This window comes from Nyctereutes procyonoides, unplaced genomic scaffold, assembly GCF_905146905.1.
Source record: "Nyctereutes procyonoides isolate TBG_1078 unplaced genomic scaffold, NYPRO_anot_genome, whole genome shotgun sequence".
NCBI classification, from domain to species: domain Eukaryota; kingdom Metazoa; phylum Chordata; class Mammalia; order Carnivora; family Canidae; genus Nyctereutes; species Nyctereutes procyonoides.
In genome coordinates this window covers 64015029-64159207 of record NW_026575142.1, presented here as the reverse complement: position 1 = coordinate 64159207, position 144179 = coordinate 64015029, and the positions used below count along the sequence as shown (strand labels likewise).

The following is a 144179-nucleotide window of genomic DNA, read 5'->3' as shown; positions in this document are numbered from 1 at the left end:
ATTCCTTGTTTCTCAGTCTTCTGATCTTCAGCTTTCAACAGTCTATCATGCTATGAGGTAAAATTAGTGGCATCTAACCCAAAATAACTCACACATAAATGAGGCCCCAACTAAAGTAATAATATATCCCATCTCTGAAGGAAAGTATATAATAACTCTGGAAGTTCCTGGAGGGTCTATCTTAGGCTCATTTAATTATATAACTATCTTCTAAAACTTACTAGATGAAAACTTTAGATGCAGTGGAGTCTTTGGTTTTGAATTTTAGTAATCAAAAGGCAGTAAGAGGAAGCATCCTTGCCTTCTTTCATGACCCACCTATCACCTGAGGCCAGCACAGCCCTGCCTCCAGACCTGCAGTCCGCGTGGACACCTGCACACACAGGTGTGGGAGTTCCACAGCATTCAGTTGCTGTTCTTCACAAACATTTGGCCTTGGGCGGGGGCGGGGGTGGGGGGCAGGGGGGAGGAGTAATGATGTGATAAAAGTAGATTGTCTCTTCGTGTTTTATACATGAATCATTTATTCCCCCATTTTCCACAAAAGCTGGTGCTGACTTACATAAATATATTTTTAAAAGAGAAAAAAAATAGTCAATATAAAAAAAAATTCAGGCTTGGGAAAAAAGAATAATCAGAATAAACCTTAAAAACAAGGAGACAAGGGATCCCTGGGTGGCGCAGTGGTTTAGCGCCTGCCTTTGGCCCAGGGCGTGATCCTGGAGACCCGGGATCGAATCCCACGTCGGGTTCCCGGTGCATGGAGCCTGCTTCTCCCTCTGCCTGTGTCTCTGCCTCTCTCTCTCTCTCTCATTCTGTGTGACTATCATAAATAAATAAAATTTAAAAAAATTAAAAAAAAAACAAGGAGACATTTTGAAGATAAATATAAATGTCATAAGCTACCTCGTGCTTAGAAAAACTGAGCTGTGAATTAAGTTCTGAGCTCTTGGGTAGCTAAAATTAAAAAAAGAAGTAACTGCACAATTCTTAACAGCCATGAAAAAAAAGCCGTCCGATTTATCAAAAGAAGTTAAATGTTTCCTGGAAATTATTTCTGAACGATATTTTCCATTGGCATGTGTAGTGCAATCTCATTCATAATGCTTGTTTAAGCACAAATGTTTTTCAACTGGCAGCATCATATTAATATTCCCTCAGAAAGCTTATAGAAATTTACAGGCTTTAAAACATTAATTTTTAAATGTGTGGAGCTAGATAACATTGACAGCCTGGAATATCAGAGTTAAAATCTTTCTTCTTTTTTAAAGATGTTATTTATTTATGTATTTGAGAGAAAGGAGAGAGAGCACACACATGTGGGAGTGCACGGAGGGAGGCAGGAGGGAGTGGGAGAGAATCTTTAACAGACTTCCTACAGCACAGAGCCCAGCTCAGGGCTCAATCTCACAATCCTGACATCATGACCTGAGCCAAAACCAAGGGCTGGTCACTTAACTGATTAAGCCATCCAGGCACCCCTAAAATCTTTTTTTTAATTTGAGGAATACTTCACTTAGTAATGAATGATCTACTAGTCCATATCGACTGTTTTACATATGAAAACAATACCAACTATAAAAGCCAGCTGGCCCAACTACACTCTTACTTCTCATACATTCAAAGTCACCTGAATTCCAGGCACAGACCTCACTGTTCTTGTCTTCAGAAAACTCACCATCTAGCTAAATCTGCATACTCATAATCTGCTGAAAATCGAAATGATTTCTGATTCAGGAGTTCTAGTCAGCCCCTAGCTAATGCTCGAAACCTTTCCAGCAGCACAATAATGATACTGATAAGAGCATCGACAGTACTGCCCACACTGGAACCAGTTACCCACCCTGTACAGCTGTGGTCTCTTTCTGAGGGTCACTTCCTTCCATGGCTCTGACCAAATCTCACCATCTGACTTCACTTATAGCAATTCTTACTTCCAGAGATATTTCTGAAAGGGGACTGTTTGGATGATTAACTTCGCCTAAATTGAACAAAATTCCTGTTGATCTTTATTTATGAGCTTGCATAGCTCATTTCAATACTTTAAGTAGATACTGAAATAAAGCAAAAAATATATAAACTGCACATAAGTTGGGCATCCATAATGTCATCAAGAATTGGGTAGTGGAAAGATACAGATGCAATGAAATGCCGGGACACCTGCACCCCGATGTTTCTAGCAGCAATGTCCACAATAGCTAAACCGTGGAAGGAGCCTCGGTGTCCATCGAAAGATGATAGATAAAGAAGCTGTGGTCTATGTATACAATGGAATATTCCTCAGCCATTAGAAATGACAAATACCCACCATTTGCTTCGACATGGATGGAACTGGAGGGTATTATGCTGAGTGAAGTAAGTCAATCGGAGAAGGACAAACATTATATGGTCTCATTCATTTGGGGAATATAAAAAATAGTGACAGGGAATAAAGGGCTTTCCCCTTTAGAAAAAATGAGTGGGAAAATGAGAAAAAAAATGAGTGGGAAATATCAGAAAGGGAGACAGAACATGAAAGACTCCTGACTCTGGGAAACGAACTAGGGGTGGGGGAAGGGGAGGTGGGCAGGGGGTGGGGGTAACTGGGTGACAGGCACTGAGGGGGGCACTTGATGGGATGAGCACTGGGTGTTATTCTATATACTGGCAAATTGAACACCAATAAAAAATAAATTTACAAAAAAAAAAAAAAAAAAGAATTGGGTAGTGGGCCTAAAGAAAAGAAAACCTTACCTTTCAAAAATTCCATATCAGATTCCTTGCCTATACCTACATCTTTATGTGGGCTTTCCATAGTTCCCAACCAGCTCCAGTTAGAATGAGCTCACCATGCCTTTGTTTTTTCATAGTTTGAAACCTTATACCTTATGCAGCCTTGAACTTCATTTTGTAACCTACCCTTCGTCTATTATCCATCCAGCCACCCACTCATCCACCCATCCATCCATCCATCCATCCATCCATCCATCCAACAAAGACTGTCATCTACATGTACCAGAAGCACTTCTCCACATGAGGATTTGAGTATCAGCAGCTTTTTGGGGGAGATGCAGAAAACACTGGTAAGGGAGTAGTGAAGTCAGACAGGGGAAAAGAGTTAGCCAATTAAAAAATGCATTATGAAGCCAGCCACTACTTCAGATAACCAGTGCCCCAAATGAGTGAGGGAGCTTGGGTATTTATATACTAATTCCTATCAGTGATGGTTGAAGGCTACTTCCTCTCTAACATTTTAGGAGGAAGCACAGGTAGCAAAATTGGCTTCTAGAAGTCAAAGTAGGTCTGCAGGCAAAGAAATGCAAATGTTGGCAGTTGAAAACTTGCCAAGTGTGCAGTCATAAAGGAGAGGGGACATGGGTGCTGCACTGACGGTGACAGCTGCAGGTACAAAAGGAAAGTCCATATATTCACTTTGCATTGACGATCCAAATAGAGAAGAGAAAGTAAAAGCACCTAAATAAATACAAAATATGAACTGCTAAGACGGAAGCAGATACCTGAAACACAGAGGGGGAAGCTTACTAACATCCGTTAAATAGGAAAAACCTCATGAGGGGGTGACATTGTGATCTGAAAAGGCGAAGAGAAGCCAGTCATAGAAGAGCCCCCAGGTGCCATTCAGACAGAAGAAACGGAATGAGCAGAGGCTCTAAAATGTGAAAAGGTTTGGCTTCCAGAGGGTCTGAAAGAAGGCCAAATCGGCTCAAATGATGAGATGCTTGGTAAGGTAGACAGGGCCTTTCAGGCTGAAAAGTTTTGATTTCTTTTCTCAGGGCCCTGGAAGCCACAAAACATTTTTAGAATTCTGATTTCTAGCCTCCTTTCTCACAGCCAGGATCTGTGCTACCAACTGCAGCTCCCCTTCTTGACAATGACTTAGGCTGTATCTGCTCCCGGGAACACAAGTGACAGCCTAGTCCAATCCAACCAGCCCCAAATCCCCCAAATTCCCAGAGGAGTCAAACCACCCCCCGCCCCCACCCCGCCAGGGTTTTCCTGATTCCTACAAAGAAAGAAGTCCTCCAGGGAAATCTGTACTTTCAGAGAAAACCAAAGCCAGCAGCACTAGTGAACACAGAAAACGTTTTTATGCATCACAAGGAAATCGCATTCGACTAAATAAAGTTTCCAGGGAACTACCTGTAATCCAGATTGCCACCAAGTAATTTTTCTGCTAACATCTCAAGAAATATTAATGTGACTTCAGAGATTCACATTATACTCCCACACCACATAGTTAATAAGCAGGATAGTTTTGATTAGGATGAGTTTTTATTTCAGCTTAACTCATTCTGGGGACTGTTTTGGTAAAACAGTATCATTCTTGATTCCCAAGCACATGTGGCTAAGTCAAGTCAGCCATTTGGTTATCCTGCAGGTGTCCTAAATATATTCCACTTTTAAAAGAATTAATCTCCTTTCTTAACTATGAAAGCTATAGATGTTAATAGTAAAAAAAAAAAAAAAAAAAAGCCTCAACAATGGATAAATACAGAAAGTCAAAATTGCCCCCAAGATGCTCCCAGATATAAATATGCTAACAATCTGATGTCTTCATACACGATACTTTTTAGGGACATACAAACATATTTGCATAAATGGGATTATATCTACTTACTATTGTTTAAATTGTGCGACAAGTATTTTTTTAAGCTAGCAAACAATATGGTATGATTTTTTTTTCATTTTCCAAAATACAGAATTACTTTCACTTGTTTTTTTCCAGAATATGAACTTATCAGAAGAATTTATTGGAATTAATTTACCGAACATCGTATTGATAGGCATTTGTTTGTAATAATTTGTAACTATAAATAACTCATATATCAACTCCCTTATGTAAACAACTGAATTAGATTTCTTTCTTCTTAGATTTTATGAAATATTAGTTTCCCCTGCATCCTCCTAGCTCAGATTTTTTTTTTTTTTTAGCCTTTCTCCTATACGTGTTATGCTTTCTCATGTATCAGGTTATCAGCCTTTTTATTTTGAGGCATGAGGCACCAGAAGTTCATTGGAAGCTATGAATGATAGGAAGAGCTTATAATGGGTAGGCTCACCATAAGATGATTAGGAGTGAATCTTTTTCTTTTCCTTTTTGTTTTTTTTGTTTTTTGTTTTTTTTTGTTTGTTTTGTTTGTTTGTTTGTTTTAGAAGCTCTTAGATGTCAACGCATGAAAATCTGACTTCTAGAGCCATTTTTCTTCCAGAAAAGTATCCCAATCTCCTGCCTGGGGAAGCGAACAATGGTGGCTGGGTAGGAGATGAGCAGAGCTATCTGTCCAGCCCTCCGACGTGGGGGAAGGGGCCTAGAGATTTCAACAACTTTACCTACAGTCTTACATACAACCCTCTGCACCCCACCTCACACATTTCCCCTGTGCATTCATTGCCTTCACTCTAAATGCTAAACATTGAACCTCTCCAGGGTTGCATGCGAAGGGGCCAACAACCAGATAGAATGGTATAAAGATTACAACAAAGTGAAAATATCTGAGCTACAAAGACAGAAAGAAATCTTATCTGAACTTCCCGTGTGACTCAAGCAGAGATTTAAGAGTCATCTGCTACCACTATCCCCTCCCACAAATACCACTCCAGGGAGTCTCCCTTCAGTCAAGGAAACTGAGCTTGGGCACTGGGACATTTCAAAGCAAACTGATGCAAATAAACCTCATCAGAACCGTCCATCTTTTGAAGCCCTAACCCTTCAGCCTTTATTAAGCTGAGATAAAAACTCTTACCCCTGTCTGTTCAGAGAGCTACTCCCTACAGAATACTCCTGCATGTATGAGTAATAAATTTTTCTCCTATTAATCTTTCTGTTGTCAGTTAATTTGCAGGCCCTCAAACACATGACTTAAGTTGGTAGAAGAAAATATTTTCCTCCCAACAGTCTCTGAAGCAAGGATGGGATGGCTCTTGGGATCTCTGACCAAGCTGGCCAAAGTAAGCTTTCTTACAAGTCAGATCCCAGGTCTCTGCTTCAGGTCCAGTTGGGTAAAGGTCACCTCTCGTCTTATCAAAAAAGGAATTTTTCAAAGTTTAGTTTTGCAGTAGAAAACATTTTGGTTAGAACTAATCTAGTTCTCTGGGAATTGTGACCCTTGGTTTGGATCTCCCACGATAGCCACTGTGTTCTGTTTGTCACTGTCTTTTGTGCTACTGTTTTGTGTCATGCTGTCTATAAATGTTGCTTTTCATAACAGGGAGAATCATAGGATCAAACAAAGGCATAGGTCTCATAAGCCTGTTATTCAAGCCAGCCTCCCACAGACTGGCGACTTAATGGTTCTTGCCAGACTAATGTCTTCCTGGGACAAACTGAGTTGGTCACCAATGAAACCAGATGAGTTTCCCTTCAGTCTAACTTTTGTGTGTGGAGACTTGGCTTGGAACCAGAGAGAATACTCTCTCTGATTTTCGGCCTGCCAGCAGGTATAGATTGTCAGTTCTGTGCTCAGAGGTGGCCAGCCATTAGGTTGGGGCCTGAGGTAGGAGGTGCACAAGCAAATCTCTCTGCACCAAGAGATGGTGCCATTGCCATCTCTTAGGAAGGCCATCTAGGTCTAAATCCTAAAGGATCTCAGCCCATAATGACCCTTGTCATGTCTTTCCCCACTGTCCTTGTAGTGCTGATACTTCTTATCTCCGTTTTGCCCTGCTGGTATCACAGAAGAGCAGCTCTGTGACTAGAAGTGTCTCGCTTTAGTGGGAGAATTTGAACTAAGCATTCTTTCTGCCAATGGCAACTTCTGCCAACGGAAATAGTTTCCATCTTTTCAGCTATAGCTGGTAGTGATTTTGGATTATGGGAGTTGCACCTTATGCACTCTCTTCAGAGATGTCTATTGCATTCATTAGACTAAGCCATAAAACAGCCTACTGGTGTGAGTCACATTTGGAATGGGGGTACCTATGCAGATCCTAAACACCAATGGCTAAATGATGGATTCTTTGACTTAGAAAAACTTTTCATATTTAAAAGACTTTTCGAGAGCTTTCATCCTGAACAAATGTGCTATTGATTCCTATAAGAAGACCTAACTGAAACGAACATAAAAAGTATCTTGGCTTAGCCTAAAATACTCCCTTTACAAAATTAAAAAACAGAAATCACTCAAGCTTTAGGTCCCTCACCCCATCAGAGGTTCCAAAGGACCCCCAAAAGCAGCCATCTGAGACTGATAAGGGGGAGAGGGGCACTGATTGAAACAGACTGGTATTTTATCCACTCAGATAAATTTGGAGATACCCAGATGGCCATATGATGACTCCAATCCTTCACCCAAATTTTAGACTATAGCCTCTGTAAGACATACCAGGGCAAAAGAAAAATCTTTTTAAAAGTCTTCTCTGTAAATATTGGTGGAAAACTTTTGCTCTCATACTAAACATATAACAACTTGTTCCATCTGTCAGAAACACAATTAGGATAAAAATGCAAAGTGGGGTAAAGACAAGAACCAACTCTTACATAAACTAGTGAATTCTCCATTGCCATGTATGCCTAGCTGATGGTGAAATTTGAGAAGGAAAGCCGTAAGAGTCTTATTTGCATCTGTGTCTATGTTTGTTTGTTGTATTTTTTCCTACCTCCAGAGGTATTACAAAATCAATTTATAAAATCCCTTAAAAGAGCTCTAATTTGCTTAGAGAAAAATAAGCTTTTATAAAAATTAAATACCCCTAAATCTCCCAGAAGTAAAGGAATTAACCCAAACATTTTTCAGATGTGTGTGATTTGGTAAATAAGACTAATATAATATTATCTTTGGTTTAATAAAAATGCTTATGTCTTCTGATGTATCAACATTAAGTATAATACAAGCATAAATTTTATCTTACCTAGGTTAACTAGTCAAATGAACTAATATTGTATCTACTAAATATTTAAAATTACAAAAATAATGAATTTTAATTGAGTGATTATTTTTAAAACTCTATTTCAATAAAACAACATTTGCTAATGTCTGCCTAAAGATAGTTTTTATCATCTTTTCACTAAAGATGCTAAGTAATAGATATTCATTAAATAGATACATTATTTCTAAGATCAAATGCTGACACATTCATTACTAAGCATAAGTAAAAGTATATATACTTTGGCTCCTTATTTCTTTTTTTTTTTTTTTTTTTTTAATGATAGTCACAGAGAGAGAGAGAGAGAGAGAGAGACAGAGGCAGAGACACAGGCAGAGGGAGAAGCAGGCTCCATGCACCGGGAGCCCGACGTGGGATTCGATCCCAGGTCTCCAGGATCGCGCCCTGGGCCAAAGGCAGGCGCCAAACCGCTGCGCCACCCAGGGATCTCTGGCTCCTTATTTCTAAATGGTACAGAGAGGTTAAAAATATAGTCTGTAAATAAACAATCTTTTTGCCACAGTGAGAAATTATTCTATAAAGAAGTGTTATAGTTATAAATTTTGCTAATCTGCTACAAAATGCTGGTATATGACATACAATTCTTAATCATCTACTTCCAGATTTCTCTGTAAGAGTCTTCTCTGTTACTCATCCAGGCTATCATAAGAAGAAATCACAGACTGGGCAGTTTAGGCAATATCCATTTATTTTGTCACAGTTCTAGAGGCTAGAATTCCAAGATCACGGTGCCAGCAAGGCTAGTTTCTGGTGAGAACCTTCTTCCTGGCAGCTGCCTTCCCACAATGTCTTCCCATAGTTTTTCCTCTGTGTGTACACAGAGAGTGGTTTCTGGTATCTCTTCTTCTTTTTTTTTTTTTTTAAGATTTTGTTTATTTATTCCTGAGAGACACAGAGACTCAAGAGGCAGATACATAGGCAGAGGGAGAAGCAGGCTCCCTGCAGGGAGCCCAGACACCAGGTTCATGCCCTGAGCCAAAGGCAGACACTCAACCACTGAGCCACCCAAGCATCCCTCTCTTCCTCTTCTTAAAAGGATTTTGTTCTATAATATTAGGGTCTAACCTTTATAACCCTCTTTAACCCGAATAACCTCCTTTATGACCCCATCTCCAAATACATTCACACTGAGAGTTAGGGTTTCCACATATGCATTTGAGGGAGTTCCACACCATTTTTAATGATAAAAATAAATTATTTGAAAATTAGATGAAAATACTATAAATAATAATGATGAAGGGAAATGACTTTACATTAAAAGTATGCAAGGAATTTAAGTTGTGTTATTGCTAAAGGAAAAATAAGAAAAAAAAAGAAAAAAAAGAAAAAGAAAAATAAGAGTAATTTTGTCCTAAAGTAAAATGACAGGTTGTTTCACAATGAAAAAGAAGAAAAGAATAGGATAAACCTGATTGGATGTATATAGTTGTAGAAGGTTCACAGAAAAAGAATTTTATGCTTCATGGTCAAAGCTGGCTCAGGTTGGATGGGTTTATTTATAAGGTTGTCGGTTTGGGTGAGGTTTTGTTTTGTTTTGTTTTGTTTTGTTTTGTTTTAAATGAGCTGTGTAGTATTAATAGTACCTGAATGTAAAATTAGAGTCTGGTTTTCTCCTTCTATTAAAACTTTTTGGGGGCTCTTGGTCTGCTCTTGGTAAGGGGTTATCTAAGGTCTTTCTTTACCTTTTAAGTAATCTGCCTTAAAAAAAAAAAAAAAAAGATTCTGTGTCATAGCAGGATAAGTTCCCATGTTGTCTAAATCATGTTCTTGACTATTTAAGAGAACTGAGTCTTCTCACAACTGAAAAAGCTAAGCTCTTTTTTATAATCATGTCACTTCCTATAATTACCTTTACAATCTTTCATTGTCACACTGTTGAATAGATAACTAAGTATTTTTTTTCATAATGACCTGTGATCCTACCTAATCAAGTGTTCAAACCTTTTGACCTTTTGACACCTTTGATACATATTTTGCCTCCTCAAAATCAAATCCTAAATAAAATCTTGATCTTGAGCTGACTCTGAAATTTCTGAGAGCATCCCTGGAAAATCTCAAATGATTTTTTTTTCTTTCACCTTGTAAAAAGAGAGATGCTAAAAATTAATTAGATACATTGAATTGCATGAAAAGCATTGTCACAAAAGAAGAGATGCTTAACCTTCCCTAGGTTCTATTTTACAGGTAAATATTATTAATACAAGTACTCAGAAATTGTACGAAGTTCCTCAAACAATCTGCCAGTGCTCTCTGAGCTGTCCATGATACGTCCTGGTACTTTTGACTGATACTAGAAAACAACAGTACGTGTTCTTAGTCGTATCTCCAGTTTTTATTTTTTGAATATTGCATGTCACAGGGAAAAGAAAATGCCTTCATCAGCTGTATTACTTTTATAATGAACTCTCATCAGATCTTTTTTTTTTTTAATATTTTATTTATTTATGCATGAGAGACATATATAGAGAGAGGCAGAGACACAGGCAGAGGGAGAAGCAGGCTCCATGCACCGGAAGCCCGACGTGGGATTCGATCCCGGGTCTCCAGGATCGCGCCCTGGGCCAAAGGCAGGCGCCAAACCGCTGCGCCACCCAGGGATCCCTCTCATCAGATCTTTGACCACAGCTCTTCTAAGTCTCTCTTCAGCCACAGTCATTGTTTTAAGCTGATGCTTCCTGCAGTCGCTGGGAATCAGCTACAGGCCAGAGTGCTCATCTTCAATGAAAAGGAATTTTCTCAAAGACCCATGAAAAAGGACTATGCCAGGTACTTTAGGGTACAGGCTTCTAACTGCATTGCTCAAATAACTTCGAGATCATATGTTAAACTAAGTCAGGATTTCCGAAACTCTAGCGGAGAAGCTGATAGATTCATGAAACCGCTAATCCAAGATCAAGGAGAACAAGAATTAATTACAGGAGACTGAATGAACTGATAAAGGATGATTATGGCTTTTGTTTGGAATATTGCTGCAGGATTAAAAGAACCCCTTTCTCTTTTCTCTTAAGCTATCTACAATTTACAAAAATTTTGTAAACTAGACAAACAGAATGAAAACACTTAAAACATTGATCTTTTTTTCCCTGCCTGACCCTTCCAGTATTTAAAAATGCTCATTAGGTATTCTTGTTCTTGTGGGCAACATAGTTATTTGCGTAAATTCGATAAGAATCTGTTCTCCTTGTTACAAGACATAATCAGAAACGTTGGATATGTAACCAAGGCTTCGGCTGGAACGTCATGTTTTTAAATGATGCGTAAGGCACATACGATCAAACAGTTTAAAGGAACTAAGGCTGACTTTATGGAGCCAATGCTTACAAAGCCCTCTTGGGAAAACTAGCCTGGTATCTGGCATTTAGGGTTCCCAGCCTTAGAAGTGAATGAGAAAGGTCACTTCTTGGCCTAGGAATCAGGATATTTAGGGGACCTTGAGAACAGAGAAATCCACTTAAATAGATACTGAAGGTAAAAGGTTTCTGGCTTGGCTTCCTGGCTGGAGAGGCTTTTAAAGTCCAATCTGAGACTCCTTATAAGAATTTCAACAAAGAAAATTTTTAAAAGGCCTATCTATGTAGTCAATTACTATCCTAGCAGCACTTACACAAATAATCAGGCCAAATGTAATGTGAGCAGACTTATTTTATAAACAAGACCAATCTTACTTTATTTTTTATTAAAATGGATATTATTATGGAGAAAAATGTTATATTTCAATGGACAGCTACATGTCGCTTATGTAGACTTATCAGAGTCTAGTCCTGATCACTGTCTGAGGTTTTACTGTCTATCTGCCATCTTACACATTTCGTCAGTCCTTACCAAATTCTCGATTCTTCTAGTTTCCTTCAATATTTGGCTATGTCCCTCTAAGTTAACATTTCCAGTTTTTCTCCCACCCTTCTGACTGGACACCACTGTGAACTAAAACCTGACTAACCCAGACAACTCTAGGTTGTCTTGTGGCCACCCCTTCCACCGAGATCTAAAGAAGCTCTTCAAGCTGAAGCTGAATGACTTGACGTAAACTTCAAAGAATTCATCACCACAACAGATCATATGTGGGCAACCTTTGTGCCTGGAACTACTGCTGTATGGACTGCTCAGGAAATTCACTGGAACACTTTCATTTTTTCAGGCTCTGCCCCAGGAAATAACCATGACAATAGGATGTCTATGCCATCACCAGAGACATTCAGCCTTCAAACCAGGAAACCTATTGGACTGACGCTGACATCCTCACTCCACCATCTAAAAATACTTCAAACCTAATGTTTAAAATCTTCTTGACTGGCTGCAGTATAGACTCAGAAACCAGGTTTAGAGTCTGCTCCAACCATTAATGGAATGGTGTAAAGATTACTTCAAGGTAAAAACATCTGAGCTAAACATCCAACAACAACACCAAAAAGAATCTTTAATGAACTTTTCCTATATGACTAAAGAGAGATTGGTGACAGTCATCTGTGTCAAACCCCAGCTCCTCCACTCCAGACAGATCTCTAGTCAGGGATGCAACTGACCTTGAGCATTGAGAATTCCAAAAAACTGTGCAAAAGAACATCATCAGAATCTTTCATGCTTTCAAGCCTTAAATGCCTCCTCTCTCTTAATAAGCTGGTATATAAACCTACCCCCAGATGTTTGGTGGGCTACTCCCTTTAGAGTACCCCTGCGCGTATGAACAGTGAACTTTAATCTAAATGTCGTCAATTTGCAGGTCCCCAAACAAATCTAAGTTGACAAAGGACAAGTTTTTCCTCCCATCACATGAAAGAGCTGAGTATTTCTGATTTGCAATTAAATTATACAGATGTCAACGACTATCATCTGGAAACTAGTGATTCCTCAAACTCTATAAATATAACAATATCATTTAGTATATGGAAAATTTTGTGCAATTGTGTTTAAAAGTTTTGTGTACCTGTATACTCAATAATATGTATTCTTTGTTAATGGAACATAGGCAAATGCATGTGTATGTACACACACACACTACACATTTAAGCCTGTGAATTTTGTTGATCAAATCTCTATACCTACTACATGTTTTTCTCTGGTTTTGGAACATAAAAGATGTACTGAAACCTCCCATTAGTTATCCTGGACATTACTCTTTACAACTGTTAACTATTTAGTTCTTTATTTTGATGCTATATTGTTAAGAGTTTATAAGTTGATGATTATTGTATATACTTGGTGTATTATTTCTCTTTTTATCATCATGTAGTGTGTCTCCTAACCCATGCTAATGTGTTTTGATTTTTGTTTTACCTTAAAATAATTTTTCTGATTTTAACATTTTTAGAACTACTTTCATTTGGTTAGCATTTTCTTACTCATATCTTGTTGTTACTTCTTTTATATCTACATTCTTTATATATACATTCTTTTATATCTACAGCTGCATTGTTTAAAAAGCTAATTTGCCAGTTTCTGGTTTTTAATAGGTAAAGTAAATATAGTTACATACATTTTCATTACAAGTATGACTGTACTTGTTTTTCCCATCTCATTTTGTAGCTTCTAATACCAGTCATTTGTATTTATTCCTTTCCACTCTTTCTTGTCAGGTGGATGGAAATGTTTTCTATATTTTCTGTTCTCTGTGTTATATCTGGCTAGTTCTAAAGTATATTTCCTAGATTTTAATGGTTACCTTCACATTAGTAGGTACTTCTTGGAAGTACTTATGAGTCCCCTCGTGTTTTGAAGTCTTATGTAAATGAGTGCCTGATTCTGGTCCACAGATGTGTGAACCAAAGTTAAAAGGCTCTGCTGGAAGAAAGTAGGGCTTGCAGAACCAAGTTGTAGTAAGCCTACACCTTCTCAGTTCTCCACAAATTTAGGAGAGTTACTTTGGCTTCATCGAGATGAGAAGAGAGGAAGAAGTCAGGCTTCATGTAACTACTAGGTCAAGTGATGACATATCCAAGCAAAGAAACAGTTAGGCATGTGTACCATTGGAAAGACCCAAAGGCAACCCATGCAGCCTCTCTGTATGATGATCCTCAGAGATAGGCTGGGTTGAAGATGAATTCTTTCCACAAGAACACAGGGCACACCACCTAAAATGGCACCAACTTCAGACAGGACCAAGCCAAATTTAAGTAACATCAGGCACTGCCTCCATCACTATAAGAATGTTAATAGTCCCCCACCCTTTCTCCTTACCCTTTCCAACCCCAGAAGGGCTGGGGTTATTAAGGAAATGGGAGAACAAGCTGTCTCAGAGCTAGACCAAGCCTCTAAATGATCTCCAAATGCTTCCAGACCCAGAGCCCAGCAAGCCCAAACTGTACTTCAACTCCCCGCTGGTTGGCATCTCTATACCTCACTGGTCCACCCAGGGGTTCAATTTTCAAATTTCATATAATACTGTTTTTTTATTAGAGTATTTTAAAAAATATTTTATCTAGCTTTGATAGATACTTTGACCAGAGGGACCTCAAAATATGAACTTATAATACCATGTTGACCAGAAGCTGGTCTTCTTTTTATAAACTCTTAAATATGATCTTTTTTCCTTTACTTTCTCCTAAAACATTAGTACTTCCAACCTAATTCAGTGACTGGCACAAAGAAGGTATTCAGTAAGAAGAACCTAAATGAATGAATGCATGACTTTGCTTAAAAAGGGCTCCAGTAATCACAATAACACAAATGAATTAACACATATGACGCATTTAGAATAGTGTCTGAAACATGATAAATGTTTAGGAAATATTAGCTATATATTTTTTAAGCTCATAAAGTCTGAGACTAGATTTCTCAAAGAAAAATTATTTATACAATGTAACTTCAACATCACTGCCAATTTGTAATGCAGTGAGACAAATGAAAGTAGATAACGTGTCATTTTTTTAAAATCAGAATTTAATATGACACTTCCTAATGAAAACACTAATTAAAATTAATAAAAGGCACCATACTGCTGCTGTTACCATCTGACCCTGTATCCCCCTAGGTATAGATAAGCCTGTGCTCTCCAATGTTAGGACATAATTTGAGAACAAGTACCAACTCTCATGTTCCTTAAGCTGTTAGTATAACGTTCTAGAATCAACAAAAGTGTGGTGCACTGAAGGGCATCATAAGGTATTGAGAATTTAGAGAGAAATCAAAATGAGGGGTTAAAAATGAATCCACCCTTATGTTCCAAAAGTTTATTACTATCTGTCACTTTTCTCTTTGTTTTAATGTACTAGATCCCACTACAGCTGCAAATTAATTTTCTCCGCTCCCTAAATGAATTACACGTAACTATTTCTAAAAATGACTACAGACATGAAAGTCATTCTCACTTAATAACTAACTATTAATCTCATATTTCTTGATGTCACTTTAGTATGAAATGCAAACGAAAATTATGCTAAACATTGCAAATTTATGGCAAACACCAGCCCTTGATTTATATTATTATAGATGGTTTATCACCAGAAGCAATCTAAACAAAACTCCATCAGATAGATGTTACAATTTGTATTTATTTCTCCAAGCACTAAATGGTTCTTCAATTTCAGAGCGATCATTAATTTCTTATAAATGCAAATCTTTATTTCTTATTTTAATCTACAATGATTTCTCTAAGTCTTCAGAAGATTAGCTTTTACATAAAATATTCAAATAGCAATTATAAATGATACTTTGTTTTCCCTGGGCAATCTATTAGCTTTTATGCATAAACTATTTAAAAGAAATGGGTGGTCTATATTGATCAGGGATATAATGAGCTAATAATGTAGTCCTCCTTCCTTTTAAATGATCCCCTCACAACTCCAACCAAATCATTAAGAGAAACCTTTTCCACGTTTGTGGCTATCTTAAAATTGTTTTGCCTATCTCATTAATCCTCTACTTTTATTATATTTTCTTTCAGAATCTCTGGGAAGACCTGGGCCACCGCATTGACCTCAATCAAGAGAAAGCCACAACTATTTATTCTTCACTTATTTTTTACTGCCATCTCATCTCATCTCATCTCATCCCAGAAACACTCAAGAATCTTCACCTGATCACATATACTCAAGAGAGAAAGAGGCAAACAGCTCTGACCACACTGACCATGCCCCAGGGTCAGACTGCATGTGTTCTACTATAGTCCATCCTCAGCCAAACCTGGCCTCCCACACCAAAGCTCTACTAAAATCATTTTGACTTGAGGATTTCACTAGTGCAAATTCTCCACGATTCAAAACTTCCCAGCCCTGTCTCCTCTAAAAAAAAAATTAGAAGGTAGAATAGATTCTTCAGAATTCCAACGTAACCAGTCTTGCATTCTTTTGTCTGATCTATGCAACTGACATCTTCCTTGGCCTAAGACATTCATCACCATTTTGTCTTCATTGCTCATCTCTTTAGCTTATGATAAGCAGCCCCTTATGAATACATTATTGATTCAACACAGAAAAATATTGGTTGATTTAGATCCTGTATTTCCTTTACAAAAAAAAAAAGAAAAAAACGTTAGTGCTAATATACATTCAATATCAAGCCCTAGATAGTGACAGCAATTGCACAAAAATAATGGAAATCATACTGCTTTAAAGATACTATAATGAAGAATTCATGAATCCATTCCACAACATTTCCTTGAGCAACAACAATGTATCAGCAATTGTGTCAGAGGCCTGGAATACATTTAGAAGTGAACAGTCCTTGAGGCTAATGAAATTTAACCTTCAGGGCCCCCTCACTTCCATGGGTCACTTCTAGCCCTAGAGAAGTCAAATAATATTTTCATATTAGCATATATTTTTATAAAATTTGCAACTAGAAGATACATTTGTACTCTTGAAGAAGGCTCCCCAGATTTTGTAAATCTCAGCTACATAAAAACTGCGATTTCTGCTTGATGTCCAAGGAAAAGTTGCACAACTATTTCATAAGCAAGGTGTTACATGGAGTATTAATTTACTAACTAGAAGACATAAATGGCACCAAAATGCATCTCAGTAAATCTAATATAAAGGCTTACTCAAAAGAGGCGTGCTAAGTTAAAGTCACTTATCATGTCCGGGTCCGATAAATTTCCTTCCAGTAACTTGGAGGCCTTCTGTTAAATCTTTCTTGTATAGGTTGAAGAAGTTCAGGCTTCTTTCATCAAAGATAATTGGCCTTACTATTCAACATCCTTTTGTTTATCAAAATTAAATTAAGGTCAGTATTAGGGTCCTAAAGCAATATATTACTTAGACTGGGGACATGAGGTAGGAGGAAATAGAGAAGACTAATAATGATCTTTAATTACTATATGATGCCATCTTTCCAAGATCAGAAAGGTATCTTTGTTACCTTACAACAAATATGAGGTAAGTTTCAGGTAAAGGTTTTATAAGAGATGTTTTTTTCCACTGAAAAGCTATTTGAGTAAGTGACGAGGAAAGTTGTTATCTCCCTCCCTGAAACCCCTTAAACACAGCAGATTCTCTAATCTTCCACAGAATCATGGCTATTCCTTAAAAAAAAAAAAAAAAAAAAAAAAAAACTTTTTTTTTTTTTTCTTTTTATTTGTCAGAGAAAGAGAGAAAGCACGAGCATGGGGAATAGCAGGCAGAGGAAGAGAGAGAAGCCCAGATGCGGGGCTCAATCCCAGAACCCTGGAATCTCGACCCAAGCAGAAGGCAGATGGGCAACCAACTGAGCCACCCAGGCACCCCCACCCCTTTTTTTTAAGAAGAATCATGGCTATTCCTCATGAGAATTCAACCTGCAGTAGGTTTTTGTTTTCAAATTTGCATTTTAAAAAGTAATAATTGTTTTACATAGTAAGGGAATCTCCTAAATCAGTGGTTCTCAAAGTGTGGTCTCTGGAATAGCAGCAGCAGCAATGCTTGGGACTTCCTAGAAATGCAAATTCTTGGGCCCCATCTAGATGTACTGAATCAGAAACTGGAGATGGAGCCCAGCAATCTGTATTTTAACCTGCCCCCCAAGGGATTCTTCTACATGCTACAGTTTGAGAGCCATACCCTAAAGATCTATTGAAGATAAACCCAGTCAATAGCACACACAGCCTCTGCCTATGGTCTCTAAGAGAACTAGGCAACTTCTATAAACTTTTAAATTTTTATTTTACTCTAAAAAGATCAAAAGCCTAGATCTGGTTTTGTCTAAGTGGCACATTCACAATGTTGTACAATTTGCAATCTTGAAATAAACATTTTATTGACACATGCACAGAAAAAAATCTGCAGTTGTAGATCAAAGGCCCCAGGGATTATAAGGATCTGACCATCTCAGGAGCCTGTCAAACATGAAAGGTGGAGAACTATTGCTCAGTGAGCCTATCATTTCCGAGTTTCAGGAAATACTGCTACAATCTTGAACCCACCTCTAAAGATCACTGGAGGAATAATAAAATTGGCAATTTCTCACATCAAGTTCCCAGTGTGCTGGATTATAAAATGAGATAAAATGTTGAATTAAGAAGAAAGCACTATGTCAAAAGGACTGTTCCAAAGAAAGTACATTGTAGAAACAGCAGGAAAAAAATGACAGTCGTGTATTTTGCTCAAATTCAAAACACAAGTTTTGAGCATGAGACGCTCCACATAATAGAAGTCATGTGCAAAATGCAGCTTTTGATAAAAGGCTCTAGTAGGTATAGATAGTAGGTAACTACAATGTACAATCATTCAACATTCATCCGTTAGGACCCACTCACTATTCAACTCTCACAACTGGACAAACAGCATGACTCTACCACTAATTCCAAGATTTATATTAATGTCTTTATAAACCTGTCTCTCTATATATTGTTTCCTGGGCACAATGACCATTTCTATTAGTTTTTATATCTTCAGTATTCTGCACAGTATCTGACAACACATGGTGGGTGCATAATAAATACACACTAAATCGGGGATCCCTGGGTGTCTCAGCGGTTTGGCGCCTGCCTTTGGCCCAGGGCGCGATCCTGGAGTCCCGGGATCGAGTCCCGCATCGGGCTCCCGACATGGAGCCTGCTTCTCCCTCCTCCTGTGTCTCTGCCTCTCTCTCTCTCCCTGTCTATCATAATAAATAAACCTTAAAAAAAAATACACACTAAATCAAAGAGTATTACTATCAGCTATCCAACATAGAAGGACGTGGATTCCCTAAGCCACCATGGGCCTTGGGACATCGCATGGCATCTCTAGTCAGTTTAGATAATAAGGACCCCACTCAAACAAGGCGCTAAGGGGTCTCCTGAACTAAGGGTGGTTCTTGGGCTCCAAAAAAATAATCAATAAGGGCAATAATCAGTTACGGGTGGTTAGGAGAGGGAGCCTTTAACCTGCCCCTACAATTTCTATCAGATCCCCAAAACTATCCCAAAGAAATATAGACATGCAAAAATCCTAGTATGAAGACCTTGTCTCCCTTTCCAAACATGCTGCCATCCTACCCCTTCATACATAAAAGCTCTGGGCCACCACAGCCTGGCATAAATAGATTCAGGCACCCAGGAAAGAGCAAAGAGTGCTAAGGGTAAAAGTTTTGTGTCTGTCTAATGGTGCTCTTGGAATGTTTTCTCTCCTCCTGCCTGTTTTTGGCCCACTGGTCCATCACCTTCAGGTCACATCAAGTCCTAATTTGTCACTTTGCTTTAATATGGATCCCAGGATATGTGTCAATTAAGTGTTTCCTTTTTTTTATTTTTTGACCCTGTCCAGTCAGCCTTCCCAGAACCTCTGTAGCAGCCCGCTGCAATGATCCATTCCCAGCCTGAGCAACTGCTCCCACAGTCGGCCCTGCCAGGCACAGAGCAGAAGTTCCTCCAGCACCCCTCGCTGGCCTTCCACGCTCTGGACAATAAAAGAGCAAGGCCTTGGCATGGACTATACAGCCAGGTTCAAAGACGGGCCTCTTCTCTAGGGCCACCTCAGACTACTGTGAAATAAAAATTATAAACTGGGCACACTAAAAACTATCCAACCAAATCCAGAAAACACGATCCCAACTAAATACATGTAATGCTTATATTATAGAAAAGTATAACAAAGACTAAGAGAACCTGGAACCAAACACTAATAGAAGTTTTCTCTGGTTTGTAACATTATGTCTTTTTGGTTTGTTTGTTTATAATCATTTTATCTATTTTACAGACTTCCTATGGTGAGAGTGCATACTTACATAATTTTTAAAATTATCATTTTTTTGAAAATGCATGGAAGGGCTGAGTTTCGATTTTAGTCTTTAATTAAATAAGTATGAGTCAGACTGGCTGTGGAAGATTTTTATCTGTTTTATTTTTTTATCTGTTTTAAAATGATTAAAAACAAAAAAAAAAGACAGGAAAAAGTTGATATGATAGAAATATCTTTTTCAAAAATAGCCATCCCAATTACTTAACAGTGTATGTGGTTTCTCTAGCTGCATATGTATTTTTTTTAATATACTTGCATTGTTATCTTCCCTCTAAGAAGTTCAGAGTTGCTCAGTAATAACTGACCCAGTCACTGTAATATTTGAGACACTGGCAAGAATTGACTGCTGAAAATCAAATTTGTTCCAAATACACAACCCTCAGTCTTAGATTATTTTTTACAGTCTCTCCCACATAAGTTTTTCTTTCTTCTTCCCAAACTGAATCACTAAAGGCTTATGGAAGAGGTAGGAGAAGAGGGTGCAGAAGAGAAGCAAAGCTCACTAAGCATCTAGTATGATCTAGCACTGTGCTAGGTACTTAGATACATGAGCACAGTACTACTAGGAGGATTCAGAACACAGGTTTACTGTCTATTAAAGGAATACTCCCCAAACAGCTAGCTCCTCTACACTTCTATTCTATTCTTCATGGTAGATTTTTTTTTCCGAGGTGTGACAGACTATGCCCAATGTCTTAGATATACCAACAGGAAAAAAGGGAAGGATGGGAGGAGGAAGAGACAGAGGAGACAGAAACAGCAAGGGAGGAGGGAGAAAAAATAAAAGAAGAGAGACATCCATGATCCTTCATATATATCAATAGTTATATACATCAAGTAAAGCTATGGATGCATTTAATTGTTATTCTGTTCAGTTTTTGTAAAAGATTTTATTTATTTATTCATGAGAGACACAGAGAAGCAGAGACATAGGCAGAGGGAGAAGCAGGCTCCCTGCAAGGAACCTGATGTAGGGCTTGATCCCGGGATCAGGACCTGAGCCAAAGGCAGATGCTCAACCGCTGAGCCATCCAGGTGTCCCTCTGTTCATTTTTTTTGAACGAGGGTCAGAGAATGAAGACAGTCTACTCAAAGGCTAATTTCAAAGTATAAAATTCAAGAGTGGCCACTGCTCTTTTGTAGAGCAACTGCTAAGCAGAAAAAATACTGGTACCGTAATTTATTTCCTTATGAAACCTTCTTCTACAATTCCTAGCCACAGCGAACACTTCCTTTTCTGAATTCCTATTTCGCTTAGGGCCTAACTTGCGTTGCTCAGCAATCAATTACATATTATTTCTGGCTTTTCTTGCTCTTTATTATTTCCCCATATTTTAATGTTCCCTTTCCTATAACAATACATAGTCATTGAGGTCATGGCCACATCTTAGTATCTTCCATCATGCCCACTTCCTGGATATCAACGTAGATACTCAATAAATTGTAATGGAAGCCCCAGCCTTATTATTGCCCCTCCGGAATGTTCCATGGCATGTTCCTCCTCCCACTGCCACCACAGGTGTAACACTAGGGCTCTGTCAGTGGTTTGGATACCAGTCTGTCTGTTCATGATGCTTAAATACCTTAAGGGCAGAGCCAGTACCTTACTCATCTCCATGGCCCCCTCTAGGCTTCACAGTGTACCCGGCACATCACAGGTACTGGATATATTTTGATTGGCTCAAATAGATTAAGGATGGAATTCTGATGTATCCCCAACTCAGCTACACACAAGCAGGGTCTTCTAAGGACGAAGGGGATTGAGGAGATCCACCTTCTTTCATGGGATTTTTAAAACATTGATCACAGGCTTTAAAAAGCCACATGGTTTTGTAGAAAAAGCACAAATGCTAGGGTCAGATGGCTCTAGGTGACATCAGAGCAGCCAACACCTTTTTTAAGGGATTTTCACTTCAAATGTTCACCTGCGCAGCAAAAGTCCCTTCTCAATCTTTAAGTTTGTAATTACCCAAGCAACACATGAATTCAGGATTTAAACAACATAAAAGATTCCTGAAAAAACGTGAAAAAAATCATTTGCTTTTCCTTCCTCCTGTGCAGCTAACTCAAATAACCACCATCAGCCGTCTAGTGTGCTCAGTTCTGGTTCTCTTTATCAGCACTTACACATGTGTGAGGGTGTGTACAGATAGATGGATAGATAGGTAGATGGATCCACACTTATTCTTTTCTATTTTTTACATAACTAGATCCATATTATACACATATTGCTTTTTTACAATTTCACTTAATTTACCTCATTCAATATTTAACATCAATTTATATATATAAATGTATATTTATATTTGTAGAGCAACTGTTAAGCAGAAAAAATACTGGTAATGTAATTTATTTCCTTACGAAACCTTCTTCTACAATTCCTAGAAGAACTGCACTTTGACAGCATCAACACTTTGTAGTTATGTGTATTTGAGAAGGACATAAACGCTCTGGGCAGCAGATTAAATTGGAAATGGTATCTGCTTCAAAAAGGTGGGCAAAGATTAAATAAAATAATACACGCAAATCACCTAAATAATTGGTACCAAATAAAATGTCACCATTGTTGTTGTTATTGTTATTACTTTTGAACCACAGAAATTACAGTGGCAAATCCCTAGCTTCCTCTGGAGGAAGATCCTTACTGGGATTTTAGGAAATCAACAGTAGAATAAGAACTATGGTATCCTCGATGTCAGAATTCGCCGTTTGCAGGAGGACTTCATTCCCTCATTTGCAAAACACAGGAAGTCCCTGGGACTCCAAGGGAACCTGGATTTGTTCCTACTGCCTCTGTTCCCATAGGGTTATAGAAGTGTTAGGGTGAGGAGAAATATCTCCCTCCTAATTGCCTTCCAGGGAGCGAGCAGTATGAGTTCACCTTTTCATTAACCAGAGCCAAATATACAAAGACCTCACAGCAGTAGCAGCCTGACATTAAATTGTGACAAAAACAATACCCACTGGCAACTCGACTACAGCTGTTCTTCCTTCCACATCTGCCTTCCTGTTACAACAAGGTGTGCACTGCATGCCTATCAACTCTGTATTTAAGAGGGCACCTCAATACATACATTTTAAATCAGACCTGAATTGCTGATCAAAACTGTTTGAAGTTTTCCAGATGCAAGTACATTTATCCACAGCACTTCTAAAGATAAGGGGAAGAAAAGACCAAAGCCTGTCAAAGTTAACTAGATTCATACAAAAAGCTTAACAGTCCTATGCAATGTTTTTATTCTATTACATATAAATGTACAATAATTCTGTGAACACTAGGTTTAATTGCTCATAATATTTTAATTAAGGCCATGCTTTGTATAAATATCAACTCATCATTTGCTGTGACTACAGTCCTATTTAAATGATGAAGTCAATTTGACAGTACATTCATGAAAAAGAGAGCCTTTTAAGAGTTTTGCTCTTATGTGGTCTAGAATACTAATGGAGGTTAATTGTCAAAACAAGCCTGGTAAGACTTCAGAATTATCTTCACATTTTAGTGATTGAACAACATAACCACATTTTTATGTGACCTGCTGACCTAATATCATGAATAACATAATGGCTATTGTTAACTCTCTACGTCTGCTCCCTGAAAACCAGAGAGCTCCTTTTTAATATTTACATTTTGTGGCTGCCCTTTCAACAGACACCCTTTAACTACTGTATTTGCGATTCAGATGATCAGATAATTAGATGTAAGATTAGATGCGCCAGAAGAGATGGCTGCCTCAATTAATCTTACAGTCTGTGCCTCTGCAAATCACTACTTGGTGTGTAACAGAAAATATCAAATTAAGTTTTCAGAGGCAGGGAAATCTCAAGTCTGCAGTCATTTTAATTCCATCTGAGGCAAGTATATAATTTATTACTGTATTCAGAATTCATGTTCTCTTTTTCCAAAACACCAATTTTAATTAGAGAACAGAGACCCAAAAGAGTAGAAATAGAGGGAAAAAAAATGCCTTCTAGTGTCCACAGGGATCCCTATCTACTCCTTCTCTAGGCAATACCTGTCTCAAGTCCATGGCTGCCACGAGTGAACACCAAAAGATTAGATACAGTGAGTCTTTTCCTATTAAGTGGCCCTCACCAGCCTTCGAAAGAGCAGTGAGGCATCTCCCATCTGGCAAATACCCTGACTGCTTTTCCTCCCTTTGCTACTGGTTTTCATATTCAAATTTCACAAACCAATATGTCTTCCAAAATGATCTAGTAGTTTGTCTCATCAAAGACAGGAAGATGCAAAAAAAAAAAATCTTTATTGCCAACTATATGTACTTTTTTATAAATAGAATAGAATTTTTAACAGAATAGAAAGAGGACATAAAAATAGTCCTAGAAACTAGAAAACAGATGGCAACAAAAGATACCGGTATTTATCCACGGATCCTATTAAGAGAAAAGTGCAAAATAACCAGCCCATTTTGGATTCTTTAAAGAGTTCTGAATAAAGTGAATTCTTACAGCTTCTACTGAAGTCACAGAGCCTTTAAAGATAGAGGGTGGTTAGGTGGTGTTTAAGTATCTAAGTTCATAACTCCCAGATGTGAAATCCAATGCTTGAATCCTATGCTAAGAAGTTACCATGACGTATCTTTTTTTTTCCTTTTTTTTTTTTTTTTTACCATGACAAATCTGACCCTAAAGTCATCTGAAGGCTTCACTTCATCTGCCGATGCCATATTTGAAAGTTAGGCTAAATTAATTTAAAAAGTCACTCCATTCAACAAATATTTATGAAATACAGAAAAGCTTTCAAAAAGAAGCATCTGCAAAGTAATTCCTAGGGGGACGAAATCTCCATAAATAACAAGAGGGCAGGAATAGCTTGTCATAAACTTATTTAATATTCCTCTGATCTCTGAATATGAAGGTGACAACACATGGGGACCTGCTAACATCTTCAAGGATACCTGAGAAATCTGCTAATAGCAAACTGGAGCCAGAACTGAGGATCTTGACCCCATTTATTACCTGATGCACAACTAAAATACAGTACACTTTGTGTATTTGTTTCTAAGTTTAGCTTCCGCAGGACAGATTCCAACCCATCATTTTTCTCTTCTGCATTCACACAGTAGTTAGATTATCTATAACTGTGTGCTGATTATTTCCTAAGTATGGCTAGATCCTATTCCCCAAACTGGACAGTGTGCACCTAAAGGGCAGGAGGGTGTCTCCTGCATGTTTTTTTCCCCTTCACGTTGCACAGAGTCAGGCACAAAGCAGAGGTTCTATGTGGGCAATGGAAGGAAGGCTGGGAAGAAAGAAAGAAAAGCAGCCAGAAGTGAAGCAAGTTTTGGTGCCAAGCTTATCGATATACTTTCCTTCTCTCTAGTTTTTATCAATGGCCTCAGTATTCTACGCACCATCCTACAGTCTTCTGACTTCTCCCTAGCCAGGTCTGTCTCCACAAATTCTTCCTCATGACTCCACCACTTTTGCTTCCTCAGCCTCTCACCAAGCACAAGCAGCCACTTCTCCTGCATAAGCGACTGCAGTGTCTGCCCACCTTACCTTGTCTTCTTGTCTTGACTCTTCCCTCACGGTTATCACCTAACTCTGTTGGTGCTCTTGCCTCCTTGAAACTCTTCAATGGCTTTTAGAAAACACCACACATTACACATAGAGTTTGTACGTACTACCACCCGCTGTCCTCTGTGCTGTCCCTGGCCTCCACATCCCCATCTTGCTCCATCTCCCCTTAAAGGCTCAGCCCAAAGGCCAGGCCTCCAGGAAAGCCTTCTACGTTCTCATCATGTCCAAAGCTCTCTCCCTTTATAGAAATGCCCTGCACTTCTCAGGCGGCCTTTATGGTTATCTGTCACTGCCAAATCAACCTGAGGATATTGCAAGCGTCTCATAAAAAGTGCCACCACGTCTCGTTAAACTTTGTATCCCGTGCCTTTTCCACAGTAGTTGCTTAGTAAACATTTGTTTAGGGGCAGCTCAGGTGGCTCAGTGGTTTAGCACCGCCTTTGGCCCAGGGCCTGATCTTGGAGACCCCAGATCAAGTCCCACGTCGGGCTCCCTGTGCATGGAACCTGCTTCTCCCCCTGCCTGTGTCTCTGCCTCTGTGTGTGTGTGTGTGTGTGTGTGTGTGTGTGTGTGTGTCTCATGAACAAATAAATAAAATCTTTAAAAAAATAAAAATAAACATTTGTTTAATGATACTCATATGCCTTCAGAACCTTGTATCCATACACTCAGCACCAACAATCTCAGTGATGATGAAGGAATCATAATTTAAGAATTGACTCTAGAAAACAACTGATTTTAAGCCTTCTATCTTTAAGGACAAAAATATCTCGGCCAGTTAAGAATTTATCAATATTTAGTACTCTCCTAAAATAGTTAAGTCAAAATACTTTAAATACAAAAGATATTTACATGTTACACATATTTTCCAGCCACCCAACCAAAACGTTTTGACAAACACCGACTCTTTTCTATAAACGCAGCAAGCCAGTGTCCTAATTCCCCTCCCTTCTTTATCCTTTTTCCACAGTGTGTTTGTTCGTGTATACAGTTCTTTTGGTGCCTCCTTTATATTTTGATGTGCATTGGCACCTCCACTCTTCAGCTGCCCTCTTCAGCTGCCCCCAAGATGATTTTATTTTTTTTTATTTTTTTTTTATTTTTATTTTTTTTTTTTTTTTGCCTAGGACTGATTATTTGCTGTCCCTCTTACTTTCTAACAAGTCCTGCAAATTCTTTATAGCCACAGCTTGTCTACTTCTTTCACATAACCTTTGCCGGCAGCTCTCTAAAGACTTGTACTATAATATATTCCGAGGCCAGGTATGCTCACAGCTCTTCCACCCTACTTTGAGGCCTGCATTGCCTCTCCTGTAACTCTTTCTCTACCAGAATATAATTCCTTATACCCAACCTAAATTTCTCACACTGCAGTTTTCTCTCCTTTTTCTAACCTTAGTGCGTGTGGAGTACAATAATTTTCCTCTGTATAATTAGGGGGAATTATAGACCCCCAGTTCAAGGGCTGTCCCAAGAAACTCTTGATATTACTTTGCTTTGCTCTTGAACAATATTGCCATTTATATTATTTATCCAGTCAAAATATAGAGTACGTCAAAATTTGTCTCTGCCAATGACATCCTATTTCTTTTATCCTGTCTGCACAGTTATCTTGTATGAGCTGATGGCTCCTATTTTGGAAGTCTATGAAGGATTGAAAGAGTCAGCTGTAAGCTTGGTGAATTGTGGTTGCTAATCCAACTTCCACACACTACGGTAGTGTGGCCAACTCACCTTAAGATATGCATGATTTTAATGGAGAAATCCAAAAGAGCTTATTAGCTTAGAGGATTTACATGTTTTAGTAGAACACTCAAAGTGTTCGATTAATACTCTGTTCTTATATTATATACCAACCAAGCCCTAATAGAGAGTTCACTCACCTGAGTCTAAAGGCTCTGTCCCACACAACCCTAGACACGATATAAGCCTCATGGAGAGAAGGTGAGAGGACGCACTCAGAGAAGTCCGTGAAAAGAACTATGGAGGTTCTCTAACCATATCTAGAAGCTTTCTTGTTTTATGTGCCTCGGACGTAACATGGCTATTTACGGATTCTTTCGGAATGGTGGACTATCCAATTCTCTTCCTTCAATTGGAGGAATAAAACAAAGCTACCTAGAACTGAATTTCTCTAGGCAGATTATTTAGAATTGAGTGAGAAGAAACTTGGCAGATGGCACCCATAAATTAAAAAACAAATAATAATCATTAATGGGCAGTTGAAGATCTGCTTAGAGCTCCTGCAGTCCATTAGAATGTAGTGCATGTTTCATTCACTTCCTGAGTTTTGATCACAGTAGCCCCCTGAGGATGAGCTCCTGCAAATTGTCTGTCCATCTTTTCAATAAAGAACAATGTCAGTCAAACAGGCTCAAGCTCCTGAAAAATAACCTGATTTATCTTCTGCAACTAAGCAAAGAGAACACTCCCAACTTAATGTTGCTCTCATACATTAGACTGCCCACTTACTCTGTTTGGAAGCTTCATGAAAGTTAGAAGCCCTGATAGTCTGACCATCATGTCACATACTCCACCCGACTGGCACTTAAGTCTAAAGTACCAGCTGAACACTTCCTTAGAAGCCTAATTCCCCTTCATTTTTCAACCTGCTTGAACAAGTAAGAAACTTCTGCACATTTCTGTATTTTCATAACCAACCCCAGTCACACTGCTTGTCATTTTGTAAAAATACTGAGATAAAAATAAAAGATTTTATGATTTCTCCGAAGTTAATAAAGCAAAGTTTACCTCAGTAATTATTTTCAACTCATAAGTAATAATTGCCACATAGCAATTTATGAGATATATCTGTCTGGGGGAATGTATACACACACATACATACACACATGCATGCATACATACACACATTTCTTTTTTCCATTTTAGGCACTGGAAATATATAGATGTTATGTTTTTAAAAAGTCAACTTTTCAGAGAAATCTAATATATTACTAGAGGTATTTTTAGGTGCTATACTTTAAAAGATAGACAAGTTAGAAAGAGAAAGAATGAATGAACGAAAGAAAGAAAAGAAGAAAGAAGAAAATTACACACACATATATCAAGAGCCCCTAAAATGTGACTCAGTAATTCTACTTCTGGGAATTTATTCTTTTTTTAAAAAGATTTTATTTATTTATTCATGAGAGACACACAGACAGAGAGAGAGAGAGAGAGAGAGAGAGAGAGAGGCAGAGACACAGGCAGAGGGAGAAGCAGGCTCCATGCAAGGAGCCTGATGTGGGACTCAATCCTAGGTCTCCAGGATCACACCCTGCGCTGCAGACAGTGCTAAACTGCTGCGCCACTGGGACTGCCCTGGGAATTTATTCTTAAGAAATTATGAGAATTCCACTTAAAAATTGAGGTACAAAAAAAATTAAGGTACAAAGATGTTTATAGTATTTTACAATGCTAAAAAAAAAAGAAATAAGTCAAAATACCAATGATAGGGAAACATTGATAAGTTATAATACAACTACAGATAAAATACTCTACAACTCTAAAAGAGCATATTTTTAAATAATATTTCACATGGGGAAATGTTTATGATTAAAGTCAAGTAAAAGCAACAGATACAAAGCAATGATTAAATAAGATCTTGACTTTTGGGGATCCCTGGGTGGCGCAGCAGTTTGGCGCCTGCCTTTGGCCCAGGGCGCGATCCTGGAGACCCAGGATCGAATCCCATATCGGGCTCCCGGTGCATGGAGCCTGCTTCTCCCTCTGCCTGTGTCTCTGCCTTTCTCTCTCTCTCTCTGTGACTATCATAAAAAAAATAAAAATTAAAATAAAAATTAAAAAAAAAAAGATCTTGACTTTTTAAAAAAGAATGCAAAAAAGATAGATGTTCTTATGCATGAAGATTCTATATGCAAAGTCAAATATTAACAATGGTAATCTCCAGGAAGTAGGTTTATAAGTGATTTATATTTTATTGTTTATATTTTTAGATATTCAAACTGGTCATTAGTGAATGTGTTTTATTTTCTTAATTTTAATCAACAATTTTTCTATCTCCCTAACCCTTCACACACCAGGATTTCTTTATCTATTTCTACCCAGGCTTTGGGAGATGATACATGAAGTTTGCCCAAGAGAATTTCTTTCATTTTTGCTTGTTGCCCTGTCATTAACCATTTCCATACTCAAAGGTGTCCTGGTTTATATAATAAATCAATGCTGACCCTATCCTAACTAAAATTGTAGGATTAGAGATATAAAAGCTGGAGGAGGGATAAAACTCTCTAAATATAAGTACTATATATTATATTATAAGTACTCTCTAAAATATGACCCATCTTCTGTCTAAAGATATGCGGAAGCTCTATTTTAAGAACAGAGAAGGGATTGAGAAAGAGGCCTGATCTCTACTTACCTATATTTTGCCATTTCAGAACAGATTAGAGATCACTTTTATCCACTTCGAATTGTCTTGAATTTTAAGGTCAGGAACCAGGTGTGACCTCAGGTGCATGATATCAGTACAGCCACCTAATTATTGATACTCTTAAAAACTTGCATTTTTATACACCAAAAGAAAGAAGGTTATCAAAGCAGAACAAAGACAATTCACTCCTGAACAACACAGGTTTGAACTGCATGAGTCCACTTACATGTGGATTTTTTTTGATGAATATGGTATAGACATGTATTTTCTCCTCATGATTTTTTTTAACATTTTCTTTTCTCTAGCTTACTGTATCATAAGAATGATGTGTCAATCAACTGTTTATGTTATCGGCAAGGCTTCTAGTCAACAGTAGGCTATCAGTAGTGAAGTTTTCTGAAAATCAAGTTATATATGGATTTTTCACTGTGGGTGGGAGGTAAGGGGTTAGGGGTTGCCCCTAACCCCTACATTGTTCAAGATCAACTGTAATCTCTATTGGTGTGTCGAGAAAGGCTGTGTTTTAGTATCCTAAGTTTATAGTAAATAATCGGCTAAATTGGATGCATTCACCATTCCCAAACAAATTTTAAAAATAATTATTTTCCTGTATGGAAAACATGATTTTATTTTCATTTTTCTAGATTGGTCTAAGAACCTAGAACCCTAGATTGGTCTAGGAATATATAATGTGTTCTGTTTTCTATCCAAAGTAAAAAATAATAGATTATGGATTAATATTAATTACTCTGAAACTAAAATCAGTATCTTTGGAACTCTTTCTTCCATTTGCCCATTTCCAAATTCCTTCCAGGTGGTACACTGTGCAACTAATTCACTCAACTAGAAAGTTCTTAAAATAAATCAATCCACAAGAGTTTATTGTGGATTTTACATTGCCATGATGAGTAATTAGACCAAAATCACTATGACCATGCAAAATAGTTTTTCAAAAATTTAAGCAAAATAATTTCTTTTACTGCTTGTCATATAGTCCTTTGCAGAGCCTCAATGTATAAAAAATAAGTAAGGCTGAACCGCTTAATCTTACCCCTCAAGTCTTTCCCTTCCCTCCCCACTCTCACTCAACCAAGTGCCCCAAGGTACCTCTAATGAACTCAGAGTTTCATGACTCAGTATAGAAACATACTATAATTTTCCTCTTAGGAAGCTGACTTCACTAGCTTCCTAACTGATTCCTAAAGCATACTGGTCCTGTTCAAAAAACACCCAACTAAACATATTCCTACCTCTCTGTTCTTTTTTTGAACTAGAACCCACTATCCAGCTCCTCTCAAACTCTGGCTGGAAGAAGTGACTTTAAAGAACATTGTTGAAGGATATAATAGGCAATCTCTAAATTATACTTCGGATCAAATGAGACCACATGAAGTTTACATATACAGACCAAATTAGCTTAGTTTTTCATAAGAGTGCCTTTGCTGAACTGACTCTTAATCACCTTTAGATTTTTTTTCTTAAGACTGCTTTTAAAAAGAGCATTTGCTTCAAAAAATATTATTGAAGCAATTGCCTATGACATCAGTGTTCATTATTTATGGTCTCATATGATAAATTTCTTTTAAAAATCAGTACTAGGAACCCTTGAGAAACCTATTTACTAACTTCTTTTGGATAATAACAGAAACAAAATTGATCATATCTCCTTTGTCATCTTGGCTACCAAGGACCTCAGAGCTAAGTCTGTGGTTCAGTGGTAACGTACATGTTAGACCTTAAGTCTCACACTTGAGTTTTGTTGCACCATAGCACCAACTCCTACTTTTACATACAACTTATTTCTTTCATTATAAGTATTGTAATTGTAAACTCCTTCAAATTCCTGATAGAATAATCATTGTTCATGAGCCATTAACTAACACTGTAATTGTACTGGTACAAATCTGTAAACCCAGCTAACAGTATTATAATTAAGTCAGTACTGCCCCATCATGCCCACATTATCATTTTCTTTTGTTGGATGCCTTCTGAAAATATTTCTGGGCAGCCCACGTGGCTCAGGGGTTTAGCGCCACCTTCAGCCCAGGCTGTGGTCCTGGAGACGTGGGATCAAGTCCCATGTCAGGCTCCCTGCATGGAGCCTGCTTCTCCCTCTGCCTGTGTCTCTGTCTCTGTCTCTCTCTGTCTCTCATGAATAAATAAATAAATAATATTTTTTTAAAAATACTTATTTCTTTACTGTCTTCATAAATATCTCCAAGCTTTTAGAAAGATTACCAAAAATGGTTCTATCATAACATACACAGCATTTCAGTAATCTATAATGTCATTATTCTAGGATTGAAAACCTCACTGGGGCTTTCTTACTACCCCCTGACATCTTGAGATTTAATTCCGTCTCAACCATTGTTCTATCCTTCACAGTCTGAAGATCATTTTCCTCTTTTAATGGTAAATCTAATCATCATCATTTAGTGCATACTATATATCAGGCACTATTCTAAGTATCTAAGAATGTATAATACCTCACTAAATTCTCAAAACTAGTATCACCCATTCTTACAGATGAGAACACTACGGCCAAATGAAGTTAAGTATCTTACCCAGGCTCCTGCAGTAATAAGTGGCAAAGCCACAATTTGACCCCAGGTGGTCTAACTCCAAGGTCCCTGCTCCTAACCACTATTCTATATTGCTCCTGTGAAACAGCCTATAAAATAAGAAGCTTGAATTCTGCTGCAAGAGATTAAGTAAAATATTAATAAGAAAGTTATAATAGCATGACTTATATTTTAAAAGGATACCAGGTAAAGTTTTGAAAACAATTTTAATGGCTTCCTAAATAAGACAGTATTTCATTTTCTTGAGCTATTTAAGTGTGAGGCTGCCTGAAGATAAGAATGGGGAAGACATTGTAAAGGTTCCTTCCTGCTCAGTCACTCTAATTTTTACAATTTCGAGTCAAAAGAGTTTTATGCAAACGATGGTCAATTCCCACACCTCTGTTTCTTCAACTCTAGCCCTTTGTAATTGTTGGAAATAAGTAAGTATGGTTACTATAACAGATTATAAAATATTATTATTATTCAGACATCATTTTGTGCAAGGGCAGGGGTGGCAATATAAGGCAATAAAATGGAGGAGGGACATTCTCAAGAGATAAAACTCTTTTGAACATATTTTCTGCAACCAGAGAAAATACACCAGCACCCAAAGGAATATGGGAAACTTTACACTACATTTAAACACAAGCACATTTTCTACTTCTTAATTTAAAAAAGGAAAGGACAGCATTAAAATGCGCATACAAATAAACAGGCCATTTATTTACTTCTACTAATTAACATCTCTTGAGATCTCCAGGGTCTCTTAACATCTCTAGGGCCTCTCACAAAGGATGTTCTCGTGGCAGGAGAACCAGCGATTCAAAAACTTGCTGAGTCCAGAGGGAGAAATGTCAGAGAAGAAAAGACACCCTAAAAACAAACATGTTAATTAAAAACATGAGATAAACACCAGCATCTTCCACCTTTACCCACTACCCCTGGGAGGCCAGGGAAAATAGTCTTCTTGCTTTAAACTTTTAAAGGGCCAAATTAGTATGAATTCTCCAGAAACAGTTAACATTTGCTCCATACACTCATTACCCTCAAGAAACACAACTCCTAAAATCAGAGCTAAAGAGCAGGAACAGAAATTTCCAAATGCTCAGATTTAAAATACATGAGACCCAAAGGGGCTCTGAAGTTCCCTTGGCTATTTCCAAGGGTCTCAACCAAAAAGAAATAAACTGAGACAGCTGGGATATCCAAGAGGGAATGTCAAAGTTGGGAGAAGACCAGTCAGGAACAGGAGGGGGAGACTGGGTGATTTGATTTTGCACCAAAACACAGTGTAGTTAGAAATAGGATTCTTGCTGCCTGAAAATTGAAAGTGATGGGGCTTAAAATGCACCACCCCCATATATGGCACATTGGCATTTGAATATTTCAAGCTAAAAGAGTTAGAGAAAACAAGAGAAGCAGGAAGGTCTCTCTGACATGACCCCCCACCTTCCCTTCTGCCCTGAAGCAGCCCTTAAGATCATCACATGAAGGTGCCCTTCCTTTGCCAAGAGAAAAGGAGCATCTTTATCTCCTAGATGCAGGAAACTAAGAAGGGTGGGCACACATGGTCCTTAACCAAGTTTCTCCCAATTTATTACATTTACCTCATACTCTTTGTCCTACCATATCTTCCCATAAATATCTACTTTTTATCAAACCTAGCATAAAAACTCAGCTCTAAGCATTTCTCTGGGACTTCTCTTCCTTATGAAAGTCCTTATATCACATAAAACTGATAATAAATGTGTGTGCTTTTCTCCTGGTTATCTTTGTCAGTCTAATTTTCAGGCCCAGCCAAGGACCCTAAGAGAGTTGAAGAAATCTTTTCCTCCCCCACAAAAGTATGGGGAAGGAGAAGAGAAGAGGAAAAGAAGAGAAAGGAAAGGGAAAAATTAATGAAGAACTATAGGGGCAGGATGAAGGTGGAAAGAAAATCAAAGAAAATCAAAGTTGAACAAACTAACTCAAAGAATACCCATTTTTATGGATACTATTCTGGATTTTTCCTTAATTTCCCTAATGTAAACGCAGTATTACAAGTTTAGCAAAATGTTAAAGGCACGGCTTTGGAGGCAAACAACCCTGCGACCTGGTCCGCTCGGTCCCTGAGCAGCCATGTGAACAGAACAAGCTACTTCACTGCACTGAGCCTTGGTTTTCCCATCTGTGGCACTTTGATCATAAGAGTTATCAAATGATTACTATTTCTCCACAAATCTACTTTTAATGTATATTTAAAACCAATTACAACAGTAAGCTACCTACAATTTTAACTGCATAACATTATTTTTCACCTTGCGCATCATATCCAAGCAGTTTCCATGCTGTTGAGGCTTCCTGACTTTCAATGTCTGCAACAATTCCGTCCAGTGCTTGCAACACATTCCTATGCTGCTGCCCTCAGTTTCTCTTTTTTGGAAACAAGGCAGTTATGAATACCATCCTGCTGATGGTATTTCTTCATATTTTGGATGATTCCTTTACACGTGAGGAGCTTCCCTATAGAGGATTGCCAACACCATAAAGGGCCTGAACATTGCTCTTGTCTTTTAACACCAGAAGTAGAAATCTAGTTCTGCACTCACCAATGAAGAGTGTGTGTGGTTACTCCAGTAGTACTAATTACCAGTATCTGTAGCCAGTGTTTCAGATTATGTCATTTTGTCATCTTTACAGAGGCTCTTGTGCTCCTCAAAGATCATCTTGAGTGAATTCCAGATTCTAGATCAATAGTTAATTCATGAACCTTTCCAGCACTCTCACCCTTGCTTGCCAGATAAACACACTTGCACATACACAGTATGGATGGAGTTTCTCTAGAGAGCGATTTTCAGCCCCATCTGCAATCACTAGGCTGTCCAATCACTATGAAATGAAAAATCGCAGCCCAGTGTATTCAGCCAAAATTCAACTATGAGAAGTTTGTCCATGGCAGTTTGTATATTATTTAATCGAGACCTTTATGACAACTTTTTCCATTGTGGTTTGTGATAAATGCAACCAATCAGCAAATATGCACAGATCGATCATCTAACTACTTTGAATTGTCTGTAAACTTGGTTGAAGTGCAAAGAAAAATAAGAACTATAATCAATATAATTGGTAATGCTGGAGGGAAATCAGACTTGGATGTTTTAAGTATACAGGTGTGAAACATGACTTCCTGTCTATTCTCTGCTGTCCCTGGAGGCCTGCTGTATTAACTTTACATCAAAAGTTCACTTGATATTTTTAAGGAAATTGTCATTTTTCATATTAATATATGTTACTTTATAGTACTAATATTTATCTGCAAAGACTACATCTATTTCCTGTCATCTCTAAATCTCATACTAATAGCTTCTGGGGCAAATAACATTAGAACTGTGTTATCCTGGGTTTAACCACAAACCTTTGAAAGGTCATGATATACAAGACAGAACTCATAAATAATAAAAATAAATAAATAAATAATAAATAAATAAATAACCTTTTCTAAATTCATAAAATAGTTGTGCTTATCTGGATTTTGCTGGAGATTATCTCTTCTAAAGCACTTCTAGTCACTCAGTGAGACAAGTATAATACAATCTTACAAATGGAAGAAGAAAACAAAATATAAAATGTGGTTCAACATATTTTAGAATCTTATCAAATCGTCTACCAAAGCATCTTGGAACAGGAAAAACAAAGATATGAAACAAATAATATGCAACTATTTCTGTAGATAATGTGAATGGAGGGCATAAGTCAGAGTCCTACATATTCTTAATGACACAAAAATCTGATATTCTGAAAAGAACGTGGTACACTGGAAGATTTGTGTAACTTGATCAAGTTCACTGTTAACTTCTCCAAAGGTTCCTCATCTGTAAAATGGGATTATAACTCTCTAGCTCGCTGAGTTTTGTGATAATTAATGTTTGTGAAAGCACTTGGTTAATTATAATCTATGGATTCTAATTATGAATCCTTTTTTTTTTTTTACTTCCTTCACATGTAATCAGTATTTCCACTTTAGAAACCATTTTTTTTTCCTGAATCTTGTTACTGTTCAGCTCTGCATGGATGGTTCACAAATATCAGACAATTTTTCTTTGTCCCCAACTCCTGCAATGTTAACTGGAGACTTAAAAGAGACTAGATTGAATTGTGGATTTTTTTCCTATAGATTTGTTTTCCTGGGCAGCCCCAGTGGCTCAGTGGTTTAGTGCTGCCTTCAGCCCGGGTTTGATCCTGGAGACCCGGGATCGAGTCCTATGTCGGGCCCCCTGCATGGAGCCTGCTTCTCCCTCTGTGTGTCTCTGCCTCTCTCTCTCTCTCTCTCTCTCTGAATAAATAAAATCTTAAAAAAAAAAAAAAGATTTGTTTTCCTCATTTTCAGGGACACTGAACACAGAAACATAAGACAAAAACACCTTAAGTTGTTACCCCATCTGATGGAGTATTTAAATAAACATACATTTATTCAAACATCCACATTTACATAACCTCTTCTCTCTTAAAGGTTATAGGCCTTTAAGCTAAAATCTCCTAAAATCACACATTGTCACCTACATCCAGGACTTCCAGCAAAGAAGCAAACAGGCATTCGTAGTGATCAACAGGCCTCTCCATAAAGAGACAAATTGGCATCTATTATAGCTGGGGCTTTAGAACCATACTGAGCCAGTCTGAACATTCTAACCTGCAGGTGGTAGTAAGATCTTGGAAATTTATGTTACCTCACTGAAGCTGAGTTTCCTCATTAGAAAATCAAGAAAGGAATGGTGCCTGGCATACGACTGATTCTGTGTAAACAGCTGTACTTTTCTCCCAAGGCCACCTGAGCTCACCTCCACCAAAGCACTCACCACCAAATACTCTAACCACCTGACTCCTCCCTCCACTCACTCATCTTCTATCCTAGTGCCTGGTGTTAGGTGCCATTGTTTGGAGATTAATACTTCATCAACACTTGAATAGGAATGGAATAGCTTTTTTCAAAAGAAATAGATACCTCTGTGGAGAATATGCAAAGCAATGTAGCAATGTAATTAATGTTAATGTGACAACAGGAAACTCATTTATTTATTCAACAATTTATTCAACAACAGTATTTATTAGCAACTACTGCCTGCTAGGTACTTTTCCAAATGCGGGGCATACAGCAATAAACAAAATGGACAAAATGCCCTACCTTAATGGAGTCTACATCCTAATGCAGGAAATGGATAATAAATAAATGACATCAGCAAAATATGTAATACATGAGATCATTGTAAGTGGTATGGAAAACACGGAATAAGAAAGGGGGAGAAGAAAGGTCAAGATCTTGGAAAGCTTCACTGAGAAAATGACATTTGAGCAAAGACCTAATGAGGGAGGGAGCGGTATATATGTCTAGGGGAAAAACATCCTAGGCAGAAAGAATACATTCCAAAGCCGTGAGGCAAAATTCCTTGCAAGAGTGTGTAGAGTAGGGTAAACATGTTAGAGAGTTCAGAGAAATAGGCTGTGGGGAGCAGGTGGGTGCTTGATCACATAAGGCTTGGTGGGCCACAGTAAAGACACTGGCTTTTCTCTCGGTGAGGTGGGAGTCAAGAAAAGGTTTTGAGCATAGAATTAACATTATCTGACTTATATTTTAACAGATTCACTCCAGGGACACGGTGGAGAAAAAGGGCAAGGATATAAATAGGGCGTCCAGTTGGGAGGCTACATTAATAACTCAGCTAGGATATGATAATGGTTTGGACTAGGGTAACTACAGTGAAGGTGGCAAGTAGAGGTCAAAGTCTAGATACATTTCGAAGGTAGAGCTCACAGGTTTGGATCTAATGTGCAAACTAGAGAGGAGTCTACGCACTTTGAAAGGCAAAGAATGAGTTTAATGAACATTGAGTTATACAGGGTTCTGAAATTAAAATGCAGGTGGCAACTTCTGAGGAATGAAGAATGACTACTGGCTAGGACCTAAATGGGCAAAACATAGCAATCACTTTTGAAAAAGAACCTTTTGCCCACAGCTTAAAAAAAAAAAAAACATGGTATAAAGTGGAGGGTATATTCAATAGTGTGATGTCCCCACTTCCCTGAGACTGGATGTTAAGAAGATATTCATACTCAGATGAAGAACAAGTATCAAAGGTGCTGAGGAGTGAAGGAGTCAAGGAATCAGGGTGTGAAGGGGACAACTGGAAGAAGGGATGATCCCAATCAATCAAAGAAATGGAAATCCAGAGTTCCCTATGGTTGCTGGACACAATACCCTGCGGTAGTTAAGGGCACGAAGAAACAATAAGCAAATGCAAAATGTCCTCATCCTTGTAAGGAAACCAATGACAGGACTTTGGAAGCAAAAAGGATCTTATATTGTTTTTAAGAGAATCTCAGGGAAGCTGGTGTCCATACCTATTCGCCCCCTCCACCAACCCTAAACCCCAGCATACAGCATTCCAGAGTAGGAGATGGAAAGCAGAATTGTGTGTAATCAAATCTTCAAAAGTCCTCATAAGGTGACATACACACACACACACAGTGTATCTCTCCATTTATATATGGAGAAAAAGAGCAAAAGCAAGAGAGACACAGAGAACCTACTTATTCTGTGACCATGGGAAAACAGTTAACTTCTCATTAAAAGAAGAAAAAAATAGTAAACTTTGAAAAGAGCTATAATCACATCAAAGGAACCTCCCTCTTCCCCAGCATTTTTGTTGCTTTGTGTCTAGGGAAATGAGATAGTGAAGACACGCTTTTAAATGTGAATGAATGAGTGAAACGTGACATCACACACTCACAACTCAAAAACAAAACAAAGGGGATCCCTGGGTGGCGCAGCGGTTTAGCGCCTGCCTTTGGCCCAGGGCGCGATCCTGGAGACCCGGGATCGAATCCCACATCAGGCTCCTGGTGCATGGAGCCTGCTTCTCCCTCTGCCTGTGTCTCTGCCTCTCTCTCTCTCACTGTGTGCCTATCATAAATAAATAAAATAAAATAAAAATTAAAAAAAAAAGATAGAGACTTTAAAAAAAAAAAAAAAACAAAACAAAAAAAAAATCAAGTTTCCTTTATTTAATGACAGTAGATGAAAAAAGACTATATTCCTTCCTTTCCCAAATGGAAGAAACACACACACACACACACAGTGTTGTAATCTCCAGGGCCTAAAATATACTAATTTTCAAAATTTGATAACCCAGTTCCCATAGCAACCATAAATCAGTTGTTTGAAGGACACATAGGAAGGATATTCTGGCTGGAAACAACATTCTTTGACCACTGAGAAAAATGAAACCAGAGCCAAATCATAGTAACCCAAGATCGGCTTGTTTTAAAGGTCCCAAGCTTCTTCTCTCCGGCAGTATTAATGCTGAAGCAGACAGGACATCCGCAGGCCCAGGAAACCTTGAATTCCGGGGGGCAGCAGCAGGCGGGAGGCGCCCCCCGCCGCGCCCCAGATTGCCTATCGATCAGGCTGCGCCCAGCCTCCTGGTTGCACCCGGGGGTCAGCAGAGAACCCGCACCAGGCCTTGGCTGTGCTCTTTCGGGCAACCCCATTTCCTAACATCCAGCGCGCTGCATTTTCACGGAATCTTTCATCTCTTTCAGAATTCAAACGTGTATCCACAGAACGACATTTCCGCGCACTTCTCTTGAAATTTATTGCCAGAAGCCTCTCAGGTAAGATTCAAGTCTCCCCTGATTTGCTGGGGAACTACTCTACTAAGGCATGTGAACGCCTCTTGCTATGTGACCTTAAGCAGAATAGGGGAAACGCGGAGCATCTGTTAGTATTCACAAACTGGTAATAAAATGAAATAGACTAAATCAGCTCTAAAGCTGCTAGAAAAACAGCCTCTATGACTTAGCAGGTATCCTTCGGCCAGCCACAACCACCACTCTGGAGTTCCTTCTGTGCAAGCCTAAAATGTACCCAATTAATTGGATTGAAAAGAGCATTTATCCAAGGAAACTTAGAGTTCGATCTACTTTTTGTAAACACTCCCTTCTAACTAACAGCCCTTGACACAAAAGCATTGAGTTCTCTCTTAGGTGCTGTGTACCTTTTGGTGTCTCCTTCATTGACTTCCCCGCTCCTGTCCTCTAAAATTTCTCCCTTTGGTTGATGGAGGGAGCTAGGTGGGGGCTGAGCTGGGTGATGGGCATTCAGGAGGGCACCTGTTATGCTGAGCCCTGGGTGATCTTTGTAAGTGGTGAACCACTAAATTCTATTCTAAATTCTACTCCAATATTACACTATATGTTGACTAACTAGAATTTAAATGAAAATTTTGGGGGGGGGGGAAATGGCCTGATACATAAATGTAAAAATGTATGAATAAAACAGATTAGAGATCTTTAAAAATTTAAAAAGTTAAAAGTAAAATTTCTCCCTTTGGGGGCACCTAGCTGGCTGGGTCGATGGAGCGTGCAACTGTTGATCTCGGGGTTGTAGGTTACAGCCCCACTTTGGGTATAGAAATTACTTAACAAGGTAAAAATCTTTAAATAAATAGATAGATAAATAAATAAATAAAATTTCTTCCTTTGTAAATTCAGTTTATTTTCATCACTTTATGGAGATCCTTCTCAAATGAGTACCCTTCCAGGACCTTCCAAGGAATTGTTCAGTCCAGCAGCTGTTCTTCAGCAAATGGGTCTCTTCTTCCACCCACTCATTTCTCCATTTCTGTTTCCAGGCCAGTGGTCTCAACAACTGGCAACTTCCCAAAGGACTATCCTGATTCCAGTTCTTCTCCTGCCCTCCCTGTGTCCAAATCCATCTTATTTATGGGCCTCAGATCAGAGTTGTTTTCCTCATATCCCATTTTCATCCCCACCTACTTGGAGGGACAGCATTCTCCATATTCCGGCCTAAGCAAACCTCTTTCAGGTCCTGGAAAGCACCAGACTCATAACTCTATAGCCCCCTCACATGCTGTTTCCTCTACTTAGAAAATTCTTCTGCCCTGTTTCCTGCACCTGGCTACTGCCAACCTATCTATCTTCCAGCTACGTCTTACCATCACTTCCCCCAGGAAGAGGCCCTGACCTCTCTGCAGAGTTGTGGACCTCTACTGGCCCGATGGAAGTATGACTGTTTGCTGAATTGCTGGTCTTTCTCTCTGAAACGAAAGTTCTTTTGGGCAGGCACCTTTCCTCTCCCGACTCCATCGTAATTCCAGCCTAGAGCATATTGTCTGGTAGGTGCTCAAGGAATATTTTTGAGTGAATGAAACAAATATGTTTTCTGTTATCTTACTTCCGTGTTCTTTCCAATACTCTGCTGTATCTATGAAAGAACGGATTCAAATGAGAGGTGTTATCAACAGTCACGTAGGGAACAGCTTGGTCGGCGTAACGGCAGAGTAGTCAACTTTGTAGGGGGTCCGCCTCACTCAGGAGGCTCCCTGACTCCGGTCTGACCTGCTGAAGACACTGAAACGTCCTCACATACTTCAGGCCAACACCATGCCTGGCCTCTCACCCAGGGGTCCTACCATCCCTAACTCAGACCAATATTCTCAGGAGAGTGGACTGGCCACAGGAGCCAGTGTCCCTCCCCGCGCCTCACGTCACACTCCGCCAGAGTGCAAGGATGGAAGAGTCGTGGCCACCTCCCTTTATCCACAGCCTCAGACTGTAGTTCCTTGAGAGTTCACTCAGCTCCTGGCTCAGTGCCACACACAGAATAGCCTGAGGGAAATGTGATGAATAAATGAGGAGCTCTTTTTTCTTCAATTTATTTATTCATGATAGAGAGAGAGAGAGAGAGAGAGAGAGAGAGAGAGAGAGAGAGAGAGAGAGAAGGAGAAGCAGGCGCCATGCCCGGAGCCCGACACGGGACTCGATCCCAGGACTCCAGGATCACGCCCTGGGCCAAAGGCAGGTGCTGAACCGCTGAGCCACCCAGGGATCCCCTAGGAGCTCTTTTAATTCAAAGCTCAGCTGTCTGCCCTGCACTAGCTAGTCTTCCCGCACTAACATAAAATGCTTCAGATTCACCCCTCCTTCACAACAACCACAAACACTCCCTCAAACTGACCTCTCCCTCCAACCATCATCCTAACTCCGATTTCAACCAAGCTATCAAAGTAGTTTCCACCTGCTTACTCCACCGTAACCTGCTGGTCATCCCTCAGACCACTGGATGAGGATCTGAGTCCCACCCCACCAATGCCACCAGCAAAGTATTATAACAACAACAACAACAACAACAAAAGGACACTTCCCAGCACTTACTCGGCTTGTCTTTCCTATAATGTCTAACACAACTCACTTTCCTTCTGGCACACTTTAATTCTTACGACTCCTCTCACAGACTTCTCCTCTACCCTTTGACAACACCTATTCTGCATTCTTCACTGTAAAAAAAAAAAGTGAAATTTGTTTGGCCAAATTTCCTTTAATCGTTATAATATTATAGTAAAGCTAAATCCATTCCATTTTTACTAAGAACCAGTCCTATTATGTATACTTTAATATATTAACTCATTTTATGATTCACAATCTGTCTACAACTCAAATAAATATCATCTCTATAGGATGGGTGAGAAACTTGAGGGATAGAGAGAATAAGTAACTTGCCCCAGTACCTGAGAGAACTAGGATTTGAACCTAAACAGCAGAGCCCACACCCTTACTACTATGTGCTCATCCTTTAAATGGTGGTAGTCCTCAAGGAGCTCTCTGAATCTACAATTACTACCTGCATGATCCTACCCTTCCCTGGTTTCATACTTATACTCCCAGACAACCCCAATCTGTTGTACTAGTCCACAGCTCAAGATCTCTCAGCGCAAGATCCACACATCCAACTGCCAGCAAACACATCCAAACAAACATCTCACCTTTGACCTTCCCTAGCAGTGTGCTTGATTTAGAGCATTCTTCACTTGCAGAAGACACCACCTAGCACGCAGTCTCCTAGCCTGAAGATAATGATGCCATCCTTTGCCATCCACTGCCTCGCCTCCCACACCTCACAATCAGCAAGTTCATCAGTTTAACAACTTCGTCTCCAACACCTTAGTTCAGATGCTGATCATTCCCTGAGCACAACTTTCAGCCTCTTCACACAGCTGCCAGAGTGATTTCTCAAAATCACAGCTGCTCTCATATCTCCACTGATGATATTTCCAATGACTCCTCATCCCTTCAGGATAAAATTCCAACTCCTCAGCACAGCACACAATACCTTCCTGATAGGTCATGGCTACTTTTTCAAGTAGCTTTCTGTCCTAACCTCTAGTCCTCAAATCTGTATACATGTGGTCCCTCATCTTGAAACATGCCCCATCACCCTTCTTCCCCTTGCCACTCCCCTATCGTCTTTGGCTCACTTTCAGTCTGTTTCTCCACTCAAGTGACTATGTCCAAAATAGCCTTTCCTGCCCAATAGCCCCCTACATCCATCCACTTGTCCCCTGTTACCCACCATACTGAATTAGAATCACCTTCATATTTGTTTTCTTATCATTAAACTGGACTTCTCTGAATACAGAGGGCACATCTTAGACCTCCATGTATTAAATAAGCATTTAACAGAGGACTCACATGAAGTAGGTGCTCAATAAATCTTTGTCAGATGAAATAGCAAATGGAAACACAGCTTTTAGAAGCTGGTTTTGCCCCTCCTTCTGAATTAAGTAGGCAGATGGAGACAAAGCTAACTGCATTTGAAGTGAAAGAAGCAGATGGCTTTAAATCACATCAACTCCAGCCAGGGAATGTATACTCTTTTCCTTTCAAAACATCCTTAAATTATCACTTTCATTATTGATCCCTTCTACTTTACAAAAAAGATAAAATAAAAAAGAAAAACACTTTAACGTGTTTAAATAGAGGAGTAATGACAGCTCTACGGAGTGAAGATAACTGAAGTAGAATATCTCCTCACTGATACAAGCATCATTAAGAAAGAAATTGATTCACATAATTTTCTAGGTAAATATGTATTTGTCCTTAAAGCACCAAATAAAGGGGTGTTTTTACGTTTCTGGAAGAAAATCATTCTCGAATATACACGTCTCTACTTTTAGAATCAAAGAATATTTTAAAATACATTCGTATCATAGTAAGTAAATATAATTTTTAAAAGTAAGCATAGTCCCATTTTGTTAAAACAGAAACATATATATTCACATTCATATTTACATTTGTGTTTATATTATTTAGCTCTTCCAAAATGTTAACAGTGGGTATCTCTGGTTGTGAAATTATGACAATTTTTATTTTGTTGTTTCATCTGTATATGCTAATCTTTTCACAATAAAATGCATAAATTATATAACAGAAATAGAAATTTGCAAACAAAATAGTACTATATTGAATTTAAGATTTTGTTGACAAGATAAATTATCACAATCAAGTTCCATATTTACCCCTTGGTACAACATTTGGAAGCTCTTAAAGTTAACAAGAGCCTTAACAAACTAATTCAAAATCTAATGCTTTCAGAATTCTTGAGCATATAGTCTAGATTTTTCAGGCCTTCTCATTTAATCTACAGCCATACTTCTTTTTTGCTATCAATTCCTGCTTCTAGAAGTTTCCTTTTCCTCTTTTCAAATATGTTATTTGTAAATTTGCTAAAGTCATTTGAAAAGCAGAGTGATTTCTTTCTTGAGACCCTGAAGTGTAAAGTCTGAGCTTTTTTGAACACAGACTTTGTGGCATCTGTTTGCACTTTGTATTTACTATAATAGTTAAGAGTATGTTTAGGCTTTGGAATGTACTTCGACTTCTAGCTTCACAGCAACTAGATATGAGACCCTGGACAAACTACTCAACTTTTCTGAGCCTCAGTTTTCTCATCTACAAGAAGGGAGACCAATAACAACTGTATATGTTTGTTATGAACACAAATAAGAATGAGGTAAAGTGCTCCACAGTTGAAAACAATAGCAAATACTTGTGTTTAGGGACGTTATTTATTTTACTATTATTAGTGTTAGGTATATTATTTATGCTACTATTATTGTTCACTTCCTAATTCTCAATTATTTTCCAGGTATAGAAGCTACCAGATTGAGCTCTAGGGAAGCAAAATATTTCTATGTATAAGCAACTGGTTACAGAAATGAGTCACCTAAAAGCCAAATCAGGCTACTCTCATCCTGAGAAGTAGGAAAAGAGGTGTTAAACCTGTTAAAGAGTTAGCAATTTACAGTACATATAATGTACAGTAAATAAAACACAAGACTAACTGAATCACTAATTTCAGATCTGAAGAAGCCATGTTTATGGCAACTTGTTCTTCAAAATGCTTATGTCAGTTGCTTCGGAGGTCACACGACTGGAGCTCATGTGATAAGGTTAGCTCTTCCCCCCTGTTCTGGAATGCTTCCAGAACCTTTAAACAGAGGATATTGCCTTCATATATATATTTTTTTACCATCGCTGGAATAAATAATAGCAACCTAGATAGAATACAGGTTGACAAACTTTTACTAAAATACAAATGAACCAAAAAGGTTCTTATTAGAAATGAAGTTTGGTGGCCTCAATAATGGTCTTACAAAGTTGTTGTCAGGAAGCTCTGGTCAGTAATATAGTACAGGTCAGAAAACTATTTCTAAAGCAAATAAAATTGTTTCAACCATTTTTCTAAGAAAAATAGTAATACACGTACATTACAGAGAAGTTGGCAAAAACTAAGACTATAGATGAGAGAATAAAACCCATAATTCACCACCAAGAGATAAACACTATTAAAACATTTTGATGTATTTTCCTCCTTTTGTGCTTATTATCTTTATACTTATACATTTATATATAAAATCATGCTGTTATAGGCATTTGTATCCTGCTTCTTTTTTGACTTATTATAATGTAAGCATTTTATAGAGCATTAAAATTCTTTGTAAACATCGTTTTTAATAGCTGCATAAATGCTCCATTGTAAAGATATGCCATAATTTACCTAAGTGTTTCCTCATTGTTGGACATTTAGACTATCCCCCCCGCCTTTTTTTTTTGCTAACACAGAAATTTTAAAGATGATTTTCAAGAGAAAACAAGTTTTATTTGTAGGCAAATGAAGTACACAATGAAACAGACAGTGATGCTATGTTAGTGTAATACATTCACTGCTAGCCTCAGGTTCAATCAGAATAGGCATTTATCTTTCCTTCAAGCAATAATTCATTTTAATTCAAACTTTCCATTCCTAGCTGCTTTCTCACAAATATGTTTTCCATCTCACACAATTGCAAAGAGTCAGCCATAAAGCTCACTTTTTGACAGGTGGCATTTAATTTGTCTGTAGGTCAAAAGCTCTACTATCTCTTGTTGCCACGCTGAACAGAAGCAGGAAGCCTCACTTAACAATCCTGCCCACGTGTAACCCTCCTCCTTTGTGAGAATATTTACCTCCTCTTCAAGCTCGATTCTTGGCTCCTCTGTCAATTGTAAAAGTGTCTTCCTTGGGCTTCTGGGTACTTCAGAATTAACTTTTCTTCCCAGGCCCTTAGGCTCCCTTGAAATGTGTGTCTCCAGGGGATCAGAACTCCATATCAAGAGACTCCATCTCACCTTTAGAGGATCCCTATTTCCTTTACAATAGGCCTCTTTCCTGCTATACTAGAAAGTCATGCCAGAAATCTAAATGCCCCACCTATGCCTCCAGATGAAGAGCTTAAACCTTGAGATAATTGAAGTAGTCACAGCAAGAAGCAAAGCCTTGGGGAGGCCATTAATAATGCAACATGTGGTCATGCAGATTGCAGGTACAAAAGAGAATATTATAAGCATATTTAATACGAAATACAAGAACTACAGCAGAGTGAGTTAAGAATTTAGGTTGATTCTCCTGAGAAACTAATCACTTACCAGTCTAAACAGCTACAGAGTGATCACAAATGCAATCTAAAAAATATAACAACTTGTTGGGGTCAAAATGCAGATTTCACAAAACAAAATAAAATGTATGAAAAATAGGAAATAGGAAAGTTTGTGAATCAGAAGAGAGCAAAAGACTTCAAAGTCTACTTCTATTAATATTGAATCTGGTACTGGGGGATCTAACAGACTGATCCTAACCAGACCACCTTACCCTTCAAAAGACTATATACCTTCAGGAATTAAACATCATAAAAAGCATGATGACCAAAGAAGTTTTATCCTTCCTGCACAGAGAATGGAATGGGGATGAATAAAATATCTAAACTGTAGAAAATGGACTTTTCTTCCTTTATCACTATTCCTAAATAATGTTTTTTCAACATTGGAAGCACAGTACAATCCCACAACTGAACACAACTGGTGTTCAGATGAAATAATACAGAAAGCCCTTGCCATGTTGCCTGGCATGAAGTTCCTGTTCAATGGATGTCAACTGATTCTTTTCTTCTATAAAGAAGAAATGGGGTTAAAAGAATAACAACAGAACTTGTTTCATGTATTACCCTAGTGACTCATCTAGTCCATATTTCCTGATTATTAGGATGGGAAGTTATATGTACATATATTATATTTTTGACAGGGTATGTCATAAAATGGTGGGATTTTAGATCTTAAAAAATCCACTTAATGATACAGCTTTTTTTTTGTTTTGTTTTGTTTTGTTTTTGCAGGGGCATGGAGGACACAAGAAGCTAAATCCTCCTTACTTTACACCAGCCAACATCCAGAGTTTAAACAAACAAAAATCGGTAGGCACTCTGTTGCTTAAAAACAAAATTTGCCTTATTAAAAAAGAAATCCATACAAATAAACAAACTTTTAGAAGTTTAAATAACCCTTTGAAATTCAGTATGTTCTTCAAATATCATATTTGCAAATACAGGTTTGAAGTATTTGAATGCCGAAGGGCCAAATTGTTTTAGGGTTCAGAATTTTTCACATTTTAGAAAGGCAATATGATGCATACATGCCCAGAACTGTCTCAAGAGTCACATCCTAGTCAAATACATGAATATTTCTTCAGGGAAACTTAAGGATTTTCATATTGAATAAAATAAATAAAGTCCATAATTAGACTCCTGTCTGCTCTGTGAGTTATGCCACCAAATTAGCCTGTGACAAATAACAGCAACAAAAAAGTACCTGCCACTGTTTAGAGATTTTTTTAGTTTCAGACTTATGAATAAGGAATTATGAGACTATTTTTGAAATGAACACACACTATCAGGTAAACCTGTCTACTGTGTAAATTTAAGAAGGATAAATAATTAGGTGATAAAAAGGACAGGTTATATGCTGATATCATCTAGACAAAACAGCGCCTCAAATAGAAAGAACTTTTATGAAAATCACAAGACAAAAAAGAATTGGTGAAACCAAAGTATGCACCCCTTAAAACAAAAGGGTTTCAAGAGCCTCTTGTATAGACCTGGCCTGTAAAAGCACTACCTCGGCATAAGATGCCTTCAGATCTATTCTGATCATTATTTCCTGCCACTAACCAAACTCTGTCTATGACTCTAAAGCCACATTTTCGTGAAAGCAAAGAGAAAAGAGAGTACTTGGAAATCCAACACACGGGGAGGGCAAAGCCCAACAAAGGCACTTCCAGAAACTGACAACCACACAAATATAGTTCACCTCACTCTTCAAGTTTATAAATATACAGAAATCACATGGTAAAAAGAATAAGTGAACACATGCTCCCAGTTATTACTGTTTTTGTATAACCTACATCCTATTACGACTGCCAAATCGCAGGATTAAGAATAGATCCTTAACACCCCAAATACCAATTTATAGTAACATGATCTTGAAAATTCCTGGCTTTTGTAAGGTTTTTGAGTCATTTTGATGTTCGTCTTTACCTTTTTCCAATCTCAAGTTTTCCCACAGAAAACCAAATACTCTCTGTCTACCAGCAAATGGGAGGGTTTATTATCAACCAGAAATATTCGTTAGATTAAAAGGATCCTTTAACTGTATTTTATCAGGGAGAGCTTAGCAGAGACAAGAGCCAAACAGAAAACTGTTGTCTTGGGCAGAAAGTTCCTTACATTTAAGTGCTGAATGTTAAATAATTGTATATAACAAGTCACATTAGGAACATATTTTAAGGCTGGTGGATCCTTGAAGCATATGTATCTTCTGAAACATATACCAAAGTTTTAACAAATGAGAAACTAGAGATCACAGAGGTTACTCCCAGCTAATTTTTGGCACAAACAGAACAAGAACTCCCAATAGTTAGAAATAATTTAAGTTTGGATATATTTCTTATTGGGGGCAGGAGTACAAGATAGGGGGCAAACAAACATGGGTTGAAAGCAAGTTATCGGTGTCTAGTTTTATTTCAACAATTATTGGCTTCATACTTTGACCTCAATGAGAGTAAAAACTAGCTGTAGAATTAACACAACTAAATAAATGTCGGCAGAAAATGTTCAACAGGACCTTGGGAGACCCTAGGATTCAGATGAGGGAAAAGAGGGGGAGAGTTTTCAGGGGGGATTGAAATGAGACAATGCAACAATATACCTGGGAGGACACTTAGCTGCTACAAAGAATCTCCCAACTGTTCCCTGAGCCAAAAATATATTTAGAGGCTTTACAACCATCACTAGGTCATTAGACTATGGACTCCCTGGTCCCTTAAATTTTAATGAACCTGAGCCCTTTAAAGGTGGCACCGAGATCAACTTGAGCTGTGAAACAATTAAAATGTTAATGGGGTTTCTACTGTAAATAGATTTATGAAAGAAGGAGAATGCTGACTGAGTTGTTTCCTGGCCCCGACTTGTTACTGTCGATTGAATTCAAGCAAGATGTGCTTTACAAGAGATGGAAGACATACCTTTTAATGGCTGCTACCCACTGTGTTTCCTATTTCAAAATTCATTTCAGTATTGCATACAACATGCCTAAAGCCCAATACAAATACTATTCTGTTATCACATAATTGGCCAGTGTGTATTGCTGTGTCTTGAGTTTCTACTTGTTTTATTTTACATGTGGTATACCAGTACATTGAAAGGAAACTCATGTTCATTTTTGCTCATCCCAATTCAGAGAGAGTTCAAAAGTTCAAAAGATAAGAAGTGGTTCTCAGCATGAGTAAACCGTGAAATGCATTGGAAAATAAATTTTTGATGTCAAGATACATTCCCAGTTTATTCACGCTGAGAGTAGTATTTTTTTTTAATCTTTTGGAGTTTATAAGCTGGGATAGCCAAAATTTAAATTCCACACTAAATAATGAAGCTGTATAATTTACTATTATTTTATTGTCACATACTTTTAACTATAAACAAAATCCTTTCCACTATAACAAAAATTTGGAAGTACTGCAAATGAACATTAGTACTCTGAGCTCTGCAAAGGAAAACCATTCAAAATTAGATTGCCTTTCTCCTGGTCACTACACTAAACCATAAAAATAGTTTTCTTAATAATTCAGAAAACCAAAAATGTAAATCTCCTGGTGTTCCCTCTTCCTTCAAGAACCAAATCCACGAAAGTCCAGAATCACTATCAATTCTTAATTAACCATGTCGGTGAGTAGAAACTTTAAACACCACTGAAAACTGTCCACTGAAGAATGACCAAAAAAACACTTCCCAAATCAAAAGTTGACAAGCCACATAATTTATACCCAAGGACCTGACTTACAAAAAGCTGATTGGAAATGCTTTTACTAATTCTGAACACGTCCCCATCATTATCATATGGTTATCAAATAGATTTCTTTAAAGAAACTAGAGATCTCCAGATACCTAAGTCAAACACAAATGTCAGTTAAGATTGCTGAGACTGACAGACATGCAATTAATTCTATCTGAGGGACCTAGAATTAATTGTGAAATAGATGACTTTTGTGCTGGGTCTTAGAGATTAGCCTGGAAGAAAAGAAGGAGGCAGAAAGTTCACTGAGAATAAAGGTCACATGGCAGGAATGTGTGGAGTGCATTTGGGGACCTGGGATATCTCCTGGTGAAGTAGAGCTGCAGGTGCATGGACGCAAGGGTGGCAATACCAGTTAAGGGTAGTGAATAACATTTCCGGAAGGTACTGTCCCCTTCCAACAGCCTCCAAGGCCTTGCCATACTGTGCTCTATCCCTGCAATGAATGTTCTTCGCTCCCAATCCTCACTTTCAAATGCCACCATGTTCATGAAGCTTTTCATGATTCCTTGTCATGAATTTGGCTTATCACTTTTTAATATTAGCAATACTTTGGTCTAAGTCCTTTACAACGCTTAATTATCCACAACAAAGAAGTACTTGATTATAAGCTCCTCGGAAGTGGAGGCTTTATTTTACCCATCTTTACACTCCCTGCAGAAAACGCCTTGATGATTGTGAACTGATCTTAAATTGTGGCCCATCTGTGATCAACTCTGCTGGAGTAGTACTGTCCCCTGTCCTTTCTGGCCATAAGAATAATGAGGCTGAGGATGACGGCAGATACATAGTAAATGTCTAGTCATGCAAAAATGCAGACTGCCAATACATGCAGCCACTCTATAGACATCTCCACTTCTTGTCACTGTCACTTCTTGTCATTAAGAGTGATACCTGCTAGAGTTAACTTCTCAACTAGAACAAGGTTCTTTCATCAGGTAGATCTAGATAACTCTAAGTCAATTTTTTTTCAGTAATGACATCTTTCTACTTGCCAAGTTCCTGTTTAACTTTCGGGAAGCCTTCCATAGCATCTACCTCTCTCTCTCCTCTCAGGCAGTTTCTTAATCTCTTCCATGGGTCCTTCTTTATCTGTTCTCCTCTCATTAAAATTTGACAGGTTTCCGGGCAACCCTGGTGGCTCAGTGATTTAGTACCACCTGCAGCCCGGGGTGTGATCCTGGAGACCCGGGATCGAGTCCCACATCGGGCTCCCTGCATGGAGCCTGCTTCTTCCTCTGCCTGTGTCTCTGCCCTTCTCTCTCTGAATAAATAATTTTTAAAAATAATAAGAAAAATAAAATTTGACAGGCTTCCTTCTTCAAAAGCTTGTCTCCTCACTTTTATACATACTTGTGTTTTTCTGCTTCAGCATCCAAGTGTAGTTCTAACCCAGACGGCTCTTCTGGCCTCAGACCCTTGCATGGAGCTTTTCCAGAACATCTCCATCTGAGGTTCCACAAGCCCATAGGGCTTACGTGGTCACTGCTGAACTCACCCTCCTCCTTCTGCGCGTGTCTGATTTTCTCCATTACCCAGCCACCCTAGGGTCTTCTGTCCCCTTGACTTCCACTCATTCATCAGCTCTTCTTGCGATTAATCTTTCAAATCTGTTCCTTCTTTTTATCACCACCAGTATTTCCTTTGTTGAAGAGTCTCATGTTACTTCTCCCTCTACTATTGAAAGAACCCTCTGGCCAGGCTCCCTGCCTCTGGCTCCTTCCCTCTTCAGCCCATTCCTCATTCAAAAACACAAATATGATGAGGTTACTTTCCCTGCTCTCAGTCACTTCCTGGCTCCTCGCTACTACAATGCAAAGTCCAAAATTCTCATCTTGATACGAAAGACCCTTCCTGAGCTATCCCCTCTCAGCTCCCCTAAGCTCATCTTCTACTGAGACCCGCTTTCATATTCTTTCCTCTGGATATATCATTAAGGAAATGGCTTATGATTTTCCTAAAAGAGAGATGGAGCTTCCTTCTGGCATATGCTCTTTTCATCAACTGGAACCCACCACCACCATCACCACCCTTACCAACCATCTAACCTCTACCCAAAGAATCTGCTTAAGAAAATTAAAATTCTGAAAACTGACACTGAGGACCTAGATTCTTTCTTCCCTCGAGCTAAGTTACTTCTCCCATCTCGGCCAAGTTTGTTTTTTTGTTTATTTATTTATTTATGTAAGTAGGTAGGTAGGTAAGTAGGTAGGTTCTAGTCTGTCTTTTGGTTTCCCTACGAGGTGCTCAAAGATCTATCTTCTCTGCATCCCCAAAGCCAAGCAAAGTACTTGAGACTGAATAAGCATTTGTTGGATGGAAGTAACAAGAAAAGAAATCAGCTACATGTTAAGCAACTGGGTTAGTGATTTGATTTCAGCTTCAGTAGAAAAAAAGACACATATTTGGGATTTAAATATATCCCTTGGATCGGCTCACTAAACCTATGTGTTCATCTGGTTCCAGAGTCTTCCTACCTATCGAAAAAGAATGGGAAAATCAAGGGCTGGATTGGACAAAAGAGAACAAAACTAGATGCCTTAGCAAAGCCCACGCGCTGAAACTGGGAAGGAAAATGTTAGGAGAGTTGGGAGACAATTCTTCAAGGTCTCTTGCATTTCTACATATCTTGTGAAGCTTAGATGGCTTTTGTTCTGGAAGGATGTTTGTATAGCAAATAGCCTTGGAAGATTTAGAGTGTCTCCTGCCAGAGCTGAGCAAAGAGTTGTTTAATGAGCAGGATAATAAAGATGATGTCTCCCTCTAAGGGCAAAAATTGGCCAGGTTTGCTAATAGCCCCCTTACAAGACTAGACATTTTTTTAAGGCCTAGATTCTGCAGCTGTGACATAAATTCCACTGTGTGCACAGTATGCATTGGGGTCATTCTTCATTATCCCTGTGGAATTTGGGAGAAGGGGAAGTAGAAGCAAGGGAAACCAATTCAAACATGAAGCTCATGCTACCTGTTATGACGTGACTAATAAAGTCCTTTGTCTTTGACCCAGGGGTCTCACGTCTTCCTTTAGCAGCTATGAACTGTGGCACACTACCTTGTTACCTTGTAGGTGGAGTAAAATCTTAACTAACTACATAAACTCCCCTGAGCTTCACACTCTCTTCTATGCTATTTCTCCAGAAAACCTTAACTTCCCTTGAATCTCAATTTCCTTTTCATGAAATGTGGTTACTAATATTACCTTCCAGTAGGGCTGTTGTGAGGATTAAAGGAGTTAAAAAATGTAAAGTACTTAAATTGTTCCTGGCATATAAGAAGTTCTACTTAATAATAATATTCTGATGCTTTGAATTTTATTTCCTGGATAATCAAAGTTTTATGGAAGGAAATGATACACATTAGTAGGTTTTTGCTTGGGAAACCAACTTTGATGAAAATTAAATCATCTTTATAATAAAAATAAGGAGCAAGAGAATATAAAAGAGAAGACCAACCAAGAGACAACTATAATAGTCTAAGGGTAAAAACAGTATAGCTGGGCTTGAGTGTTGGCAAGAAGAAAGAGAACTAATTCAAGAGATATTTCATTGCCTTTGTTTATAGGATTTGTCAATTGATGGGAATATAAATATTAACTTATAGTTATCCAGCCAACACATACAAAGGCCTTTTCACAATCCTCTCACCTAAAGCTCATCACATAAGTGCAAAGTAAACTGAGAGAAAGGTGACAGATAAAAGATTTCAAACATGAAGGAAGGGGAAGATGAGCAATATTCCCAAGGAGGAGAAAATGCGAGGGAGGCAATGAAGACTAAAGATGATTTATGGATATTTTGAGTCTGAAGCCAATGGAGGTGGTACATCTATAGCTGAAAATGCAAGTCTGTGATTCTAAAGAGACTGGAGCTACATGTATAGATCTGAGTCTCATCAGAATAGAGGATCTGATAAGAGCCAGTGGAAAGAAAGAGATAAATCAGGTAAAGAGTAAAAAATGGGGAGAGGAATGAAGATAGAAGGTAAAAGAGTACAGGGGCCAACCGAGGAGAACCACAAGTGATACCAATGTACAAGTGAAAAAGCATAAGTGAGGAAGTAGAGAAGTAGTAAATAGAAATAGCCAGTAATATCATATACTACAGAAAAATGAGAGTAGGGTGAGTTTTGAAAAGAAGGCAGTCTCTGAGAAGAAATTTTGGCAGAGGAAGCCAGACTGCAGTGGGTTAACCGATCAACAATCAGAAAGAAGCAGCATCAAGAGCTGTTCTTGAGAAACTGAAGATGAAAGAGAGAAGCAAGGTCAAGACGGATCTGCAAACAGATACAGACATATGATAAACACGAAATAGAGAAATAGAGACGTAGAAAGGGACACTTGGATACATTGAGGAGAAAAGGGAAAAGCAAACAGAAAAGAAAGTGTTGGCAATAAAATAGAGAAATGATAGAAAAAAATTTAAGGATGGGATCTGGAACATACAGGGAAGGTATCTTGAAAAAAGAGTGGGAAACATATTCCTATGAGACATAGAAGAAAGCAGCAAAAATATAGGAAAAATATATTTTGAGACCAACAACAGGGAGCCTGACAAAATTCATAGAACATAATGTCAATTTCATCAACAAAAGGGTAGAACGAAGTTAACTGCTAAAACTCCAAGGCAGAGCTGAGGTTTGGTCTGCTTGGAGAAGTAAGAGAAAGACTTAGCTACTGTTGAATATAGGTAAGCAGATTCAGACTAAAGTAGGAAGACCAGGGAGGCTGGTAAAGTGAAAGCCAAGGAACGAGGGGTCAAGGCCTGAGGGACCACCACAGAGAACAGCGATTAGGGACAGAGCTCTGGAGTGAGACAGAATGGGTCCAAAGCCCATCCCACCATTTCCCAGCTATGGAACTTCAGGCAAGTTACTTAACCTCTCTCTACCTCAATTCCCCACCTGAAAAGTGGAGATGATAGTTATCTACATCATGACGGCTGTTAGGACTCGAGACATTAATAAATACAAAATGCTGAAAATAATGCCTTGTCCATAGAGAGTACACACAGACTTCTCTGGTACACTTTATGCTCATTTGGCCTGGTTGATCTCACAAGAAAGAAAAATATTTTTGGACTAATTTACAGTAATGAGTAAGTGATAGACCACAGGCCATGCTTAAGTTCTTTGTAAATTTTAAAAGTGAACTGTTAATAGCCCCAGACAACTCTAGTTAGCTCAATTTCGGACACGATCATGAGAAAATTAAGAAAATAAATATATAAACCAGAACCAAAGCAAAATAAAGCAAATTCCATTATGTTGTGGTACATAGATGACTTTGTCAATTCCCTTTCATGATTTTGGATTATTATAGCTTCCTGCCTTTGTCTACTTCTAAATTTAGTGATTTCTCAAAAATCTAAATCTCTGCACTCTGACAAGTTTCTTTCTTTCTTTCTTTTTTTTTTTTTTTTTAAAGATTTTATTTATTTATTCTTGAGAGATAGAGAGAGGCAGAGACACAGGCAGAGGGAGAAGCAGGCTCCATGCAGGGAGCCCGACGTGGGACTTGGTCCCGAGTCCCCAGGATCACACCCTGGGCCGAAGGCAGGCACCAAACCGCTGAGCCACCAGGGTTGCCCAGACCACAAGTTTCTATATCAACTACAGAAGCCTGAGGTAAAATATAGTTCCCCATAGGTGTGTTGGGGGTGGGAGGAAGATGGATAAACAGTATCATAGAAGGCACATTTTGGATTTGTGTGTCAAACTGCCCACGTCAGATACTGGTGTTAGGAAATGGTCACAAGATGTCCTAAACAATTTAGGAGACTGCTGAGTCACAAAGTGGCCACACCTTTTTGAAATTTCCCCCAAATGCCAGAGGAATCCAAGTATCTCTAGTTCCAGGAGCTTAAGCTACTGGATCTGCCCTTATGCACTTCTGCTTGCTTGATACCTACAATACTTCCAAGTTCACTACTTTTAATCACGTTGCATACGTGTAATAATTATGCAAGTGTTTACAAGACAGCATCACAAAGGATAAATTTTAATAGAGTGTCTTACTGCCAGTCATTTTCCTTTGATGTCTCAAAGATCTGGAGTAGAGTTTATTTCCTTCTATTTAATCCTTTAGAAAACATTTGCAGAGTCCCATTAACATAAGTAAACTCTTCAATATCCCTTTATCAAAATGCCATCACCAGACAACTCTCCAATTCATAATGCACTTGCCAAGGATTTCTCCATTCCACAATTCCCAGTTTAAGCCCTGCCCATCATTTAATACTTAAACACCAGACAGCCATGCGAGAGCAGCATTTCTTATGAAAAGTCTCAGTGAGGAAAGAAATCAGATCTTCTTTGTGAGGACCTATCTTACCCATTTTTCTACACTTAACACCCCAGGCCCTCTCCATACCCAGCACCAAAGTACCAATGGAACCTTGTAGCTTTTACAACAATAAAAATAGTCCCACTTTGGGGGGGGGGGGTTAAAGTTTATCAATACTCATGAGCCCCACTCCCGCTGAAAACCCCTGGCAGTGATAAAAAGAACTTCAAAAAAATTCAGATACTGGGCCTGGGTGTTCTGAAACGGAGCATATCTACTAAGAACTCCAACGGTGGAATTCAAACTACCTTGACCCAAATCTTGTTAATTTTCGGAGTGTGAATTTAACCTGTGTCTCTTTCTTCATCGTAAAATGCCTACCTTGTAGGACTATTTCCAGAATAAAGTGAAATCATACATGTAAAGTACCTAAAAAAAAATTGTCAGACATTTAAATAAGAATTCAAACAGATTAATTATAACCTGTGATTCTCAGCGTTTCTTTACGTGGTAGGTACTCAGGGACCTCTCTGTGGAATACCGACTTTATAAACCTGCCTAACTTTACTTCTCCAAGGTTTCCTACCTATGATAATACAAGGTCATCAAACAGTTCAGATATCCTTAGAGTTGGGGCATCCACTTGTCATACATCTTTTGTTCCAATAACAAAGTTTCCTTTGGAAATGAGCTCACTTGTGGAAGCATGTACCATAAATACAATGCATTAAGTTTAGGCTGGCCATTATTTAGCAGCACAATCATTTCCCCTTGTTTCAGCTGTCACCCCAGCTCCAAAATCTGCTCAAGTACAAGATCAGCTACATAAAAGTTTTGCCTGTGTTAATGACCTATAAGTGCCAGTCAGTAAGATGATGCATTCTCATTAGTGGTCCCCTGCTCATTAGAAGCCTGTTCTCACTGATAATGGACCTCAGAGGTCAATAAAAAAATCTCAGGAAGATTTCTTCTTAATTTAATAAATGGACAGGTACGTGGAAGCCATGTGCTATACACGACTGCCTTCCACATGCCCGTAACAATCGCAAAGGCCTCTGCAGAACCCTACTTCTAAATCCCAGCATGGTTCCTCCTGAAGAAACCCCCAACTCTAATACCAGGGAAGACTAAAGTACAAATTTGATCGGTCTTTCCCATCTCGATTTCAGAAGATACTAAGTCAGCAGAGTCATCTCAAAAATCCACAGAAAGAGCGTCTCTATTAAACACCCCAAAATCCATCTTGGTTTTAATATCTTGTCTCATGTCACCTACTAAATAAATGAGCTTCAATAGCAGTGTCCTTCAAAAAAAAAAAAAAAATGCAATGTCATCCTTCCAGCCTCTTCCACAAAAGTGTCAACATTGAAACATGGAGTAAACCATAAAACAGTTAAGCACTGTAAAAAGTCACATAGCGTTTCTATTGTTTCTCAGGCCCTACAAAGGGATCGTTGGGTCTCCTGTCACATGGATGGCTCTGCGGCTACCTAATATGCTAGCCTGGAACTTTAATAACGGCACTTTAAAGGGAAAAGCATAGCTAGCTGGCAAGCTTGTTACCTAGAAAGCAAGTCCCCAAGAAGTGAAGCCTTGGGGAGTCACAAGGTATCCAAAGGAAGATGTGTTTTCTGGGATACCCTGGAGAGGCCAAGTCTAAATCAACCTTCTCTCCAAAATAAACAAGACCCATTTCATCCACGCGGGAGGAATCACCTGCCCAGAAGCTCCTTGCACTTCTGCCCAATACGTACTTACAAACGAGAAAACGAGGTGTTCAGCAAAGCCACCCACACCTTGCCCCTGTCTCGGGATTCACAGCCAGTGACATCTGCAGTAACCAGGCAGCAAATTTAATCTCAGGTGAGAAGGAAGACACGTGGGAAGGCAAAGCGACCCCCCCCCCCCAGCCGCCAAAATCGGCTTTTTCTTACACGAGACCGTAAAGCCCCCAGAGAAACGGCGAGGTGGCTCTATGCCCTCATCTACATCGTTTTGCTCCTGTAAAATAGTCCCGTTTCGGAGAATCACAGATGAAGCAAAGAAGCAGCGGAGCAGCAAAGACGGCAAAAATGTTCAAAGTACCTGGGGTCCGCGCTCGCCGGCTCGGAGCGGAAGGGCGGCGCGGGGCGGCGCGGGGCGGGGCGGGGCGGGGCGGGTCCGGCTTCTCCCTCCCTCTCTCCGGCGCCTGGGCGATGCTCCCGGCGGGGCGACACAATTCCGCGGAAACTTCTCCAGCCCGAGACGCCCCAAGGCCCAGGCAGCGAGCAAGGCCTGCGGCTGCCCGCGCCCCGCGCCCCACGCCCCGCGCCGCCCTCTCCGCCCGCCCGCGGCCCCCGCCCCGCGCCCCCGCCTCCCCGCGAACCTGTGGCACCGCGCGCTCCGCCCGCCTCACACCCGCTCCTGTACGCGAAGTCGCTGGTCTCCGAAAGAACGTGTCGAAAACTAGCTGCTCCACAGGATCTCGTCGAAGCCGCTTCCCAAAGTGGAAAGTTGTCCTGAGCCAATTACTCGTGAATTAACTCAAAGCGCACGCACGCACGCGCACCGCCGAGGCCGGGCGGGGGCGGGGCGGGGGCGGGGGCGGGGCACACCTGTCGGGAGGTGCGAGGCGGGGGCGCCGCCCCCCGCAGCCCCTGCCCCCCTGCCCCCCTCCGTCCCTCCGTCCATCCCCCCCCCCCTCCGGCCGTCCTTCCCCGAGGGAACCGGCTGTGCCCGCGCATCCCGCACCCGGTGGCCCGCAGCCCCGGCCCCCCTCCCTCCGTCCGTCCGTCCCCTCCCTCCCTCTCCTCCCTCCCCCATCCCTCCCTCCCCTCCGTCCCCTTCCCTCCCTCCCCTCCATCCCTCCGTCCCTCCGTCCCTCCGTCCCCTCCATCCGTCCCTCCCCTCCATCCTTCTGTCCGTCGCTCCCGTCCCTCCGTCCCTCCGTCCGTCCCCTCCCCTCCCTCCGTCCGTCCCTCCATCCGTCCCCTCCCCTCCCTCCCTCCGTCCGTCCGTCCATCCGTCCCCGAGGGAGCGAGCCGGGGCCGGGGCCGGGCCGGGCCGGGGCGGGGCGGCGGCGCGGGGCCCCGGCTCCCCCTCCGCGTCCCGGGCGCGGGCGCCACTCACCCGGCCGAGCGGAGCTGCAGGGCGCTGGCGGCGGCGGCTGGAGCGCGCGGGCGGCGCAGCGCGAGTGGCCGCGGACCCCGGCGGCGCGCCCCGCGCACAAGTTGGGCTCGCGGGGCAGAAGTTGGCGCGCGGGGCCCGCGGGGCGCGGGGCGCCGAGGGGGGCGCGGCGGCGGCGAGCGCGGGGGCGGCGTCCGAGCCCCGGAGGCGGCGTCCGAGCCCCGGAGGCGCCGCGGCCGCCGAGCTGCGCCCCTGCTCCGCCGGGAGCCCCGGAGCCCGGCGAGCCGCGCGGCCCCGCAGCCCCCGCAGCCTCGGTGCCATGGAAACGCGCTCGCCGCCCGCCCGCCCCGGCCCCTGCCGAGCGCTTAAAGCGACAGCCGCGCCGCCAGCGCCCGCCGGGCCAGCCGCGGGGACCCCCGCCCCCGCCCCCGTCCCCGCCCCCACCCCCGTCCCCGAGCCCGCGGGCGGGGGCTGCATGCCCGGGGGGGGGGGCCGACACCCAGGGGGCGAGCCCCGCGCCGCCCGCGCCCCACCGCGCCCCACCGCGCCCTCGCCCGACCCCGCCGCGCGGACCAGGCCCCTCGGCTCCCGGGCGCCCGACCTGCTCCCGCCCAGCCCGCCGCGCCGCCTCCTCTCCGGCTCCGCTCGCTCCCGCCCGGGCCCGGGGCAGCCGCGCCGCAAGTGGGAACCCCCGGCCGGGGAGCGGGGCTCAGCTCCTGCACCCCGACAGCCCGGGACCCGCCGCACCCCCGCTCCTTGCTCCCAGTGGGGTGACCCCCCCCCAGTTCCTTCGGGCCGGGAGGTGCAAGGAGGAGCCACCCCTTACTCACCCCCCCCCGCCCCGCCCCGCCCCGCCCGGGTGTCCGCGGAGCAGCGTGCGGCCGCCCTCGGCCCCTGGGGAGCTGCGCCCCCCCCGCCCCCCCCCGCCCCCCGGGACGCCCCGCGAGCTCCGCCGCGGCTGGGCCCCCGCCCCAAGGCCACCAACCTCTGGAGTCGGCCTCGCGGAAATCAAACCCGGCGGTGCCTCGTGCCCTCCAGCAAGGGCAGCCCGGTTCCGAGGCCGTAATCTGCAGCTCGGCCCCTGTGGGACGCCGATCGACCTGCAGCCGGACAACTTTATTTATTTTTTTTTTCCTTCCGTCCCTAAACTTACCAAAAGTGGCTCTCCAAGGACTCATTCGTAGTCCGATACTTAAAGTGGTAACATCTGATTTCCTCAGTCCTAGGAGCCCTAAAAAGATCCCCCAAATAGTCTTTTGGGCTCCCTTTTGCCCTTCGTATTTGAATTAACCATCTGGCTTCGTTTCAGTATTCTGAGCCTTTGTTCTCTCTTTACTTTCTGCTTTTTCTGCAACTAAAGAAGCAGTTGGGCATTTGAAGGAGGGACTGAGGAGCAAACTTCTGGAGTTTCTCTGAAAAAATGAGGGTGAGATGGAACCATCCCACTGCTGAAATATTTACCCTTCTACGATTCTGTCTTCCTTGAATTGGAATTCATACCCACCTGCAGTGTCTCCTATTGCTCTCCGACATAGCTACATTATTTTGGGTTTTTTACTGAGGCCTAACAAAGTGAAAAATCATAAATGTAAAACAGAACAAGATACTATCTCTTTCAACAAATGTCTTGAAGAACAGAATTTTAGTCATTTGTATGGAAATCATTCTTGGAAATTCCTTACTTCATCAAAGAGGGATTCGTTCTTCATTTTCTGAACGCCAGTTATACATGAACCAGGCCTTCTCCAATCCCAGAGGGAGTGGACTTGGGGACAGTGCTGGTATCTGTCATAGAGTTACATCGTCACTTGGCTAACTTTTAACTAGTTCTGATAATGGCAGGCCTCGTCTGTGTTGCTAAAACACATTGAAAATTTTTGAATCTATTGTTAACTCCTATAATTTCCTCTAAATCTCTTTGCCACCCTTGTTAACAAGTAACAAAGTGCAGTACTTAATTTCACTTCCCTTTCTTTTTTTCCTCTCCCTCTTCTGGTAAGGTGCTAATAAACAGTAAAATGACCAAAGGCAGGCAGGGAACTGTGTGGGGAAAGGAAAAAAAAAAAAAAAAAAGGAAACTGGATAATTCACAGTGATGGTGTAAAGACTGTATAAGGTGGGGCCATTTTTCTCTCCTTCTGGGTTTGAGTATCGGTGAAAAGATTAATCCTCTCCATTGATTCAATTTCTAGTTTTATCTTGTGCATGAAACCTAAAGACTCTAGGTTATTTCAATACAGTTTAATCTTAATTGTTTCAATGAAAATTTATAGCGCACCTAAAGATGACAGTATCGATTAAACTGTACCCTGAAATTTTAAGCCTTTCTTTGCTTCTGGACTAGCTTTAACTCTGCAGGGCTCTATCTGAAACTAATCTCATTCCTTCCTGGAGTGTGAAAAGTTTCTACTCATCTTCTTCCTTTGTAATACAGAAACCCTTGCATAAATAATAGACCACCTTTATTACAAGGCTAAATTTTATATCAGCCACAGCTGAAACTCAGAACTATTTTAAGAACTGAAGAATGATGGGGAAATGCTGGAACATGTGTAAAGTATCTGATTGCATGGTTGTTTAGTAAAAGGTCAGCTTAGGCACATGAGAAGTGAATCAGTAAATTGAAAATCACCAATTAGGAGAATTTCCTTTTAAATGTACATCAGTTTAAAAACATGTTTATTATAGATGAAGATTTTTAAGCACTTTGTAACAGGCTAAATATTAATGTATAGTTTGTGACGTGAGGTTGATTTCAGATTATTCTAGCACGGATAATAATTTGAACACAATGTCATTTAAGCAATTATCATTAAATAAAACATACTCTTCCAGCGTTAGGATTTAAAATTTTGCCATGACCTAGGAAACCCTAATTTTAATTCAGCTCTCCTTTTGCAGTCTATTCATACAATTTAAGAATACCTGGTGATTTGGTTTGATTGGTTGCCTATGCTTTATCTCTAAAACAGGGGAATATCAGGAAACCTGTTAGTTACAGGCTTATATATTAAAAGAGCAACACCACTTGGTGGCTTGGGGATGCTATGAGCACATAAAGTGAAGCCAGATACAGACAAAACAATTCACTCGGCCCTTATTGCCTAAAGTGCAAGAAATTTTAAAATTAGCAAAGCAAAAGAATGAGCCAAATACACAAAGAGACAATTATTTTAAATCAAGAGAAAAGTTTTGTGTTGATGGCATCCCTTGCTCAGACATAAATTTCATGGGGGGAAAAATAGAAACATCATGAATTGCGTTTTATTCTCGTGAATGATTTTTTTTTTTTTACACTGTCAACCTGGACAAGCTCTTAAAAATGGATTTGATCTAGCAGACAAATGTTCTCTCTGAGAGGAGTCCAAAAGATTTGGGGGGACCTCCACTGGGAATGCCACATGCCACCCCACTCTCTCCAGACCTGCATCAAAGGAGTAATAAATCTAACCAGCTTTTCCCTTGTTAGGAGGAGGCGGGGTAAGCCAATTTCATGCTTTATGTATGCTGGTTGTAAAAAGGAATGCTTACCTAAAAAGAAATAGATTCTGACCAGATGTTCTCAAAATCTTCCTCAGCTGCTGCTTGAAGCTTTACAGTCACCGCATACTTTATCTTCTCGTCTATCTCCTTCTAATTGAGAAATTGTTGATCCATGCAGTTCGACAGGCAGGCTGCTGCAAAAGCCTTCCTGCCAAAGCTTTTCAGCCCTGCTCTCCTTTTGCACACAAAAACTTCCAGTGTCTGTATAGGGACAGGAAAAGAGAGCAGGCCACTTCATTCGGCAGGTGTTGTGGGTTGAAAGAGGAGGAGGTCAAAAAGTAATTCTTCAAAGGACAGCTTCTGTCACCTGAAAGTGTAATAAATTGCCATTATAGAAATGCCTACAAGCACTAATGAGCCATGTACATTGAAATCTTGATGTCAGGCAAAATAGAATGAAATTCACCCAGGAACCAACTGGGATTGTCACACCAAGATGTGAATAATCGTTCTCACTTTGGTTTCATCTGCTACTAAATTTTGTCCCTATAAACCAATAGTTCTCTCTCTTTTTAAGGAAAATGATAAATTCAACATAAAATTCCTAGGATATCTGTCTAGTGATTTACACGTAATTTCTCAGTGCTGTGCTACCCACCGACCATAAAGACTTGGCCAATAAGATGTAAGATAAAATTACCAACATCAGAATTGTGTATTTTTATGAGAACATCCTTAGAAGATTAGCACAGATATACGTTGACTTGTACTTTTTGGAAACTACACCTTGCGCAGCTAATTCTTTTGTGTATGTGTGTGTGTGATTAAAATAAAATATTTAACATTAATATTAGCAACTTAATCATTTTAGACAATTCAGTAGTGTTGAATATACTCACATTGTTGTGCAGCAGATCTTTCATGTAGCAGAACTGAAACTCTGTTCCTATTAGACACTAATTCTTCCTCCTGTTCTCTATCTAGACCGTCACAAATACCTCTCTATTTTCTGTTTCTATGATTTTGATTAGTTAGATTCCTCATAAGTAGAATCACTGGCTTATTTTGCTTAGCATAAAGTCCTCAGGGTTCATCTAGGTTGTAGCATAGGATTTCCTTCTTTTTTAAGGCTATGTAATATTCCATTGTATTATACACATTTTTACCCATTCGTCTGTTGCTAGATATTTGGATTGCTTCCTCCTTTTGCCTATTGTGCACAACGTTGCAATGAACCCAGATGTGCATGTATCTCTTTGAAATCCTGCTATGAATTCTTCTGGATATATACTCAGAAGTGAGATTGCTGGATCATATGGTAATTCCTTTTTTTTTTTTTTTTTTTAATTTTCAGAGGAATCTCCCTACTGATTTCCATAAGGGCTGTACCATTTTGTATTCCTATCATCAGTGCACAAAAGTTCCATTGTCTCTTCATCCTTCCCAACACTTCATATTTTCTGTTCTCTGTTCTTATTTTCTGTATGTTTTCTGTTCTTGGCCATTCTAATGGGTGTTAGACATCTCATTGTGATTTTATTTGAATGTCTCTTATAAGTTGAGATGTTAAGCATCTTTTCATATATTTGCTGGCCATCTGTATATCTTCTTTATTTTTTTAAACATTTTATTTATTCATGAGACAGAGAGAGAGAGAGAGAGAGAGAGAGAGGGAGGGAATGGCAGAGACACAGGCAGAGGAAGAAGCAGACTCCATGCAGGGAGCCTGACGTGGGACTCGATCCCGGGTCTCCAGGATCAGGCCCTGGGCTGAAGGCAGCGCTAAACTGCTGAGCCACCTGGGCTGCTCCTATATATCTTCTTTAGAGAATTATCCATCCTTTGCCCATATTTTTGATTGAGTTATTTGTTGTTTTTTGTTGTTTTATTTTGTTTTTTTGGTGTAGAAATTCCTTATATATTGTAGATATTAACCCCTTATCAAATACATGATTTACAAATATTTTTTCCCATTCCATAGGTTCTCTTTCACTCTGTTGATTGTTTCCTTTGATACCCAGGAGTTCTTGAGATCTATGTAATTATTTTGTCTATTTTTGTCTCTTTTGTCTATTTTTATTTGTGTTACCTTTGTTTTGCCGTCTTATTTTAGGGTTTATGTTTAGGTCTTCCATCTACTTTGAATTAATTTTTACATATGGTGTAAGGTAAGGGTATAACTTTAATTGTTTGCATGTGGATGTACAGTTATCCCACCACCATTTCTTGAAGAAACTGTCCTTTCTCCATTGTATAGTCATGGCACCCTTGTCAAAATTTTTTGGCCATATATACAAGGTTTATTTCTGGGCCTTCTATTCTATTCAACTGTATATTCATCCTTTTTCCAGCACCACATAATCTTTTTTTTAAGATTTTATTTATTTATTCATGAAAGATAGAGAGGCAGAGACACAGGCAGAGGGAGAAGCAGGCTCCCTGCAGGATCCCTTAAAGCTAATTTTCATATGCATAGATGCTCCTTATTGTTATTTGAGTAAGGCACAATTTTTTCTACATCTTTTCTGTCGGAGGAAAAAAATGAACACCAAAATATCTCCCCTGGCAACTCTTATTCTGAATTCCTCTTTTTTTGTGTGTCTAAATGCCTTGGGTAACTGATCAAATCCAAACAGTCATTATCAATGCCATTCATATCCAGGAAAGATCAAAAACAGTCCTTGAGAGTAGAGTTTTCCGTTCCTTTTCCAACCCAATATGGTTAAGGCAGAAGAAGATTTCACAAAAGTGGGTAAGTGAACAAAATAGTAGCTGATGAAACTCTGTAAATAAGGAAAAATATCTACCTAAGGAAAAGTGATCAAACCCAATATAGTCTCAAGCCTATCTGTTTCAACTCCATGTAAGAAGATGTGAAGCATTGTCAGCTGTTATCTGGAAGGTTAAGCCCAAATTGTGGCTAAGGCCCCAAATCAGCAGCCTAAAACCACTATACTTAGAAACTCATTATTCTATACTTACACACAAACATAGTGCAATTTGCACCTGGAATATTTTTTATAGTTTTGGCTGTGTGTTTTATGTGGCATATGAGTAGGCATGATTACTATGTAGCTATGGAGTATCAGTATCCGAAGTCCCATCAGTATATTATCCAAAAAGTGAACAACCCACAGAATGGGAGAAAATATTTGTAAATCATACATCTGAGAAGGGACTAGTATCCAGCATATATAAAGCTTACAGTTCAACAGTAAAAAGAAATAAAGGGGGAAGTAATTAGAATAGACATTTCTCCAAGAAGATACATAAATAGCCAATAAGCACTAGAGAATTGCAACCTGAAACCACAATGGGATCCACCTCCCACCTCCTAGGATGGTTATAATCAAAGAGACTCTAACAAGTGTTGACAGTGGTGGGGAGAAATTAGAACTCTCATACATTGCTGGTGGGAATGGAAAACAGTGCAGCCACTTTGGAAAATGATTGGCAGCTCTTCCAAATGCTGGATAACCATATGACCCAGCAATTCTACTGCTAGACAACAGAAAACATACATCCACACAAAAGCTTGCACAAGAATCTTCATAAGAGCATTATTTATAAGAGCCCAAAAGGGGAAACTATCCACTTGATACATTAATATAAATAAATAACTATCAATTGATAAATACACAAGCAAAATATGGTATATCCATAAAATATATTATTCACCCATAAAAAGGAATGAAGTACTGACACATGCTACAACTCTAAAAACTACATGCCAAGTGAAAGAAGTCAGACGAAAGAGGCCACCTATTGTTTTAGGATTCCGCTTAAGTAAAAGGTACAGAACAGAGAAACCCATAGAGATAGAAAGTAAATTAGTGGCTACCAGGAGCTAGGAGAGAGGGGGAAGTAGGGTATGGAGTTTCTTTCTGAGGTAATAAAATTACCTCTTCTTGAGGTAATAAAAATGTTCTGGGTTAAGTAGTGGTGATAGTTGTACAACATTGTGAAGATCCTAAAAGGCACTGAATTATATACTTTAAAAGGATGAATTTTCTGACATGTGTATTATATCCCTTTTTTTTTTTAAGTTGAGTTTATAGACCAGTACCAAACTGCAGTGTTTTCATATCAGTCCTTGACAAGATGAGAAGTCTATGCCACAATGGAAGCAGACTACATCACTAAGCACTCTGTTAGCTCAGATGACATTTTTTTTTCATGGCAAGATTTTCTCAATGAAGTAAGCAGCCCACTGATTCTCCTTCAGAGGTAAGCTCCTTATCATCCATGGGGCCAGGTAATGAGGAGTTCACAGATCAGCTGCTTTAGGCAAAGCCACTGTAATCTGCATGCCTGACTTGGTAACGTGACACACCGATAAATGAATTAAGACATTCACAATTGCAGAGAGAAACCATTCCAAATTTATGTCTTACATTTTATTGTACATGGTAACATAACTTCAATTTAGTTCATCATGCCTCTATATATCTTGCAGTGGGTCAGGTAATAGAAGTTAAGGAGGAGGAGGGCAAGAGGAAGAACTGGAGGAGGAGGAGGAGGAGGAGAAGTGGAGAAGAAAGGAAAGTGGAGGAAAAGGGAAAAGGAGCTGAAATAATAACATACAGGTGCTACATGTTTAAACAATTTATTCTGGGAGTTAAATATATGACTTGTCCAAGGTGATGAGTGTAACAAGAGAAATAGGAATAAAATAAAGAGTAGGAAGAAGTTATTTGAGGCAGAATGTTTTGTATGTGGTCAGAAAAATCTAGAATATGCATATGAGGTGTGTCATAAAGGATGAGTAGGTGTTTAACAGGCACATATCTTGGAATATGGAGGGATAGAACCAGAGTTAATTAAACTAACTAAGGCCATACAAGTAAACTAGTGCTTGTCAAGGTGTGGTTCCCGAACCAGCAGCATCAGCTTTGCCTGGGAACTTGTTAGAAATAATTCTTAGGCTAATACCTTTAAATAAGGAATCATATAGTCTGGAGGTGAGGCACTGCGATCTGTTTTAACAAGCCCCTTGAGTGATTATTTTTAAAGATTTTATTTGTTTATTCATGAGAGACACAGACAGAGAGAGAGAGAGAGAGGCAGAGACACAGGCAGAGGGAGAAGCAGGCTCCATGCAGGGAGCCTGACGTGGGACTCGATCCCGGGTGTCCAGGATCACGCCCTGGGTTGAAGGCAGTGCTAAACCGCTGAGCCCCCCAGCTGCCCAAGCGATTCTGATACACATTAAAGTTTGAAAACCACTATTTTAGATAAATACAGAAAATAGTTTCAAAATATATATACTGAGTCTTGGGGAAAAAAGCCAAGAGAGTGTTCTAGTTTAACAGTCTTTTACCTCTTCTCGCTCAGCAAACCTCACTAAATGAAGAATAAAGAAATGTTTTAAGATATTTTCCACCAAGATGAGTGGGAGAGGAGACAACAACTAGCCAACTATCTCCAGAAGAGTTGGGAAAGTAGAAACCTGATGAATCCTTTCCTAATTGCCTTGGTAGAGAAAAGTCATAAATGTCACAAGCCAGGTGCCTGCAGAAGGCAATGCCCAGAAGAGAAGTGAGCCACTTCCCCAGAAAGAATGCAAAGGAAGTTGATACTTGAAGGCACCTGGAAGGAGTAGGTGATGTGTGAGCCTAAAATGAGGAATCTGGTTCTGAAGTATGGAGAGTAGTTGACTCTCTGATGTTACCTTCCCCTCACCTGTCCCTCAAGAGACAGGGGATGTATTTCCTGGAGAAACTGAACTGCAAGTGTCTATCCGTGACACAGTGCCGAACAGGGGTGAGGCAAAGAGCACACGAACGTTAAGTAAAAGTCTACGAGATGAACAGGCGGTCCTTCATGGCCCTTGTTACCTGTAGTCCCTAGAAAACCTGTATTCAAGTGTATATCATGCACCATGTAGAGGTTGGAAGATTGTCCCCTGGAAAGTGCAATGGCAAGGCCAGCGATTGATAACCTTCCAGTGAAGTCTACCACTTATATACTCCTACCTACAAAAACAGAGCTTCATTTCAATAATATTTATATATTTGTGCTTTAACATAATCAGCTGAGAATTACCAGATGCAAAGAGAGCTTCCAGTATGTAGAGAGCTATAGGAAAAGAGCAGATAAAAGGAAACTTGAAAAAAAAAAAAGGAAAAAATGTCCCCTCCCCCTGAAATTATACTTATTAACTTCAGAAGGAGACTATTTGACATTCGCATACACCAAAAAATGTTTTGCTATAAAAAAGAAAAACTCAGAAAGATGAGAAATCGTTCTTTACAATGATTTTCAATTGCAATACAGTTGACATACAATATTAGTTTCAGGTGTACAACATAGTGATTTGCCAATTATAACATTATGAAATGTTTTCAACCTAGAATTCCATGCTCAATCAAACTATCAATCTAGTATAAAAGAAAGACAATTTCAGACATAAAAATACTCAAAAAATGGACCCACTCCTCTACCATTTCTTAGGAAACTATTAGAGGAAATATCTCAGCAAAATGAGGACATGAGACAAAGAGAATCTCGAGGAAGTTGGCAAAAGAATTTTTTAAAAAGATTTTTTATTTATTTGAGAGAAAGCACATAAGATTGGAGGGAGAGGGAGAGAGAGAGAGAGATCCCAAGCAGACTCCCCACTGAGCATGGAGCCTGACACAGGACTCAGTCTCAGGACCCTTAGACCATGACCTGAACCAAAATCAAGAGTCAGACGTTTAACTGACTTGAGCCATCCCGGCACCCCAACAAAGGGAATTTTTACAACATAAGCTGTGAGCCAGAACTAAAAAAGCATCCTACCAGCTGGGGATAAGCAGGGGAAATAAGGTGAAAATCTCTGGAAAATGAAAGGGAAGGGTCATTTAACATGTTTGGGGGGATATAGCAATTATTTCTAGGTATTAGAGCATTTGGGAAGAAAATTAACTACCAACAAATGAGAAAAAAATACACAAGAAAATGATTAACTATAAAACAACAACAACAAAAAAAACCAAAGCTCAAATGAGAAAGGAAATATCTTAAGACATTATTTGGTGTAGCTGCAAACAATATGCTACATATAAAATAACATAAATATTCATGCATATTTGTGATAAACTACTGACAGCAGAAAGGAAGGTTGTGGAAGTAGGGGCTTAACAGATGCCAAATGAAAAGGAAGTCGGGGTACCTGGGTGACTCAGTTAAGCATTTGCCTTCAGCTCAGGTCATGATCTCAGGGTCCTCCAATGGAGCCCTGGGTGTGGCTCCCTGCTAAGTGGGGAGTCTGCTTCTCCCTCCGCCCTGCCCCCTCCTTCTGTGCATGTGAGCTCGCTCTCTCACTCTCTCTCTAATAGATAAATAAAATCTTTAAAATAAATAAAAATAAAAAGGAAGTCAATAAACAAAGCTTGATATGACAAATTAAGAATAACAGAATCGGGGCACCTGGGTGGCTTAGTCGGTTAAGCATCCAACTCTTGACTTCAGCTCAGGTCATGATCTCAGGGTCATGGGATCGAGCTTCTTGTTCAATGGGGAGTCTGCTTGAGATTCTCTGCCTCTGCCCCTCCCACCCTAAAATAAATAAACCTTTAAAAAAAATAAAAGTAAGAAAGAACAGAATAGGCTAGTCTATCAGATGGTGGTATATGTATGGAAAAATAAAAGAATGTCCTAGGATTGAAAGAAAGGAGAGGCAGGCTTTCCTGAAAAGTATCTGAACTCTTAGAAGGAGCCAGTCATGCCAAATCTGGAGGACCAATCCTCCAGGCAAAAGTAATAGCAAGAGTTAAGATTTTGAGGTAATGCTAAACTTGGTGTGTTTCTAGAAGGCAAGAAGACCAGTAAGCATTGGGCAAAGTCAGCATATGGGAACAGTAGAAGAGACATAGCCAAATGAGAGAAAACCATTTGCACTTCAAAAGTGTGCTGTATCTAAGAAGATTATGTGGTTCAAAGAAAAACAAAGCAATACCACATCTGTTTGTTTTATTTCATGGATTTATCCTGCCCTGCACAATTCTATCCTGCCTTCTTCACCACTTTAGTACCATCAACCACTAACACCACAGGGCCCAGTACTGTAGTAAACACTCAGAGAAAAGTTCTTCTGGCTAACATATCTCCGTCTTTTGCATGTCTGGGATTTAGTCTATTACCACATAAATCATGCCCCCTCTGTTTCTCTCTCCTCTGCTCCATTTTGGATTTCTCCATGTGATCATCATCCCAGTTTCCTATTCACATGTTCAATAGTAGTAACCTACGAGATTTCACATTTTCTGAAAATACAAGAGTCTTGTGTGGAAATTATAATTAGGCTGGCTGGGCAATGTTCTATTATTAGTAAGAATTGTGATTTTTAGAGTTGTGGGTTAATTGCTAATAACTGTATGCAGTGTTTTCCCTCAAGATGTTTTCTATTACAGTAATTAACTGAGCAGCTGGGAGAGCAGACATTAACCATTTGTCTTCACAGTAGCCCTCACTGGGGACTCTCCCCAAACCTTCGCACATGGCTTTATTTGCTGTTTGATGGGTAATGTAAGACAGAGGCATAAAAGATACGGGGTGTTTGCACTTTGGAATGGATATCCAATTTAAAATGATTTTTTTTCTTGTCGAAAGGATTCTTTCTCACACGTGTGATGAATAGATGATGAGAAATGTAGAATGCCTTTTAGATATATGGACTTATTTGACTAGTTTTTATGTGCATATTTCTCTTAGTATCTTCACATAATGAAATTTTGTCCCAGTGATTGTGTCAGAAGCCCGAGCTACCCTGAAGACACCACTGGTTTATCTGTTTACAAATTAGATTGGACCAGTAAACGCTGGCCGGTACTGAAAAAAATCTGTTCAGTAAAACTTTGGGAGCCACTGCCTGATAGCTCTATTCCTTTTCATGATACCTGAATTCCCATTTGGTCATTAACTCAGCTCTGGCCCTTGATTTTAGTATCCTGAACCTCCCTCTGGGATGCTTGGTGCTTGCTCGTAAGGTTTTCTACTACTGTCTCACGTGGCCCCTCTCTCAAGACTATATGCGAAATCAGATATTTTGACCCCAGATTCTCCTAACCGACTCTGCTGTTGCCTGGACTCCACTCCATCTCTGCCAAGTTCTGTTCTACAGCATGCCTTTTGTTAGTGCAAAGGCGTTCGTCGTCTTTTTTTAAACAGGGAACATTTTATTTAACATATTTTTTAAAACAAAATGTCTCAAACCACAAGTCAAGACTAAGTACATTTTTTTTTTATTAAAAAAGCTAGGCTTTGGGGAAATTTTTAGGTATATAAGAATTCTTTATCTTCCCTCTTGTTGAATAAAATAATAAATTCACTACTGTTCAGATCTCCCTGCTTTTCCAGAGGTGAGAATTTTCTTTCTTCTTAAAATCACTCCCTTTTCTTTAAATCCAGATACTCCCTTTTCTTTAAATCCAGAAAAGCTCTGGATTTGTCAGAGTGTGTGGTTATGAGAACCTCAATGGGAAGAATGCTATCTGATTTCAATTTATGCCACAGAAGCTACACAAACAAGAGCACTCCAGGCCCTCTGGTGAATGAGGCACACCACAGCTTTCCTTCCCCCTCCGATTAGATACAAGACCCTGACCCACTCTGCCTTGGTTAGCGGTGGGTGGCTCAGCACGGCTCACTGGGGCCAGCCCTTTAGTGTCACTGCTCAAAAGGGAGACTCACCCATTAGAGATCATGCTCCCGAGTCTAAACTCTGCAAGTCTCAAAGGTCTCCCTTGTATTTTGAAGAGTGTAATTTATCAAGGGTTTGAAGGCAAACAAGGCTATGGTGTACTGTAAAGAAAACTTTTCATTCAGAAATTTCTATTATGGAAATCCCCTGGGAGCCTGGACCATTAACTGGAAGAGGTCAACAAGATACTAGAGCCTGGTGTAGATGCATTCAAGAAGACAAGCCTCAAAGCAGTTGGAGGTAAGGCATCAGGCAGAGAAGTGTTAGCCTATGATCCTCAGGGTCAATGAAAGCTTCCAGAAAGAGCAAGGCTATATCCAGGATGCCCTCATGGGAGAGAAGTTGCTCTAACCACTTGGCTGTGGACAAAGAAGCCCTGAGTTATCCTGCCTCTTCCTCTAGAAAACCTTGACTCCATGGGTTCATTCTCACTGTATAGCATTCAAATCTAAATGATGCTATCTGCTTAATTTTTTATAAACAGTGCCTTGCAGGGAAATGCTTTAATGAATCCTTTTTGATTTACTGGTTGGTTGAACCAATTTTGGAAAAGCCCTGCAAAGCATGAATTAAAATAAAAATTGAGTTTAGAAAATATCAGCTTGCATATTCCAAAGGAGATAAGCTCTTCTTAACTTGCCCTCACAATTCTCCCTTACAGAAAACCCTTTTCAATATACTCCTGGCAATAACTAGCAGGGGAAGGCTATGCAAAAATAATATCTATATTTCCTGTCCACTTAAAATGGATTTCACAGAGAAAATCCGAGTTGATCATTTCAAATTAGTATCCAAGTATTTTGATTTAACTGTCCCCTTCGCCCATCCAAATTTATTTTGAGCTCCTTAAGCTGGGAAACATGTTTTATACTTACTTATATTATTCAAGTGACCCAATTGTATTGGGTGAGGTCTGTTGAATGATTGAAGTGTCTTAGTTTAAACTAAGGTTTTGGGACACCTGGGTGGCTCAATGGTTGAGCTTTTGCCTTTGGCTCAGGGCATGATCTTGAGGTCCTGGGATCAAGTCTTGCATTGGGCTCCCCGCTAGGGGTCTTCTTCTCCCTCTGCTTATGTTTCTTCCTCTCTCTGTGTGTGTCTCATGAATAAATGAATAAAATATTTTTTTAAAAAATAAGAAAAAGTAACTAAAGTTTCTTTTAATGCCAACCTAGAACACTTTGGAACAAAAGAGCTGACTTGGATTGTCATTATGACCTCAGTTAACAGAGGGGAAGCAAAGGGAAGCATAGATAACAGCAGTGCTTCTTTGGCTAAAATACAAACACTACACGACTTCAGAAATAAGAACCAAGGACAAAAGTCTTGGCATTTTGGTGAGTCCTTCATAAGCAAGAAAACACATGAGGTTTTGATATAATCCAAGAGCCATTCTATCAGTGCTTTAAAGAGAGTAGAAATTAAGCTATATTAAAGCTTGTCTTGGCCCAATTATGGAGTGAAAGTGAGGCATCCATGGAATGGTTCCAAGATAGGTTTCAAATCAGTTTGAATCCAGCTATTTGGTCCTTATTAGGACTTGAGGAGACAGCCAAGAATTACATTTAATTCATTATCTTGTTCTGAAAGCACTACAGTGGCTGCTACACAAATTGAAAGCAGCATTTACACAAGCTAATACCCATGGTATCTTTCCAATTTATCTTTTGGGCATTATCACCTCCCATTGCACCTCCTTGAAAGTTGGACATGCAACCTGAATTCTTATTTTGTAGGATGATAGCTATTCACCCCGAAGAGAACATTGAAGAAAATGGCCCCACATTAAAGTGCTAAGAATGCTACCTGAAATACATTTTAAAAGATTTGAAAATAGCTACAGTCTTATGGCAGAAATTGTGCTATATATAAACTTGCCTTTTAGGCAGTCCATTCTTTCTGGATTGAAGCTGCAGTATTATTACTGACTTAATTCATTGCTGTTCGACTCATGTCTAGCAATCTGCTGTAGATTCACAATAGAATTACTGCCCTCCTTTGTGACACATTCAAGACCACTGATGTTATTTGTTATTTGTCATTGTTTTTCAAAAGCGAGAAAATTTAAGGAGCACGTTTATCTTTGTGATGTGAAAGTAAATATAACCTGTTGAAATTCAAGATGGGGATACATTCCTTTAGGAAACTGGTAGGAGTGATACAGGAAGTAATGTTGCCCACATATAGAGTGATTTCTAACAGTTCATTGATCTGACTGTTTAGTGTCGCCTTTGAGTTGTGCATTAACAAAACCCTGCACAGCTATTAAATTGACAGCATAATCCTAGAGTGTTTTATGTAACGAGACACTAGCAATAGAGAATGCAGTATGAACTCCCAGATATCAGGCAATGGCACTCCAAGCCAACTTGTATTAATGCTTTATATTGATGTAAAACCTTTCTTCCAAAAAGTAAAAAGCACTTTCTTGAAATTGTCTTATTGGGTTTTGTAACAACTCAGCAATGCACAGTGTCTGAGACCACAATGTGTTGGGCTGAGATAATACCAGTTTCCCGATTCCTAATCTAGTATTTCAAATGTTTAATCATTAGTCATCCTTCCAGTTTCCAAAAATGCCAAAAATTATTCATTCTGTACAAGGCTTGAAAAAGGTTATATTTCAGAGAAGTTTCTTTTAGAGCCTCTAAACCATTAAGTAAAAGTTTAAAAATCAATTGTATAAGAATTCAAGTGACTTTCTTTTAGCTAAGGATTTAAGTCTATTATTTCATCCTTTTATAGAAGAATAAAGTGAATGTTAAGAAAAGATCAATAAAATAGATATTTTCCAGTAACTACACAAAATATTCCGAAAGTTAAGCATAATCATTACTAATTCAAAATGGTTGACTAATCTTTTAAAAATGTTCACCAATCTTTTAAAAAGCTAAGGATTAGCCATCTTAGGAAATGTTTAGGATCATTTTGATACAGATATCAAATGGATGAATAGTTTCTTTCTTTTGGAGTGTAATTTTGGCTTACTTTCTTATAAGCACTTACCAGGCTCCAGTGCCTAAATTACAAAATTTTCCTCCAGATGTACAGAATGCACCCAGAAGTGAACACTAAAAAATAAAACTATACAGATGCTTTTGGTGGTCCAAAAGCAAGGTATACAAACAAATCAAGGCTCTCACCACTAATGTACCTTCCTGCTTTATTAAGTTTAATACAGTGACTTAAGGCCTAGCTCAATATAGTGCCTTTTTCTGTTCTTTCAGAACACATCTTCTCTTACTTCTCTCTTAATCAGTTGGCTTTTGAAGATATTTCTATCAATGGGGAGGAAAAATCCCTTCCTAAAGCTAGCAACTGATAGTAGCTCATTGAAATTTCATAAGAAGGAGCACTGAGCATGTTCATTTTCCTTCAGTTTTGCTAAGATGCATGATAGATTTACCAACACCTGCTGTTACGATTTTGTTTGCCCTTTGAATTAAAATATAGCAAAAGAAAAAAAATGTACACATTTCATTTAGGTTGAAACGACCTTACGCTAGCAAAACCATGTGCCATCTTTGCCTTTTCTAGATTCCATATACTTTCATTTAGAGCAACAGTGTGTTTGGTTAATAACCTTACTGTTTTCTGCTGTTAAGGGAACTGAAGTGCCATTAACACATATTAAAGTACCATTGATTCCATTAGTGCCGACAAGCACTAAATCCCAATTTCTTTTTAAATAAGCATTAAAACAAATGCAGATGTCCTTTATTAACAAGTAACATGCTGAGCAACCCTTATTGCAATAGTTTAATACATGAGAGCTATCTTAAGGACCAAGTTAGAATCTTAAGGAGCTGAAATGCTAGAACATGGGTACAATGAAGGACAAGTGAAGGAATAAATATGAATTTTCTATATGCAAAGGCCGTTATCTGAAGGGTCATGTTTCTTGTCCCTTATTAGAATCATGATCACTTTTCACCTTTATATGTCTCTGCATTTGTATAACACACATAATGCCATACCAGTGAAGAGACACAAGCTGTAGATTTATAATAAAGCAATTTATTGGGGCACTTGGATGGCTCAGTCAGTTGAGTTTCTGCCTTCAGGCTCAGGTCATGATCCCTGTCAGTCGTGCTTCCTGCTGGGCAGGGAGCCTGCTTGTCCCTCTTCTCCCAGCTAATGCTTTCTCTTGCTCTCACTCTCTCTCTCTCTTTCTGTTTCTCTCTCATGTCTCTCTCAGATAAATAAATAAAATCTTTTTTAAAAAAACAAAGCAGTTTCTGAATGAGGAACTAAAGCTCAGAAATGGACATGGCTTAAGTAGGCTCCTACTCTGTGATTTCTAGATGTGGTCCTTATGATTAGATGTTCCCATAAAATAGTAAAATACTTTCAATTGTGAAGCAATCTCAAGGGAAAATATTTATGTGCCTCGGCATTGGGCCTTCTTAAAATATATGACCATTCTAGGGACCTTTTTCATACCAATAGAACTTAGAAGATTTCAGCATAGACCTTAGAGTCAAATTTGCAGCAAAAACAAAATGTTTTCTCTTTTAGTATTAATCTCATCTCTAAGCACTATTTTATTTCTTTACCCTTTCCCTCCTTGTATTTCATCTCTTCTTTACTTATTTCTGATAGGATTATGCTAGTTGGATGTATTCCTCGAACTCTGCTTCTATTACTTTTCAAATAAAGATATAGACAAAAGAGAGAAATTGGCTTGTTTTTGTTTGTTTGCTACTGCACTTGCAGAACCAAGAAGAGTGCCTGAAATAGAGAAGACGCTCAATATTTGTTGAATAAATGAAAACATGGTAGATGATAGGTAAGTAGATAGAAATTGATGGATGAGAGATAGATAGATGATAGATAGATAGATAGATAGATAGATAGATAGATAGATAGATAGATAATACTGGTAGGAAACTAAGAAGAAAGGGAAGAAGGCATGGAGGAAAGAAAGGCATTATTAGGCAAATGTACAGGCTCACAACTGTGGAGAATTTTACTCTACCTACTTAGAGTTTGACAGAGTGGACAATAGTTAGAAGCCCTAGAACACCAAACTATACAATCTAATAAGTAGCCTTCCACAGTTCCACGGATGCTAACAAATGACACAAGACTCTTCAGAGACAAAGTGCTTTATTACTTTTACAACAAAAGCAATAGCAGGAACATCAACATATTTGTTGTGCCAGTTCCCTGAGCTTCAGGTTCCACAGGGCGATAAGTAGAGCCAGATAGAACCTGACATGGAACAGAGGGTGCCATAGGAAAGGAACCACAAGCTTAAGGACTCTGCTACTTTTATAGCAAGCACTTTAATATGCTCGGGAGAGAGAGCAGATGTGTCATAGGACCTGTGATTCATTACCCTGCTTTCCAGGATTGCCACTTCAAGGATTCCCAGTCTAGGAAAAATGAGTAAAAAGAGCAAAAATTTAATAGAGGATAAATCTGCTTTAGTATGTAGTTTCAGGGATTAAACTAGTGAGCTACGATGTATGAGTAAGAGATAAGCTGATGATGTGCCACGGAACTTAGAAGACATACTGAGAGGTGACTGGCCAAATAGAAGAATAATAGCAGAAAGTTATCAGCTCATTCATCACATGAAATACACTGAGACAACTTGGAGTCCATAGCAACATCCCCACCCTAAAACAGCATGTGTCATGGATGGTCTCCACATACACAGGCATGTATAGGAGTCATTGGAGTGTCATGCGTTGCGACCAGAGGTATTAGACTGGAGCTACAGGGGGTGGAGGGAGTGGCTGAGTGTAGAACTGATAGGCTACTTCACTGAAAAACACTGGCGCTTAGGCTGAGTGTATGTGGTTGCCCAAAGGAAGTTTCCCATTGCAAGAGGATGGGGGAGTAGGGGTAAAGGCTTGGCATCTATATTCACAATGTAATGTCCTCTAACCAAACATCTTGGGTGGCTCATGTGGGTGTCCTGTAGGAGGTTCTCTGCTAAACCCATCCATGAACTCTCGCTGCAAGCCGTCGAGGTTGTCACGATCTGTCTCTCTTCTTTGAAAACCTTCAAAAATATTTTTAGTATATTTGCTTTAGGAAAAAGTGTGGTGCATTATGTTTGGTTTTTACATGCAGCTACTTTCTCAAGGATTTTGTTGTAGTTGGATAGCAGGGAGGTCGGAAACAGAGGGGCACTAATGACATTTAAAAAGAACATCTTTTTATCTTTTGGGGTTTTATAGCAGCTTTAGTTACTTGTTTATCTCCTGAAATTATAGCTTCTTTTTTATATAGAAATCTTAATTTCAATTCCCTGCAATATCAAAAGCAAAACAGAGGCCATACTCCTTCAGATGAGCAATAAGCAGCAGGCTAAATGAACTCTGCATACTTCCTTGGTGTTTTAGTGGTCTGTAGTTAGTTAATAAGTTGTTATTCATTTTAAGAAAAAAAAAAAGACTACAACAGAAATTCAGGTGGAATAACCAAAAAGGAAAAAAAAAATGCTACAAGTCTCTCAGATTTGTTTTCCTGCAGAGTTATTTCCAGGTCTAGGATGTTTCTGTCAGCGCATTTTTTCCTATGGAGATACATGTGTCATTCTCATAATCTTGTACATATAGGGCGACATCCTAAATGAGTTTTAAGGGTCTCCTCTAGACTGGGCCTTCTGTTCAATGCTGCCACCAGTTTATTAGAAAAGCATGAACTGAGTAGTTGTTTTAGTTTGAGTCTCAAGATAAAATAATTATGAGTCTCCAAGACATTCCACAGATATATTTTGATAAATATGTCCATATTTGTTTACAGTATGTTAGATGACTTTGTTCATATACCGAAAAAAATAAATCTGATACTAAGAATTCCAAAAAGAAGCAAAGAAGCTAAATATCAGAACCATGAAATAAGATTTCTTAACTCTTAAGTTTGCTTTTATCTTGAATCTCACTCAAAAGAGCCTTGAACATGTTAACATTGTCCCAGTCATAGATAATTCTATCTGGCATTGCTTCACTACTTATCCAAAAGCCACAAGGTCTTGAAATACCTTAATTTGCTTAAGTTTCAGAGCATCTTCTTTCAAGTCTTCCTCCAATTGAATATCTTAAAGTGGAATGTCTTGTACAATAGGATGAACACCTTCAAAAAAAACCACATTGCATAAGAAAGGAGTAAGCATTGCAAATATTTCCCATTTGTATTTTTTCGTTAAGTATTGTTAAATAACAGGTTTGGACAATAATTATAATAAACTATATTCAAGGCCATCCATACTTGTTCAAAGGCAAAAAACTTCTGTAAGAAGGGAAAAAAAAAAGATCTAATTTTCTTATCTAATTTTCTGGTTAGAGGCCAGAGTGGCAAAAATTTGCATAAGGAAATTTATGAAAGTCTTTCCCTTTTTTGCCCGGTACAGAGAGAAGTAGATGAATCTGCCTATACATAAGATAGAGAAGTTGATCTCAAGTGACCTTGGAGGACCATGTAAGACTATAGAGAAAACACATATGTATTAGAGAAGATGGCTGTGACATAATTTGTTCTTTTAATTTCATATTTGAGGAGATTGGCTCACATTTATTTTTTATTTTTTAAATTTTTATTTGTTTATGATAGTCACAGAGAGAGAGAGAGAGAGAGAGAGGCAGAGACCAGGGCAGAGGGAGAAGCAGGCTCCATGCACCGGGAGCCCGACATGGGATTCGATCCCGGGTCTCCAGGATTGCGCCCTGGGCCAAAGGCAGGCGCCAAACCACTGTGCCACCCAGGGATCCCTGGCTCACATTTATGATCAAGCTTTACCCACCAGTATCTGTCACCTTAATCTGCAAAGAAATTTGCAAGTTGCAATCATAGAAATTGCTATGTCTTGGGTCTACCTCTCTAGTTTAAGATAATTTCAAGGTCTCTCTCCCTTTCCTAAATTGTCAATATTGGAAGGGATCCAAGGTTTTGATGAGAGTAAAATTTGAAAAGAGAGATTCTTACTTGGGCCAAAGAACATTCGGTTTAAAATAGCTCATCCAACAGGTATCAGTATTGCATTTAGCACATCTGAATCTCCACAAGGTGACTCATATCCACCTGAAAGAATCAAATTGTAAGTTTTGTCGCAATATGTTAGAAATAGGCCTTTCTAAGTCTCAAAAGCTCACTTGTCTTCAGACAGAGTTAAAGAAATCTCAGCTTTAAGGGATAGCCCTGCAAATGCAGATGACATTGAATACTGTCACACAAGAGGTGACGGAGGAAGATGCAGAAGGCAAGAGAAATGAAAGATAACTAATCGTTTAATTCTCTTTACAGTTTTTCCAAGAGTGGAGCCTGCTTCCATTCCTTGTCATTTTTACCTAGAGACTCAGTACTAAACAACTAATGAAAGATCATATCAGGAATGTTTTCTCCCTAGGAGATGAACCAAAGCTGGCTATTAAGCTTTAACTATAAAAGATTCTAAAGGAAGCTAATATCAGCATCAGCACTCTGTGGTGACCAAGACAAACAAAATTATTCTAAGGGCAAAAAGAAATAGGAACCTTGCTGCATAAAGTGGGCAGTGCATCTCTGTGGCCACTGCTATAATTAGTTTACACAGGCATGCATTCTAATTGATTAGCAATATAAAGCCTAATTTAATGTCATACATATCCTAGTGCTAATCAAGCTTGCTGATACATGTCTCAAGCATTATCAGCATGAAGAGAGATATTTTGCCAAATGTACAAGGGTGAGGAAATAGGGCCGTTGTAAACTCAGGGTAAGAGAGTTGGAAAGGCATCTGCATCTGGCCTCTTGCTAGCCTCATACCTCCTTTGCCACATTTTTGCAAATGTGATGCCCCGACCCTATTCGTCCATGGTGCCTTGCACAAAGCAGGCACTCACCTTCGTGCAGTTGAATGTAATGGTGAATTGAATGGAGTCAGAACTAAAAATTAGGAATCTCTGATTTCTTAACCTACCTTTTGCCAACAGATTTGTGAGTTTCGAAAAACCCATCTAACTTCTTTACCTCTTAGTTGTCTCATCTGTGTAATAACAGGTTAGACTCTATAAGCCCTGAGGGACTCTCTTACCCTAAACTGTGATGAGCTATCCTTAGGAAAGATACCCGTTCAAGTGCACCTCTGCTGTACTTTCTCCAAGCTTCCATGCCATGTGAATTTTTCCTTCCTTCCTCTCTCTCTTCTGTGTGTTTTTTGATGGAGTTGACTCCCCTTCTTGTTCCCGGGGTTAGCATATGGTCAGCCCTGGCCAATCCAGGCTTCAAATTCCTCCAGCCATTGTCATGTGTTCCAGTCAAAGCCAATAGATACAGTGATACTTAGGACTGTTGGGACAATTCTTGGGATGATAAGAGACGGGAACTACTAGAATTAGATTATAAAGCCAACAGGCAGAAGGCTGAGCAAACAAAAAGGGAGAAACTGAGTATTGACAGCACCATTTGATCCCCTGACTCAAACTTCACCCAAAGCCAAAACAACCTGTAAACTTTTCTATTATGTCAACCCATGAGTTTCTTTTACACTTATGTCTGCTATAGGTGAATTTCTGGTCAGTAGAAATGGAAAAAGTGCTTACCAGTAATACTTATGCATGCCCTAGAGTCTTCCTAACCCTTTGTAATCCATGAATATTTGGCAATAACAGAATGGACTAAATGGACACCTGTCCCATTCATCTGTCACTACAAAAAACAAGGTCTCTATTAATGGGAAGAGAAGTCTGCCTCAAGTGTGTGTTTTACTAATGAAAGTAAGCTATCAATCCCTATCTCTAACTAAGGAAGATAAAACTCATATGATGAATCTTTCTCCAATAGGCTTGGTCTCCAACCCCCTGATAGGTTTCCAAAGACCACAAAGAACAGTTCAACAATGGCTGACTTAAGGGAAAGACTCCACTATTTATTGGGTATTTTTGGTATTCTGTGCAGTTATTGAAATACATACCTGCGTGTTATTTCATGTTTCCTTACTAATGTCCTTCTCTGTCCTCTCTTTCAGACATGTTTTAGCATATTTTTCATTTGATTCCCAGGTGTATCCTCTGCCCTTCTTCACCTTATACCATGTTCTATGTGGTTGGCATTTATGGTCTTATGATCCATGAAGTTCCTTGCTTTCTAGCTTCAGGTTGGGTTTGCCCAACGAGAACCACTGAGATATGGGCAGGTAGGATGGAGGGAAAGATACCTCTTGCCCCAACCCTCTCCCTGTCTCATTGCTTTGAGTTATACACAAAGACCACATTCTCAGAGCCCAGTTTTCACAATGCTTTCTCTAGTAAAGGGGTTCTCAGCATTAACACCACTGACATCTTGGGCCAGATATAACACTTTGTTGCCTGCATCTGTTTAACAGCATCCCTGGCCTCTATCCACTAGATGCCAATAGCATCCCCTCAGTCATGACAACCCAAAATGTTTCCAGATGTTGCCAAATGTCCCCCAGGAGAAAAAAATGCCCTCCCTTCACTCACCCCTACCATTAAGAACAACTGGAAGCTACTCTTCTCAGGTTTATTTTTATTTTTATTTTATGATAGTCACAGAGAGAGAGAGAGAGAGGCAGAGACACAGGCAGAGTGAGAAGCAGGCTCCATGCACCGGGAGCCCGATATGGGATTCGATCCCGGGTCTCCAGGATCGCACCCTGGGCCAAAGGCAGGCGCCAAACCGCTGCGCCATCCAGGGATCCCCTCTTCTCAGTTTTTATTAACAGTTCCCTCCCTTTGCCCCTTCAGGCCTAGAAGTAATAGCATACCCCTCACTGCTAACACTACAGTGGGTCTGTCTCTATTCTGGTTCCTTTGCTTTTGTAAACAGCTCTTTTACTAAAATTGTCCTCAGTTGTCTCGGTTCAGTGTGTTATGTGTTTGCTATCGGGACACTAATGGATATTCTTCCCCGATCCTACCAAACTATTTACTGTCCACCTCTTAAAACCTGCTTACTTTCTTTGCATCTTGTACAAGTTCTGCTTAGAAGAGAAATAGAGGCGGCATTGATTGCAAGCTTACCACATGTCAAATATGGTGAATGTGGCTTACATAATTGTGGTAAATATTAATGATTGGCTGTCTCATCACCATCCATTTTCTCTTTTCTAAAAGCACTTTAATTTGGGTTCAAGTATCCACCCCTCCTAGACATAACCCTTGTGCTTCAGGCAGAGCTGACCCTACTGCTAGCTTCAGATTGTTTGAGGGTTGTTAGGACTCACCATTCTAAGAATAATCCATTAAGCCTTCAGTGATAAGCATTAATTAAGACTTTGGCTCACAAATAAGCATGTGCCACAATTTGGCCAAATGAGACCTGAAGAGCAATTTGATGGCAGTTCTGGGAGCAATATTTCCTCACACCAGAGAGTTGCCTATAATGGCCTCTTTTTCTCTGAATTTTCCTTATGCATTATAAGGTCTAGAACTCTTGCAACCATCTCAATAGTGGTATGAGGAAGAAGTCATCACGGGCAGGAAGGTAAAATTAGAGAATTACAAAGAAACGAGGCCATCGATTCAATCCTACCTGACCGTTGCCAATCTTCTGGACTTTCTCAATTATGTTATCCAGTATATTTGTTCATTTTGAAGGGACTTTGGGTTAGGATTTCTGATGCTTGTAGCTAAAATCTTCCTATCACTCTAAGAGTGAGATGTGTGTCTGATGCTGACAAGCATTCTCAGCTGAGAGATGTTAAGCAACCTGTTTAAAGAGACCAAACTAGGAAGTGTTCGAGCTGGACTAGATCTGCTGGATCACATGGTCTTTCTATTCCATGCCTCTCTATTTGACCCAGCCATTTTAAATTATTCAGCTTCCAGTGCTCACACAGAAAAGACACAATTAGGTAAGTTTTGATGAGGGGGAGGGGGAGCAGTTATATAATCCAGGAGTCTGCAGTAGTTTCCATGAGTTTAAAGGACAACTAAACTAAATATAGAGTTGCCCTCCCCTGGTGACTTGGCCCTTTGAGGCACTTGCTGATTCTGCAGGGCTCTCTGTGTCTTATCTACCATCTCCACCTCATTGCCTTAGAACAGGCCAATGGCTCTCAACCTTGTGCTTCCCTGTGGGGGCCAAGAGAACATCTACATTTTTTCCGTGTCACATGGAACTTTGCATAATTATGTCTTGCTTCCACTTTTATTCTATCCCTATATTTCAGTGGGAGGCCAGTGTACAGATCTGCTTTTAGATTTCCTCTCAAAATGACTACCACTCTCCCAGATGCCCTCTTGGGTTTCCAACACAGAGAAAGGAAGGTATGTAATCATGTCTGACCAGTTGCCTTGCCTCATTTCTTAGCCTTTCCTCCTCACTCCCACATGGAGTGGAAGGGCAGGATTTACACTTCCTTTTGTTTGTGTATTCACATCTCTGACTTTGACCTCTTCCTGGGACCCTAGAGTGGATTGGGTATGGAGAGAAAAGCTACTTTTTTGAGCATATTTCTCATGAAGCATTACAGAAATAATTCTCCCATCCCATTACAAATGTCAGCACATTGACCATATGGAATTGTTTTGAGAATAAAATGAGATTGGATAAAAGCTGTTGATAAAATGGAAATTACAAGAAAAAGTAAGATGTCATAGTATTATTATTAAGTCACAAAGGAAACAATCCATGTAGCCCCATATTCCAATTGCAATATACATCTGTACTGAAAACAACTTATGGAATTAAAAGATGCCAACTGTGTACTACTACAGTATGGAGCAAGAAACCAATCAATAAATTATATTAGTAGGTTCTTAGTAAATCTTTGACTCATGAAGTAGCATTTTAGAGTGAGACAATCTTACAGATTTTTAGTCAATGGTTCTCTGCCTTTGCTGTACAACAGAATCATCTGGGGAGGACAGAACTAATGCAGATGCCCTGGGCCGATGTTCAAATCCACTACATTAGATTAAATGTTCCTTCTTGAGAAGAATGACATTACATGAAAAAAAATGAAAGAAGCTAAAAATTGTTAATATAAAATTTTTGGTATTAAAAGTTAGAGCCCTTCTGGAAAATCAGGACTTCCACATGGATAGGTTAACTAATGTAAAAACCTGAGATCACTTGCCCAGCTGGCAATCTTATTTCAGGGCCAGGGAAATCAGAAGTGATTCTATTTAGACCATTTCATTTTTTGATGTGAAACACGAAGACTTTGCCAGATTTGTCCAAAGTTGTCCTCCAGAGACCACATTTTAAGTGCCCTGAACTCCAGGAGAATTCTCAAAGACAGCAATCGTGTCTCTCCCAAATTCCCTGCCCCGTGACTCTGGCATTTCAGTATCAGTATACACTTCTCTGCCCTTCACTCAAATGAAAGCACGACTTCAGAGAAATGTGAAGTAGTTCCAGTTTCTCCTCACACTTCAATTGGCCTAAAACACCAGCTGATCAGAAACACAGATGCCTAAGATAGAAATAGTCCTGTCTTCCTGGCTCCCAGGGCCAGAAGACAAATGGGTGGGGGCCAGAGCCGCGAGGGAGGTGCTGCTGGAGCCAGCCTCCTAGCAGCAAAGTGAATCACCGCTGCCATTCAAAACGTGTCCAAAAGAAACCAGGGTTTAGGGGGAGAGGAAGCAGGTTTTTTTATTCCGCGACTCTGTAGAGATGGTGGTGACAGCAGCTGTGCTTCCTCCCTTAGAAAGTCATTTTAGCGTTAGATTTTCCCTAAGGAGGAAGCAGATGGAGAGAAGCTTGACTTACACATATGTGACTGCTGCTGGCTTTCCTACTGCTGCTACTGACCCTGGATTATACGGAGAAACAGGGCTTTGGAAGGGGGGGGGGGCAGGGATCATTATTTAAGGGGCTCTTTTTGGACCTGCACATCTAAAAGCCCCAAGAGTGCATCAGTACTAAGGGGTTAACTGTGGGCTCTTTGAAATTCTAAAGCTGTGGCAATAGGCTATCATTTTATGTAAGATGATGATGTCTCCTGATTCCCTAGTAAACAAGAACAGCACAGACAGCTGTGACAGGCGAGATGACCATGAGGGTGAACAGCACAGAGTTCCTGGCCACAGAGTGGTTGTAGTCAAGCCCTCTAGCAGCACGATAAATTAAATCATAGGCTATGTTCCAGCATAGTAACCAACATATTTCCTTTTTGCAGACACAGTACTTCTCACCCTCATGTCATCCTACAGAGAAGCACTGGGCGTATTACTTAGGAAAGCGACATAATTGGGTGAAAAAAGCAAAGAAGAAAAAAGTCTTTCTTCTTCCTGACTTTGCTTCCAAAGATTTAAGCCTAGAGGACACAGTGAACTCCTATAATGGATAAAACATTTGCTTCCTTTCTGAAGATGCAGAGACAGATTCTCTTTTTCTGAAGCAGGGAGGAGAGATGAAAGGGGAAAGGATGAGAGCAGAGAGTTTAATGAGAAAAAGAAGAGAACACCAACTCCATGAAAGCCATGTAAACTGAAAAGTATTCTCAGCGAAAGACAACCATGACATTGTTCAGGCATCCAAGAGATGAATGGGGGCTGACTTTACATCCTCAAACTACCAGGCCTGCAAAACACTGCATGCTCCCGAGATCACACTAGTAGTTCCCGCCACTGGCACCTGCATCTGTGAAGGGCCTCCCTTCACAGGCAACTAGCACTTTGTCAAGTGGATACCCAGCATTTGACATCTGTCCCAACCCAGAGACTTTGCTTTCACCCTTTGATGTGCCTCACATAGACACCCCTTTGCTACATCCCGAAGAATGAGATGGGCACTGGTACCTAGCAGGGTGATAATGGGCCATAAAAAGTCTTCACATCTGTTGTTTAGCAATCCTTAGGAGGACAAAACAAAGCTTGGTCAAAATTCTCCCTGAGCAAGGAGACTAGTAAATATATCCCATAGAAATGTTAGAGAAGAATGATATAAACACAAGTAGAGTAGAATGGGAATGCGGGGGCAGGGGGGATGTCATCCATGTTCCTGGGACAAGAAAAGTAACTGCTTCTTTGAGGAAATGACACTGAACTCTAGTGTAGGATGACAGGAGGCTTCCACATGGGGAGTGCAGCAAGGAAACCATGGTATCAAACTGTGGAAGGAGCCACGATGTCCTTCGACAGATGAATGGATAAAGAAGATGTGGTATATTACTCAGCCATCAGAAAGGATGCATACCTATCATTTACATCAATGTGGATGGAACTGGAGGGTATTGCTGAGTAAAATAGGTCAACTGGAGAAAGACAATTATCATATGGTTTCACTCATATGTGGAATATAAGAAATAGAGAAAGGGACCTTGAGGGAAGGGGGGAAACTGAGTGGGGAAAAATTAGAGAGGAAGACAAACTATGACTGTGGGAAACAAACAAAGGGTTGCAAAAGGGGAGGTGGGTGGGGATAAAGGGTGACTGGGTGACCACCATTAAGGAGGGCACATGATAAGATGAGCATTGGGTGTTATATTAGATGTTGGCAAATTGAATATAGATAATTTTTTTTAAAAAAAGGCATGGCATCCAGAGAAGTAGAAGAACCAAAGAGTTGTATGACATAAAAGTCAGAGGGAATATAGAAGGAGTAGTCACATCAAAAGAAATCAGAGAATTTTTTTTAAATTTTTATTTATTTATTATAGTCACAGAGAGAGAGAGAGAGAGAGAGACAGAGAGACAGACAGACACACAGGCAGAGGAGAAGCAGGCTCCATGCACGGGGAGCCTGACGTGGGATTCAATCCCGGGTCTCCAGGATTGTGCCCTGGGCCAAAGGCAGGCGCCAAACCGCTGCACCACCCAGGGATCCCCAAAAGAAATCAGAAATTCTCTCTAGGAATTTGATGGATAGTAAAAAGTGATTTTTAGATTTTGCCATTGAATTTAGCCATAGAAGAACATAGGTCCGAGTACTGCCAGTGGACAGTAATACTGGAAGATGGATTGTGCCATACTGAAGAGTGAACTAGAGGAGAGGGAGTGAGAGAAAGTGAGCCATCCACATGGAGAGCTATGGTTCTTAAAGTGTAGACCAGCAACATTAGCATCACCTGGGAATTTGTTAGAAATGCAAATTCTCACCATACACACGTATATCCCCCAGCCATCAGTCTGGGTTTTCATGAGCCCTCCAAATGACTCTGATGCTTGCTAGAGTTTGAGAACTATTGGTTCTTGTGATGAACTTGAAGTATTTATTTAATTTTAATGAGGAGGAATTTATATTGCATTTACTTAAGAATATGGGGAGTGATTACATTAAAAGTATCTTGGTAACCAGTGAAATATCTACTAATGATTTCTGATAATGGTTAAGGAAACTTATGCAATAAGCAAAATTAATAATAGGTATATCAACCCAGAAAATTCCTAAAAACAGGTGACTGAGGAGTTGAGAAGCCCATCCCAAATCCAGGCAAGGTGACTCAGGGGAATTTCAAGATTGCAGACTTATAATTTGTTTGGTTCAGCTTACTCAATTTTGCCTTTTCTAGAAACAAAATGTGACTGTATATGCCAAGACTTCTAGGCAGAGTGAAGGGGCAGGGAGAGTGTGGGAAGCTGGGAATACTGGCAGGAAGGTGAAGGGGAGGCAGCAGTCAGGAATGGGGAGGGAGAAAAGTGGTGATGAAGCCAAACTAGCAAGGGCTGAAACAAAGACAGAGCAGCTGAAAACTCTAATTGGTGTCAGGAGGAGTCCCACGTTGTGATCTCAGGCCAGGTTACAAGTGTAAGGAACCTGAGCCAACTGAAATCTCTTCTGGGCAACGGGGCTAGCTGTAGCATCACATTTTCGGTGCCCAAGACCCTAGGGTTACCTGCCCAAATGGCTCCAACTTCAAGAATCTATATGGTTCTCCCTGGGGTCTCACCCCCTTAGGACAGGCAGAGGAATGGCCAATGAGTGAGTGACTGTTGGTGGGATGGACTGAACGCTGTGTCAGCAGAAGTCTTTCCCAACATGGATGTGAGACCCTTAACAAGTAAGGGAAAGAATCAGGGATGAAGACCATAGGATAGAGGCTGAGAGCCATGAAGCTGATTCCTTCCCACAAGGAAAGTGAAAAATTCTAATCCTGTACTGGTCCTCTAGGTCATAATGAAGGTATATCTGTCAAAGTAGGAAGAGAGGACATGTTTTAATTAATGATATGTTAATTAGTCATTTATAAACACTTAGATGGACTGTGGGCCTTGGTTTGTACTCTTGCCCTAGGCTCCATACAAGTTAGAGGTGAGCCTGCTAATACTAGGAATGGTTTAGTCATAAGTATTCTGGTCATGATAATAAATATTGTCTAAGTTTGTATAGTGGCCTTCTTATTTATAAATAAATTTGTGGTGGGTTTCCTGATTATAAACCTCATCATGCAATCTCATGAGCTCCCTAGTCCTGTGTCCTTGAGAACTAGATCCAAACCATAGGGACCATATGAAGACAATGGCACCCACCCGATTTGCCTCAGTGCTATATGGCATCTTGGACAATATTGATCTTGTCTCTAAGGAGGGTGAGAAAGAATAGCAGAAAAGAAGGATAAGCTAAAGGAGAGCTGAAGCCATACATAAAGAACTCTTCTTTCTAATACATAAAAAGGAAAAATGTCAGCTATTACTCAGTCTCATTTCAAAGGTTTAGTATTAATGGCAAAAAAGCAAAAGTTCTGATGCATCAATTTGGAAAAAGCTGTTATCAAGTACTAAGTGTCCCTTAAGTGAAATTATGGAAAATTGGAATAGAAATTCAATATATTGCGCAAATAGAAAATTATGTAGGAGGCATAAAAGAAACGTGTTGGAATCTACCTAGGCTCTAAAAATTAAGAATATCCTACTGAAACCATTTCTTTACTACTTACCAGAGACCACTCAAAGTGACTACAGCTGACAATCTATGTGGGAACCGTGGTGTCTTTAAGGCCAACTGCATATGAAATTGCCCCAGGGCCTGAGACTGGTGGTAATGCAGATCGTGACAACTCTCCTAATCAGAGGCAGATAATCTGCCCTATTCTCCTCTGGGGACTCTCCAAGCTGGGATTGTTTTTAATGGGAATTGTTTATTATAAAGGTAGACAATTTTAATACTTTTCAAAGCTGAAAGGAAGCAATCTGAAGTTGTAACATGTCAGAATAATATGTTGGTCTCTGGCACACACACAGCTTGAAAACACAATTTTTCCACTTGAGCTAAAAATCACAAGGAATATTTTAGACCATGGCTCAGTTTTTTATGGATAAATATTCAAGCATGAGTAGCCACAGACTGAAGGAATACCATCCATACTTGTCAACTCTAATTTTTAGAGAGATCCCAAATATCATCTACTCCACCCTGTGCCAGTTTCATCCGAGAGAGTAAGTAGAAGGTAGGGAAGAAGAGACGTAACAAATAGAAGAGGGGGCGGGTGGGAAGTACAGACAATATGGTGACACTAATAATATCTCCCACTTGGCTATAACACTTCCCTATTTAAAGGATTTTTACATAATTCTGTTATTTGCTTGTTACAGGCAGCCCACGAGGTTGGTGTTACTTCATTGATTTTGCTGGTGGAAAAAATCTGGGCCCAGGGACACATCACTTGTCCAAGATCAGCCAGAACAGCTGTATGAAGATTAGGCCAGAATCAATGAAATAATTCCCATCCTACAGCCATAACATTAATGATGATGATATTTAACATACTTTGATAGACTGCTAGATATTGGGCATTATAACACTGAATCTTCCAAACCAGTGGATAGGAATTGTCATTGGCTCAGCTTCACAGATGCAGGGATGAAGGCGTAGCAACTTGGCTATGCCACCCAGGTAGCAAAGAGTCAAGGAGCCAGAATTGGGGGCTGGAACTTGCCTTTGCTCTTCATCCTCACAGTCCCATATGCAGTGTAGACAGGTAAAATTCCTCTGCCCGTCTTGATTTTTCAAACATTATGGAGGAACAAAATGGTTACATTTTTCTATTCCTTCACTTCAGTATTCTTTCCTGCTTCGTTCTACACAAGTCAACTTCAAATCCTTAAAAAAAAAAAAAAAGTTTCTTGATGTACTTGGGCCAAGCACCAACCTCTTTATGTCTCCAACTAAGATTTCCAACCATGCTTCCATTGGCCTACGTTTCCATCCAATATATTTTCTCTATATTAAGCAATTAAATGCGGGATCTTTCAAAAAATGCAGTCTTCTATTCCACTCTAGACACACTCTGAGTGTGGGATCAAGTCTATCAGTTACCTACCAGTATCCAGCCTCTCCTTTTTCTAAAAAAAAAAAAAAAAAAAAATAGAACATTGGTTTTGTGCCCCACTCAAATACTCTATTTGCAAGCATTCTCAGAGTAGGGGTGGTCATCAGGCCGAGATCTGACTAACAAGATGTATGTGAGGTGACTGGGACTAATTGGGAGAGTTTTGCTTTCCTGATAAGGAGAAACACTACTCTTTCTCCTTGTGGATTTCTTTTTCTTCCACCCGCAATTCTCAGGGAAGGCCAGAGATCAAACATGTGGGATTCATGAGGTGACCATGTGGGTAAGTCAAGGGCCAAAATGGAGGAGCAGACTGGGAAAGCACCTAGACTTTGATGTCACCAAGAGCCGCTGCAATGGTCCTGGATGACTGAACCCCAGTCTGTTCTCTGTGAAAGAAAAAGAGAGCCTTATTTGGATAATTGACTATGATTTGTTTTATGTGGGTGAAAACAATCTTATCTGACACGGTGCGCTAATGCCGACATAATAGTGTAACCACACTGGTACTAAAACAAGAAAAGCAAATCTCATAGCAACAAAATCAACAGCAATTATATCAGAAGAGTACACACTGTGGTTTCAAAGGTGTGAGTTTATGCTCCAAAAATGAGAAATCAAAGCTGGTTCCTATGGGCTTGCGGGGGGAAAAAAAAAGAGACATTTATTGACAAGAGATACAATCAATAGAGAAAACAAAGAGACGTTAAATGAAAACACAAGTGTAAAAAGTGATGTACAATGTACAACAAACATGTTTATTTTACTCATGTGAAGTTTTTCTACACGTTTAACCCTACATACCACTAAAGCAAAAATCAATAGACTAAATTATCTGGCCAGAATTCTGTAAAGGCAAAATTATGAATTTCAGAAATGCTTTCACTGGTGTTCCTAATTTCTTGCTACTTCTCTACCAATTTCTAATAGTCTCAGCCCCAAACCTCATGACTTTTTTTTTTTTTTTTTTTTTTTTTAGGATTTCTGTATTTATTTGAGAGAGAGTCATATGCACAAGGCGGGTGGGGCACAGATGGAGAGACTCTCAAGCAGAAGCTCCATGAGCCTGGAGCCTGTCACGGGGCTCGATCCCATGAGCCATGAGATGGTAACCTGAGCCAAAATCGCAAGCTGGAGGCTTACCCGACTGAGCCACCCAGGCACCCATCATGACTTCTAACTTAGTGCCTTTTATGTTTGCCCTGTCAGGCAAGGACAGCACTCAAAACTCATCTTTCAGAGCTGCCCCATTTTTCAAAACCCCAGGACCCTGCACTTTGCTAGAAAGGGCATGGATGTGCCAAAGTACCCTAATGGGTTAATTGGAAAATATGCCCTTCTCCCTACTTACATAAAGTATCCATGAACACTTAACAGCTGCTTCTGGTGGGTCATCAGGACACAGCTAATCACAGGGGTTTCCCACACCCTGACACCCCCATGAGCCTTCCAGCTCCCCTTATATGACCCTCTGTAGGGATCTGCTTATTCCTATTTGCAGGGCCAGCCCTGTCGCCAGAGGAACAGGCCATCACACAGATGATAGCTTGGCAAAACAGCAGTCAACACTGACCCCTGTGCCACAGACAGACTCCTTCGGCGTACCCCAAAGGTGCCCTTTCCTGACCCTTCCCTAGTGAGCTCTGCATGGTTCTCCGGTGGGCACTGTGTGACTCTAACACTACCTTGCTTTGTATTTTTAGCACCTGGTCTCAAGCCTGGAAACTCAGCGGCTTCTATCATTCAACGCACCATTTTCCTTCACTAACTTTTGCATCGTGTTATTACACTTGTTTGCGGAGTCCCTTAGGATATCTGGATTAAAATGGCTATGAGAGAAACTTTCATTTCTATTTAATTGAGAGTTACTGGTCAGACAAGTGTTCTATGTAATTGTTCACATGGGATGCTGAAACAATCTGTACTGTGTTTTCCCAAACCTAAGCAGATCTGTATGATTTTCTTTGACTTTGATATGCCTGTCTTTTCCAAACCAGCTCTGAACTAAGTGACCTCACCAGTCCAGTTAGAAGCTCTAACTGGGAAGAGAGTGTTTGCTCTAGAGGTCTTTGTGTGACTTCAGGCTTTTGCAGTTGATTAGTAGTCGAGAAATTTGAGCACTCTTTTAAAGTCTCTAAAGGATGGATGCTTTTTTAAAATCGAATAATTCTAATTCCATATGGTTCTTAATGACTTTTTACAACAGCAGCTATTTTATCCATTGTTCCCACTTGCTCCTCACTTTAGAGAATGGAATTCAGCATTTGCTCAAACGAAGTAGCCGACGAACAATTACACGTAATGTGTATTTTGTCTTTTTCTGTCTCATAGCATACTGCAGTTATGGATTCAGAAGGAATCTCTTTGCAAATGTGGACAGCAGACTGCACTCTGTCTTTTCATGCTGTCATATTCCTTTGTTGATATCTCTGTTTTAAGATGAGTTTGCCCCATGCATCACCAATTGTCTTTTGTTTTCACGCTGCAGGGAAGACTGGGCTAATCCATATGTCACTATGAAGCTTCAGGCCTCTCTGTTTGACAGGTAGCGAGCCTGACAGCAATCTATTGAAAATGCATTTTAGACAGCAATCTATTGAAAATGCATTTTAGACTATCATTTTTCCAGTCTAATTTACTCTTAATAAAATGACTTTGAAGACAAGGGGTCCACTCTGTGTTGGTTTGCTTCTTGCAGATAATTGCATTTTGAGAAAGACACATTGACAGTTTTCACAAATACAAAAATGATGAAATTCCCTTGGGAATAAAATAAGCTAGCTTCACAATAAATAGCATCTTTTAGCCTAAGTGATCCCAAAGCACTTTGGGACCTGTGGACATTCAGATGACTCCTCGGGGTAGGGAAACAGTCAAACACTCATCCAAGATCTAGAGTGAGACACGTGTTTTTCTGTGCAGTGGGAAAAACATAGCACCCACTCCCGTGCACCCACAGCTTTGTCAAACAACGGATATTTATGTACTTTGTGTATATGTATGTGCGTGTTACAATCGGTGGCAAAATTTTACAAAAGAGTACACATATAAAATATTATAAAAGTACCTACGTAAAACTAATAACATTAAATCTAGTTTTAGCATGACTTCCTTTTTAAAATTCACTTCATGATGTTCACTTATTCATTTCTCCCCCTTCTAAGGAAGAATAAAAATAATAAAAAATTAATACCTATTGCCCCTTTATCCATTTTCAGTCACCCTAGCAAAATCCTTCCTTACTTAGTAGCCCCATCTCCAAATCTGAAAAAAAAAAAAAAAAAAACTGCTTATAGCTACTTCCTCACATGAAACTTTGTCAAATGGATACTTGATCGCCCAATAAAAAACTTTCATTTATAAAGCATGGGGGTGTTTTCTAAGCCATTGAAATAATAATAATAAAAATAATAAATAATAATAATAAAATAATAAAAAACCCCTCAAAGTTTCTTAAACCGCACATATCATCAGCAACAGAATTGTTAATGATGTTGCTTTAAGAAACAACTATCCTGCACTCAGAACATGATACGAGACGGTATATTCTAACTTTATTGTCTTAATAATTTAGACGGCTACCCATACTATTTTTGCTACATCAATGATAACTAAATTTTTGAAACTGAAGAAAAATGACACTAACATTTTAAAATAGGAGAAAATGGTTTTACTCTTCTGCTTAGGATGCCACCGGATGCATAGATTGGTTTTCACTTTTCTCGATTGTTATTTTGATAGGAGGGAGCTATTGCGTTTCTATTCTTCGAGATGCTTGGTTCTGTAACAAGTGGAGCTCTAGCGCTCATGAAAGAACAGGGAAGCAAGCCCTGAGCGCAAATGACAGGGTCCCTGGGAATGTGATGTCCATCACAGCCTGTTGTTGGCCACAATATAAAGAGGAAAAACTCAAAAATAATGATCTTTTCCTGAGAAGGTCTCATTCTCTCTCTCTCTCCCCTGAGAGAATCCAACACCAAATATTTCAAGAAGTTGGAGTAGGAGTTTTAAATTCTGTTGAACTTGCACGTAGAGTCATCAACTGAGCATTTATTTCTCGACGGTCTGGGTTCTTTTCCCGGAAGGTGCGGAGAGGGCCTCTTACTTGGAATGTAATGTTTTGGTGCCATCTGGTGGATAATTGACAGTTTAGCAGCTTCACTTAAGAACCTAAAGAAATGTTTCTGAGGAAAGGGAATATAAAAAATAGTGAAAGGGAATAAAGGGGAAAGGAGAAAAAATAAGTGGGAAATATCAGAGAGGGAGACAGAACATCAAGACTCCTAACTCTGGGAAACGCACTAGGGGTGGTGGAGGGGGAGGTGGGCGGGGGGTGGGGGTGACTGGGTGGCGGGCACTGAGGGGAGCACTTGATGGGATGAGCACTGGGTGTTATTCTATATGTTGACAAATTGAACACCAATAAAAAATAAATGTATTAAAAAATAAATAAATTTTAATACAAAAAATAAAATAAAATAAAAGGAGGAAAGGACAAGAAGGAAGGGCCGCAGAAGGGCGCAGGAGGGAAGAAGGAAGAAATAAATGGTCCGTCTCCGCAAGTCATCACTGAGTGCCCACATCTGCAAATCTCAAAGAATAACTCCTTTTTTTTAATGAATTTATTTTTATTGGTGTTCAACTTGCCAACATATAAAATAACACCCAGTGCTCATCCCATCAAGTGCCCCCCTCAGTGCCCGTCACCCAGTCACCCCCACCCCCCGCCCACATCCCCCTCCACCCCCCCTAGTGCGTTTCCCAGAGTTAGGAGTCTCTCATGTTCTGTCTCCCTTTCTGATATTTCCCACTCATTTCTTCTCCTGAAAGAATAACTCCTGATAGCTACTTCCTCACATGAAGTTTTGCCAGATGGATACTTGATCGCCCAGGAAAAAGTGTTACTTTATAAAGTGCGGGGTGTGTTTTTTAAAAGTCATTGAAATAATGCTTGGGGGGGGGAGAAAAAAAACCCCAAAACTCCAATATCATCAGCACCATGAGTGTTCATTAGGCGTGGGGTCTGCGGGAGAGAGAAGTCATGGCCGAGGGGCTCAAGGGCATATCCAGGGAAGGGCACCAGGCAGGAGCCCTTGATGCTCAGTCTGTGAAGACCGAGTTACCCCAAGTGACAAGGACTGAACCGTGAGTGGGAAGATCAGAGGTGGTGTTGGCAGGAACTGAGTTGAAAAGTCAAAGCTAGAACTTCATTACCAAAGATCCCTGAGGTCTCAAAGGTGCCTTCACTCAAAATTCATGCTCTTCCCTGCCACTCTCAACCTAATCCTTAAAAAAAATAAAAACAAAACAGAAACCTAGTTCTAGTTTCCCCTTTTCAATGACGGCAAAACCATCCAGGTCAGCTTGATGCCACCCCCATATTTCATCCCGCAAGTTGTGCTGATTTCACCCCCCTGTGTATCTCTTGAACCTGGTCTCTTCCTCGTTGCCACCTCCCGGTTCAAGCAACTACTCTTTCACCTGGTTGACTACCTCTTCACCCTTCCACCTCCTTTCACTTCTCTCACTTCCAATCTACTCTCAGTTCTGTATTTTCAAAATGCAAATTGATCATGATGCCGCCCCAGCTGAAAATACTATTATCAGGACCCTTTCCCTTTAGGGTAAAGATCAAATTCTAACCTGAACTGCAAGACTCTATGTGACCAGACTCCCACTGTACCATCTTACTCTGCACGCTGTTTCCCTTACTCTGCAGGTGTGTCTCCCACACACACCGAGTGGTGTACTCAGCTCTGACCACTCAGGCTTTCTTTACTGCCCATTCTTCTTCCTACCACAGGACCTTTGCATATACTACTCCTGCCAGTTGGGCACTCCTCTCTTCCGGCCTCATCTAGTTAACTCCTATGTTTCAGAACTCAGTTCTAGGTCACTGATTCGCCCCTGGCTTTTCCAATCAAAGCCCTTCATGTTAAGCTCTAGGAGCTCCAAATTCCTCTTATTGGATAAAAATCATACCTGTAATTTTACTCTTAGAAATTATTTGAATATCTATCTCCACCGTTAGAATATAATTCCCAGGAAGGCAAAGACTGCATATGTTTTGCTTTACCGTTGTATAGCCTGGGACTAACACAGTCTCTGGATTAACATATATGCGAAAAAGGAAGAAAGAAGGGAGGGAGGAAGGAAAGGAAGAGGAATGGCTGGAAATTATAAATGTGATTACTATCATAAAAAACTAAAGGTTTTTCTAAGATTTAAGTATGTAATTAATTTTTTTTTTCTTAAGAAGGCCGTCCTGACCCTTCTTTATGATCCAGCATGTACTGTGTGTGTGAATGCCCTCCTGGGGTCCCTAACGACTAAGAGTCCTGGGTAATGTAGTAGTTAGTCATGGTGCTGCTCAGATCAGACAGCCAGAGGTCCGAGCCCAGCTGGGAGATCTGAGGCAACTACCTCCACCTCACTGTGGCTCCATTTCCTTACGCCTAAGAGGAAGATAATAATAGTACTTGCCTCACAGAGTTGAGAAGAAATCGGGTCTCTTTGGGCTCAAATGAAGCATTCAGTAAATCCATCACCAATACTAGCTTTTATCATCCCCCATAATTGAACTGTGCTGTAACACATTGTCACCCATGGACATCAGCTCTAGACGCATTACACCTGCTTCTGCTTCCGCCCCTTCCCCCTCCCAGCTATCTGGGCCTATCCTGGCAAAACTCTCCTCATCCTCAAAGGCCTAATTCAAATGCTGCTCCTTTCAGGAAGTCTCCTATGCCCCTTTCATGAAAATCCACATATGTTTAGTTAAGGTATCCTGTGTTGGCCCATTCCCACTTTGTAAACTCACACGTGGCACTTACGACAGATCCATGGGGAAAACACCACAAATTGTGAAACTTTTATTTGAAAAATCCTTAAAGTGTACCTATAATACAAGATGCCTAGTTTGGAACTAGATAAATATGCCATTTTTGTATAGTTCTTTTAAGCTATTATTTCCAACTCTAGTAATTATGCTTCACCTGTATCAACATGGGACTATTTGAAAACCTACCTTTAGAGGATTGTCTGGGGGAAGTAATAGGACAGCAAGAAGTACAGTCCGCGCTGTGGGCCACCAGAAGAAAAAAGAAAAAAGAAACCAAGGACAGTGAGAGGACATAGCTGGCAGAGGACAGTGTGTTGCCTGCATCTCTAGAAGATTCTCTCAGGGGAGGCTGCTAAGGGACCTATGAAAATGGCCAAGAAACAGTCCATATATAGCTGCCTGCAGGCCCAATGGGCACAATGCCATCTTACAGTGGGACCAAATGACAGACAGTTTTCCTTTCCCCTTCCCCTTCCCATCCTCCAGATGACAGAGGAGAAGATCCAATTTCAAATCAAATTTGGAGTTTTTATTTCTATATGGGATCAGACCATTTTCAGAATTGAAATAGTATTTGAGGGCAGCCCGGGTGGCTCAGTGGTTTAGCGCCACCTTCGGCCTAGGGTGTGATCCTGGAGACCCGGGATCGAGTCCCATGTCAGGCTCCCTGCATGGAGCCTGCTTCTCCCTCTGCCTGTGTCTCTGCCTCTCTCTCTCTCTCTCTCTCTCTCTGTGTGTCTCTCATGAATAAATAAATAAAATCTTAAAAAAATAGGAAAAAAAAGAAATAGTATTTGAATAACTGAAAAACTTCTTAATTTCTAAAATGAAGCAGAGAATTCATTGAGCAACCTCTATTTTTAACCAGCAGGCAAGCAAGGACTTGACTGTCAAATAAGTTTGAAAAGGACGATGGGAGATTAAAATAAAGATGATTTCTGAGTATATCTCGAGTCCTGCTTGTTTAATGTACCAGATATACACTAATATTTACCTTAATTCTCATAATACTGTGAGGTAGGCCTAGTATTATTATGCATCATTTCTATTTTAAAGATGAAGAAACTGAGGGGCACCTGGCTGGCTCAGTTGGTTAAGCTACAATCCAATGCTTGTTTCTTTTTTTTTATTTTATTATTATTATTTTTTTATAAATTTATTTTTTATTGGTATTCAATTTGCCAACATATAGAATAACACCCAGTGCTCATCCTGTCAGGTGCCCACCTCAGTGCCCGTCACCCAGTCACCCCCACCCTCCGCCCACCTCCCCTTCCACCACCCCTAGTTCGTTTCCCAGAGTTGGGAGTCTTTCATGTTCTGTCCCAATGCTTGTTTCAACTCAGGTCATGATCTTAGGGGTGTGAGAGCAAGTCCCATGTTGGGCTCTGTGTTCAGCAAGGAGTCTGCTTGGGATTCTCTCTCCCTCTGCCCCTCTCACTCATTCTCTCTCTCTCTCTCTCTTAAATAATTTTTTTTAAAGATGAGGAAACTGATACGTTGAGAGTTTACATAAGTTTCCTCAATATGCTCAGCAAGTAAATTTGAGATTCAAGATTTGAACTCAGTATCTGAAACCAGGTTAGGTTAAACTACTCTGCTGTAAGTAGTTGAACTTACAATAATAATATTATTGTATACAATCACATTAAGCATTTTAAGTAAATTTTTTATACCCCTGGTTTCTTTTCTTTCCTTAACATGGGATTCCATACCAAAAAGTCATTTTATTGGTTGGCTGAAATTTTTGGAGTCTTCCCCGGAAATCCCAAAGCCTGAGATCCCTCCTCCATAGAAAACCATGAAGCTGCTTTTCCCTTCTCAATCCAAAGTAAGGCTGCCATGGGGCTCTGGCTAAAGATCTCTATTTCTATGGAAGTCACAAAGTTATATATCTCTCTGAGTCTAGGAAAATTAATTTTTAGTCTTGGAGAACCTATCTCTTTGTCTAATTTTCTTCTCCCAAGAGGGCTGGGGCTGGAATTTCTTTGTATTAAAAAAGTTGGATTTCCAGTTTCCCTCTAAAAAATTGGAAGTCTGGCCTTTCTGGGCTCACATCCCACAGAACAAAAGCTGGGACAGTGCAACAGCTGCCTTCTTTATCCAAACCACATGCCCTCCAGCTCACCACAGACCCTTCCAGCTCACTCCGCCCATCATTTTATCTGCCAGACCCTTCTAAGCGTTTGGATTTGTTAACCTTGGCTTAGGCTTTTGGAAACAAAATCCAGGAAGGTTTGCTGTGACTTCTTCTTTGGAAAGTGTCATAATCCCCCCTGGAAGGGATGAAGCAAAACAAACTACCTTTCTGGATGATAGGAGGCAAAAATTCAGGGTGAGGAGGGAAAAAAAAAAATCCCTCAAAATTTGGTCTGCTACTTCTCCCTAGTAAAGAAAGTTCATTTTCATTCTTGTACACCTGAATTGGTTATCTGAAATGCACACCTGCTCCCACTGAGATATAAGGGCTATAGTCAACATTCCGCAACGAACAAAGTAGGCCTTCAATAAATATTTACTGAATCAAGTTGTTCTGCTGTTCCCGAGTAGATTAGCACAAAAATATTAAAGATCAGCATCCATGCCTACACACAAACAAGGATTTGTTCTAGGAATTTTAGTTGTATTCTAGATTCACACGCACTAACAAACTTGCCAACTGTTATCCTTTGGAGTTGCAAAGCATACAAGTGAAAACGACATCTTTGATTGCTGGCGAAGTAATTAGTTCTCTGGGCCCTAGAACATTATTTAAAAAGAAGTCTTTAGAAAGCTGTCACTTTATCCCAGATGTGCCATCTGTATGGGATCAAATCTAGACAAAGTCACAAAGGATTCTGAAAAGGGACCTGGAGAAATTCAGTAACCTGGGATTTCCTCTGGGTATCAGTGCTCCTGACTTGTCCGTAAAAGGAGCGTCCATGCTCTTTGGCTAAATTTTCAAAGCAATTCAATGTGTGTATATCCGGACCCACGAAAGAGAAAAGGATAGCAGGGAAGTGTCGAAAACAAGAGCACTCTATAAGATGAAGATGTTTGAAAGGATTCGTTGCCCTCACAGTTAATTATAGGCTGCTGATCCAAGAATTCTCTCTACTGCTGGCGTTCGCTACTAGTGCAGCTCAGCAAAAGCAACCTACTGCCAGCTTTCCAAACCACCTTCCTTCTTCCTTTTTTTACTTTTTCCACAGGACAAAATACTTCCAGGATTGAATCATAGGTGGCTTATAAGAACAAATACGGGAGTCTTTATATTTTCAGATCGCACTTGCTGTTTGGAAGCCCAGATCCCTTACCAGACATAGAAGTTGTAACTGGCTCGTCAGCTGGACTCAGCAAACACAGTGGTATCTACCCAGTGATGAGCCAGCAATCGCTAAATATTTTGCATGGGTTTTAAATATTGTCTCATCAATTCTTAACAACTCATGTTTAATAAAGGTGGGATCAAAGCTCAAAAACGTGAAGTGACTCGTTCCAAGTCACACAGTCATTGAACGGAGTTAAAAGCATCTCATCGGCTTTTAACTTCTAGTTCAATTCAGAAGGTGTCCCTAAACCCAAGACCTTGCTGGTGTCTTTAAAACACTCTAGGGAGGCCTAGAGATAGGTAACGGCATTAAGACTTTTGAACAAGAGATAGGAAGATGCTTTGTTCTGGTGTTTGCTCGACGGATGAAATGAAATTTGAAATGTAAGATCCTGGGACACCCGGGTGGCTCAGTGGTTGAGTGTCTGCCTTCGGCTCAGGGTGTGGTCCTGGGATCCAGGATCAAGTCCCTCATCAGGCTCCCTGCATGGAGCCTGCTTCTCCCTCTGCCTGTGTGTCTGCCTCTATCTGTGTGTCTCTCATGAATAAATAAGTAAATCTTAAAAAAAAAAAAAAAAAGTAAGATCCTGAGGATTCATCTCTCTCTCTCTCTCTCTCTCTCTCTCACACACACACACACACACACACACACACACACACACACACACACTACTTTGACCCATTAGGCTCAAGCCACAGTCTTGGCTGTGGCTGTGTTGTGGAGGGCTGGAAGTGCACACGGGCCTTTTTGTCAAATCATCGTAAAGTACTTAATTAGCATCACCTAATCATACACGACAACCCTTTGAGACAGATTTCATTATTGGTCCCATTTTACAGGTAAAGAAGCTAGGAATTAGACTAGTGACATCACTTATAGGAAACACACAGCCTGGGTAGCGCAGTGGCTCAGTGGTTTAGCACCTGCCTTTGGGCCAGGGCCTGATCCTGGAGGCCTGGGATTGAGTCCTGTATCCAGCTCCCTGCCTGGAGCCTGCTTCTCCCTCTGCCTCTCTCTCTCTCTCTCTCTCTCTCTCTCTCTCTCTCTCTCTCTCTCTCCCTCCGTGTGTCTCTGATAAATAAATGAAATAAATAAATAAAATCTTAAAACACACACACAGCCTAAGGGATTGTACAGCCCTGGGTTCAAATTGAGTTTCGACTTTTCTGGCCCAAAGACGAACTCCCTCCCAAAAGGATGTGTCCTTCTCCATACCCCATTCCTCGCGCTCAGCCCCATATCACTACTGAAATCCCACCATCCAGAATTAGTTTCCGTGGGGAGGGGGACTGCTAACCCAGCATCCTCGTTCCCACCTGCATTAGAGCCCTGAGACCCGAGGCTAGGGCCCCGCCTTCCAAACTGAAGAGTTGCCCGTGGAACCTGTGCCACCTGCCGAACTGATGGAAGAAAAGCGCCTGAGAGGCCGAGGACGGAGGGAAGCGCGGCACAGGCCGCCCCGGCTCCCACCGGGTGTTCGAAGCCCCGAGCCCCGGAGGCCGAGCGCGGGCGACACCCCCAGTCCTAAGGGAACCGCTGGGGTCACCTGCCCTGGGCCGCTTGCACCAGGTGCTCTACTTTCAAACACAGGTTTTAAGAACTTGGGCCTTTCGTGGGCGCCTGGGAGAGCGGGGTGCGCTGCGGAGGCCTCCGCACGCTGTCCCCCCCCCCCCCCCGGGGCTGTGGCCACCCCGCCACCTGCAAAGGCAGCCCCCGCCCCCCCGCCTACCCCCACCCCGCTCACCTACCCCAGCCCACTCACCTACCCCCACCCACCCTGCTCACCTACCCCAGCCCACTCACCTACCCCCCACCCCCACCCCCACCGACCTTGCTCACCTACCCCCACCCCGCTCATCTACCCCCACCCCGCTCACCTCCCCCCACCCACCCTGCTCACCTACTCCCAAACCCCTCACGTACCCCCCAGCCGCTCCCCTCCCCCCACCATCACATGCAAATCTTCGCATCGCATCACGTGGTCGAGGTCGCCGAGTCCCACCTCCGGACGTAGTGCCCCGCTGAAGACCACCACGAAGTCTTCAGAGGTGTTACCCACCGCGGACAGGTGTGCGGGATCCGGGCCCAGGTGGAGACCGCGCTGGGGCTCGGGCCGCCGAAGCCACAGGTGCAGCCCCCCCGCCCCCCGCTGCGGGAGCCGTCACCCCGCGCGGCCCGGACCTGGCCCTGCGGGGAGCGGGGGGGGGCGGGGGGCGGGGTCCGGGTCAGGACGCGGAGGAGCTGCCCGGCCGTCCCTGCTGGGCCCCGCTGCCCGCCGGCCTGGCTCGCCCCCAGCGGCTCCCGAGCCCTTGCAGGGCTTCTTCGTGAGTTTATCTGAGACGGAGACGCGGAGGGAGGCCCCGCGGGACGGCGGGGAGGAGCCGCGAGCCCGTGCAGGGTCCGTCCAGGCCCGGGCTGAGCCCCCGCGGCCCCTGCACCCCCCCCCGCCCCGCCCCACGCGCCCTGTAGGTGCAGGGCCTCCCTCCCAAGTCGGCCCAGACACACCCCTTGGTAAAACCAAACTGGGGAAGGTAGTTTTATTTTTATAAAAATAAAAAAATGTGGGCAGCCCGGGTGGCCCGGCGGTTATCGCCGCCTTCAGCCCAGAGCGTGACCCTGGAGTCCCGGGATCGAGTCCCGCGTCGGGCTCCCTGCGTGCAGCCTGCCTCTCCCTCTGCCTGGGTCTCTGCCTCTCTCTCTATGTCGCTCATGAGCAAATAAATACAATCTTGAATGAATGAGTTAATGAATGAATGAATGAATGAATGAATGAATGAATGAATGTAAAAACCTGAGGCTTGAGGCTTGCCCCTGCCACCTTCCAAGTGGGTCAAGTTGGCCAAATCTGTCCCTGCTGCTGGAACCCGTCCTTAGTGGTCAGGCTTTTTAAGGTCTGGAGCAGATAAACTTACTTCATTATGTGAAAATACTCCCTAAATTACATGATGCAGGGACACCTGGGGGGCTCACTGTGTTAGGAGTCTGACTCTTGATTTGGGTTTGGGTCATAATATCAGGGTGATGAGATCAAGCCCTGTGTGGGGCTCCTCGCTGGATGTGGAACCTGCTTAAGATTCTCTTTCTTCTTCCTCTGTCCCTCCCTCCTACTTACACTCTTCCCCCACCAAATAAATAAATAAATCTTTTTAAAAAATTACATGATATTTGGGGCACCTGGGTGGTTCAGTGTTTGAGCGTCTGCCTTTGGTTGAGGTTGTGATGGTCCTGGGATCGAGTCCCACATCGGGCTCCGCACAGGGAGCCTGCTACTCCCTCTGCCTCTTTCTTTTTTTTTTTATTTTATTTTATTTATGATAGTCACACACACACACACACACACACACACACACACACACACACACAGAGGCAGAGACACAGGCAGAGGGAGAAGCAGGCTCCATGCACCGGGAGCCCGACGTGGGATTCGATCCCGGGTCTCCAGGATCGCGCCCTGGGCCAAAGGCAGGCGCCAAACCGCTGCGCCACCCAGGGATCCCCCTCTGCCTCTTTCTGTGTGTCTCTCATGAATAAACAAATAAAATATTTTTTTAAAAAATACATGATATTTTTATTTCTTATTTGGGACAGAAGGGATGGATTGAAGATATAAGAAGCAGTTTTAACTAAAGAACACTGAATAGCTGCCTCATCAAAAAGTGGCACTTTCTAATTTTATCCCCCTTATTATTCAAGGTCAACCTACACCACTTTTTTTTTTTAACTTATCACTGGCAATGACAAATTATGAGATTAAAAATATATTAACTACTGGGAAAGAAGGAACTATTATCATTACAGTGTCTCCTATCTTTATCATTTGGCTTCCTAGGTAAGTTTGATGAAGAGAAAAATCACCTAAACCACCATATGATCGTACCTGCCAGACCCTATATTTAGCATTCCGGAACAGACCGACCAAAATCCTTCCTTCAAAAGAGACTGAAGTATATACTACAATGAATATTTTAAATGGATTTTGCTTAGCTTTTTATATTGATGGAACGACTTCTATCTGCAGGTATTTTACTAGCATTGATTTGAAATTATATTTATGTAGAGATGCCTGGGCGGCTCAGTGGTTGAGCATCTGCCTTTGGCTCAGGTTGCGATCCTGGGGTCCTGGGATCGAGTCCTGCATGAGGCTCACCACAGGGAGCCTGCTGCTCCCTCTGCCTATGTCTCGCCTCTCTGTGTGTCTCTCAGGAATAAATAAAATCTTTTTTTTTTTTATAAATTTTATTTTATATATATATTTTTAATTTATCTACGATAGTCACACACAGAGAGAGAGAGAGGCAGAGACATAGGCAGAGGGAGAAGCAGGCTCCATGCACCGGGAGCCCGATGTGGGATTCGATCCCGGGTCTCCAGGATCGCGCCCTGGGCCAAAGGCAGGCGCCAAACCGCTGCGCCACCCAGGGATCCCAATAAAATCTTTTAAAAATGTTTATTTAAGTATGCTTTGTATATATATTGAAACCCAGCAAAGTGAGCATTTCTACAGACAAATGAACTTTTATCCTATGTTTTTACCAAAAAAAAAAAAAAAAAACCCCACAAAAAACAAAAACCCTATGCTTCCTTCCAAAAAGGCTATTTTGATTTCGTACATAGATCTCACATGGTTTCCCTGAGTAGGTCTTGGGTAGGACTTGCTTTGCCAGGCTGACGAGACTATTATAGCCTGTACGTAAGACTTGAATATTTATATATCACAGTTTATTTATTGAAGTGGGTGAAATATTTTTAACTCCCACTCTGCTTTATAGAGGGAATAATTTCCCTTAGAAAGAATATTATTAGCATGGAAATTTAAAGGTATGATGATTTAAAAATAGCAGAGGAGTGAAAAGAGTAAGTTCTAGGGTCAGACTGCCTGGGTCTGCGGCAGACTCTGCTTGTGGTGGCTGTGTGACTTTAGGCAAGATTTTTAATGACTCTGTGCCTCAGTCTTCTCATCTTTAAACCCTGTGGCATGTAAGTGCAAACTCGTGCAATGCTGCTGATTTAATCCTTAAGCTGAGTGATTAAAAATAAAGGATGTAAAGGACAATAACGAGGCCCAGCGGAAGAATTTATATATGTGCACAAACTCTTGGTACAACCAATCTGACATATTTTTCCTTTCTAGTAAGAAGGTAATACTTTATTCAACTTGGCTCAAGGTAGGCTTTTCAGTTGGTGTCTAAATTTAGTCCTAGAGTTCTTTTTTTCCTGGTGATTTCAGGAACATTCATACTCCATGAAATATGAGCATTTATATATTGTCTTCTGGGTGCCCTTCACTACCCGGGTTTATGTTTTACATTTCACCTATAATTCTTCCTTCAAGGTGATAATGGTCTAGCCCGGAGGTAGGTAAACTCCTACCAAATTGAGCTCACCACCAGTTTTTTACGTGGCCTCTGAGCTGAGAATGGTTTTGATTAAATGGGTAGAAATATCTAAAGAAGAATTCTATTTTGTGACATGCGAAAATGATGTGAAATTAAAATTTCCGTATCCATTTAAAAACGTGTTACTGGAACACACCATACTCATCCACTTACATATTGTCTATTTTCTTGGCTACCTTTGTGCTACCACAGCAGAGTTGAATAATTAGTATAGAAATCATATGGCCCACAAAGCCTAAAGTATTTAGTATCTAGCCCTTTAAGAAAATGTTGCTGACCCCCCTGTCCAGCCTAAATCTGTCCCAGAAAGAATGGAAATTGGCACACTAACAGGATTATAGGCAAAGTTCTATTAAGCAGAGGACACGCTGGTGTTTATCTGATGACTGTAGAATAATCTTCTGCTTCAAGACAAGAGAGGAAAAAAAGACCAGTTATTTGCCGACTAAGAAACTCCATGTTAGGATTACTCATCATAAGAACTTTTCCAAATTGTCCTATAGTGGTAGATGGATCCTAATTATATTAAATGGGTTATTCCATTATGATATTACACGGAAAATGAGTCAGAAATTCAGGCAGTTGAGACCAAACACAGGCCCACCCCACATCCCAGGCAGTTGGTGACATGTTAAATACCCACCAGGTTCACAGCTCTTCTGGGAAAGTGATGGAAAGCATTCCTCCCCCAGGAGGAACTGCCACATTTGGCACCTCAACATTCATCTCTTCACTTCCTGCTCTGCTGCAGGCATTTCGGTCAGTTCTGAGGATACAGGGATGATCAGGAAAGCACTCTCCGTGCTCTCATGGAACCTAAGATGCAACGCAGGTGACAAACAATAAGCAAATGAATAAAGGAAGAAATGCAGAAAAGTGCTCTAAAAAAACAAGATATAAAAAACCATGATTCCACTCCTATGAAGTACTTAGAGCAGTCAGATTCACAAAGACAGAAAGAGAATGGTGGTTGCTAGGAATTGAGGAGAGGTGGGAAGAGTATGTCATTATTTAGTCGCTACAGAGTATAAATTTCACCAAATAGAAAGAGTTCTGGAGGTGAATGGTGATGGGTACACAATATGAATGTACTTGATGTCACTGAACTGTAACTTAAAAGTGGCTAACATGGCAAATGTCATGCTATTTGTATTTTACCATGATGTTTTAAATTGGGGCAAAAAAACAGTAGAAAGTAAAGAAATGGTTCTAAAAGTTTCCCTAAAGAGGAGAAAAAACAAAACAAAACAAAAGACAAGTCACCCACAAAAAAAAAAAAAAAGGAAAAGAAAGAATATTCCATTTCTAATCAGGAACTGGATACTAGATAATAGGGAAGAAAAGTGTATTCAAAATTCTGTGCTGAAATTATCTTCAACTTAGCCTTCTATACTCAGACACATTAATTACCTGTGAAAATGGAAAAAGTCATTTTCAGAAAAACACACACACAAATACACAGGTATAGTCACGGTAGCTGTCTAAGGGGGCAGATGTTCACGTTAATGTATTTGCAGTTTAAAAAAAATATCAGAATACATAAAAAGATATATATGGTACAACTCCCCCTCCAATGCTCACTCCCATATTCTCAAATTGTTCTTACTGCTTATTTCCAGAAGTTACCACTGCTGTTAGACTCTCAGGTAACTTTCAGAGTATCACTCTGCATACATAAGCAAATTTGAATATGGATTCTTTCTCTTCCCATCCTTTAAAAGATTGAAGTGGGGTCATTAGGTAAGTAAGGCATGAGTAGTAGGAAGACAGCCACGTGCAGACCCAGGAGAAAAATGTTCCAGGGAGAGGAAAGAGAGACCAGAGGCTTCAAGGCAGGAACTGGTGTCATGTGTTTAAGGATCAGAAGTAAAGTCAAAGCAAGGAAGAATGTCAAAGCGAGGCTCAAAGTGAAGGTCAAAGGAAAATCAGACTGCATGAAGGAGAGTGTGGCAGGAAAACAAGGCAGAAAGGAAGGGAAAGGCCAGGGACCTCGCCTAGAATAATAGTTGATAGCTGGCCAACCCTATCTCATTCAGAAATTGCCTGCCACGGTCGCCATCCCTATCTATCACCAAAGGACCATTATGATAGTTTGACATCAAAAGAAAAAAAAAAAAGGATTCCATGGGCCCCCACCTGTTCCAGGAAATGGTCAGCTGTGGTACAGCCTCACCCCTTAACACTGAACAATTCACCTCTTTTGAAATGTCCCCAGATGGCTCACCTGCCCTTGAGGCCAACCAAAGAATGCGGAGTATTCGTAAAGTTCAAATAGAAAGTCTCCCCTACTTCCAAAAAATCCCACCAGAATAGAATGTTTGTCAATTAGAGACTGTTTCCTCTTTTTATGCCATAAACTAACTCTACTTTCTGCCACCTTAGAACTCCTGCAAAACAAAAGTGATGACAGCTGGGTTCCCTTGTCCAGTTTAGGAAGCAGACTTTGCTCATTTATCTCTGACACAGTTTGGTCTTCGACATCATGAGACATTTACACCTTTGGCCTAAGTAGGGGATCCTACCTTTCCCCAGCTCCTGAAATGGAGAGGGAAGAGAGGGCGGGAGAAATCAGCAGATTCTTATTTATTTATTATTTTATTTTTGTGTTCTCTATGCTCCTTAAAGTCTGTTATCCTTCAGTACTAAATCCAAATACTTATTTCATTTTACCCTCAAATTTGACTCTTAGAGGAGTTCGTTTTTTCCCCCAACTGATCTCTATTTTGCACAATACATGCATAGACATAAACTCATGAAACTTTCCAAGTTTTATTAAAAAGGTATTAAAAATATCTTTGATGTAGTTCCCATAAAGCAATATTATGACTCAGGGTGCATTTTTAGAGAAATTATGATGAATTCTTTTAAAATTCTAACTATAGTTTAAATAACTTAATTGCTATTCAATATCAACACATCATACATCCAATTCAATATACTTCTTGAAAATATTGCAAAGGATTAAAATAAATTATCGTGTATACTGTGTAATTTCACCTTAATTATGTATTTCTGTGATTGGTTTTCAGTTTCACTATTTCTGTTTTCTTTGTAAATAATCTTTCTTCTACACGGTATTTCTTGCTTGATAAAAGGATAATGTCAAAAAGATGAGATTCTAAGTTTTTTTAAATGTTTCTATTTTAAAAGTAGACTTAGAAGAATTTAAAGCAGCAGAAAGTGGATAAAATGGGTGAAGTTTGTCTCTGTCCCCTTGAATTCTACACCCATGAAGTAATTAAAACATGAAGTGTGTGTATGAGTGTGTGCACATGCATGTGTGTTAAAAAAAAAAAGTCCAGGATGGGACTCTGTGAAGAGTTTCAGCCAACTACAAAACTAGAGGACACATAGTCTACACAAGACTGCTCTCACTTCTGACACCAACCTTAAGTTTGTGGGTATCCCAAAGCCACCTTCAGATTTGAAAATTTTCTAGGACTTAGAGCTCACTGAAAGCCATTACACTCATAGTTTATTTCAGGGCGAGGATACAAATGAAAATCACCCAATGGAAGAAGCACATAGGGGGGAATCTGGGGAAGTACCAGATGCAGAGCTCCCATTGCCCTCCCCCTAGAGTGTCAGGTCACTTTACTTTCCTGGCATCAAGGTGTGACAATATACATGGAGTTTTGCCAACAAGGGAAATTCACCCAAGCCTCAGTATTCAAAGTTTTTACTGGAGTTCTGTCGTGTAGGTATGATGGATAGGCAGGATTGCCCTCATAGTTGAGCTCAGCCTCCAGGTTGAGACAGCCTGACACAGCATGACCCTAAGTAACGTTGCTGGGTTGTCTGGTGTGGCCAGCTCCTGGGCACAGCCAGCCTCCACCACACATCGTATTGTTAGACCATCTGGTGAATGAAGGTTCAGGAAAACAAAGGCACTCCTTTCTGACCTGTCATTCCAAAGGCTTAGTGATTACCCCCCAAGAAGCCAAAGTTAAAGGCCAGAATTTGTGAGGGAGCGGGCAAGGTTAAATTCTTTACTACATAGGCCTCTAAGTGAAAAACTATTAGAGTATGAGCACCCAGGCTTATTTGTTCTTTCAGCTGATTTCAGACATTATTCCATTATATATACAGTATTATATGTATACAATATATGTAATATTTTGTAATATTATATATATATTTATGTTAGAAGAGGGAACAGTAATTGTCTTTTTTGCCATCATAGAATAGTAGGGGCAGTGGGAGAAATGGGATACTATTCATTTTATGCTTTTGCTGTTTGTCTTTTTTTTTTTTTTCCTTTCTGTCCACTTGGCTTCCTCCAATCCACTGCAGTTAGTTTCCATTACTAAAATGTCACTCTGAGTTAGGGATCGCCTATACAATGTCCACGGAGGTAGATAAAGGAGTAAATCTCCCATTTGAGGTTGGCTCAATATTGATATACTTTGTTCACATATTACACATAAAAAATATACATTTTTTTCCAGAAAGGAAATCTGTTTCCTTACTTCTCCACTGAACCCCCCTTTTTTTTTCTTGAAAGGGATAGATCTTTCAGCAAATCTTTTCTTTTTCTTCTTTTGTGGCACATGCAGAGAAATAGTTCTCTGCTATAATAAAATTTACAGCTGGGGTGAGTAGAAACTTGTCCCTGACTCTTACTCTAAGGTGTAAGTCAACAATAGAACCCGGTGATGGTGGTCCTTAAAACACATCTTCTCATCTAAAGGAGTAGTGTCCACTCAGCTCTAGCTAATGGTTACATGGTGAGTATAAGAAAAAGGTAGAAAATCTGAAATAACTCCATTCATTCATTCATTCATTCATTCATTCATTCATTTGTGTGAAAGTCACACAGTATAAAATTAACCATTTTCAGGTGAAAAATTCAGTAGCATTTAGTATATTCACAATGTTGTGCAATCACCACCTCTATTTAGTTCCAAAAAATTTCCATCGTTCCAAAATAAAACCTTGTGCCCATTACACAGCTCTCTATTCCCCCTTCCTTCTAGCAACTGGCAGTCACCCATCTACACTCTATTTCTGTGGATTTACCTATTCTGGGTAGTTTCTATGAATGGAATTATACAATATGTGATCTTTTGTATCTGGCTTCTGAAATAACTCCATTTTAAATATGGTATCAATGCTAAAAAACAATAAACAACAATATTGGGGTAGATAAACGTGTCAGGGTGGGTATGGCCCGCCCATCACTAGTTAATAGGCTCTATTCTGATGTGAAGAGAGAGAAGAGGCCATAGATAGAAGTTTGATTACAAGAAGGGGCCTATTAAGATGTTTTCTAGGAAGACAAGGAATTGAACTAGGTCATCAAATTCATAAACCCAGTCAAGGACATAGAATCCTGTGGAGAGAGCCTGTTAGAATCATAGTTTTGATAGGAAAACTAAGCCCCATGTTCTAGAAAATCCTAGAAAGCAGAGAATAGAGAAAAGAACTTCAAAGGTGGAAATCAAGTAGTCTGTAGACCTAAAAAAACACGGAGGATTTAAAAAAAAGAGAAAGAAAGATATACGGTAAAATAGGATGATGTCAGAGATGATGCCAATTGGAACTCAGCTTAAAGCTCAATACTTAATGTTTTTGTCTCAGATTCTTCCCTAAGAAAATTAGTAGAATTACTCATTGTGCTGGATTGTTGTTAGAATTGTAGATATTATTTCTATAATACCTGGCACAACATAGAAATTATTACTACGAATTATTATAATAATGAGATTGGTATCGACAGTTATTTTTTTTTTCAACAGAGTTTAAGTCAATATTCCTAGGATAGACATTTGCTTTCTGGACTGCCTTTCTATTTCCTGCTGGGTGCAGGTGGGACACCATAAAGTGGCATGGCACATCCTCAAGGGGTTTAGTAGACCCTCAATAGAAGGAGAGAGGTGTTCTTACAAATGTCTGTGAAGCACTTTACCACTAGTTGAGAGGAACGGTCATGGCTTTTAAATTAAATCTAAATAATTTTACTCATTGGAAAGGATGACAGATGGACAGTGTGACCCCCGTAATCCCTTTTCGTTGTGGAAATGGCAGTTAGCGGAGGGATTAAGCCTGTCAGTGTCACACTGCCAACTGGACAGATCTCAAATTGAGAAGGACAACTTCTGTGTCAGACTAAGTAGGTCAAATTTTTGTACCTTTTCCATAAAGCCCTCTGCCAAGCAGAGAGTGAAAATTCAGGGGCACTTGTTGATTTGACAGAGTTTAGATTTCACTTTTTCAAATATCTTTAATAATCATCTAAAAATTTAAGACCAACAGAGAATTATACCAACACCTCCATAATACAAACAGTGTTTTTGGTCTACTTAAAATGAATTTTGCATCATAAAGAAAGATTTAGACATATGACTCCAAGTCTTAGCTGTTATATAATCTTAAATAATCTCCATGTTTTTGAAAAGGAACGTGCTCTGTTTAATGTGAAATGGGGGAAAGGGCCATCTTTTACTCCTTAAAATTCTATTTTCTGATTAGCTCTGTGTACATTAATGATAAAAATCTAACATCGTTTCCAGAAATTAAATGTCTCTCTATTTAAATATTTGACTTGAATTAGTTAAGGGGAAAAAATGTGATTTTTAGAACACAATATACCAAAGGGAAAAACAATCAAGTCTGAAACTGTTATTTCTCTTATTAAGTCTTTTCCTTAGGGTTTTCAGTGAGCCTTGACTTGCATGGAAGTAGGTGTAATGTTGACAAGAAGGATGTGATACCTACAGAACAGTTCTGGACTCGGTTCCCTTAAGCAGGGAACTTGAGTTGAGCTAGTTTCTATTAGATCTTGAGTGTCAAGAAATTAATAAGGGTATTGATTCCACAGGTGTGGGAACAAAATTGTGGGGAGTGAGGTCCTAGTTTCTGATTGCTTGATTAGGCAATGATTTAGCAGGGGAGCAGGAGGCAGGAATCATTTAAACCAATATTTCCAGAATTATAGCAATTATTAAACAGATGAATTAAGGTCACCTATGTATGATACAGTAATATTTCTAATTACCTTTTTATGACAAGTGATACTGACCTTCTACTTATATTGATGACATGCGCTTTCGTTTTAGATTTATCTGACCAAATGAAAAAAGTTTTAATTAAAAAAGCAAAATGGTAAAGTTTTATGAAATGTGCCAAACATTGCAAAGGTTGTGTATGAAGGACCAGTTTGTGAAACATTCATTTCAAGTAAGAAGGCAGGTAGTTTTTTAAATTGAAGTACATCTAACCCTGTGAGGTCCTAGGCATGTGAATTGACATTCTAAACCTGTCAGAACCACTGGATTTGGCGGGGAGGGGTGTCTGGATTTTAATTTTTATCTTTGTGCATCTAAATTCTTAAGTTCCTATAAAATAGTCTGACTGATAATAAACAGAAAAAGATATCATCTCTCCAATGTCTAGAATGAAAATGAATAAATAGAAAGAATAAAAAATCATCAGTCCAAGTGTGACAACTTTAAATATTAGCTAGAAACAGATAAAATGAGTCAGCAACCCATGAGAAATACAGACGTCTTGGTATTTGCTTGACACACATTTACACCTTATAAATTGAGAATTACATCTACGGTAATACAAAATCAATTCCCAATTAAAAGCGAGGTTTAATTCTATTTAATTATATTAGTCTTCTTTCGGAAATAAATTCACATGATGGTTTCAGACACAAACAACACAATACCATTTTTTAAATGCAATTAAGCACGTTGGCATAAAGGAAAGACATCATGGATATCATGGTATATAGTCTGCAGACCGCGTGGTCCATGCTGGCAGTAGACTGCAAAGTTGTGGATAAGCTTCCTAACAGCCAAAATAAACACAAATGTGTAATTAGTTACAACGGGGGTGGCAAACTATGGCCCTTGGGCCAAATCCCATCTGCCACCTGGTTTTGTAAATAGTTTCACTGGCACACAGCCATGCTCATTTGTTTCTATATTGTCTATAGCTGTTTGTCCACGATGGGGGAAGGATTGAGTGGCTGCAACAGAGACAGTACGACCCGTAAGTAAAAGTTTGCCAAGTCCTGAGTTACAACATGACAGCAATTAAAAGATTTTCAAAACTCTACTGGCTTGGTGAGTTTTTTATTTTTTATTTTTTATTTATTTTTTTAAAGATTTTATTTATTTATTTATTTATTTATTTATTTATTTATTTATTTATTTATTTATGAGAGACAGAGAGAGAGAATGAGGCAGAGACACAGGCAGAGGGAGAAGCAGGCTCCATGCAGGGAGCCTGATGTGGGACTCGATCCCAGGACTCCAGGATCACGCCCTGGGCCAAAGGCAGGCAGGCGCTCAACTGCTGAGCCACCCAGGGATCCCCTCGGTGAGTTTTTTAAAAACACAACCATTTTTAGTTATTAAAAGGCATTGATATTAACATGTTTATCTTTCTCAAAATGGATGTGATATTTTTGCATAAAATTTGTTCCTATATTTCCATATAACAGATTAGCTGCGTTAAGCTGCGTTGCCAACTTTAGCTAGCTAAAGCTCATCTCTTGTATAAATTAAGTACTACATACTCATACTCCCTAAAATAGGAGTCTAAAAAGGAACTGCCAGCAAGGCCCAGATCTAAAATAAATCCATTACCTAACAGCCATCTTTTTACACAAGGATTTGTAAACACCGTCTTCTACCATTTACGGTGCATCACATTAATCATTAACTTCAAAGGAAAAGCAATCTCTCGATAAAGAACATTTCCTTCTGCTCAGTCTTTAAGTCCAGATCAGCAGCAACTATCATGTAATGGATTTAGGACAATGCACCGTAAGCAAAGGATGAGAATGTCAATAAAGCTTCTTTAAAAACCTTTCCAACTGCTTGGACTTCAGAGAAGGCAGCAAATGAAAGCAAAGGGAGCCAATCCCAGCTGTGAGTATGTGAAGAGTGTCCATTCCCAGGTTTGACTCCTAGGAGACTAAATTTGAGGCTGACTTTACTATCGGGCCATACTTGCTTGATCCAAGAGTGGACCCGGTATGGGTTGGCTGTCAGATTCAGTCTCCAGAGAATTGGGAATACCCTGGAAAGTTGGTTCTCAGACTCACAAATGGAACCCCCAGGAAAAGGAGGCTTGAGCTGTGCTGCTGAGTGAAAAACCAGAGCTGCCCCGATTCCTGCCTCCCTGAAACCTCGTTGTCCAGAACTTCCTTAGCTCCTGTGAATTCTCCATCTTTTCCTAATTTCTATTGCTTGTATCCAAAGGAACTTAATAACTTGTCCAGATGGTACCTTTTCAAACACTTAAGGATAGTTATTGTAGCCCTCTAAACTTTCTTTCTCCACATGAAGGGTACTTATTTTATTAATTCTTTCCTCAAAATAATTTTACTGGGGAAGAAAAATCCCAGCTATCTAAACACATACATTTTTAAAAAATATAATCTAGTCCTAACCTCTAACCTCAGCCTCTCCAAATTCTTGTGTCAAGAATTGAACGCAATGCTCAGGCATGGTATGATCAGCACAGAGTAAGACAGTACTATCACGTCCCCTATTGTAAGTATTATATTTCTTCTTCTCCTCTAGGATTTGGATGGATTCCTATCTCACATCTACATCTTTCATTTGAATTTATTTCTGTGTATGGTATAAGAAAAGCGGTCCAGTTTAATTCTTCTGCATGTTACTGTACAGTTTGCCCAACACCATTTGTTGAAGAGACAGTCTTTTTTTTCCATTGGGTATTCTTGCTTGCTTTGTCAAAGATTAATTGCCCATAGAGTTGGTGGGTTTATTTCTAGGTTTTCTATTCTGTTCCATTGATTCATGTGTCTATTTTTGTGCAGGTACCATAGTGTCTGGAAAACAATATGGATGTTCTTCACAAAGTTAAAAATAGAAATACCACACAATCCAACAATTGCACTACTAGGTATTTACCCAGAGGATACAAAAATACTGATTCAAAGGAATACATACACCTTGATGCTTATAGCAGCGTTATCAACAATAGCCAAATTACGGAAAAAGTCCAAATGTCCATCAATTAATGAGTAGATAAAGAAGCTGTAGTATACATACATCTAGATATATAGATACATACATACATACTTACAATGGAATTTTAGCCATAAAAAGAATGAAATCTTGCCATTTGCAATGACATGGATGGAGCTACAGAGTCCTATGCTAAGCTACATAAGGCAGTCGGAGAAATGCAAATACTATGTGATTTCACTTACATGTGGAATTTAAGAAACAAAACAAATTAACATAGGAGAGAAAAAAAAAACAATAGACAAACCAAGAAACTCTTAGCTCTTAATTATAGAGAATAAACTGTTGGTTACCAGGGGAGAAATGGGGGGGGGGGGAGAAATAGGTGATGGGTATTAAGAAGGGCACTTGTGATGAGCACTAGGTGTTGTATGTGGGTGATGAATCACTCAATTTAACATATGAAGCAAGTGTTGTGCTGTATGTTAACCAATTGGAATTTAAATAAAAACTTGAATAAAATCAGCACCCATGGGTGCATTAAATCCACTTTATTGAATCCAGTAATATTGAAATATTATCTACTCTGCATTTCTAAACTTTTCCATTAGAATGAAATAAGTCTTTTCCAAATCCTTGTTCAAGTCCACTTACATTGTGCCTACAATTTTCCCCTGATAGAACAGTCAAATTACTCTGTCAAAAAAGTTGTATAACCTTTCCAGAAAACAATTCAGAAGTACATGCCAAGGCTCACAAAAATGCTCTTATTTCAACCATCTCATAAAATTTCCCTTCAGAAATATGTGCCAAGGAAATAATTCAGCTTTTTGTACATAAGTCTTTTTTCTAGATTTCAGATTCTTTTATAATATTTCTATTTTTGTATTCTGTGTTATTTAGAAAGGTAAAACAGCAAGCATAGTAAAAGCAGAATTACAAGTCATGTTGCAGCACATAATGAATTGCTACACAGACTTTTAAATATTGATTTTGAAAATATACATTGACATGGGCAAAATGCTCATAACACAAGTGAAAAATAAAGATGCAAATGCATAAAGTTTGATCTAATTTCTAATTGTATATTTAATATTTATAAATGATGTGTATTATGTAATACACTAAATAACTAGACTTTCCTATGTTTCATTAGTCTGTAGATCTAATGAATATATATATTCATATACATTTTTTACTGGGTTATCCAACTTCCTATAAAGCTGTCCTCAAGTAGTTCCAAAATACTAAAAGTATTTCCAAAATATATATCTATATATTTCTGAATTCAAGTAATTTAAATACATTTCTGAAATAAATAGTTGACCCTTTAGCAACACAGATTTGAACTGCTCAGGTCCACTAAGCATGTGGATTTGTTTTCAATAAATACTGCATAGTACTGTAAATATATTTTCTTTTCCTTATGATTTTCTTAAACATTTTCTTTATTATAATAATACAGTTTATAATACATTTAACATACAAAAGACGTGTTAATTGACTTTATATCATCAGTAAGGCTTCTGGTTAACAGTGGACTATCAGTAGTTAAGTTTTAGGGGAGTCAAAAGTTATATATGGATTTTCAACTATGCAAAGAGTCAGTAACTTTAACCCCTACATTGTCCAAGGGTCATCTGTATATTCAAGTACTTATACATATTCAGGAAATTCAAGTATTTCTGAAAAAAAAATATATATATATAGAGAGAGAGTATTATCTAGCCCCCTGCAAAACTTTCCACAAGTATTTCTGAAAGTTGTATGGAAGTACACAGGAATATGCTACTTTTACCACCATGCTACACATTCACTATGTTTTCTCTAGGGCTGCCCTACTAAGCATTGCAGTCTTCTGCCAGAAACTGCCACCACTACTTTTCATCAGACACTATTCTCAAGTGACTACATAATGCTCAAAATAGAAAAAGAAAGAAAGCTTGCAAGCTTCCAACAGCTCCAATGGATAATAAGTTCTAATTCCCTAAAGTAGTCTAGGTGCCTGTTTTCAGATATTATTTTCACGATGGTTTGTTGATTGTCTGGAACCTATAGTTCAAGCTACTGAAAGCCCTAGCAAATCACTAACTCTCAAAAATGTTTTGAACTCTCAGACATTTGTTATAGGGCATGGCAGCAAGATTATGACCTCTATTTTCTTAGGATTTGTGCTTACCACCTATTTGGACACTGACCATCTTACATATTTTATGGCATCATTCAAGGAGCAACACTGAGGTTATATCACCAAGATGTTTAATCAAATGCTGGCAAGGTATTGCTAATATAATTATATTATCTATTTAAACTTACTCTTCCCATTAATTCACAACACTAATATTTTCTCCATGAACTACTGGGAGGTAGCAGGAGTCATTAAGATTTCTTAGAGCATCTTTTAAATTTTGGTAGAGCCCCATAGGCATGATGAATAACATCTTGACTATTTCTGTCTTAGCCAGTAGGATATGAAATATTATTCTGCTGTTGCATAGGTTGTGCACTGCTTGACAAAAGATAGCGTGACATCTAAGGGAGTGCCATTTATATCCTAGTCACTAGATTTGTGTAACATGTTTCATTATAAATAATAATTACAAGTTGAAATTATTATACCTTGTTTTAGGAAGTAGAATGCCTCATGTAAGGGAGTGACTTTGTCTAATTTACAGAAAGACATCGTGTGAACTTCTAGCAGCCCTAGGACTAACCATGGTCACTTATAAATTCAACTTTGAAATGCCCTAGCAAATACTTTGATAACTAAGAGAGGGTGTGTTGATATAGAATGATGTCACTAACTGAGAAAGAGAGGGAAAGGAAGAAATGGATAAGTTATACTTCACAATTGGAAATATGAGACTGGAACTCAGAAAAAAATAGGGGTTGAAATTCTAGAGGGGTGAATTTTTGAGAGTAAATGAGACCAATAAAATAGATGATGTACATGTGAACAAAAATACAAAAATATACTTGGAAATAAGGAAATCAATAACCTAGCCCCAAAGAGGCAAAAGGAGTGGAAATGTAGTCAGAAACACAAATAGAAGATGGTCAAAGTGTTAGGAGGACAGAAGAAATAAGATCACGGAAACACCAACAACAACAAAAAAAAACTCTTACAAAAAAACTCATACAAGGAATAGACATACTCCTCTTTTCCATACTGTCAAGAGGAAAGACTGGTCAAGGAGAATGAGGATTGAAAAGAGTAGATTCTATGGAGGAATTGGTGTGGGAATTAAACTGCAATAAGTTGCAGAGGGAATAGAAAGTGAACATCTAATAATAATAAATATAGATTGGATTCTTAAGAAATCTGGTTTTGAATCAAGAGAGACTATTGTTGCAAATGCAAGTTTTCACAGTGAAAAAAATGCTACAGTAGAAGTCAGCCTCCAGCACTTATTTAGTCCATTAATGAAATGCTGAAAGTGCAGATTTAGAATTAATGCTAGAGGAGAGAGATGCTGTTGCAATTCTTGCAATAAAACAAAACAAAAAATAATATATGTTAATAACCAATTACTTTTTATGAGTCTTGAACGCTGGTCACTTGGGAAGAGAGGTTTTATTTAAGGATTTTGAGTTGGCAGATAGTTTACATAAAAACTCTGATATGAACTTCCAGCAACTTCTAAGGCCTTAAGTTTATTTCTTCATTGTGTTTAATTTCACTTCTCAACAAACGACTGTGCTTTACTTTGATTTATCTCCGTCACTGGCATTAGTCCATAGTTTTCAGCTTTATTTGGAGTTGTTTAGGTATTTATGGGTATGAAAGAGGAAGAGAAAAAAAGATGTGGTAGTAAAAATGTATATAAAGAAGACAGCTCAAGGTCGGTGTAGAGAAAAGTTTCTGTGATTCAAAGACATTTATTTTTTTTAACTACCTGTATAGCCAAGGTGATCACATCTTGAAACAGTCTATGTTCTAATTTTTACTTAAAAGTAAAATGGCAGAAAAAGTAAATGGTGAAAGAGTCAGTTGCAAAGGGTCAACAGTGAAGGAAGAGTGAGAAGAAAAAGGTCAGCATTCAACTGACCAAGAAGCTAAATTCATTTTTCAGAATAGATGAGTCTCGTAAGCTCTTATCTTGCTGCTGCAATAAAATACTTCAACTGCCCAGTGGGTAAAATGAAAGGTGATGAAGGCCAGTCACCCACATTGTCATGGAGAGAAAAGTCAACCGTCAAGGGGAACTTCTTCTTGGATCTTAATGGTTTCCTAGCCACAGGAAAACCAGACTTATTTAAAGACAAAATTGAGTGTCGTAGTGTTTGGAAGACCATAAATATGAGGCATTACAAAGAAATAGAAAAAAAGAAAAGCTGGCCAAAGCAAATTGCTTAATGTCTACAAATACTGTACTGTTGTAAGGGTCTCAACCTCAAAGAATTTAATGGGCCTGAAAATGTTAACACTAATGATTGCTACAAAATATAATAGGAGATATTAAGGTAACAATTAAAAAGAATCTTCCTTATTACCCTTACCTCTCTCCTCCCATAATCCCCCCCAAACCCTCTAGGCTCAGATTCCTTCACAGAGGCATTCTACTTAATATTTAAGGAATAGATAAAACTAGTTCTGTACAAACCCTCAGAATATAAGGTAGGAGGAAATACTTCTCAACTCATTTTATAAGGCCAGAATTATCCTAATCTTAAAACCAAACACACAGATGATAAGAATAGAAAATTACACACCAATATCCTTCATGAAAATAGATGTAAGAATCTTTAACAAAACATTAGCAAATAAAAATCACCAATATATAAAAAGATAATATAGTTTGACAGCTGGCATCTATCCCAGGAATGTACAATATTAACAGACCTAAAAAGATCAGGTGATCCTGATAGATACAGAAAAAGCATTTTTAAAAATGTAAACCTAGGGGATCCCTGGGTGGCTCAGTGTGTTTAGCGCCGCCTTCAGCCCAGGGCATGGTCCTGGAGATCCGGGATCGGGTCCCACATCGGGCTCCCTGCATGGAGCCTGCTTCTCCCTCTGCCTGTGTCTCTGCCTCTGTGTGTGTGTGTGTGTCTCTCATGAACAAATAAATAAAATCTTAAAAAAAAAAGAATCCTCACCAAAGTAAAAAGCAAAGGGAAATTTCTTTATTTAACATAATATTCAATGGTGGAAAATTGTATATATATATATATATATATATATATATATATATATATATATACAATTGGTTTTTGACAAATATTTGGAAGCAACTCAATAGATAAGGAAAAATCTCCAACAAATGGTGCTGGAACAACTGGATAGCCATATGCAAAAAAATGAACCTTGATTGCTACCTCACAGCATATACAAAAATGATTGTGAAATATATCATGAACTAAAATATAAGAGCTAAAACTATCAAATTTCTAAAAGAAAACATAAGAGAAAATCCGTGTAGCATTGGTTTGGGCAAAGATTTCCTACTTAAGATTCGAAAAGCACAAACCATAAAAGACAAAAAATCTATAATTTGAACTTCATCAAAAGTTTTTAAAATGTTTGCTTTTTATTTTTTAAATATTTTTAAAATATTTTATTTACTTACTAATGAGAAACACAGAGGTGTCCCAAATGTTTGCTTTTTTTAAATAAATTAATTTTTATTGGTGTTCAATCTACCAACATACAGAATAACACTCAGTGCTCATCCCGTCAAGTGTCCCCCTCAGTGCCCGTCACCCATTCACCCCCACCCCCCGCCCTCCTCCCCCTCCACCACCCCTAGTTCATTTCCCAGAGTTAGAAGTCTTTATGTTCTGTCTCCCTTTCTGATATTTCCCACACATTTCTTCTCCCTTCCCTTATATTCCCTTTCACTATTATTCATATTCCCCAAATGAATGAGAACATACACTGTTTGTCCTTCTCCGATTGACTTACTTCACTCAGCATAATATGTTTGCTTTTTAAAAGACACTGGTGAGGGGATGCCTGAGTGGCTGAGTGGTTGAGCATCTGCCTTTGGCTCCAGGCATGATCCCAGAGCTCTGGGATTGAGTCTTGCATCAGGCTCCCTGCTAGGAGCCTGCTTCTCCTGTGCCTATGTCTCTGCCTCTCTCTGTGTGTTTCTCATGAACAGATAGATGAAATCTTTAAAAAGAAGAAAAAGAAGAAGAAGACGACGATGACAACGACAACACTGGTGGGTGGCTGTGTGGCTCAGTCAGTTAGGCATCTGACCCAGGTTTCAGCTCAGGTCATGATCTTGGGATCATGAGATGGAGCCCTGCTTCGGGCCAGTGCAGAGTCTGTTTAAGATTCTCTCTTTCTCCTTCTGCCCCTCCTCCACTCTCTCTCTCTCAAATAAATAAATAAATAAATAAATAAATAAATAAATAAAATATTTAAAAATAAAAATAAGACACTTGTACACTTCTTGTCCAGACAAGATGACATAGACTCATTTCTCACTGCTCCTCAACCATATACAGTACAACTATAAACACTGAAATAATACAAGAGGCAACCAAAGGAGAAACCTGGAAGATAGTAAGGGAAACTAGTTTGAGATCATAGTACTGGAGAATGACACAGGGAAAGGACATCTCACCTCTCTTCCTACCCAACAGAAGAAGATAATCAAGATCTGGTGTTTCCCAACTCCTAACCTAGCAATGGGAGGCATTGTAAGCCTATTCCATACCTGGATTGAAATGAAGTCTGGATGAGCCTGGCACCATTGGAGAGGAGGTTAGATCTCAGAGCCCTATTCACAATAATTGGCCAAGGAAGCACTTTTCCTCCCCTCGAGGCCTGAGACTTCCCTCCTACAACTTGGTTAGTCAGAGTAGCAGGGAGCTTCAGCAAGAAGGATCTGCCACAACAAATTGTCCAAGCCTGGAAGCTTCTTTGTCTTGCAGCCCTGAGATGCTCTCTTCCCACCAGGAGACACCAGCCTGCCCAGCCTGGGGAACCACTTTTACCCCCTCAGCACCAGCAGAGACCAGTGGAAGCCCCAGATAAACAGAAAGAACAAAATAACACCACAGAGTGTCTGAAACTTGAATTGTCATTGGAACCACAAAAGTAGCCTGTGTCCTGGATTCTAAACTAAAGCCTGCTGAAAGAAATATCTCAAAGGAAATTTTAAAAATACGGAGAGTTGAATGAAAATACAACATATCAAAAATGTAGAATGAGGCTAGACCAATGCTGAGAGGAAAATTTATTCCACTCAATGTTTACGTTAAAAATAGGAAAAGGTCTCAAGTTAATCATCTGATTTCTTACCTAAACAAACTAGAAAAACGAAAGCAAAATAAAGGCAAAAAGATGGAAATATTAAAGCATGACTAGAAATCAATAGAATTGGTAAAAGGAAATGGGTAGAGAAAACTCAACGAAACAAAGCCTAGTTCTTTTAAAAAATTCAATAAAATTGATAAACTTCTAGCAAGTCTGACAAGAATCAAAGGAGAGAATACAAATCACAGTCTCCATCTAAAGAATGAAACAAGCATATCCATGACAGGTCTTAAAGCTATTACAAAGCATAATAAGGGAATACTGCAAGCAACTCCTCTATTCAAATATTCATATATTCATTAAAAGAAATGGACCAATTGTTCAAAACTCACAAACTACCAAAACTTAACCTAGATGAAATAGCTTAATTCATTTTTTAATTATTAAGTTAATGTATTAGTAATTAAAAGACTCTCAAGAAAAAAAAAAATCTCCAGGCTCAGATACTTTTACTAGAGAATCCTACTAAACATTTAAAGATTTTTTTTTCATTTAAAGAATTAATACCAATTTTACACAGTTTCTTCCTGAATAGAGAACAGGAAACATTTCCCAGCCTATTTTATGGGGTCGATATTACCCTGATACCAAAACCAGACAAAGAGAGTATAAAAAAAAGAAAACTACTATGAACTTCAATGAAAAAGAAATCCTCACCAAAAAAATCAGCAAACCCAAATACAGTAATGTATGAAAAAGAATCATACACCATGACTAAATGAAATTTATTTCAGATATTCAAGCCTGGTTCACTATTCAAATTCCAATAGATGAAATTCATACCAATAGTAAGTATCCTTACTTACTATCCTTCCTTAATCGTCAAATTATAGATAAAGGAGAATTGTCTCAACCTGATTAAAAGCATCTACAAAAAATCTACAGCTAGGGGCACCTTGGTGGCTCAGTCAGTTGAGCTTCGTTCTCTTGATTTCAGCTCAGGTCATGATCTCACCATCATGAGATCAAGTCCCATGCTGGGCTCCGCACTGGGTGGGAAGTCGGCTTGAGATTCTCTCTCCCTCTCTGAAAATTGCAAAATGCTGATGACAGAAGTCAAAGACCTAAATAAATAATATCCTGTGTTCATGAATTGGAAGTCTCAGTATAGGTATAGTTTCAGTTCTCCTCAAATTGATCTGTAGATCTCATGCGATTCCTATTAAGATACTAGCACATTTTTCTGTAGACGTAGACAAGCTTATTCCAAAACTTATAAGGAAATGCACCCAGGTGCCCTGGCAGGATAACCTTTTCAACAATTAAGCATCCATAGGCAAAAGAAAAAAAAATCTCAAACTGAGCCACATAACTATACGAAAATTAACTCAAAATGGATCATTGATTTAAATGTAAAACATAAAACTATAAAACCTCTAGAAAATAGGGTCAAAATGGATCATTGATTTAAATGTAAAACATAAAACTATAAAACTTCTAGAAAATAGGGATGCCTTGGGTGGCTCAGTCGGTTAAGTGTCTGCCTTTGGCTCAAGTCATGATCCCAAAGTTGTGGGATCGAGTCCCACATTGGGCTCCCTGCTCCCGAGGGAGCCTGCTTCTCCCTCTGCCTGCCATTCCTCCTGCTTGTGCTCTCTCTCTCTCTCTCTGACAAATAAATAAATAAAATCTTTAAAAAAATCTTTTATAGGTGATCCCTGGGTGGCGCAGTGGTTTGGCACCTGCCTTTGGCCCAGGGCGCGATCCTGGAGACCCGGGATCGAATCCCACATCGGGCTCCCGGTGCATGGAGCCTGCTTCTCCCTCTGCCTGTGTCTCTGCCTCTCTCTCTCTCTCTCTCTCTCTGTGACTATCATAAATAAACAAAAAAATTAAAAAAAAAGATTAAAAAAATCTTTTATAAAATAAAGAGAAAATCTTTGGGCTCTAGCATGAGGCAAAGAGTTCTTAGGCTTGACATCAAGAACATAATCCATAAAAGGGAAAATCCATAAATTAAACCTCAACAAAACTAAAAACTTCTGCTTTCCGAAGGACTGTGTGAAGAGAGAGAAAAGACAAGCTACACCACAGGAAAAACGTTTTGCCCATCACTTATCTCACAGGTGCCTGGTATCTAGAATACATAAAAAAACTACAAAACTTAGCAATGAACCAATAACCCAACTAGAAAATGAGCAAATGGCATGAACAGACATTTTATTGAAGAGAATGTACAGATGACAATTAACACCCGAAAAGGTGTTCAACATCCCTAGGTCCCGGGAAAGTACCAATTAAAACTCTGATATCACTATGCACCCAGCAGGATGACAGAAATAAAACAGCGACAAAAACGCAGGCTGGTGAGAACGTGGAGAGAGCGCATCACCCCTGCACTGCTGGCAAGAATGTAAAGTGGTGCCCCCATTCTGGAAGGCAGCTTGACAGCTTCCCATAAGGCAAAACATGCAATCACCCTAAGACTCAGCAGTTCCGCTGTTGGCGTTTCTCCTAAAGAAATGAAAACTGTATCAACACAAAAATCTGCACACGAATGTTCATATCAGCTTTACTCCTTTTCTATTTTTAAGATCTCATTTATTTATTCATGAGAGACACAGAGAGAGAGGCAGAGACACAGGCAGAGGGAGAAGGAGGTTCCCTGCAGGGAGCCTGACGCAGGACTTGATCCTGGGACCCCAGGGTCACGCCCTGAGCTGAAGGCAGACGCTCAACCCCTGAGCCACCCAGGTGGCCCCATATCAGCTTTACTCCTAATCACCACAAACTGAAAGCAACTCAGGTGTCCTTCAATGAGTGACTGGTTCAAGTAACTACAGTACAAGCAGATTGTGTAAAAAAACTTCAGCATTTAAAAGAAGCAAAACTATTGATACATAACAATCTTTAGAGAATTATGATGAGTGGAAAAAAAAATCCCAAAAGTTTCCCTACTGTATCAGAAAGGGAGACAGAACATGAGAGACTCCTAACTCTGGGAAACGAACTAGGGGTGGGGGAAAGGGAGGAGGGTGGAGGGTGGGGGTGACTGGGTGGTGGGCGCTGAGGGGGGCACTTGACGGGATGAGCACTGGGTGTTATTCTGTATGTTGACAAACTGAACACCAATAAAAAATAAATGCATTAAAAAAAAAAGTTTCCCTACCGTATGGATCTATTTAGGTAACGTTTGAAATGACAAACTTTAATGATTGTCAGGGGCCAGGCGGGGTGGGTAAGGGCGGGGGTGTCCGTGGATATGGTTTTAAAAGAGCCACACCTGGAGTCTCTGCGGTGACCGCAGTGCTCTGACTGCTGGTGGACACCCGAAGCTAGACACATGTAGAGCTGAACATTACAGAGTCAAGCCACACACACACACACACACACACGGAAATACGTACAAAAAATAAAAATAAGAGAAAGGAGAAAAGGGTGAGGAGACAGATTTCAAGTTCGAGTTTGGAATAAAGTTTGGAGTTGGGCCATCTCTGCAGGTTAAACGAGAGAGAGAGAGAAAATGCTGGGGAAGGAAAACAGAAAAGCAAGTCACGGAGAGTGAGACGATATTTATGGAGCACGTAGGCGATAAGAGACGTATCTAAACTATATCTCAAGGTATGATTTAATACCGGGCGACGATAAACTCCGTAATATATATTTTAAAGCTTTCTGTTTAAAACTGCCTGAATTTCGGACCAAAACATCAGAAAACGGCTATGAGAGATGCTAGAGACTGAAATAGTCTTCCGATTGCAATGCACTTACACAAACTCTCTAGCATAACAGATAAGATCTTTTACCACCTGGCCTCAGTTTACCCCGTTGGTCCTACCTGCCTTTGCTGTCCAACATGCGGACCGTGATTTAGCCTCACAGGGATATTTGAACATAAGCAGCCCTTCCGTGCTTCTAGAACATGGGGCAGAAGAAGCCCAAGGGACATCTGGAGACTCTGAGGTCAAAGGGACCCGTGACTCAGTTCCTAGGTAAAACCCAGGGAAGCATCAAGACGCCGGCACGGAAGTGAAGGTTCCATGTGCCTAATCACACAGCGCAGTCGAGAGCCTTCTAGAAGCAGCAGAAGGTCTGGGAAGGCAATGGACTGGCTGAGACAGAGGCAGACGTGGAGAAACCCTGAGAGGGGAACGAGAGCAGATTCAGCGATGACCTGTGGGCCGAGGCCAAAGGGCAGACAGAAACCAGGGCAGGTCAGCACAGAGCCCTGCCCGGGGACACCTGTCACCAGCTAACGCCCAGCCCTCAGGCCTAACCAGGCATGAGTGTAGGGGCGCTCAAGGGGCTGAGATGACTCTTCATCACCGAACAAAGTGGAGGGTTTGTGGGGTTTTTAAAGATTTTATTTGTTTACTCCCGAGAGACACACAGAGAGAGGCAGAGACACAGGCAGAGGGAGAAGCGGGCTCCCTGCGGGGAGCCCATGGGGGACTCGATCCCAGGACCCGGGGATCACCACCTGAGCCCCAGGCAGATGCTCAACCACTGAGCCCCCCAGGCGTCCCCAGAATGGAGGCTTAATCTAGACATTAATCCTGTAACAGGAAAGCAAGCTTAGAATTCTTGGTTATTAGCTGTGTAGACTCAACTACAAATAATTCCTATAACTTAGAGCTTCCTAACGTTCTCAGTGCACAGCAAGTCCTCGATGGGTGCTTATCGTGAGAATGAATAAAAGGCATAATAATGATTTTAAGCCATCCCTCAGTTCTGATATCCTGGCATTTATTTTATTTTATTTTTTTTCCCCAAAAACCTCCAGGTCCCCACCAGGTGGCGTCCAGCATCTGGAATTCTTCACTTCCCGGGTTGCTCCCGGATTTTTCTCCCCTGTGATCCGTGCTCCCTTGTTCACAGTTGGCAGAGATGTTTCCGACTATTTCACTAGAGACTTAAACTTGCTCTTCTCATGCAAAAATGCTGGGCTTTCCCCTCCAATCTTTCCCAGCTTGCTTCTGCAACTGCAGAGGGAGGAAAAAAGAAAAAGAAAAAGAAAAAAGAACTATCTAGTTGCAGCTCACCTAAGCACCAGAGCAGCTGCTGAGAACAGGTCCATGGCACTTTCTCGAACATGTTCTTCGGACACAGACTTTAGGGCATTGTCCTCCCTTCTGCATACGTCTCTCGGGCCCATCTCAGTTTTGTGCTCTCCGCCCCCATTACTTCCTGAGAAGTAACATTCTACTTTGACTGTATTTAGTATTTTAAAGCTTTCTGTTTAAAACTGTTGGCATTCTGGACAAAAACATCAGAACACGGCTACGAGAGATGCTAGAGCAGCTTAGAAAACCTTCCTTGGGAAACAAAGCTTCTCAAAAAAAAAAAAAAAAAGACTTACATTTTTTGAACATCGAAAAATATCCCTTTCTGAGAAATAAAACAAAGGCAGATCTCAGTTACTTGAAGATGAGTAAGTCAGGGACTTGAAGATGCGGAGAAGGATCCTGGAAAGAGGAGAGTGAGAGACGAGAGCCTGCACAGGTTTCCTTTCCTGGCCTCTACTTGGGAGACACTAAATGGTTGTCCGTGAACCTCGTGGACTGTCACTGTTCCTGGGGCTCCTGGGCTCTTTCTAGGCATCATCCCAGGCAGATCAATCACCCCAGATTCCAGTACCTGCAGGCTGTTCCTGGGTGACTGCCAGTCATCCTTCTAGAATAGCTCTTACTCACCAGCTACAGACAACCGACTGCCCACCTCCACCTCCCGGGGAACTAAAATTCCCCAAGCCCAGCACTGGACCCTGCCACTACCACCACTGCCCCCTTGTCCTTGGTGGACAACGACACTGCCACCCACTCAAGACAGGGACATGGGAATTCATTGCCAATGTGCCTTCTCCCTGCCTTCTACCTAATCGGTCACCTGGCCCTGGCATGGGGATCTACTCTGCAGTGCCCACTCCCATCCTTTCCACTCGAGTCCTAATGTCCTCATCTTGGTTTAAGCCCTGATCTCTTCTACTCTGAGTAATGCTGCAAGCTCTAAACGCACTTCCCTGCCTCACCACCCTCCACTCCTCACCCACGGCCTCCAGACTGGTCCCAACACAGGTGTGATGGTGCAACCAACTCCTAGAAGTCCAAACATCATCCACCCCTCCTCCTGACCTGAACCCTGCATTCCAATCTTCTGGACTACTGACGTCCACCAAGGGGCCCCCTTCCTCCATGCCCCATGCTTTAATTAGTGCTCAGGCTACATCCCCTCTCCACAATGTCCTTTATCTCCTCCCTCCTTCATCTAGAAAACTCCTTATCATTCTCCGAGACCCAGATCATCCCCCCAGTTGACCATTCTTTTCTTGTCCTGTGTTGGTACCTTGTATATAAACCAATCCGAGTGCCATTGTCCTCTCATGCCAACACTATGAGTTCCCTAACAGCTCCTTATTTTTGTGTTTAGTGATGAGCATGGTGCCTGGCCCTACTCAGGGCTCTGAATACCTTGAACAGTGAATAAATGAAGAGGCAGGATATTAAAGATCAAAATTTACTGACTGCTTAATGAGACAAGCACTTTGCGAAAACTTTGGAAGCTTTATCTCATCGAATTCAACAGTCCAAACAGTCCAAGGTTCTGTAATTACTCGGTTTGGCAGCTGATAAATTTCAGGAAGTTAAGAAATACATGCAAAATCAATACATGCAAATTAAGGGCTCAATTCTTTGTTTAGTTTGCCTCGCCAGAACTGAATCTCGCCAGAAATACTATTCTGACACCCAAAACAATTTTTTTAAGAGGAAGGTCATGGCTTCTGTAAGCTAACCACTTCACTTGAGAGCTTGACCCTGATTCTAGAAAAAAGGCAAGAGTGACTTTTAAGCCTGGCTTGTGAACATTTAGTGAGGGGATCTCACTAATACCCTTGGGCATTGCCAGGAAGCAGCATGGTTTCTCTAGAAATAAGCAATTCCCAACCAGCTTCCTTCTGTTCTGGGAGGCAGGATTCCTTGAACCTAAATCTAGGGAAGTAGAGTAGGTACGTGGGGATGTGTGTGACTCACCCCCATCCTCCCCAGCCCTGCACCATGGCACAGCAGCCATGCTACTTTGGATGTTGAAGCCAACTTTAGGGGTGTGTACTGTCTAAACTAGACGAAACTAGTGTTTCTCCAAGTACTGGTCTATAGGATTATCTGCATGCCTGATAAAAATTCGTTTCTTGGGGCGCCTGAGGCTGGCTCAGTTGGAGGAGCATGTGACTGTTGATCTCAGGGTCATGAGTTCAAGCCCCATGTTGGGTGCAGACATCGCTTAAATAAATAAAACTTAAAAAAAACTAATTTCTTATTTCGGTGCTTAGAGATTCTGAGTCAGTAAGTCCAGGTGCCCAGGAATCTTCTCCCAGAGGAACTGACAAAGGTAGGCGAGAACTACACTTTAGAAACGTGTCTCGAAACCAACCACGAGAACACAACCCCTTGCTGGGACCCTCAGTTTAAGCCAATCAGAATCTGGTTTTATCCTGGAAATGGTTTCTGGTCTAGGCCTAAGTGCTAGGGTGACTCACCTCCGTGTTTGCTCCAGATTTGCTTGGTTTTGGTGCTGCAAGCCCACATCCCAGGACACTCCTCACTCCCAAGCAACTCGGGATTATTGGTCACTTCAGAGGTGATCTAGGAGGTTGTCCAACTGGAAAAATACTCTTCTATTCACACTTTCTTCCCTTCTCACCCTCCTCTGGGCACAAACAAGGCAGCATGTTGTCCCCCACTGCTGTTGGCAGCCATCTTACAACCGCAAGGGAAGCTGGCCCGAGGACAACACACGGGAGAAGCTAGAACAAACTACAAACAGCAGAACAGAGTTGCAGGCCTGGTGGTACATGCCCGGGGCCCTCCCTACCTCTGTGCGCTAATAAAGGTCCTTATTGTTTATTCCAGGTTGATTTAGAGTTCCACCCTTGCGTGCAAAAACATTCTAACCAATGCAGTTTGGCAAATCGAGGTGTTCGGAAGCACTATGACAAAGTCGCTTTCAGACAAAATGAAGACGTGGGCTGAGAAACAGGATAGCAGGGCAAATCCGTCACTTTCCAATGTGACTCCTAAGTTCTTCCGGGTTCTGTTTTACCGGAAGTTATGGGGGAAAACGTATGAAAACCTGAAGGAATATGTCAAATATTCTATGAAAGCTGGCATAAGGACCTAAAGGTAACAAGATGAAATTTAATACCAATAAATGTGAAGCCCTACATCTAGGCCCAAAACAGTCATGACTTTCACAAGTGCAAGATGGGGAAACATGGCTTAAGAGCCACACGAGTGAAAGATTTAAGGATTTTGGTTGACTGTAAACTCAATACAAGCCAACGGTGTGATGTGGTTGCCAAAAATGCTAATGCTATTGTAGGCCGCCTTACTAGAAGTGTAACAAAGATCTCCCTCAGGCCACACCAGCCATAATAACCTTTTACAAAACAGGATTTTTCTACTTTTATAACCACCTGCGTTCTCCTGTTTAGCCCATGGAAATTCTAGACGACCTCCCCCACCATCTCTTTCTGAGAATCTTTTGGAATCTTATTGTGAGCCTGTCCCTCTACTTTCTTTTAGAAACTATTTCCACCATGGATGAAGCTAGCTGGCTGGCTGCTTTTTTACATTTTCATACTCAAGCTACTAAATAAACACTAAAGAAAATAGATGATAGCACTACAAAGTCACCACCGTTACTGCCAGCTAGACCCCTCCATACTATTCAACAGCCTTTCATTATCCCAAGACAGGGCTCTGTCCTCTTGCTCATTACCTTTCCCTCCTTTTCTCGAGACCCACACCTCCCTTCTCTCTGTGGACCTAACCTCTTTCTTCATGAAAATATAATCTGAATTAACATAGAGCCCTTGCCTTCATCTCTCTCAGGACCCCGGCTACCTGATTTTCTGGACATCCCCATGGGGTTTCCACCCCAAACTGAGAGATATTGAGACCTGTGGAAGCCAACAAGCATCTCCAACTGGGCATCCTTGGAGGACCTCCATGTTTTTCATGAATCCCTTTGGTTCCAATACCTCTGTCATTGCAGAATAAACAACCAAAGTGCCAGGGTCCTCTAGGTTACAGGCACAGCTGTGTTCCAACCAAACTGTTACCTGGTGCCAGCTAGTGCTTCCCTATCTCAAGAAAAACCGATCCTTCAGCTTTTGCTGGTGGAATCCCTTCAGAGAGGCTGGAAGTTAATGTATCTTTTCTTTTTTACCATCCCACCTTCATTGCCACTGATCCCACACTCACCTTGGGCAACCAAAACCTTCTTCATCATTTCACCAAATGATAGAGCTTTCCCAGAAACTGGCTTATATAACTGATCATGTCACAGGGTCTATTTCTCAAATTTCTGCATCATGCCTAGGCATGCCTCCGCCCCTAGCCGCAAACACAACTTAGGCCCAAGGTGAATCTCTTCCACCTGGTAAACTAGGAGCTAATGAATAAGAAGTCAAATTCCTGGCCAAGCACATCTGAGCCTCTCCTCCCTGCTCTTCCAACTCCTAAGGAGGCGTCTCTCCCTATCTTCACCACTGTTCTGTGCCTGACACCTCCCACCTGTTCAGAGCCCATTTCTCTCCAGAACCTTCATCCTCTTGGGGGATAGGGAGGGATTTTTCTCTTTGTGCATATATGCATACTCGAGTCTTGCCAATGCCCCTAAGAAATAATAGAACAAGATTTTGTTTTTAAATTTCTTGACCCAGTGGCATAAACTAATAAAAATGTGCCCTGGAGTAGAATCTAATGTAAATCCTCCTCCATAAATAAGCTCATATCTCTCTTTTTCCTTTGAGTATTAAAAGTAGAATTGGCTATGCAACAGCAATCTTTTTTTTTTTTAAGGGTTTGATGTGAGGAGTATAGTAAAGTGAACAGAGATAGAAGCCAACCGCATATTTTCCATCTTCTCCTCATCCTTCTACAGTATTGGAGTGGGATTACAAAAGACAAGAATATAGGGTCTTCCAGCCTAAGTGCTCTCGGACTGCAGCACGGGGTGGGCTCTCAGCTGGCCAAGATTGGCCAGCCCTTTCTGTCTGTTCCAGGGGGGCTCAGCATGGACGGAACCTTGTCCTCTTTCATTCCAGCTCCTGGGCCTCCCCAGAAGGGCCACACTCATCCCAGCAGGCCCCCAATTCACAGCTTCTCTACTGTCAGTTGGTTTTGCCAATGTTGCCACGGTGCGGCCCTCATCAGCTTCCCAATGCCCTCACCTCTTCTCTCCTCAGCCAATTTCACATTCCACCCCCTGCCCTGTTCCATGGGAATCTCCATCACTGAGGTTCCCCAATGACCACATTGTTGCAAATTCAATTAACATTCTCCAAGCCCTTTCTTACTTGAATTCTCTACAATATCTGTTGCTGGGTTTTATTGGTCTTCTCTTGAACATTTTCTTCCTTACTTCCCATGAAATCACTGGGTTTAGTCATTCTTTCTGCCCCAGGCCATTTAGTCTCAGTGTCCCTAGTTGTCATCTCTTATTTCCTCAAGTATTAGTGCTCCCCAAGACTCTGGTCTTTTCCCTTTCCTCTTGTATCTTTGTCCCACTTTTGAGTGATTCAACCCCCCTCCATGATCTCAATTAGCCCCTACAGATTGCCAACTTCCAAAGCCATACCTTTAGTGCCCATCTCTCTTCTGAGGTCCTAACCCAGCCCCCTACCCCAAATAAACATTGGATATCCAGTAAGAGACTTCAAACCCAACATGATAAAAATTGAACTCCAAATAACACTCACCCACCCCTACTCTAGGCCTTCTTCCCCTGTGATCTTTATCTCTGTTAATGATACTATGTTCACATACCTGAGGGCATCTGGAAATTCTCCCTTTCCCTTACTGACCCCCATTTCTTCTATGGGATAAAACCCTATGCCTTCTCTAAAGGCCTAGTGTCTACTGATCTAGTTCAGGTTTTTATTATTGTCTGGGTGGTGGCAACACCCCCCCCCCAAGGGTCTCCTTCACCTCAGTCTCACTCCCTTCCTACTGCTTGTCTATTCTCCTATTTCCAGATAACTGTTTTTTCTAATTATATGATAATCTCATCTCCTTGCTTAAGATTCTTCAGTAGTGCCTTCTCACAGACTTCAAGACAAATGCCAAATTCCTTACCATGAACTATAAGGCCATTATTATCTGCTCCTGCTTTGCTTTCTAGGCTCTTTACCAGTACCCTCCAACTCAGTCCTCAGGCTATAACTACAGGAGTTATAGCCTCAGTCCCATGAGAATATTCTGCAGCAGGAAAGAATATATATATATATATATATATATATATATATATATATATATCAATAAAAAGCAGAGAACAAAGCCTTCCTTCCCTTAAAAACCATCAGTTTAATTCCAAACATCATTGTTCATTGTGTGGTCCCTGAAGGCAGTGGAGGAATTTTTGTTCATATTTTTATCTCTAATGTTTAGCATGGTGCCTGGCTTATTGCAATGTTTCATAAATGCCATGGAAGCCAAAACCAAACAAAGGGGGATAGAAATGAGAGAAAATAAAAGGAAATGGTGCAAGAGAAAGAAAGAAAAAAGAAAAAGAAACTGAGAGAGAATAAAAAAGAAAGAAAGAAAGAAAGGAAAGGAAGAGGGGAGGGAGAACGACAGTGGGAGCAGAGGAAAGGCAGGAAGGAAGGAAGGAAGGAAGGAAGGAAGGAAGGAAGGAAGGAAGGAGGGAGGGAAGGGCTGTCTTTAATTGCACTATTTTATATTGTTTCAAACCACATTCTGCTCTTGGCCTGTCTCTGTCTTACAAAAACATGTGGCACCCAAAACTTACCACATAATTTTTTAATTTAAAAAAAAACTAATAAAAGAATTTTTGTTTGAGAAATAGAATATTTGTCCTAAAGCATCAAAGAATCTTGTTGGAAAGCAAGCATCTAAGCATCTGCAGACAGCTGAGGATTTTTTGAAGAAAAGGAGAAATGTTAGGAATTGAACAGAATTATTAACTTTGTGTCTCATTAATGTTTAATCCTAGGTATATCTTAAGAAAACAGAAGAGAGAATATTAAAGTTCCCCTGTCCTTTAATTGAATATTCTAAGTATCCTAGACTCTCGACTTAGATAAAATCAGGAGCCTGGAGTAATAACTGTCCCAAGATTAAATAACATTAAATCCCTTTCTTCCTGTTTTATCTATGCTGACACCGTGCTCTAACCCTTTCCCTTTGTCTTAAGTGCTATCCCTCTCTCCCAGCAAATATGTGAGACCTAGGATATCCCGGATAATGTCCCCATGGGGTGAGGCTGGTCATGGGGGAGGGTATTTGTGCTAAGGTAGCTAAGAAAAATCCCCCCACTGCTAAAAACACTGTCATAAGATGCCACAGCTCATACAAAGATCGGAGGGACTGCCCAGGACAAGTTCACAAATCCAAGGTGAAAAGCCTTGGAATCAAGATAAAGTGTACTCTCTCTTCCAATAGCAGTCATATAATTTGGGAGCTCATGAACTGATGTTAAGAGGAAAAATATTACATTTTGAACCTTTAAAGCCTTGGCCAGAAATGCATACTTTTGAGGGATTTGATTTGCTGCATTGCCTATCTCTAGTCAATGAGGAAGAAATAGAGCGATGAAATGTCATGAATGGCTGCATGTACTGGTGTGGTGGAAGGAGGCTTCCGGTTGCATGTAAGACAGCCAGTGACTGGAGTTGAGGAGAGGAAGGGTTGGCAGGAGCCAGGGTGTCTTCCCTGGATGGACAGGATTTTGGACTTGACTCTGTACAGGCAACTCGAAAGCATTCATTGGGGATCCCTGGGTGGCCCGGTGGTTTAGCACCTGCCTTCACGCCCAGGGTGTGATCCTGGAGTCCCGGGATCGAGTCCCACACAGGGCTCCCTACATGGAGCCTGCTTCTCTGCCTGTGTCTCTGCCTCTGTGTGTGTGTGTGTCTCTCATGAATAAATAAAAAAAAATCTTAAAAAAAAAAAAGAAACCATTCATTGAAAGGGTTAAGCTCAATAGTGAAACAGATCTGGTTTTAGGAAGGGGACATGGGCAGCAGATAGAATAAAGACCGGGAGAACAGTTAGGATGTTTTGGCAAAAATCCAGAGTAGATATTCTAGAGTCCAAATTCAGGCAGCATGAAGGAACAGTTTGGTGGTGAAAAGACCAATGAGAGAAAGGGAAAAACTAGATAAGAGGAATGGTAATGGTAGTAGGAGATCTTTCTTCCCTAACTCCAACCAGGTGGTCTAATTTCACTTAGCTTCCCCGAAACCTAACAAGCTTACAGGGTAGGACTTCTTTTACGGGCTCTACAGATCCAGCCATTTAAAGCAGAGCTTCTTACCAGTGTCATCTGTCAGCATCACCCACGGAGCTTTCTAGCATTTAATGCTTCCCGGGTACTGCGCCACGCTCTTCTCGTTGCCAATTCTGTTGGGTGCTCTTGGTCAACAAAATCACTGCTTTGAGATGAAACCACACTGTCAAGCACACGCTCCAGACATTAAAAAGATAAACTTGCCTTAACTCTTCAAAGGCCTCGCTAAACCACGCATTTTTAAAATGTCCAACATAAAAATGAGCAGCATATTTTCCTGCTCAAATATTTGAAATGTACTCCTTGTTTTATGGCTATTCATAGTGTTCCACTGACTGCTTATGACATGTTTTCTTGGGGATATAATTAAAAGGAGAATTTGCAAAGAATAATGAAAAACATAAACTTGTCAGATGAATAAAACGATTTCAGATAAAATAGCGTACTGGTTCCGTCACCCTCCCATCTGACGTCCATCAGAATTACAGCTGGTAGATGCTGAACACTCACCTTCTGGAGTCTGTCTCTCAAATTCTTAGTAAAATTAGAGAAGGAGCTGGAAACTGAATTGCGTTTAGCTTCTTCAGGTACTAATGTGAGTAGCCCATAGGCCATGCTTTGGGAAACCTTCTTTTGCACTTGGTTACTAGCGCCTCCAGCCAAATGTTTCTGACCTCTGTGTCATCGACATCGATTTTTCATTCCCTCCTCCCTGAATCCAGCTGTCCTAATCCATTTGGAAATCATGCGCATCAAAACTGCAAAGGAAAATCTTTTGATGTTTTATTTATTTTGGGGAGAAAATTGTGACCTCAAATACCATGGGTAGGGCTACAGAAAATTAATTATGACCTCAAATACCGTGAGTAGGGCTGCAGACTATGAGACGCCAGGAGGCCCCTCTCTCAGGCTGCTATGTAGCTAACTTCCCTGACTGTGGGCTGGCTCTGGCCCCGGCATGGAGGGATTTGCACAAAGAGCCCTCCATGCTCACGGAGGTTACAAGAATATGGCATTTATCATCAGATTTAGTTCAGGTTCTAACAGATAACAAGGTTAAGATTAATGCAGAGTGGCTCTCAAGTCTGGAGCAGAAGGCTAGGTCAGGAACCAGAAGAAACAGTCCGAAGATACAGACAATTAAGAGGGAAACATGAGAGTTACACTGGTGTTAAGTGAACACTAGGATCACCTGCAGAATTTAACAGCAACAACAGCAACAACAAAATAATAATACTAGTGCCCAGGTGCCAGGTGCACTACATCAGTAACTCCGGAAGTGGACCCAAGGATAGGTAGTCTCAAAGTGCTCCAGGTGATTCTACGTGAAGCCAACGTTGAGATCCACTCCTCTAAATACCTCCTTTCTCTGAATAGCCTGTTGCCCTGACTGATGACATTCATTGACCCAACTGCAAATGAAAAGGCTCAAATTCCAGTACCTTTGGTCACTTACTGGTCTTTCAAGACACAGCTCCAATATCATGCTTGCAATGATGTCTTTCCTGATCCCCACTCCAATCTCTTTCTTCCTGTGTGCTGATAGCTGCGTAGATATGGTGTCATCACGGCACCTGTTAACTCTATGCACTTACCTGTCTCCTTCACTGGGATCCCCAAGGGCATGACTCATATGGTTTCATATCCTGGTCCCACTTGGCATATTGTCTGGAAGGTAACAGACCCTCAATAAAAGTTTATTGAATTCTTAAGAACCCAGTAAATACTTATTTATTCTTAAATACATATTTAACCACTATGTAGCTCATTTTCTTTCTTTTTTTAAAAATATTTATTTATTTATGTATGTATGTATGTATTTATTTATTTATTTATTTATTTATTTATTTATTTATGATAGACATAGAGAGAGAGAGGCAGAGACACAGGAGGAGGGAAAAGCAGGCTCCACGCTGGGAGCCCGATGTGGGACTCGATCCTGGGACTCGAGGATCGCGCCCTGGGCCAAAGGCAGGCACCAAACCGCTGATTCACCCAGGGATCCCTATGTAGCTCATTTTCAACATCTATTAAAGTAAAAAATCAGGGCACCTGGATGGCTCAGTCGGTTAAGTGTCTGCCTTCGGTCGGTTCAGGTCATGATCTCAGGGTCCTGGGAGGGAGCCCCCCACCTCGGTCTCCCTACTCAGTGGAGAGTCTGCTTCTCCTTTTCCCTCTGCTGCTTCCTCTGCTTGTGTTCTCTTTCCGTCAAATAAATAAATAAAATCCAAAAAAAAAAAAAGATTGAACTGTGTTGTCTCTAAATTTTAATTCCTTTGAGACCTAAAACTCAGTGATTTTTTTCTCTTTGTATCACATAAAATATATACATATGATTCCAGAAATAATGCATTAGGCTTGGACTCCTTTGCATTTCCCAAACTTTCATATGTACTCTACCTGCCTAGCATCTTGTTAAAATGCAAATTATAATTGGACAGGTCTGTGGTGAGGCCTGAGGTTCTGTACTTCGACTAAGCTCTCAAGTTGTTGTATCTGGTGAGCGATGACACTTTGGGTAGCATAATTTTAGGGGATAGAGGCAGATCCTAGTCTTCCCTGAGTTCCCATCATGCATTATAAGGCAGAGAAGGTAATCCTTAGCACCAGACTGCCTGGGTCAGATCCTGGCCCTGACACTCCCATTAAGACCATGAGTCATCCTAACATATTTGTGCCTCAACTTCTTCATCAGTAGCAGAGGGATAACAATAGAGTTTTTGGGTGAAATTAGTGAGTTAATTCATGTGCAATCCTTACAATGGTGCCTCACATGTAATAAGCCAATACATATTAACACTATATATATATATAATATATATAACACTATATATATTATATATTCTATATAATATAATATTAATATATATATTAAGAAGAACTGAAAACTTCTTTTCAGTTAATTAGTTTCAGAAGGGATCAGTTCTATTTGTCAGGAGCACTGATTTTTCTTTTTTTTAAATCTTGAAAACAGTAAAGAGAAGATATTTTTTCTTCCTTTGAAAAGCAAATACTAGATCCATAGGCAAAGAAAAGATCAAAAGAGAGAAAAAAATTCAGCTCGCCACTCTTCAGTCCCATCATTCTCTGCTTTCTCATCCCTGTCCCATTGCAACATTGAAAATACAGAATGTTACCGTGTCAGAAAAAGTGACTTGCAAGGATTAAAACCCACTTCTGGCCAGAAGATACAAACGGACACTCGGTACAGCGTAACTATCAGCACAAAATCACACTATTCTTTTAATAATAAGGTTCAAAGCTTATTTCCTGACACTAAGATAGCAGTTCTTCAGCAAGACAATTGGGTTTTCAAAGAGGAGTGTCAAAGTTTTGGGGAGTCGTCAAAATGCAAGAAGGAATCGCCCCAACCTGAAACACTCTCAGAGCAAGCATAGGGCTCAGTTCCAAAGAAGGAAGAGAAGCATCAGAGAGTAGAAGAAAACAACAAAAACAAACAAACTGGCAAACAGAAAATCTGACATTATTAGGAGCCTTGTGTTACCTTAAATAGGAGAAGGAGAGGGGCGCCTGGCCGCATCAGTCTGAAGAGCGTGCAACTCTTGATCTCAGGGTCGTGAGTTCGAGCCCCGCGATGGGTGTAGAGAATTATCTAAACAAATAAATGTTTATAAAAAGAAAGGGAAAAGGGGATAAGGAAAAAAAAAAGAGGTTCAAAACAATCATTATTGAGTCCTTACTATGTGCCAATGGCTTCAAATATATTCAAGTTGTAACCGTCCCGTAACACTCCCTGCGGAAGGCATGTTGAAGCTCACTTTACAGTTGAGGAACCTGAGAGGAGGGTCGTCCTTGTCAGACTCTGATTTGGCAGAGCTGGGATCCGAATCTCCTGCCAGTGTACATTCTGTTACTAGTTAGTCCCGTCTCCTGAAACAGACTTCGAAAGAGCCTCCAGATCTGAGCTTTCTCAAGTTAAAATCAAGCTTAAGGTCACATAATAACTAACAAGCCAGGGCAAAGCGAAGCAGGAATGAATATATAAAACAGCTGAAATTGTGCCAAAGACACATTCCCCCTCTTAGTTTTATGGAGAGGGTAAGTCCTGGGACGTGACCAAGGTAGTCGACCTCCTTACCTGCCAGCCTTGTAGGCTTGATGCCAGCCAGGTGTGCAACGTCCCTTCTTTTGTTTTAAGGCATGTTTGGAGAAGAATGTCTGCCCTGCAGAGCAATTCAAGGTGAAAACTCAACCAATAGCTTGAATTCCGCCCCTGGCCTCATCCTGTACTAGAACAGAGGTTGCTGGAGTTGCCAACACTGCTCTCATGAGTGTAAATTCCATCGGGCCACTGAGCTCCTGTTAGGTGAAGGAGGTTCACCCAGTGGGAAAATTGAATCCAGGGCCTTGAAAGAAGGTTGATGTAACACTCAGAGTTTAGTGAATCTAAAGTTGGATCTATTTACTTACTCATGTCTGAGCAGAACAGAATAGGCTGAGCAGAACGCCTGGCCTGTGGGTTTAATCTCTATCTCTTTAGGCCATGAGACCCTTTGCATATCCCGACTTATGTAATTCACTGATTACATTTCCTACTTTTAATGTTGAACCTAACACGTTCCTCTTGGTTTGGCTACAAGGAAGAAAAAGAACTTTACCTCTAGTTAAAATTTTCAGAAAATCTAGTTTTCACACTTGGAAAAGTCCAATTATTTCTTATTCAGTTAGAAGTCCCTGTGTTAGAAGAAAGAAAATCACTGATAATGATACTCTTAAGAGAACCAAATAACTCAACAGTGTTTCATCATTTGGGGTTTTCCTAAACAGAAAACTATTGAAACCTTTTTACTTTAACTTTATGCTTTCCACAGTATATATGAATAGAATAAAAGGAAAACATAGTCCTATTCGTTAATTAGTATGTTAGGAATTTTCAAAATGCTGTGAAGAAGTACTTAAAATGGAAAATGACTGCAAATTCCAAGGTATTTTTTTTAACATGGCCTAAGAATAAGGTATTTTTGATAAACAGATTATTGTCTATACTGTATATGAATTAAATACTTCTAAAGAATTAGAATTTTCTGAACACTGAGGTGACTTAGAAAATATGATTTAATCTTTCTTTGGTGATCAGAAGATATTTTAAAACTTTTTTTTAAAAGATTTTTTATTTATTTCTCTAAGAGAGAGAGAGAAAGCAGGAGCAGAGGAGAGGAACAGAGGGTGAGGGAGAAGCAGATTTTCTGCTAAGCGGAGATCCTGACCCAGAGCTCTATCCCAGGACCCTGAGATCATGACCCAAGCTGAGGGCAGACGCTTAACTGACAGCCATCCGGGAGCCCCAGTATTCTAAAATTTTATGCATTTTCAAGGTCACCGAAATAAACACCAATTAACACAATTTAAC

At 40.2% G+C, this 144179-nt stretch overlaps 2 long non-coding RNA genes across 8 annotated transcripts; both read right to left on the bottom strand.

Moving 5' to 3' along the window:
• Positions 1-78876: 78876 nt before the first annotated feature.
• On the bottom strand, positions 78877-81666 carry LOC129498608 (uncharacterized). Its single transcript, XR_008662160.1, has 3 exons — positions 81560-81666; positions 80619-80710; positions 78877-79634 (listed from the first exon to the last, which is right to left on the bottom strand). It is a non-coding gene; the product is annotated as an uncharacterized LOC129498608 (long non-coding RNA).
• Positions 81667-92434: 10768 nt separating this feature from the next.
• Positions 92435-143133, bottom strand: LOC129498607 (uncharacterized). 7 transcript variants are annotated; one of them, XR_008662157.1, is made up of 8 exons: positions 142510-142897; positions 142314-142421; positions 140404-140476; positions 139319-139566; positions 138836-138953; positions 133035-133311; positions 130860-130965; positions 128640-130482 (listed from the first exon to the last, which is right to left on the bottom strand). It is a non-coding gene; the product is annotated as an uncharacterized LOC129498607 (long non-coding RNA). The 7 variants fall into 7 exon arrangements; XR_008662158.1 differs by lacking the exon at positions 130860-130965 and adding an exon at positions 142908-143133 and having other exon boundaries at positions 128641-130482; positions 142510-142603; XR_008662159.1 differs by lacking the exons at positions 128640-130482; positions 130860-130965; positions 133035-133311 and adding exons at positions 92435-92560; positions 108981-109153.
• Positions 143134-144179: the final 1046 nt, after the last annotated feature.